This window comes from Homarus americanus, unplaced genomic scaffold (assembly GCF_018991925.1).
Source record: "Homarus americanus isolate GMGI-L3 unplaced genomic scaffold, GMGI_Hamer_2.0 scaffold20465, whole genome shotgun sequence".
Lineage (NCBI taxonomy): Eukaryota > Metazoa > Arthropoda > Malacostraca > Decapoda > Nephropidae > Homarus > Homarus americanus.
In genome coordinates this window covers 8837949-8946215 of record NW_024756914.1, presented here as the reverse complement: position 1 = coordinate 8946215, position 108267 = coordinate 8837949, and the positions used below count along the sequence as shown (strand labels likewise).

At 42.3% G+C, this 108267-nt stretch overlaps 1 protein-coding gene across 10 annotated transcripts; it reads right to left on the bottom strand.

Annotated features, from left to right (window-relative positions):
• Positions 1–7570: 7570 nt before the first annotated feature.
• On the bottom strand, positions 7571–102882 carry LOC121857308 (gastrula zinc finger protein XlCGF8.2DB-like). 10 transcript variants are annotated; one of them, XM_042353299.1, is made up of 8 exons: positions 102632–102865; positions 100001–100009; positions 35761–35883; positions 35245–35396; positions 34743–34858; positions 16646–16738; positions 15791–15903; positions 7571–7751 (listed from the first exon to the last, which is right to left on the bottom strand). In XM_042353299.1, the coding sequence occupies exons 1-8, from the start codon at positions 102782–102784 to the stop codon at positions 7680–7682; spliced, it is 831 nt and encodes a 276-aa protein (XP_042209233.1). In that variant the 5' UTR covers positions 102785–102865; the 3' UTR covers positions 7571–7679. The 10 variants fall into 10 exon arrangements, with proteins under 10 accessions (XP_042209233.1, XP_042209239.1, XP_042209234.1 ...); XM_042353305.1 differs by lacking the exons at positions 100001–100009; positions 102632–102865 and adding exons at positions 94636–94660; positions 99832–99994; XM_042353300.1 differs by lacking the exon at positions 100001–100009.
• Between the last annotated feature and the right edge of the window lie 5385 nt (positions 102883–108267).

Genomic DNA, 108267 nt, shown 5'->3' with positions numbered 1-108267 from the left:
ATACAGTACAGCACTATACACTCGGTAAAAAAAAAACTACCGTTACAATTCCTGTGAGAAACAAACTGACACTACAAACGAAGTTTCAAAATGGCCCCCGAGGCATTCCTCGCATTGGTATCCCTGCACGTGTATGGGTTCAGCCACACGTACTCAAAACAAGTGATCGGCACACTAACACAATTTGAAACTTAATGGGAACTCTATGCCTCCTTTCTCCATGTGGAATACACATTGTGAACGGTGTTGTAGCAGCCTAATATTGTGATTTACGTAATTAGTGCCACCAACATTTCCTGATATCTTGCATACAGAATGTGTATTTTATATGAACTATGGAGCTATTCAGATGTTTCGGAACAGCATGGTATATTTTCCAATATGAATAAAGAATGACATAATGTGGCATTAGCCCAAAGTGAAGTAGCAATACAAATACAGATTCGAAATTTGGTTGTAAAATAATCTTATACCTTAACTATATCCACTAATTCTGCCAAACATATAATGCATTCCTTTATGGCAACTCATCCATTTCCATGGTTACTGTAGTCTACGGTGTGTGGAACATTTACTGTAACATACAGTTTAACTTGTCTAGATATAATGACATTCTCCAGTCATATTGTAACAAAGTACCTAATTCAATATTGTCAATGAAATAGCTAATTTCGGCCGACCAAATTAAGTACAAAATGTCTCGTATGCAGGCTTACCAACCCTTGCGAGACAACGGGAATGTTCGGTTGGAAAATCATCGAATCCCACCTGTACGGTAGTTTTTTTTAACTAGTGTACATGTATTTTATACAAGAGTATGCTACTATGTATCGGTGTGCTGTGTCTTCATATCCAAGTTTGCTCAATAAAACCAATCTGACTGTTGATGTACCAGGCATGTACTGCACATCTATTTTTATGGGTGCACACCAAAAAAGTATAGTGCAGATTCTGTACACTTGTTGATGTAGGGACAGCAGAAAATATGTAATGCAATACAGGTTGTACCCCTCTAGTCCGGCATTCTGTGGTCCGGAACGATTTTACAGTAGAAGTCCAAAAATCCGGACTGCTTGGGGATTGGGTCGGTCCGGATTTTCAGATTTTCCGGATTCTCAGGCAGCACTTTTAAAATTCAAATTTAAGGAGGAATAAAGGAGAGATGAACAGGTACATTTTGATAGTTTATTCATTCGCAAATTTAGCATGCTTAATTTATCAAAACGAGCAGTTTTAATGAAAAAGCTGTGAATTCAAGAATTTTATTCTTTGCCTTTTTTATATCATAAATTGTAGACTTTCCAATGTCGTATGTTTCCATTAGAACGGTATTGCTCACACCACGTTCTAGTTTCTTAATTATTTCAAGTTTGTCACTCAATTTCAACGTTTTCTTCTTTCTCTTCACACAACGAAGTTTATCTACTTTAGGAGCCATTATTATGGGCTTGTACAGTACAGGCCTCTGTAAATGGAAAGAGTAGGACTCAAAATATTGTTATATTACAATGGTATTCTATTCATACTGTGCTTGATATAATGCATTCACGGAAATGTAATATTTTTGCTGAAATGACGTACGTATTACAGTGGAAAGTGGGATAAAATCGTGACGAAAACAATGACTTCAGCTTTCTTTCGTTCAAAAGATGTTACCGTAATCGCTTTTCGAATGGTTTAGTTAAAAAACTGTTGTATTACAATAATATTCCCTCCTAATTGACTTGAATAAATACTTGAATGGAAATATACAATATTTTTGTTGAAACTACCCGCGTTTCAGTGTAAAGTGTCGTAATAATAAATGGTAAACAATTTGCCTTCGGCACTCGTGTTTCAGGCACGGCGAGCCTCAGTTTATAGGACGTAGAGCGTTTTTACTGAAGGTTTTGTTGTTCCATTACCCTAAAAAACGTGGGTCGAACTATAAACGAGGAATATCATAAATTAACGATTTCTTGGTCAAAAAATCAGGGTCGACCTATAAACGAGGGGGGCTATAGACGAGTATATACGGATATGTTGTCACAGTTTGATTGCTCGTTTTAAAGTGGCGACCACGTGGTCGCTTGTTGTTGCTGTGCAGCTGTGGCACTCACCCATGCGCACATTCACAAATGCCCGCTAAAAAAAAAGAGTAGTTTTAAAAAAGTCCGGATTCTCGGGCGGTCCGGATTTTTGGACTTTAACTGTAGTTTGCCCATGGAGAAAATTAATTTGAGTCTGGTACTTTCGATGTTTGGCTAAATTTTGCCTTATTTATCCTACTTTTTTGGCGAATTACTGCCTGTAATAAAGCAACATCCTAATAAACCAACAAAAATAACACATATAAAATTAAATAAAAACTAAAAACAACACAGAAAAGTTCTTATGTTCTACACCTACAGCTAGAGTTGAGCACACGTCATACGAGTAAAAACTCACACAACAACATTGGCTGTCCTTATGTTTTCAACTTTACCACCACTGGTGGGTAGAATTTTTGTTTTAAATTCAGAAACATTAATTAAAACATATATGAACAGTAAATAAGTGTTGCTTTCATATTCTTAGGTATAGTAATGACGATATGTTTTCACATGTGCGCACTTACATACGTGAGCTCACTGTTTTCTTAACCATTAATGGTTAGCTACTGTACTTATATTGTTCCATTTATTAACATTAAATAACATTACTTAAAACAACCATATTAATTTTTTACATTAATTTTACAACAGCTACAACCAGGGTCTTATTTTCTTCAGTTTTTTATGTAGATCCAGTCAGTCACTGGTTTTGTAATCAATGAAAACAATACCGTCTCGTCTCATGTGTTTTAATATTCTTCATATTATTAATGAACTGTATTGTTCATTTTGCACACACAAAAATTAATTAAATTAAAAAAGACATTCAGTAATAAACAATAATGAATCTTTTGTACATAAGAGAAATGACGTTGTTCACACGATTTGTGCACGTCTGAACGTTGGCGGGCTGCTCAAACCCGTCGAAATCCGAGTTTCCGGAGTCAAAGTTTTAAATTGCCTAGTGTTTTTTTTTGTGTCCAAATAAAAAACTGAATTAAAAACTCCCAAAATTTGAGAACCTACTGTACAACATTTAACCCTTCAATATGTCTTCAAAGAGACCACGATGCAGAGAAAGTGGTGCTAGTGCTTCCAAGCATAAGTACAAGTCACTATCTATCCAGGAAAAGGGTGAATTTCCATGGTCCGGCACCGGTCAGGTCCTGAGGTTGCCGGACTAGAGAGGTACAACCTGTATCACATTTGGGTAAAACCCAAGATGCAAAATTTTGCTTTCTAGTTATTTTAAAAACGTCCACAACATGTTGTGGTCTTTTTTCGGTCTTTGAGCCTAAACTATTGTCTTGTGTATAAGCTGGGTTATGGGCACATATTGATAACATTAGTGTAAACTTTAAACACACACGATGGAATCTCACACAGTATAGTACTGTACAGTACTGTGGTAGGTCCCTCAATATAATCCTCAACTTGGCCTCTCATGGCCAGACAAACTTGTACTCTCCACGACACATTATTCTGTTCACTAATGTACAAAACTGTATTAACCCCTGGGCTTCGGGCTATGGTCGGTAACAACCCCACCCCCACCCCCCCCCCCAATGTGGGTATATTCAAGAACATTTAAAAAACAATTCTAGTCTTAAAAACTGGCCATGTATGATGTAAACAGGAAATAAATATATGTTCTTAACAAAGGTTGGCAACAGGGGCTAGGAAGAGTCAAGAATGTTCATGAAGTGGGTGCTGATGTGTGATGTAGTGGTAACATGGTAAACATAATGGAGGTGGTAAAGGATGATGTCAGGGCAGCAGCAGGGAATCTGCAAGTTTGTGCTGGCCACCAGGCTGGAGGGGAAGCTGCCATTCACGGCATGAGAACGACATTTGAGCAGCGCGATTGTGAGGCCGTTCTCCTGGTGGACGCTTCAAACGCATTCAACATACTTAACCGCAAGGCCGCACTGCACATCATCAAGATCAAGTGTCCAAGCTTTGCAATGTATGTTGAAAACTCTATAGAAATCCATCAGACCTTTATACAGTACAGTAAACAACAAGGCTCTAAGAGGTGATACCATCATACAGTCAACCGAGGGAACAACGCAGGGGGACCCTGTTGCAATGGCAATGTACGCAATAGGCCTATCCGTGCTCCAACACACAATAAAATTTTAAACAACTAAGGTCAAACAAGTGGCGTACACTGATGACCTTACAAGAGCAGGAAAAGTGGAGGACATCAAAAAGTGGTGGGACCTGGTAACATCACGAGGCCCACAAATAGGGTACCACCCAAACGCTAGCAAGTCCTTCCTCATTGTGAAGCCAGAACATTATGAACGGGCAATGGAAGTGTTTGGTGGAAGTGAGGTCAAAATAACAAAGGATGGCCAAAGACACTTAGGCGCAGTCATCGGCAAGACGGACTTCAAGACTGAGTACGTAACGGGAAAGGTGAATGAGTGAGTTAGGGAAATCCAAGCTCTGTCTGAGATTGCTAACACAGAGCCACATGCGGCTTTTGCGGCATTCACCCATGGAGTTAAGCATCGCTGGAACTACCTGATGCGCACTATCCCTGATATTGGACCCCTCCTCCACCCTCTGGAAGAAGCTATCAGCGTCAATTTAATTCCCAAATTAGTGAAACACCGTCACTTAACCCCAGCAGAAAAATCACTCCTTGCACTACCACCGAGACTGGGAGGAATGGGACTGACCAATCCAGAGGAGATTGCTGCCACCGAACATCAAAACTCAGTTAAGCTCACGGCAGCTCTCACGGACCACATAATAGCCCAGAACACAACAGGGGAGGTGGATACCAGTGAAGTAAACAAGATTCGAAGGTCCATTACGACAGAATGGCCAAAGTGATAAGTTGCGGCAACTGTTGCTTCAAGTACCAGAGAATTTAAAAAAAAAAAGTAGCTATAGCGCAGGTGGGTGCCTCGAATTGGTTAACTACGTTACCGATAAGGGCAAATGGTTTCAGTCTCAATAAACAAGAATTTACAGATGCCAATGCTCTAAGGTACAGTAGGCCAGTAGAAGGTTTGCCCTCCCAATAAGTGTGTGGCTCTTCCTATGACGTCGATCACTCCATGGTGTGCAAGAAAGGGGGCTTCATATGCATGAGGCATGACGAAGTAAGGGATCTCTCAGCAAATATGTTGAAGGAAATCTGCCGTGATGTCAGAGTAGAACTGACCCTCCTTGCATTGGACGGTGAGATCTTCCAACATAGGACTTCAAACACATCAGGATTTTTTATTCCATGGCCGCATGTCACCGTAACTGAGCTCTCGATGCTGCACACAGGAGGGACGAGAACGACGAGATAAGGGCATATGGGGAGAGAATTCAGAACGTTGATCACGGCAGCTTCACTCCTCTAGTGTTCACAACCTCTGGTGGGATGGGACCAAGTGCAAGATGCTTCTACGCCAGACTTGCGGAGGTGATATCCGAACAGAAACAGCAGCCCAGAAGTTATGTTACAGCTTGGATGAGATGTCGACTGTCCTTCTCTCTCCTTCGGTCGGCTTTGCTCTGCCTCAGGGGAACGAGAGCTTCGGCCCCAAAGCCGACAACAGTTGCAGATATTGACTATGAGGCTACAGTTACTGAATGCTGCATAGATCTGCGGCTCAACTAGCTCAACACAGCTAGGCTATGTATTAGGATATTTAATATTAAGGTAATTAAATGATGGTGAAGGTATGGCTATTGGAGGAGGCTGGAGGCCATTAAAAACAAAAACAAAAAAACATGGTAAACAACACTAATTGTAGGCAGTAAGGGGTACAGGATAATTGCTTTACTATGTTATTAATATTTACACTATTAATAATCATTATTACTACTCTCGTAATTGATCACAATACAAGACGTGCTTGGGGATTGGGGGTAGAAACACGTGAAGTGAGTTAAGTCCAAGGGCAAGATGCCTACCGGTACATCACAAAAGCTGAAAAGAGACTGGGAGGCTCTCATGTGTGAGTGAGTGAAAGATAAATACATACTTGACAAACATAATAGAGTCTGGCCCGCCCTTTGTATTCAAATAGGCCTGAGAAAGATCAAAACGTCATATGACGTGACTCGAAGCTCTACAGACACACGTCATATAATGTTACCCGAAGCCTAGGGGTTATCTACTGTACACTCCATGGGTGCTGAGGCTCACCATATTAAAATTAATAAAAATTACATTATAAACTACAGCATTTTAAGTATGAGAAAATGGTCTTACAGGAAACAATACGTATTATTTCAAAGTTTTGTGAGAAAATATTTTTATGATATGTCCTGTATTGATGTTTTATGCTGGATCTCTTCTAATGTGAAACAATGTTTTAATCAGCAGGACCACATGTGGTAACTGTGAAGGTCCTGGTGTGTGTGTGTGCCTCCGCGCATGCATGCATAGCACGACAGCATGAAGGTGCATTATCATAATAAATGAGTGATTCTGAAATTTCATTTTACAACTGAGCTCAGGCAGAACATCTTATGAATATTTCTGCTAAATGCTGTGGTCTTAGTAACCCAGGGGAACATCAAACCTATAGTGGTGGGGCTTATCTCCTCTACAAGGCTCCTCATTCTTAAAAAGGGAAATGAAGAAGCCACAGTTACCTATAGGCGGTGAGATAGTGGGCCATGGTCATCACACAGTGCTTACACTACCCAATCTTTTGTTGTTGAGGCTTAATCATTAAAGTGGGATGTAGTACTGCAATACCTCCTGACCTACATGAGACTCCAGGGAGGAGAGTGAGCTGTAGTACTACCTGCTGACCTACACAAGATTCCAGGAAGGAGAGTGGAATGAGTCATTCTACCCAGTATATCAACATCAATTCCTTATTTATAACCTTCTCCTTCAAGAACAATTCATGAACACAAAATTCAGTTCATTTGAAGGGGAAGAGGTACAGATGTACAGTACCAATACACTGTACACCTGCAAGGTGAGAATGTCCAATAACTTACCAGTTGTGTGGAATAATTGTTGAATTACCCCCATATTCTACACAGCTCCGAAGTGTTGCCCAGATCATGTACAGTACAGACTGTAGTGCAGAAGCAACAACTTAACACCTGAAGGCCTCGGATACAATGGGCACAAGACAAATTCTGTACACTCTTACCTTGAGTGCAACACCTGATTCTGCATAGGACAACTTTAGGAAACACCTTTGTGCACAAGACATTTTTTTTTAAACTAGAACTGAGAGACAGACATCTTGCCTGTGGGAGCTGGTCTAGTGTTCCACTTAATACTAAGCCTGAACAAATGAAGGATGGATTGCTCTTGTACTATGGCAATGATCATTTGTTAGTTCCTAGCCAAGAGCAATTTCTTCATACCTTTTTTTCATGGCTGTGGTTGTTGAAGGAAAGTGGCTGATCTTTAGAGAAGCTACAGGTAGAGCACTGTATAGGTTATGGCTCCTAAGCCTCTCACCTTTGGTAATAATATTTAAGAGATGATCTAGACAGGAATAGGTTATGAAATCATCAAAGAACCTGTATTTTTTATGTGCAACACATTTTTGGGAGTCCAGTAAATTTGTTCTGACATGTAGCAGTGAGCCACCTGCTTCCTGCAACAGGGAGAAGGACACATGTTCCTCACACAACACGGTAGGAGAATACAACACCCTCCTTCCCACAGTAGTAGCCTGGCACCACAGTTCTCGCCACCTGTGAAGTAAAATGAAGAACTTTCAGAGTAAAGATAAATATTTACAAGCCCTTGAGATTTTAAGTGGTAGTTCATGGCATATCTTATAATATTCAGTATTCCATTTTACATGTGTTTAAAAAGGTTCATTTCACGTATAATTGTTATATTACAACATTAATCATTCAAGTGTTCATAACTGGAGGTAGAGTATGGCAGCCCCACTAGAGGTCAAAGCCTCAAGATAAAAAAAGCCACAAGTGAAGAAAATTGTCAGATCAAACTTCTTAGGGATAAGAGATGTGAGCTGTTGTAATAACCTGCCATCGAATGTTGTGGCAGCACTGAGTGTGAGCTGCTTTAAGACCAGACTTCACCAACAGTGGTAGATGTTCAGGTACATTCAAGAGTCTACATGACCAGCACAGTACTTGCCAACCTTGTGTAATAGAGATCTGATCAGGTAAAGAGCCAACCAGTGGCAAAAAGGATAAGTAAATAAAGTAACAGAGATTAACCATTGCCTCACTGGTCAGAGCTGAAGAGTGGTGCAGCAGATAAAGTACAGTAAGTGATAGAGTACGGACTATTACTGTACTGTACTGTACTGTACTGTACAGGTATTCCCTAATTTACAAAACAGTTCCTTTCCTGGAAAACCTTTTGTAACTCAGATCACATTTTCTCATAGACTTTAATTAAGAATGCCAAGTGATGCTCCTACCAAAAAAAAAAAATAAATAAATCCACAAAACATAAGACACATAAGAAAATAAGGAGTCTGCAATAGGCCAGTTGGCCTGTGCATGGCAGCTCCTGTCGAGAGTTACAACCACTCTATCGTCCATGAATCTATCTAGGCTCCTTTTAAAACTTTCCAGTATCCCAGCACTTACTACAAAGATGCTAAGCCTGTTCCACTTATCTGTCACCCTATATGTGAACCAGTTCCTTCCTATCTCCTAAACTTATCCAACTTAAATCCATTGCTACGAGTCCTATCCTGCTCGGATATTATAAGAACATTATCTATATTCTCTTTATTGATTCCTTTCACCCACTTGAATACATCTATCATATCTCACCGCACTCTTATTTCTAGGGAAAACAAGTTTAGTTTCTTTAATCTATCTTGATAGAAAAGGTTTCTAAGTCCCGGAATCAGTTTCGTCATTCTTCGCTGCAACGACTCCAGTGATTTGATATCCATTCTATAATAAGGGCACCAGAACTGAACAGTATAATCAAGGTGCGGCCTGACTAGCGCAAGATATACAGCTCCTCCCCGACTTACGACGAGGTTAGGGACCCAAATCCAGGTCGTAAGTCGAAATGGTCTTAAGTCGAAAATGCTTAAATAATACATAGAAAATCTAAAATGGGTGTCTCTTTTTCTTCTCAGCACCACAAAACTCTCACTTTTAAGCTTTCCAGCCATTTTAAAGTGAATTACAAACGAAAATTTTGTCAGTACACCGCTCAATCACTGACATTGGGACTTGAAAATACGTAATTTGAAAAAATTTTGGTATGAATGAGGCGGTCGTAAGTCAAGGAGGAGCTGTAGTTGCAGTATGACCTCCGCACACTTATTACTTACACTTCGAGATATAAAACTAATACTCCCCTGTACTCTGTTTGCCTTATTTTGAACATTAACGCACTGTTTTCTAGGACGAAGGTCCGGGCTTATGAGTACCCCTAAGTCTCTTTCACGAGTCGACTTCTCTAGTTTGATGTTGTTAAGGCTGTAAACATTGACAGTATTTGTTCTTCGGATATTAAGTACAGTAAGATCTTGTATTTCGCGAGTAATATAGACTGGAAAAATTGCCCCAAATTCAAATTCGCCAAATGCAAATACAGTTGGTCCTCATATTACGCGGTCCCGCATTCCGCGTTTCACCGTTAACGCGGTGCCTTGCCAGAACCTAACATTTTCACATTCCGCGGTCGTGAACCCCATTACGCGGAGAGTGGCTGGCAAGCCGCGCCATTTTTGGATCCAAACCTCCCGCCATCCGCCATGTTGTGTAAGAGGCGCGAAAATGGTGCGCACAAGGTCGCCCAGTCATCAAAACATTACCAGTTCTTCACCCGCCACCCACTACAGCCGGCCCAAGTCAGTGATAGTGATAATTATAGTGAGGATATGGACTTATATGAACTTTGGGGGGTTTGACAAAGAGGCCCTGCAAGCCTCTGTGGTGGATAGTGATACAATTGATACAAGTGATACAGGTGAGGGCCAATAATCTGCCCTCTGCCTCGGAACCAACCGCCCATCCCCGTGTGCCCAGCCATCTTTTCTACTAATGTAAGTGTTAAAAAACCTAATATTATTGATATTTCTCTTAATTATTAATTGTGTGTGCATGCCATCATAAAGTTAAGATAATATTTTTACTACAACATAGTTGTGTGTCGTCAAAAAGTGGAGTTTGGGGATCGGCCTGGACTCCATTTCAATTAATCCCATATGTTATGTTATTCACTTTACGCGTTTCTCACTTTCCGCGGTACCCTCCGGGTTACATTAACCGCGTAATATGAGGACCAACTGTACATAAACTAATGGGAAAAATAACAATATAGACTGGCCACTCTACATCAACCTCTGATTTTCCCATTTATAACCTCCAAATGATACAAATTCTGCCTTCATTGACTTGATTGTGCTTTCCGGAAACTAGTTTTTAGGCCTTCCTCAAGTAATTTAATCACACGCTGCTTATCTTGCATCGAGTACTTGGCAAATTTAACTCCCTTATGAAAGTCCCGCTTCTCCTTTTCTTTATTTGGCCGCTTAGGTGGGTCTGTCCCACTGCCACCAGCACCAGTAGGACCCCCAGTAGAGGTAGAGGCCTTTATCTTGACTCAACAGGTGGTGGCACCACCCAAAAGAGCACACAATAACAGCCCGGGCGGTTGCAAGGATGGCGCGGGCTACAACGCGATAGTTGCGTTATTGAAAACCTCTTTTATGTTCATCACTGGCAATTCGATCACCAGAACGCTTCTTGGAAACATTCTTCTCACCTTGTCTTTCCGTATTCATCGCAAACTCAACAAAATTGAGAAAACAGCAAAAATTATGGATTAATTGGCAGAAACCGTGCGATTCAACTGATCACGTGATGTAAACAGAGAGCGCTGGTGTAAACCGTTATTAGTCCTCACTGCGAAACATTCTTTTTACTTATTCTTTTCATACAGTACTTATGGGTAACAGCTAAATTTGCACCACAAAAAAACAAAAACGAAATTTACAGAGTACTGTACCTCTCAAAAAACACTTCACAAACAAAAGACACGAATCAATTGAACATGTGATGTTGAACGTGAGCTGTAAACATTGCATAACCCCGTGCCACGCTTAAAACGAGGATGGAATCAAAACATGAGGATGGAATCACGCTATAGCCAACATTCGAAGGCAAAAGTTCGTGTTTTACAAACAGCATTCCCCTATTCATCATTCGCGTTCACAAAACACGCGTTGTAGCAGAAATGACTGTAACTGGTATGAGGGCTGTAACGTCATTCAAGACAGTGGCCAGCATTCAGCTGGCTGGATCTCACGAAATTCATGATATTTTACACCAAATCTAAGACTTGGTTACATTAGGTGGTGCTTGCGAAATTCAAAAGTGTGAAATGAAATCGCGCGAAATATGAGATTTTACTGTAAACTGCACTTGCTGGTGTTGAATTTCATTTGTCATTTTTCTGACCACTCCTGCAGTTTATTTAAATCCTCCTGTAATGCATTTACATCCTGCCCTGAATTAATCTGCCGCCCTATTTTCGTGTCATCCGCAAACTTGCTTATGTAGATAATGAACAAGAGTGGGTCCAGTACTGACCCCTGGGGAACCTCATTGGTTACACAGCCCCACTCAGATTTAACACCATCTACGCTGACCCTCTGTGTTCTATCGGTGAGCCATGATTTTATCCAATTTAAAGCTTTCCCCTCTATACCATGAGCCTTAACTTTTCTACTACCTCATACTTTCCTAAAAAATGTCGGCAGATTTGTTAGACAAGATTTTCCCTTTGTAAACCCATGTTGAGAGTCGTAGATTAATTTGTTTTTCTTTAAATGCGATCAGATGCTATTTGCTATACAGTACAGTAGGGTCGGAATATAGAGCGACTTTATACAACGATTTTTTTATATCACGGCAACCAAAATTATCAAAATTTTCCAATATATAGCGGTGAATTTATTTACAGTAGACTCACAACTTACGCGGGGTTATGTTCCTGGGACCTCACATAAAGTCAGAAGCACTCCTAAAAATCCCCTAAATTGACCTAAAAATATGAGTTGAATTTTTTTCTCTTGTGCAAAACATATATGATGTACAGTATATATTCAAATAATTCACTGTCTTGCAAGGATTCCAGCAATGCAATTTATATTCTGCTAACTTCAGTCTGTGACATTTTATAAGATAAAAACTTTAAACCTAAAACCACTTTCAATCTTGCCGGAAGTGGAGGGGAAGGTGATGTATTATGACAGCTGGGCCGGGAGCGCAGACAACGGTTACCTAATGGTATTTATTTATCTGTCATATAAAGGGAGTTTAGGTTTTTCTCTTATAAAATGTCAATGAACTGACTTACGAGAATATAATTAACATTGCTGGAATTCTTGTAAGATAGTGATTAATTTGAATATAAACATGCTATAGTTCGCAATACACCTAAAAAATTTTAGTACAAATTACAGTAAACCCCCGCTTTACGCAGTTTCACTTTACGCGTTTCCACGTTTACGCGGTACCCTGCCGAAACCGGAATGCTCACTTTCCGCGGTGTGTGTACCCTTTTACGCGGAGAGCGGCGTGAGCAGGGTGTGCACAAGATCGCCCAGTCATCAAAACATTACCGAGTTCTTCACCCGCCACCCACCACAGCCTGCCCAAGTCAGTGATAGTGATAATTATAGTGAGGATATGGACTTATATGGACTTTGAGGGGTTTGACAAAGAGGCCCTGCAAGCCTCTGTGGTGGATAGTGATACAATTGATACAAGTGAGGGCCAATAATCTGCCCTCTGCCTCGGAACCAACCCTCCATCCCCGTGTGCCCAGCCATCTTTTCTACTAATGTAAGTGTTAAAAAACCTAATATTATTGATATTTCTCTTAATTATTAATTGTGTGTGCATACCATCATAAAATTAAGAAGTTATTTTTACTACAACGTAGGTATTCTGTCTGAAAAAGTGGAGTTTGGGGGTCGGCCCGGTCTCTATTTCAATTAATCCCATATGTTATGTTGTTCGCTTTACGCGTGCCGCCGTGGGTTCAATTGACCGCGTAAAGTGAGGGTTCACTGTAGTACATTTTAGTACAAGGACTAAAATTTTTATCTCCTGTGCAAAAGATATGGTGTTGACATTCAAATTATTCGCTGTCTCGCAAGGATTCCAGCAATGCCATTTATATTCTCCTAACTTTAGACTGTGCCATTTTATGTCAAGTTTAGTCACTTTTGTTGGCCTCCAGAACCTAACCAGTCGTGGAGTGGTAGTCCAGCAGGCGTCACGGGTTTTTTTTTTTTTTGAGTGGGGAGGCCACGGACGTATATGCGATCGGACGTTGTTCGGTTGGACATTAACCGACGCATGACTGAATTATATATTGCGATATAGTATATAGTGAACATTCTTGGGCTCTATCTCGCGATATATCCCGACCCTACTGTAATTGATTCAAGAAATTTCCCCACTACTGACGTCAGACTACAGTAATTGGCCGGTAATTTGACGCTGATGCTCTGTCTCCCTTTTTGAATATGGGGACTACATTTGCCTGTCTCCACAAGTCTGGCACAACCCTCATGTCTAATGATGTTGTAAATGCTTTTAATGAAAAGATTTGGTATACATGATGATTATAAGGCCCAGCCCTGACATATGGATTTAGTAGTGCCGCACCAACAGTAAGGCTACTGCACTGTATGTATAGTCGGCCACAGTAATAAGTATATACTGTACACTGTAGCTGTAAGGTCCGAGAATGGTCTGGTAACGTTGAAACTGTGCATCCAGATGCATGATGAAACTCAGCTCCCCCCCACCAGTTATCTCTAACTATTTTCTGTTTCCCCTTCTTTATTCTTCTATTTACTCCTCTTCCTTCCTTTACTAATCCAAACATCAGTAAAAAAAAGTAGGGTAAGAGAAAAAGTGGGGAGGAGGAGGGAGCTGTATGATAACTGCAATCTCATTTGGCAACAAGTTTGCTACCATTGGATACACTATATTACTTGTAATATAAACACAAGACACTAGTAAAACATTCACAACAAATGTATTTATAACATATATGTAGGAATAAAACATAAATTACAGGTCATTTTGTAATTTTGTCTGTTCTGTTCAGGACAGTGTTACCAGATATTTTGTCTCAAACACGAACCGTAGGTGTATACTTATTCTTGTGGCCAACTATACATTACTGTATACTGTACAGTGGTCCCTCGGTTAACGAGCAGTTCGGTTAACGAATTAGCTCCCATACGGATTTTCAGTTCGATTTACGAACAAAACTTCGATTAACAAAATTCTTACGACAAACACGTTTTGTTGTGCTCATCAGCTGATCGACCAGTCTGCCAATACAGTAATCAGTTCTATGTTTACATTCGTTTCCAGTGGAGTAAATATCAAGAAAGTTGGTCTCTTGAATATTTCTGCATTTTTTAAATTAAAATTATTGGTCATTCTGAAATTTAGTTAACATATTGATAACATATACAGTACAGGGAACAGTTTTTGTGCGCCAATCAGCTGATTGAATCACCCAACAACGCTTCTCAGTTTAACTTTGTTTACAGTGGAGTGAACATCCAGTTTGTTGGTCTCTTGAATACTTTTGCATTTTTACATTAAAATTATTGGTCATTCTGAAATTTAGTTAACATATTGATAATATACAGTGCAGAAATTATTATGAAACATGAAGAAGGCTTTAGAACCAATGCACTCTGTAAAGAATATGGCATGTCATCATCGACTGCCTCTACAATCAGCTGTTTGATATGTAAACAAAGCTGCCGGGAATATGACATACACACATCAAAGTAAGTTAAAATACAGTATTTTCTTGTTTTTTTTTATTTATTATTGTACAGTATACTGTACAGTACAGTACAGTACTGTATTTAGTTTATATTTAATGTTTTGTTAATTCTATTACCGGTATACAGTACTTTGTATGTATACTTTTTCTGTGAGTTGGAACCAATTACCCAATATCCCATTGAAATACAGCTGCTCCCTGACCTACGACGGGGTTAGGGACTGACATCCAGGTCGTAAGTCAGAAATGCTTAAATAACACATAGAAAATCGAAAATTTGGGTCTCTTTTTTTTCTCAGCACCACAAAACACTCACTTTTAAGCTTGCCAGCCATTTAAAGTGAAATACAGATGAAAATTTTTTCTGTGTACTGACTTTGGACTCAAAAATACATAATTTGACCAGATTTTGGTACAACTGAGGCGGTCGTAAGTGCGGGTGGACGTAAGTCGAGTCGGGCGTAAGTCGGGGACTACCTGTAATAGATTCGGTTTACGAAATTTTTGGTTAACGAACGACTCTGTGCAACGAATTGTGTTCGTTAACCGAGGGACCACTGTATATACATTTTAAGATGTTTTGATTTCAATGGATTTGATATTTGACAAGGTTGTGGAGTTTGGTAAATGAGGGACTGCTTGTGTTGTGTTATCTTCAATCACACCCCCAGTTAACTTAAACCACCTCACAATACTAATACAGTACATAATTACAATTATTTTAATATTACCCTATGTTACAATCTTAACCCTTTGGCTTCAGGAGGTTTCCTTGAGCTGAATAGAATTGTCTGGACGTAGCCAGAATTAAATGATAAAGTATGGGAACCGCATCAAAGGGGTTAAGGTACTCCACAATATTGATTACCGTATTTCAAGAACAACTGTACCACAATGCTACTTTTAAAAGTCACTGACTGATATACTGTACTACAATATTTACAACATTATTTATCACCTTATGCCACACTCCTTTCTGCTCCAGTTGGTTCATGTGGGGCTCCAGCCTGTTACGGTACTCCTCCACAGTCTCCAGGAACTCCAGCCGCATTGATATTACCACCAGACCTCCTGTGGCAAAAAGTTACATGTTGAAGACAGTTAAATCACTGTTACCACCAGACCTCTTGTGGCAGAAAGTTACATGTTGAAGACAGTTAAATCACTGTTACCACCAGACCTCCTGTGGCAGAAAGGGTTAATCCCACAGCGAATTAAAACAGCAGTTTGTGTTGCATGAAATCAGCGTCTTTAGAAAGAAGTCTGTTTAGCATCGGTTACATACAACTGGAGTAATTACCCGAAAGGGATTAAACGTTTGACGATAATATTAGTGATAAACAAGCAACCTCATACACAACCTGCACACAGCTGTGCCCGATGCATGATGTTCTTTAACATACTTACCGATTTTTACTTATGTTTAAATGTCTAGACATGAATTCATATAGGTTGGCCCATTGCTCTATCCATTTTAAAATCAAATTAACAGTACAGTATATACCAGCAGAAAGGTATAATATAATACAAAACAACATAGCCCAGCCATTAATTAAGCAACGGGGAACTAAGTAACCAATCACCGATCACTTTTACATTCACTAATAATTTTTACTACTTAATACAGTAGTAAACAAACGGCCTTGAGTAGCAAGCTGTGTCCAGCAGTGTACGAAGAATCTTGAATGAGACTGTATGTAGTACACTGTACAGTATATGCACAAAAACTGATGCTTTATACTAACTCTGCCTTAGCCATGTGGGTGACCTTGGTAATGTCTCCCCAGTCTTGTAGAAAATAAAGTGGCCTCACCTGGTTTGGTAACTCGAACCATGTCGTCAATGCCTCGTACAGGCACGTGTCCCTCACACATGGCACCAGAGACCACCACCACATCATATGTGTCTGTAAACATGATGCAAAATAAACAAATGTGATCAGTGTTAAGATATTGTGTTACTGGTAGAGTAAAGGCAGTGTCACATTACTGTACCTCTTTTTGTGTCAACTCTCCTAATTTCTGTCATGTTTTCCACAAGTTGTCATTTTTCCTAGAGTGTATTGCTCAGACAAAATGTGACCACAATCCTTTGGGGGGGGGGGTTAGCCCACCATTGCACAGGTCATCGACTTACAATGGGGGGGATAGCCCACCATTGCACGGGTCATCGACCTAACAACGAGGCCTAGGGGTCGAAAATATAAGAGTAAAATGAAATTATAAGTAGGAAAGAAAAAGATTATATTAATCTACACCACAAAGAAGCCGGAAAACCAGTTTTTTTAAGTGAGACAGATTGTATGAGTATGGAAACACAGAAGAAGGCAGAGCATTCCACAGTTTGGCTGTGTTATTCTAGTGTGACCAACATCCACATACAAATAGTGGGCACCGCAGGCAAGACGAGTGTTAGGAGCCCACGGCTTTGCCGGCGATACACAGGATGCCAAATCCAGCGAACATTGCCCGTTAAAGTACCTGTAAAAGAGAGAGAGTGAAGCAACATTGCGGCGAAGAGAAAGGGAAGAAAGATTATCAACTAAAGGAGGAGAGTTAATGAGACGAAATGCCTTTGGTTCCACTGTAGTGGATTTCTCCCCTACAAACGCTGTTTGTCGCTGCCTAGCCGACCCCACCAATTCCCCAGTGTATGCCTCGTGGTCTGGGTCAACCAGCGCGGCCATACACCACGGAGCGGGGGTCAACTGACCTCGTTGTGACCTGCTCTTTCTACCTACAGCCGCAGCCAGCAACACCTCCTCCTCCGCCGCTGCCTGGCGGCCCTCGCTCCTCCTCCGCCTGCCTGGCGGTCCTCGCTCCCGCCGGCGAGCATGGCGACCCACAAGCTGTCCTTCTCTGAGCATCCTCACCAACCAGCTCTCCCTACATCACGCTTGTAACCATGCTGCCTTCCCAGCACCAAGCTGCATTGTACATCCAATACAACATGTATATAGAGAGCACATTGTGAGTTTCCTTTCTCCACCTCATCCTGAGTGTGAACACAAACATCTCATGACCCACAAATGGTGACTCCTGGAGATTCGCACTCACACAGGATGGAGGAGAAACTGATCACGCTCCCAGCCTTCAAGCAACATGGAAGACTGGCTTATCCACACAGAAGCAGCTCTCATCGGCTCTACAACTACTGTCTCTACACCGCAGGTTAGACACCCTAGAGCAGCACTGTTTCTCCAAGCAGACCCCAGCAACTTTTCCTGCCCCATAGCACCACGTCCTACCGACCCCAGCACACCCGTCCTGCCTCAGACGCCGACCCCGGCCCAGCAGTAACCCCTGCCGCCCCTGACGCGGCCTCTGTTCCTGAGTGCGGACCCACACACCCCTCTTTTCTCCCTCAGGTACTCCCTGCTAATGTCCTGCACCCTGCTGCTGTCGTGGACCCAGCTGCTGTTACGAGCCCTCATCCGCTTCTGCTGACGCAGCCCCTGCTCCTGACCCAGGCCCACACACCCCAGCAGGCGCATCTGACGACTCTGTACCTGCCATGAGGGAAGCACAACATTCATCGCCTCCACACACCCTTTTTCTCCCTCTCTTCTCCCACAGATAGTGTGTATATAGACAGTTGTATCCAGTGACCGGCTCATCCACGCCATCGCCATTGTCTCACATGAGGCATGTACCGCCCATTCTGCCTCACATGTGCTATGCAACCCTGCAGACAACAAGTCTCCTACACCGCCTGGAGGGAAGGGGGAGTATTGTAGTGGATTTCTCCCCTACAAACGCTGTTTGTCGCTGAGTAGCCGACTCCACCAATTCCCCAGTGTATGCCTCGTGGTCTAGGTCAACCAGCGCCGCCATACATCACGGAGTGGGGGTCAACTACTAAGCCACGCCTACCCCCGCTATTTAAGACCTGACCTCGTGGTGACCTGCCTCTTTTCTACCTACACCACCAGCCAGCAACACCTCCTCCTCTGCCTGCCTGGCGGTCCTCCTCCTCCTCCTCTGCCTGCCTCGCAGTCCTCCTCCTCCTCCTTCGCCTGCCTGGCGGTCCTCGCTCCCGCCGGCGAGCATGGCGACCCACAAGCTGTCCTCCTCTGAGCATCCTCACCAGCCAGCTCTTTCTACATCACGCTTGTAACCATGCTGCCTTCCCAGCACCAAACTGCATTATACATCCAATACAACATGTATATAGAGAGCACATTGTGAGTTTCCTTTCTCCATTCCATCCTGAGTGTGAACCAAACAACCAAAAACCCCACAGTGCCTTGGCTCTGCAAGGGATGACTCAGATGGAGCTGAGGCACTCTATTTTTCCTTACTTAATGATCTGGAACAAATAATTAAACACCCTCCACGCATTCCTGATCGACACAATCAACTTACTAACATTCTTGATCTTCGTTTTACCTTTAACACCTTACACTATTCATACTCAATTTCTGCCCCCTTATGGTCTTCTGATAACAATTTTATTTTTATTAAATCAAACTGGGCACGGCTACCTCCCCCACCCCCTCTAAACTCCAACTATGGCACTATCGGAAGGCAAGCTGGCAATCCTTGCAAGAATTCTTCACCAACTTTCCTTGGGATGAATGTTGCTTTTCCACTCGGGACTCCTCGGTATGTGCTGACAGCATTGCTTGGGTTATACAGGGCGGTATGAGTGCATTTATCCCATCTTCTACCAAAACTTTCACGTTACAATCATGGTTTGATCACTCCTGTTCTCTTGCATGTAGGGAGAGAGATAGGGCATATCAAGCTATGAGAACTATCTCCTTCTCCTATTACCAATTCCTCTTTCATTACTTCTAGGAATCTTTGTAAGGCTATTCTTTGTAGGGCCAAGCGGAATTTTATAAAAAGAAAGACCGCTGACCTGACTAACTCTTCTTCTAGTAAATCATTCTAGTCCTTAACCAAAAACATCTGTAATAACTTCTGCACTCCCTCTTTTCCTCCACTCTTCCAACCTGATAACTCTGTACCCAACTCTCCCCCTGACAAAGCCAATCTCTTTGGCACCTTATTCTCCTTTAACTCCACCTTAGACGATTCCACCTCTACCCCTCCAACTCCTGCTCCTCCTATTGAACCTATGCACTTTCCTATAATCTCCACTCGCAGGGCGGCCGGTGTTTTATCCAGGTTGGATGCGAGTAAGGCGCATGAACTGGACGGAATATCCCCTCATGTTCTGGGGAAGTGTGCTGACGTTCTGGCCCCGGTGCTTGCTCGCCTCATTTGCCTTTGCCTCAAAACCCAAACTTTTCCTTCTTCTTGGAAGCATGCCCCGGTTCAGCCCATCCTGAAGAAGGGTGATCATTCCAATCCCTCTAACTATCCCCCCATTGCCCTAACTTCATCCCTTTCTAAGATTTTCGAAACTATCTTGAACTCTCATTTTTCCGTCACCTTGAACTCCATTCTCTTTTGTTGGATCACCAGTATGGCTTTCGCCAGTTGAGATCTACTGGTGATCTGCTCTCCTACTGCACCCATCTTTGGTCATCCTCTCTTAGGGATTATGGGGAAACTTTCACTGTGGCCCTCGACATCTCCAAAGCATTAGACAGGGTATGGCACAAGTCTTTGCTTTCTAAATTTCCCTCTTATGGTTTCTTTCCCCCACTTTGTTCTCTAATTTCTGGCTTCTTTGAGAACCGATCCATGGCAGTTGTTGTCGTGGGATCGATTTCTCGCTCTTTCTCTACCAATAGTGGTGTCCCACAGGGTTCTATTCTTTCACCTACTTCTTTCCTTCTTTTTATCGATGATTTACTTCACTCTACGACTAATTCTATCCATTCTTGCACTAATGAATCTACCCTTCCTCCTAATCCTCAAATTATATCTATTTCTAGAGCTGATATCTTTACATCTATCAGTGTGGATCTGTGCAGCATTTCCGAATGGGGAGGTACAAATTAGATGATCTCCCATCAATCACACTTCAGGATGCAATCATTCTGCCAAATTCTAAAATAGATATGCTAGGCCTCACCATTTTCTCTAATGTCTAATATGTCGTGGAAGCCACACATCCTCAACATTGCTAAAGCTGCCTCCCAAAAGCTGGGAATGCTGTACAGATGCCGTAGCTACTTCACTCCTGAGCAGTTGCTTCAAGTATACAAGGGATTCATTCGTCCTAACTTGGAGTACTGCTCTCATATCTGGGGTGAGTCTTCTTCTGTCCAACTGTTAGATAGGGTGGTGTGGGATATGAGATGTTTGTGTTCACACTCAGGATGGGGTGGAGAAAGGAAACTCTCAATGTGCTCTCTATATACATGTTGTATTGGATGTACAATGCAGCTTGGTGCTGGGAAGGCAGCATGGTTACAAGCATGATGTAGAGAGAGCTGGTTGGTGAGGATGCTCAGAGAAGGACAGCTTGTGGGTCGCCATGCTCGCCGGCGGGAGCGAGGACCGCCAGGCAGGCGGAGGAGGAGCGAGGGCCGCCAGGCAGCGGCGGAGGAGGAGGTGTTGCTGGCTGCGGCTGTAGGTAGAAAGAGGGCAGGTCACAACGAGGTCAGGTCTTAAATAGCGGGGGTAGGCGTGGCTTAGTAGTTGACCCCCGCTCCGTGGTGTATGGTGGCGCTGGTTGACCTAGACCACGAGGCATACACTGGGGAATTGGTGGGCTCGGCTAGGCAGCGACAAACAGCGTTTGTAGGGGAGAAATCCACTACAATACTCCCTCTTCCATCCAGGCGGTGTAGGAGACTTGTTGTCTGCAGGGTTGCTTAGCACATGTGAGGCAGAACGGGCGGTGCATGCCTCATGTGAGACAACGGCGATGGCGTGGATGAGCCTGTTGCTGGATACAACTGTCTAGATCAGGGGTCACCAAACTACGGCCCACGGGCCGGATCCCAAGTCCTTCCCCGGCTCGGGGTAGCTCCGCCTACGCTCTGACGTTACCAGAGCTTTCGTTCTGGCTTGCAAGTATTGAACAGAATGATTATGCGGCCCGCGCCCATCATTCTTTCAGTTATCCGGCCCACTGTGAAAAAAGTTTGGTGACCCCTGGTCTAGATACACACTATCTGTGGGAGAAGAGAGGGAGAAAAAGGGTGTGTGGAGGCGATGAATATTGTGCTTCCCTCACGGCAGGTACAGAGTCGTCAGATGTGCCTGCTGGGGTGTGTGGGCCTGGGTCAGGAGCAGGGGCTGCGTCAGCAGAAGCGGATGAGGGCTCGTGACAGCAGCTGGGTCCACGACAGCAGCAGGGTGCAGGACATTAGCAGGGAGTACCTGAGGGAGAAAAGAAGGGTGTGTGGGTCCGCACTCAGGAACAGAGGCCGCATTAGGGGCGGCAGGGGTTACTGCTGGGCGTCTGAGGCAGGACGGGTGTGCTGGGGTCGGAAGAGGAGCGACTGTCTGCTTAGAGTAGCAGAGCTGCTCTAGGGTGTCTAACCTGCGGTGTAGAGACAGTAGTTGTAGAGCCGATGAGAGCTGCTTCTGTGTGGATAAGCCAGTCTTCCATGTTGCTTGAAGACTGGGAGCGTGATCAGTTTCTCCTCCATCCTGTGTGAGTGCGAATCTCCGGGAGTCACCATTTGTGGGGTTCAGGTTGTTTGTTTGGTGTTCACTCAGGATGGAATGGAGAAAGGAAACTCACAATGTGCTCTCTATATACATGTTGTATTGGATGTACAATGTAGCTTGGTGCTGGGAAGGCAGCATGGTTACAAGCGTGATGTAGAGAGAGCTTGTTGGTGAGGATGCTAACAGGAGGACAGCTTGTGGGTCGCCATGCTCGCCGGCGGGAGCAAGGACCGCCAGGCAGGAGGAGGAGGAGGAGGAGGAGGAGGACCGCCAGGCAGGCGGAGGAGGAGGTGTTGCTGGCTGGTGGTGTAGGTAGAAAAGAGGCAGGTCACCACGAGGTCAGGTCTTAAATAGCGGGGGGTAGGCGTAGCTTAGTAGTTGACCCCCGCTCCGTGATGTATGGCGGCGCTGGTTGACCCAGACCACGAGGCATACACTGGGGAATTGGTGGGGTCGGCTACTCAGCGACAAACAGCGTTTGTAGGGGAGAAATCCACTACAGCACTCTCTGTGATGTACATTGAAATCCTCAAGATAGTGGATCTCGGTGTTGGGGTGTGTGGATAGCAACGACTCATGGCAAGAAGTGAGAGTCAAAGAGTTCTAAATACAGTCATGCGCCGGTTAACGTCCGACAGAACAACGTCTGATCGCATATACGTCCGTGGCCCCACCCCCCAAAAAAAGTGCCTGCTGGACCACCACTCCACGACCCCCTGACGGAGACACGATGATCCTCCCCATACTGATCAGATATTATGCGTTAAAGGAATATGCTTCCTTACTTAGGCTTTTTTAAGCATTTGCCTACAGGTGAAATGTTAACTTACATCTATTGAGGATAAAATTTTTCACCTACAAATTGACAATAACACATTTGCTGTAATCAGACATCTAATTGCCTCAACAATTGCAACCCCAGTTGCAATTGTGGTTGCAATTTCAAATTCTGTGGCATTACTAAAAATAGTAAAGTTTCTGGTGCACTCTAAGGTTAAGAGAGAAAACAGAAGACTCAGGCGTCCTGACGTGAGAGAAAACGGACTCGTATGACGGGGGACCAAATAAAAAAAGCATAGCTACATGTTTTGTGGACTACAGTATTAAGCGTACCCTTTTCATCACTTTGTAATAAACTTAGCCATGCCTATGTGTGTTTATGATATTTACCATAACATTATATATATATTTAGTGGGTCTAAATGGTCGTAAAATGGGAAACTTGGGGTTGGGTCTTGGGTAAATGAACCAATTAGAATAAATCCCATAGGTTCTGTACTTTCGTTATCGGCGGGGTCCCAATAAGGAGCGATAATCAAGTGATGACTACTGTACTGTATATACTTGTGAGACTGGCCAGTTGCTTCTGGTGTTATGGTACAGGGGTACCAAATCACAGCACAAGGATCCCGCTTCCTCTATCAAGGAATAAACAATTAAAATTTAAATTGAAAAAAAAAACATTCAAATAAATTACTATCTCACAAGAATCCCTCCAATGTAAGTTATATTCACCCAGGTCGTTTGGGTGGAAAATTATGAGAAGAGCTTAGTCACTCTTAAGTAATGATAAATAAACACTCAGGCAGGCCTTCAGCGCCAACTGTCAAATCTTATCTCAAATAAATAAACAAACAAACGCCAGACATTCTGTCACCTCACCTCCCGCCCCCTCCACCCCCGTCCTTCCCACCACCCTCGTGTTCAAGATAAAAGATTGGTGATTTTTTATGTTTATTTTATATAATATCTCAGACTAAAGTTAGGATAATATAATTTGCATTGCTGAAACCCTTGCAAGACAGAGATTAATTTGAATATAAGAGTCATATATTTTGCTCAAGATATAAAAAATGTAGTACATTAGTGTACAATACTGTAGTACATTTTATAAAAAGTTTTTCAACTGTATTTTTGGGTAGATTTACATAAATTTCTTCATTTATTTTCATCCATTTACATGCACACACCATACTAAAAGAAACGTAAAATAAATTAGTGCAAAGCTGGAGTGCACATGTACTAATTTGATTACGGTACTAAAATTGTTATGTCTAGTGCGAATTACAACATGTTTATATTCAAATAAATCAGTATCTTACAAGAATCCCAGCTATGTTAATTATATTTTCCTAGGTCATATCACTGGCATTTTAAAAGGAAAGAAGCTTAGTAGGACTGTTAAATAAACACACAGAGACCTTCACCTCAAACTTATCACCTCAACCCCCCCAACCCCTCGCTGGGTGGCGGAGCCATCAGTCCCTCCCCCCAGCCAGGCTTTTAGGCTTACAGTTTTTATCTTATATAATATCTCAGACTAAAGTTAGGAGATTATAATTTGCATTGCTGGAATCCTTGCAAGACAGCCAATAATTTGAATATAAACGTCATATATTTTGCTCAAGAGATAAAAATTGTTGTACATTAGTGTACTGTACAGTACTGTAGTACATTTTATAAAAAAGTTTTTCAACTGTATTTTTGGGTAGATTTACATAGATTTTTTAGTGCAAAGGTGGAGTGCACATGTACTAATTTGATTACGGTACTAAAATTGTTTTGTCTAGTGCAAATTATAGCATGTTTATATTCAAATTAATCAGTATGTTACAAGAATCCCAGCTATGTTAATTATATTCACCCAGTTAATTTCACTGGCTTTTTATAAGAGTGTAGTGGAGTCCTCCCCTACAAACGCCGTGTCGCTGACTGGCCGACCCCCCGCGAATCTACCGGCGTATCCCTTGTGGTCAAGGTCAGGTAACCAGCGACGCCGAACAAAGCGGGGGCCTATCATCAAGCCACGCCTACCGCGGTTATATAAGACTTCACCTGGCCTTCATCGACCTCTTTCTACTTACCGCCACCAGCAAGCAACATCTCCCAACAGCTCCATACACACGCTCCCTCAGAAAGCTCCTCGCCCTACAGGAACTCTGAGCAAGCTTCACTCGACTTAGTATCTCTTTAACACTGTGCTGTGCAACAATATATATACGGGAAACACATTGTGATTTTCTATTTCTACCTCAATCCTGAGTGTTGGATATATTTCATGTACGTACGTTGTGAGGCCAAATAAGAGACCCTGAAAACCTGCCACGACAGTGCGCTACAAATGGTGACCCCTGGAGCCGTGAACACTACACTCCTTTCTGCTGCCTGACTCCTGGAGCTAAGAAGATCGTCCTGCCTGCTGCCAGCCTAGGCCAACCGCCTTACCTGCACCATGTGCTACCCCACTCCTCCATGACGACACCATCCACACCACGTGCTACCCCACTACGACACGACGACACCACCCGCACCACGTGCCACCCCACTATGACACCATCTCATGACCGTGTGATACACTTCCGCAAGAATGGACGGACAGATCTCTCTACCGACTTTCAACCACAACGTCGAGGACTGGTTAGATCATGTGGAAGCAATCCTCATCGGCTCACAAGCTACTGACGAGCAAAAGTACGGCGCCTTGCTCTCTTCCTTGCCCACAGAAGTTGCCACGCATGTATCACGGACTATTTCCAACCCTCCAGAGAACAACAAATTCGCCACCCTGCGGGACGCCTTAAAAACGCATTACCGACGGACCCGCCCCAGTCTCCTGCAGAACCTATCTTCTATCTCCTTTGGAAACTCAACTCCGGGACTTCTCTTGGAGGAGATGTGTAGGCTGAACTCCCGGCACACAGACAGACTTCCCGACTCTATCCTGCGCCAGCTTCATGCACAAAAGCTCCCCACACAAGTATGTACCATCCTGTCCGCAGTAGATTACTCGACGACACCTGAACTCTACGCAACCGCGGCAGACAGAATATTTAATGAGTGCGCGGCTGCGTGCCTGGCTTTTGCGGACAACCCCACGCCCACACCAGTACTTACCTCTAAACTTGTAAGCCGGGTCAACACCCCTCAGCCGAGCAGTACCTCACAAGACGTCATAGAACCTGCTCCTGTCACAGAACCTGCTCCTGTCCTGGACCCTGCTGCCGTGGTAGAACCCACTCCTGTCATAGACCCTCCTCCTGTCATGAACCCTGCTGCCGTCATAGAACCTGCTCCTGTTATAGAACCTGATCCTGTCATGGACCCTCCTCCTGACGTCACCCCTGACCCAGTCAACCCAGCCAGTGGCCCTGAGGAAGCTGCCCCAGCCGCTATAAAAGCACAACAACAATTGCCTGTACAACCTCCTCTAATCCAAAACTCTATTTCTCCCCGATTCCCCCACAGGTTCTGTGTCACTAGACGGAGTTGTCACCCGCAGCGGCCGAGTGGTACATACACCTGCCCGGTATGTATCACGTGTGGGACGTAACCCGGTTAACATCCCCGTCGCGCCCGGAGGGGAGGGGGAGTATTGTAGTGGAGTCCTCCCCTACAAACGCCGTGTGTCGCTGACTGGCCGACCCCCCGCGAATCTAATTAACCAGTCCGTTCACACATACAGTATTTATATTTGGGTTTTAAGTAACGAAACCCAAACGGTAGTTCCTTTGTTTTATTATAAAAGGTTGTATATATAATTCCTGAGTGTATATCAACCGTAAGTCTCACTGTCTAGGAGTGAATGAGAAAGGGACGGCGTTTATGTATGATAAACGTTAGGTTACGTCCTTACGATATGAGTTGTGGTGAGCTACTGAAGCTTAGGGGCATCGCAGTGCGTGCTTAAAGAAATGCTGAGCTATGGGTCTCGCCCTCTTGGGTAAGTTGCCCGCTCACGTGTCAATCTCATGTCTTACTCATAGACAGTGGAAAGTTACCAATTGAAATACCAATTGAATTCCAGGCTACGAAACTGTTGTTCAACACTGCAACACTGTAATGTCTAGGGAATGCTGAGTGGAGTCTATCTCAACCGGCTCAATCTGGATATGTACCAACAGGCTGTAATATTTGTATATTACGAATTCTGCACGTATTTGTATGTGACAGAGATAAGGAGCGCTCACTATATATCGTCTCAATACGGGATATAGTTTTAAACACTCGGATTATGTAACGCGTCACTGCTGTGTGGTTTCTTGTTTTTCACAAGACACAGACGGATGATACGACTACCAGTTTGAAGAATCCGTATCCCACCGCTGCCACCTATATGAATCGGCTGCTTGTCCAATTAACCAGTCCGTTCACACATATTTATATTTGGGTTTTAAGTAACGAAACCCAAACGTTAGTTCCTTTGTTTTATTATAAAAGGTTGTATATATAATTCCTGAGTGTATACCAACCGTAAGTCTCACTGTCTAGGAGTGAATGAGAAAGGGACGGCGTTTATGTATGATAAACGTTAGGTCACGTCCTTACAATATGAGTTGTGGTGAGCTACTGAAGCTTAGGGGCATCGCAGTGCGTGCTTACAGAAATGCTGAGCTATGGGTCTCGCCCTCTTGGGTAAGTTGCCCGCTCACGTGTCAATCTCATGTCTTACTCATAGACAGTGGAAAGTTACAGGGTGGTGAATCTGAATATAATATCAGATGTATTGACCCATTTATATAATACGTTCTGTTGATGAGACAGGGGCCTATTACACGTATCCCTCGTGGTCAAGGTCAGGTAACCAGCGAAGCCGAACAAAGCGGGGGCCTACCATCAAGCCACGCCTATCGCGGTTATATAAGACCTCACCTGGCCTTCATCGACCTCTTTCTACTTACCGCCACCAGCAAGCAACATCTCCCAACAGCTCCATACACACGCTCCCTCAGAAAGCTCCTCGCCCTACAGGAACTCTGAGCAAGCTTCATTCGACTTAGTATCTCTTTAACACTGTGCTGTGCAACAATATATATACGGGAAACACATTGTGATTTTCTATTTCTACCTCAATCCTGAGTGTTGGATATATTTCATGTACGTACGTTGTGAGGCCAAATAAGAGACCCTGAAAACCTGCCACGATAGTACGCTACAAGAGAGAAGCTTCGTCACCTAAGAACTGATAAATATACACGCGTTAGACCTGGGCCTGTGCCAACTGTCAAACGTACTACCTCCCCTCCCACTACGCCCCCTCGCACCCTCTATCTCCCCCATCTGCCCGGCGTTGCTGGAATCCTTGTAAAAGTGAATAATTTTAATATAAACGTCATGTAATTTGCACAAGAGATAAAAATTAATCACCTGTATCACATTACAGTAGTGATTTAAGAGTAAAAGTGGTTATGTACGTATATAGTATGCCACATACACATAAGTATAAATACAAAGTTTATGTGATGATCGGACAACGTCCATTTCGGTTAACGTCACGTTTCCAAGAACGTATCTAGGACGTTAACCGGCGCATGACTGTATACAGTATGTGTATATATATAATATATATATATATATATATATATATATATATATATATATATATATATATATATATATATATATATATATATATATATATATACCCCGACTTACGACGGGGTTAGGGACCCAAATCCAGGTCGTAAGTCCGACATGGTGTAAGTCCGACATAGATAAAAAATCTACAATGAAATACAGTACAGTAAAAGTAATGAATAATGATGAATGGATACAGTACAGTGAAAGTAATAAATAATAAGGAATGGATACAGTGTGACTGAGCACTTAACCTTTAATGTAGTCAGCTGAATGCACATGGGGCCCCCATAATTTTCTAATTATACATGGAGACTACATTAACTGGAAACGTTTCGGTATAGAAAATGCGTGTCATTTAATTTTTTTTTTTTATCTATATCTGAGGCGGTCGTAAGTCCGACGGTCGTAAGTCCACGTAGTCGTAAGTCGGGGTCCACGTAGTCGTAAGTCGGGGTCTAGGTGTATGTATATATATATATATATATATATATATATATATATATATATATATATATATATATATATATATATATATATATATATATATATATATATATATATATATATACAGTAAAAGTCCAAAAATCCGGACTGCTTGGGGATTGGGTCGGTCCGGATTTTCGGATTTTCCGGATTCTCAGGCAGTACATTTAAAATTCAAATTTAAGGAGGAGTAAAGAAGAGATGAACAGGTACATTTTGAGAGTTCATTCATAAGCAAGTAAAGCATGCTTCAATTATCAAAACGAGCAGTTTTAAAGAAAAATAAAGTCAACACTTGACAAAAATGTAAACAAACATTTTTCACTATGAAAAAAGGGGCATGTAATGTTTGAAATCATGTTTAAAAATGAACATTGTAAAAGAAAAATACAGTAAACAAATGAAAGCAGAATTTATTTTATACAAATTGCTTATTTATTTGTAGTTTATTAACGAAACATTTTCCTATAAATACAAAGTACAAAACAACAAATAAATTTTTATTCGTTGATTTCCACGACTTCTATATCGTCTGCTGCACTGCTTGTGGATGGAACACTTGCAGCTTCTACTGCACTGCTTGACACTGCTTTCTTTAAATACTTTCGTATATCACCTTGTTTACGACTTTGTAATTTCTTGTGATAAGATTATTCTGCACCATGTGTGCATGCAAAACGTCTTGAAGACTGAAGCTATGGTTCTGTTCCACAAATTTAATAACTGTTTCAATGCCCTTTTCTGCAGCAGCCCAAGACATCTTTTCTTCAACTTTGTCGTCTTCTTCACCAGATTCTTCTGAACAATTTTCATCTATCTTATGAGTTGTTGTAATGCTTTCAATGATTTCTTGATCAGTGAAAGTGGCAGCAACTTCAATATCATCGTCAATGTGTATCCACTCTTCTATGTCAGCAGCATTAAGCTTGCGTAGAGGGTTGTCTTCCAGAGATAATTTAACAGTCTCCATCAGTTCGTGCACTTCAGATGCCCTCTGCTTTATGTGGAATCCTTCAAAATCTTTGTCTTGATCACACACTGGAATCCTTCAAAATCTTTGTCTTGATCACACACTAGATCTGCAAACATCACTTTCGGCCACAACTTTCGCCACGCTCTTAAAAGTGTTTCACTCGTGACTGCATTCCAGGCAGTCACGAGTGAAAATAATGCATCCTTGATCGTAAAACTGCGTTGAAATTCTGTAGGGTTGACATTCTTATTCATCATTTTCGTCATAAAATCATTTTTATAGTGACATTTAAAGTTCCTAATGACTCCTTGATCCATGGGTTGAATCAATGATGTTACGTTTGGTGGCAAGTAACATGCATAAATATTCCCGCAATCAGAGACTAATTTTGATTCATGTGGGTGGGCCCTACAGTTGTCAAGAAGTAGCAGGCACTTTGTATTTGCAGGCTTCCCCAATTTCCTTAAGTTCTGACGAACTGATGGAACAAAATCATGAACAAACCAATCGTGAAATATGTCTTTGTCCATCCAAGCACTCTTTTGGGCTTTATAGGTCACAGGCAAGTGCACAATTCCTTTAAAGGCCTGTGGGCGCTTAAATTTGCCAATCACCAAAAGCTTAATTTTATGCTGACCTGAAGCATTAGCACATACAAGAACGGTTAATCTTTCTTTATTAAGCTTAAAACCTGTTGCATTTCGTTCTTGGTTTCCAGCCAAAGTTTTTGTGGGCAAACACTTCCAGTAAACCCCTGCTTCATCAGCATTATAAATTTGATCGGTTGTGAGATCATAGTCATTTACAATTTTTTCAAATGTTGCACTATATTTTGTTGCTGCTTGTGTATCAGCCGACTGTCTTTCTCCAGCAATATCTAACTGTCTAATACCATGACGAGTCTTGAAATTCCTAAGCCATCCATCACTAAATGCGCACTCTGATTCAATGTTCATTTGCTCCTTAAAAGGCTTTGCTTTGGCAATAAGCATCGGCCCAGAAATTGCCATACCTTCTGATCGTTTTAACAAAAACCATTCGTGCAACACTTTATCAAGATTTTCTAATTTGGGCCGATGTAAACTTTTTCTTTCAGCAATTTTATTGTAAGGCTCAGAAGAAGTTGTGAATTCTAGAATTTTATTCTTTGCCTTTTTTATATCATAAATTGTTGACTTTCCAATGTCGTATGTTTCCATTAGAACAGCATTGCTCACACCACGTTCTAGTTTCTTAAGTATTTCAAGTTTGTCACTCAATTTCAATGTGTTCTTCTTTCTCTTCACACAACGAAGCTTATCTACTTTAAGAGCCATTATTATGGGCTTGTAAATGGAAAGAGTAGGACTCAAAATTACATACGTTGTCACAGTTTGACTGCTTGTTCTAAAGTAGCGATCGAGTGGTCGCTTGTTGTCGCTATGTAGCTGTGGCGTTCACGCATGCACACATACACACAAAAGATTTATAGTGCCTCAAATTTTACATTTCAGGACAAGCTAATTAAAAAACTAGCAAAATTAGCTACTTATAATTTACAATTACTTTTATTATTAGAATTATGTAAATTAATTTTTTTTAAAACAACTCCATTCATTCACGTAACCCACAAAAGCCCGCTAAATTTAAAAAGTTTGACAGTTTTTGAAAAGTCCGGATTCTCGGGTGGTCCGGATTTTTGGACTTTTACTGTATATATATATATATATATATATATATATATATATATATATATATATATATGTAACCGGTCGGAATTTACCGGACTTTATTTTCTCACTTGACTTGGGGTTTATTAAAGATTGTTAGATGGTAATGGCAGTGGAAGCGCCCCTTTGAGAAAAATCCCGAACCAGCACAAGAACACTTAAATCTACTAAACAAAATGAATTGTCCGTGACCCGTGGAAGGATAGCGTCTGTGACTGGGATGAATGAGACACACTGTAAAATTTAGGCACTTATATTCCCTCCAACACTACAAACACAATCAAATAATGGTACACCAATATGCGCACCTCTTAACTTGAACTTAAAACACTACTCTGGGGAATAAAAGTTATACATGATATTGAAATTATTAGAAACTCAGGCAACAATAAATTTAAAGTATTAAGAAATGTTGCTTGCACACATGAAACAGGCCTTAAGGGCTTTCAACAAAATTATATCACCCCAACAGATGCACAATTCCTAACCTAACTTAAACACTACTCTGGGGAACAAAGGTTACACCTGAGATCGGAATTATAAAGAAAAATTAAATGCATTAAAAGAATTAAATCACAGTACAGTATCACTCTGGTTCCACTTAGTGACACAAACATTCAAAAAACAATACTATCAAAATTATTTAAGAAATATTAAACCATACACGTCAAGATAACATCAGTAACTGATAAATGGTATTAACTACACACAAATATAGTCACTATTATTGATATGTTACTGGGTCCACCAATACTCGTGAACCATGCTCCACCCAACTCAACATACACCCGTAATAAGGGAGATAAAATGTTCCTCTAGGTATCTCCTAGAGTCCTAGACTCATGGTCTCAGTGTGTGACCATTAATTTACTCAGATAGCCTCAGTGTACTCCCAGTGCGTCCATGGGCAGGAAGAGAGAACGCCAGCAGGTGTCTATGGCCAGTAGGTAACACTTCTAGCTGACCGAGGACACGTGGTGTTGTGCACCCACGTGGTAAGAACTGATCACCCACTGCTGATGCTGGTCCCGTGTCGTTTTAGTTGTCGGGAGCACTCGTTCACTCAAGAGATCCTTTGCTACCCCGCTAACCAGTGACAAGCCTACACTGATCGTTCCGAAGGCGACAATCGCCAAGCCTCAATCATCAACGGCAGTCTCAAACGGCAGTCAGTCTCTCGCAGCCAATTTCTCGCAGTCAAGTGGGTTCTGACGGAAACCCTGAAATGAACTCACTGTTAGCTCTTGTTAACTTTACCACTGCCCTATCTAACCCTGTCTGAGATCGAATGAGACTTACTTGTTATACTGCAACACAGGTGACTAGGCCACGTGACTATTTCTGTGACGGACGCGCAGGGACGTCTTGTTTGTCTGAAATGCTTCCCCGTGACTGAGAGAGACCCGCCAGGGTCCTCTCGCTACGCGCAGCTTAGGCCCACGTGATTATTGGCTTTTCCCATTTCTGACCACAACTCCTGGGACAATTCAGGTCATTGAGTTCAGACTGATAAACGACTATAATAATTTCAAATAATAGTCCCTTAACTTCATGAATCGCATCATTATTAATTCGGCAAATTACATTTAATATCATATAGGCCTAGTTCCACAACCTCTCACTATGTGCGGGGAGCGCTCTCTTCCCTCAGACGACCTTGAAAGTTCAGTATCGCCAATGGCGCGGCGTTTGAAATTACACTGAAATTTCTGAATATCACATATATATATACTGTACTGTATTGTACTGTACTGTATAGATATAATAGTGATATCCCTGTTAGCCGGAATAATTGATGCAGAGCACCTCCGGGATTGAGAGATTTCCGGGTAACAAGACAAGGTAGTAGGTAGTAGGCAGCTATCAAACAGGGAGGTACTACTGCCTGGGAAGATATTGGAAGCATAATGTGTTGTCTAATGGTAGACCCTACTGCCATATGGCATCACAAAAATTGTGACCAAGTCCCAGGTTGCTGATCTGGCTTTATGCCACATTTACACACAATTGCAGGGTCTCAATTGTTTCTCTTACTACTGACAACACAACATACATACCGGTATAGCATTTCTTACTATTGAATTTTTTAAATTTTTTTACTGTATTGATGTATTGATGTACTGTATTTATTAAGTTTTATTATTATTATTATTATTATTATTAATATTATTATTTTATTATATTTTCGCCCACCAGGCCGTGATCTGGGTCATAAAATGGTCATGCCTGGGTGGGCTAATGCACCTTAAAAAAAAAAACACCTCTCTCAAGGCCAGAAAAAATCCCCCATCCCTGGAATTTTCCAAGGCACTTACATACCTAGGTATAAAGCTAGACGTCGCGTTCTGGATTGAACAAAAATTCCCCCATCCCCAGAATTTTTCCGGATAACAGAATTTCCTTGGAATTTCCGGAAAATATGCCTGATTTTCATCTCTCAAATCCCGGAAATAATCCCCCATCCTCGGAATTTTCCAGGTACCGGGAAAATTTTCTTGAAATTTTCCAGAAACTGCACCCCTTGGAAAATCGTTGCCAAACCCGGAATTTTCCAGAAAAAACAGAGAAAATTTAAATTACGGCTATCAGAGAGCTCCGGTTAAGAGGGATTCTGGCTAACAGAGATATTACTTGTATATACACTGTATATACAGTATATGTGTATATTTGGTAATAAATATAAAGTAAACAAGCACTAAGTACAGTACAGTTTCTTTAGATAAAAAGTTCACAGAAACTTGGGTGGAAGATTCTCCTAAAAAATTATCTTATACAGTATTTCCCTGAGAAGCCTTTAAGACCCTGGGCCACCATGTTATTTTGTACATTACCATCACAAAGTGTTCCTACCTGAAGGGATGGTGTTCTGCCCCAGGCCAAGGAACTCCTGGTACTTGAGGGTGTATATACCGGTGCTCTTGAGTTGGTTCATCATACCTTCTGAAGGCTCAAGAGCATCTAGGTTCCTGAGGAAGTGTTGCTTTGTGTTAGCATTGTTAGTTTAATTACTGAATTATACAGTGACATCCTTCATAGTTACAAATAAACATAAGTGACAAGAACCCAGAACATCTTAGTAACCATTAACCTGGATCACTAAAATTGGTAAAAAAAAACTGCGCCTGTGAGAGCTGGCCAGTGTTGTGCCTGCAGACCAATTGAAAAGTGCTCTCAATCCTTTAGTCAGGTACAGTAGTCTGGTTTGTTATTCACAGAGGTGTCTGGCAGCTAAAGATAGGTTCACTTCTTTGATGCATGCCAGTACTTCAACACTCTAAAAAATAGTGGAAGTAACTGAAGTAAAATCAATTGAATCTAAAAATGCTAAGATTACATTAAGTTTCACACTCACTTGAATCCTAATTTGAGTAGCTCGGTGCCCACCCAGCCAGTGCCAGCACCCACGTCCAACACCCTCACCTGCCGGCGCTGCTCCTCTGGCACCAGCCTTACCACTTCATCCACCGCGATGATATGTGCCCTGTACTTTCCTTCTCCCAGGTTCTACAAAGTGTAACAAAATACTCATTAAAGAAGCCATCCCATTGGCAGATTTAAGGGGGAGGCGACCATGAAGGGTTCATGTGTCCTCCTCCTCTCCTAAATTTTTGTCATCTTTAATTTTCTCATATTAAGGAGTTTTGTAATAGAGTATTGGGTTATTTTACCATGGTGGACTTATAACTTGTGAATATAAGGTCCTAAGAGGTCCCCCACACCTGTGCCTACTTCAGAACTTCGAGCCCTCAGCCCTGGCCACTTACAACAACTGCAACCCTTAATGCGAAATCTTGGAGTTACCCCAACTACAGTACAGTGTATAGCCTATTAATACTGCATAGAGTCAGCTGGACAAGGGACTAGTTACCTCTTCATAGGTTTTGGACCAGTTGTCATACATAGCCGTCACCTGAGTGGGTTTCTGGCCAGATGCGAAAACCTGCTTGGTCCACACTTGTAAAGACTCATCCTCCTCGTTCTTCATGTCAAACTGTTGCAGGAGAGAACAACATTATTACTGTACCATCTGTTGCACATGATGCAGTATTGTACTCAGGTATTTTTGTTTAGTAAAAAGTAATTACTATTGACCTCAGAATATTTCTTAATATCAGGTGCACATGGCTTCAAAATGGCCTCAAAATGACCATGATATTGGTCAGATTTAAAAAAAAAATGGGGGGGGGGAGGGGCTTACAGTGCGCCCCCAAAACCGCCCAGTGGGTAGGCTCGCTTTTTTCACTATTTTCCCACACCTAAACTTCTTGGACCCCCACTACTCACTACTAATATTCCTGGATCTGCCCCTGACAATGTCCTGGTACATCCATCTTGTAATAATGTCCTGGTACCTCCACCGAGTAACAATGTCTTGTATGTATCCATAATTGTTCTGTCTCAGGTATCTGATTTCCACCTGGTAAATGAATACCAATGTATCCTGTGATGTAAGTGTCATGATTGTAATGACGGCTAACCTGAAAACCCTAGGGATTCATATTACGCTTAAACGTCCACAAAACCTTCTGAGTTTCCCAGTGGGAACGTCCTCCATTTTCTCTGTTTCCTTGATGACGTCATCGAGATGCCGTCCTTGTCTGAAGGGAACTTTGAATCTACTCCGCGGGTTTTGTATCAAGACGCTGTATGTTGGGACCTGTTGCCATCCAACCCTTTGTAATCAATTTAATTCTTGCTTTTGATAGCTCAGTCAGAGCATTGTTTGTGAAGATAATAGTGGGGAATGAAACTGAGTTCGTAGTCTCAGTTTCAAACGTCAGCTTGTACAGTCGACTCTTCACATACGCGGGTTTAGCATTCACGGATTTGCAAATACGCGGATTGCCCCGCCGGAGGAATATTCTGTACATTGAAGTAATTGAAATACATTAAAATCGCGCGCCATTCAACTCGCTTGCGGCACCGAACACGGGACACCGCCCGCTCCCGCAACCTCACACACACACACACACACGCATAGCTCTCCCTCACTCCGTCAGTCTCACTGTAACCACGCTTGTGTTGACATCAGCATTGTAATTGCAAAAATATTACATATCCGTGAATGTATTATATCAAGCACAGTATGAATAGAATATCACTAATATAAGAGTATTTTAACCGAAAACTACTAAAAAAATGAGTAACATATCTTGAACATCGGAAGGTTAGGTAAAGTCTCTTGTTTTCGTCATGTATTTTATCCTATTTTACATTGAAATACATTACGTTTCAACAAAACTACTATTTATTTCTGAGAATATATTCATTCAGGCACAGTTTAGGTAAAATATACATGTGCTGTAAAATTTTTTTAATTGAAAACGATTCGAAAAACACGTACCCTCTAGCCCTGTTCAAGGAGAAGACTGGGAGGAGCTGTTTGGTGCTTAAGACGATGACAAGGAAAATGATTTTGATGGATTTTAATGAAAATATTCAGAAAGACCCTGGCACTGTCAAGGAAAGTGGCTGCTGAAGGCTTCCGGGAGATGGCAGAGGACGAGATTAGGGAGCTAATTGAAGAGCACGACACTGAGCTGCCCGAGGAGGATCTACAGGAGTTACCGTATATCTCGGCCTATAAGGCGTCGGGGTGCATAAGACGGCCCCCCCAAATTTCCATTTAAAAAGTAGCTTTTGAGCTCTATTCGCTGTATAAGACCAGTACCCCAAATGTGACACTTACCCACTGACTCAGTAGTCCTCTACCAACCATCCTTGGTTTTTTAAAATAAGGCCAATTCACTTCAAGTAATGTCATCAAATGTTACCCGCTGGTGTAGTGTAAACACTAGTGACGTCACTGAAGCGTCTGCTATTTACCGGTAACTGGAACTAATGTCGGTGTCGAGTAAAATTTTTCCATTTACTTGAAATGGATTTACCGACTTATTTGTTTATTTATTTATAATATAACTGTAACATATTTAACACTACAAGTATTTTCTTTAATTTATACGCTTGCTTTGCACGAGACGATCGGTGGTGGGAGTGTTCCCTCGTCTCGGTAGTGGGACTGTGTTCCGACTGTTTATACAACAGCAACCACCGTATTCTAATTGTTGTGTTTCATTAGGATTTGAGTGAAAAAGGTTACCGATAGTATATATATATATATGTATATATATATATATATATATATATATATATATATATATATATATATATATATATATATATATATATATATATATATATATATATATATATATATATATATATATATATATATATCGTGTTATAGAAAATCGCGTAATAGAAATAACAGGGCTTATGGAGAAAATAGGGTTAGGTGCAGATTACTCGAAATCGAAAAAATTTAGTATTTAGCCTAACACAAAGGATAGCACAGTCTAAATAAATGTTACATTCATATCTAATAATGAAATCATACAGTAAATTTAACACTTTACCTTGAAAAAATATGAATGTAACTTGATGGGGGAGAAGGGTGATTTTGAGGTTGATAACATTGAGCTTCTCTTCAAGTGTTATATCCTTTCTTTTACGATAATCACCGGGAATTCTATCATCAGAGTGCTTTTTGGAGATATTCTTCTTTACCATATTCACAGTTAATACCACAAAATTGGAGAAATAGTAAGCAAAAATCGCGTTATAGCAAACAAGCGTTCGCGTTATACAAATATTGTTCCGAATTCATAAATCGCGTTAGAGCAAATTCGCGTTATCAAAACACGCGTTATAGCAGAACTCCCTGTACAGTAATATGTACGTCATTTCAGCCAAAATATTACATTTCCATATTTATTTCTGAGAATATATTCATTCAGTCACAGTTAAGGTAAAATATACTTGTGATGTAATATTTTAATGAAAATACGGTATTGTAGTTTTCTTTTGTATCAAATTTAATTAACAAAGATTGATGTTTCAAATGTAATGAACAAAAATTTATGTCCAGTATCTATAAATTAACTTTAACAAATGAATACTTTGTTTTACATCGTCCTGTGTATACCATACCATGGATTTGGCTACTTTGGGCTAGCTATGATGACGCAAGAGACTGCCCTGGCGACTGTACCGACACTCACAGCTGGTGGTGCGATGGTGCGTCGTTTCCATTGTTTACTGGTAGTTACTGGTAAATATTTTTCAACCTAACGAAACTATTACCCTTTTAGAGGTCGACCCCCAATTTTTTGCAAAATAATTTGGTCTTAAAAACTCGAACTACACACAGGTATATACGGTAAATAAGGACATGGGGGGCCAGGGGTTTTATATGGGGGGGAGGCAGCAAAAGTACACGGATTTTTAACATTCACAGGTTTCTCTGTTACCTAACCCCAGCGTATGTTAAGGGCCGACTGTACAGCAAAGTAATTCAGCAATAGAAGTAGGTGGAATCCCCGACCTAGTTTGAGTGAGGGTGCGACGGGCATTTCAACGGTTAGTAAATGCTCGTCCCCTCACCCACACAGGTCCCTAACACAGCCTAGGCCGTGTCTGTAGCGTTGATGTTGCATCCACTAGTCTGGAGAGATGTCTGAGGTCCAGTAGGATCAGTTATCTTCGTGAGACCCAACCATCAGAAACTTCAGTAGAACCTATGGGCCCCATAGCTGGCCAGTCTGACCCTAACGCTCGGCCCGCGAGGTGACCCCGGAACACCAAGCCACAAACAACTACCAGCCCCCATCATTGGTGGATGAGTGTCTAGCTCAGTAGGGCTATTTGTGTGGTTGTGGTATTCCACTGGGATGTTCGTTGAAAAGTGCCCCATGGTGACGGGACCCCATGGCGGTCGCTTGAGTATCACTCCTGATGATTGAGTGCTGTAGTGGCAGTTGCCCTGGTTTTAATGGTGCTAAGTTACTGTAAGAGTTTGTGTGTTATTGTGTATGTCCACCCGGTCGTGGTGTGAGTAATTTCAGCCTGAGAGCATAGTACCAGGAGTTCGTCTGTTGGTACATATAACTTTCTCCTTCCTCCATATGAGGGCCTGAGCTGCCACCATTTTATGAGGGCCTCTGTGTGTCAGTAACAATTCCTTTTACTCTCATACTTATTACCATTGGTAGCGTGACGAGAGGAGGCTCGTGGGTACATGTAATGATAGTAACAAGTAATAGGGAAGAAATAACGGTAAATACTGCAGGTAAATAATAGACACAATATACAACTACAAAATTTATTTAAACATTGATATGGATGTAGGAGAAAGAATATACAGGTACCTCCACCTAGTAACAATGTCCTGATACCTCCACCTAGAAACAATGTCCTGGTACCTCCACATAGTAAGATTGTCCTGGTACCTCCACCTAGTACCAATGTCCTGGTACCTCCTATTAGTAACAATGTCCTGGTACCCCCACCTAGTAACAATGTCCTGGTACCCCCACCTAGTAACAATGTCCTGGTACCTCCTCTTAGTAACAATGTCCTAGTACCTCCACCTAGTAAGATTGTCCTGGTACCTCCACCTAGTAACAATGTCCTGGTATCCCCACCTAGTAACAATGTCCTGGTACTTCCACCTAGTAAGATTGTCCTGGTACCTCCACCTGCATCATTCTTAAATTGAGGTCTTAATTATTCATTCTTAGTATGGCGTACCTGAAGATTATCCCCCTATCTTCTTTCACTCGACAAATGCCCTAATCCTAACCTAACATCCCAGGCACCACAAAAATTGCTGATCTGATTTTCTGCCTTATTTGCTCGCAATTGCAGGGCCTCAATTGTTTATCTTACTTTGACAACACAGCATACATATATTGTTTCTCACCATTGTTTTTTTTACCTTTTTATTTCTTTATGGTTCTTTATTATTATTTATTATTTTTATTATTATTATTATTATTATTATTATTATTATTATTATTATTATTATTATTATTATTATTATTATTATTATTATTATTATTATTATTATTATTATTATTACAATTTCGCCTCCCAGGCCCGATATGGAGTCAGTGACCTTACCAATGCCAGGAGTGGGCTAATCTCCAGTAAATGGCGTGACCACCCAAGGGGACAGGCGTGCCCACGGTGCTCTGACCGATGTTCGTCCCACCAAGGTCCCTCAGCTGGCAAGTTTGCTGGCATGGGAATAAACATAAACGATCCCAGAAGAGGCTCTCTCATAGACATAGCCTTGAACATCTCTGATACTGATGTGTTGCAACTCGCCTGGTCATGCTGAATCAACACCTTCAGAGAGTCAGACCCCTAGTGAAGTTATGACAGTGACGGTAATGTTTCTATGGAAAGCAGCTAGCCACAGTGGAAACACCAATGCCATGGACCCTATCACCCTGCCCTCTGCCAAACAAACAAATAAGCTGAATCTCCACTTCCCCAAGGACTCTCTGAAAACTGTGAAGGCAGCTGGTGGATGATGAAGACCTGCAGACAGCACGGTTTTCAGCCATTGAATTCGACAAGGTTAGAACCGGAACTTTATCAAGTGTCAGACTCCTGCAGGGGCCCTAAACACTTAGTACTGTTGACTTTGGCAGAGATGCGTCCTGGTGCCCCCTCAGTGGCGCGGATGGATGTTGCCACATCCTGGTGAAACGTTTCCCTTATCATTTGACATCGAAGATCTTGGTAAACACAACTCTAGAATACTGAGTATCGTCATGCATTACCGGGGGAAGTTCCACAACCGCTGTCACTGTCAAGTGGAAGGGAAGGAGTGCCCAACCACTGTGAATGCCACCCTCTTACTCCACTGTATGCAGAAGCCTATCATGCAGGCACCATTTTTTGTGTTATCTCCATTCTCATTGGGGTCACAACTTCACTGCCTGCTGTAAATGCGTGATCGGCGAGATGTCGCTTCTGTTCACGTAACACTCCGCTGCCTGGCCCAGAAAATCGAACCACCTTAATAGTGGTGGGGTGGGCTATAATTAATCCCAGATATTTGTAACTGTGACGGCGGCACAATAATGCTGACTCACAGCAATGCCCCAATCATACGTCTGTCCCAGAAAAGCCTCCCCGAAGGCCGATCTACCCAACACCCCCCGTCTTGGGCCCACCCCCCTGTGTACCCAGCACTTCTTCAACAACACACCTGCCCTTGCCTGGCCTCATCTGGCTACAACACAGCAGTCCTGGCCGTCTCCTAACTCAGCTACTACTGGGCCTCCTCGACTCTACTCCTGGGGGTGTCAGGCCTGTGCTCCCACCGGTGCCCCCCACAACCCCCCCGCCAGTGACATTACACAGATCATATCCCTCTTCCAGAATTCCTGCCCGTGAACAACTCTTACATGCCTCTGTACCACCATCTCCCACCTCTCCTGCCCTCTGTTGCCACCCCGATCACTCCTCTTCTGGTTTTTGACACAAGCTGTTGGTCCCCCCTCGCAGAGACCCCTGTTCCTGACCTGCTCCACACTTGGCCGTGCCACTACTGGTGTGGCGCCTACCGGGCCTGCCGGGTGTGTCCTGCTGCCCCAGGCAGTCCTGCCTCATCCTCCTAACCACTTGGTGCCTCTACCTGTCCACCACCCACCGCAAGCCGCGCCCTCCCGTGTCTGAGCTGTCTCACCAGGGGCTACCTGGACCCCCGACATGTCAGCAGACACACATCACAATAGGGTGTGTCATGCACGGAGCAAGAATTTTTTTTTGAGTTTGAAAAATCGGCCCATGGTATTAATGATGTAGTTCTATGTGCAGAATCATGTGATATCTTCAGATTTGAAAAGTTTTCATTTTTTGCTAGGTAAATTTTAACTTGAAATCTTTTGAAAATTCAGTATTCCCACCCTTTTACCAACACCACTAAATAGCTTATTTAAAGTAAAGTAAATGTATCAGGTTAATTTATTAGGATGAAAATGATCCAGAATAATTGAAACGAATGATCTTGACACCTTTATTAAATTTAATATTCCTTTAAACAAAAATCCAAATACAAAAACCGGTTTACTACTACGACGTGGCTTGCACACCACATAGAAAATGTCTTTCTTTGCTATGTTTCTACTCATCACCTCCCTGCTGACCACCTGAGCCTCGAGGATGCTGGCCTTCCCTCTCTCCTGGCTGTACCACGCGTGAGCTGCTGGCCTCGCTCACTTGCTGTACAGCGCTCTATACTCCTGGGTGTGCGAGGCCAGGCAGGGACATGCATGGGGTTGTCCAGGGAAAGCTCCTGACTTGAACATTGGTGAGGCTGCAGGTAAGAGGGGGCTCACTGCCAGCCTGGATGTTATCCAGATCTATGAGATCAGTGAAGGTCTTGGCACCTAGATTGACTTCAGGAGTCTTCCTGACCCTGAAGGAATCATCACCAACTGATTCGTCATGCCCAGATCCTCTCATAAATCTCATATCCAAGATCTTTTTGACTGCCACTCTTCTCTCCTCCTCATCCTTACTGCAGAGCATTGTCTGCAGAACTGCCTCAGGGTTGAGCATACCAGGAAGATCTCCTCACAGTCTGCTCCACAATCTGAACAACCTTCCTTGGCTGACTCCTCAGGAGCTCAAACTGGAAGAGAACATGCCTCGGACCTTCGGAGAACGATGACTTGACCTTGGTGTTGAACCAATTTGGCAAGTAGACACTCACGATGAATTGGACAATAAGTCCCAGGTTGTGAAGCTGGTTCCCTTTCAGTTTATGATGGGCGACCCCAAGTTCTGCAAGGGGAACCTGAGGCCGTTGTGAATACACCTAGAATGTGAGACTGGACCCTATCTGCAGGTAAGCAGTCTATCAGAGGCATGACCCCAGTTTTGATGGCACTGCAAATCATGTAACCATAGTACTGGTCAGTACTCAGGTCGTCAATGACAGTATGTGCAAGCTCAGCGAGTGGAGGGCCAACTGTGATTTTTCAAGCTCAGTTTATTTCTAACTCAGTGGCAGAGTCAGCATCTTGCCAAGAGGACAGACCATCTGTTGTTTGAAAGAGTCTTGCCATCAGCTCCTGGATCAGATGTCTGAGTAGCAGCTCGTTGGTGTGGAAGTCACGAAACCGTCAGACCAGCTTCCTCCCAATCTTCCGCTCCTGTCCACTGTATGACCCCCTTGCCACCCTGTGTTCCATTATTTGGTGCTGTCCCCTCCAATGGCCTGCAGGGTCTGGTCTACGTTCCTCTCTCTGAGCCAGTTCACAATGTTATCTGCCACTATCTCAGCTGGTTTCCTGATGTCATCTTTCTCTTGAGTGAAATGCCACAAATACTTCCCTCCTGGTTCACTGCAGCAGGAGCAGTGTTCCTCCTTCACCATGGCAGGGAACAACTTGTCAGAATCTCCAACTTTGATGAACACTTTAGTGTCATCCCTTCTCCCATCAAAGAACAAGCAATTGATTCCATTTTCTCTTATCCCCTTATCAAACTCCTCTTCTAGGTTACTGACAAGTTTCTCCTGAGCTCTCCTTACTTTGTTATGATCTATCACCAGGTGAACATCATCGGGTGTTATCAAACCACCGTCAATCCAGGCAGCTGTTGCTATCTCTGCAGTTTCTCAGAGACCAGTGTGGTGTCGCATGCTGGCCAGAGCTATGCTCGGGATATCTTTCCTATTTCGAATCTTATGCCTGGAAGGTTTGGGATCATTATTTTCTGGGTTAGGGACAAAGTCACCATTCTCCTGGTCCGCCTCAGTTCAGCCATGGGGAAGTCATTAAACTCTAGATCAGCTTGGCTCAATCATCGGCCTTTTGCCTCACCTGGGCCTTCTCAAGTCTCTTTTCCTCGGCAACTCTTCTCCTCTTCTGTCTCTCTGTGGCAGCCTCCTGTCTCTTGGACTCCGGAATATCTTAGCTAGAAATCATGAGAGCCCCTATACTGCCAGTCTTCTCTCTCTGTGCTTTGAGAAATGCCAGTTCGATCACAGGAATCTTCAGTTCACGCTTGCAAATACAGGAGATGTGGGCCTCGGATTTACAGTCACGATCACATCCAAACTCAGGACAGAGAACAATTGGGCACTTGCAAGTAATTATGTCAAATAACTGGTCCAGTTGCTTGGCAAAGCTGTCCTTAACTGCAAGTTTTCCTCTCCCAAGAGATATATCTCTTGCCTTTTCCCAACTGGCTAGCAGTCTCTCACTAATCTTCTTCTGACTTGTTATGACTGGAGGCTTGAACTGAGCGTTAGCCAGAGTGTACTATTACTTAGGAGCAGCTTGTGGTCATATCACTGTAGCTGTCTTTGTTTGTGTAAGTTACTAACTTTGGTTCTTTTCACTGATTTGCCTGATTAAAACACCGTATCTCAAAGCATCTCTCAATGTAAGCAACTCCGACTTCAGGAGCTCTCTCCCAGACCCAAGATAGTGACTGAGATGGCTGGATTTTTTGTTCCTCGTTCTGACACAAGCAGCCATCGCAAATATTATCAACTTATAAATGCATCAGAATCTGAAACAGAAAAAAATATTGTTAGTTGGGTTGTTAAAGAATGAAGTCAGAAAGCAATGTTCACTATTTAATTGTAATGCACTAATGCAGCTGTACGTTAGATTTTCGATAAATTTCACGCTAAAATTTACCTAGCAAAAGGTTGCAAAATATTGAAACTGAAATTATTTTCTGTTTATATACACTAAAATCTACCAAAAAAGTGATGGGCCATTAGTTTTAGCTGATCTTCCCTCCTATGACACACCCTACCATCACAATAACACTAAAAGGTGTGTCCCTCAATGTTGTCAATGCCTATGTGCCTCCCTCCACCCCTACTGTACCTGCCCCACCACACCATATCACCTCCACCCCCACTGTGCTTCGCCACGCCTAGTACATTGGCAACCCTGAGCCTGGCCGCACTGTTTGTAAACTTTGTGGTCAACAGACTCTCACACCCTCTTTCACCACATCCTCATTTGCCCTATGACCTCCCCCTACAGGGGTGGCACCTCTTCCCTCCCTGACAAGATATCCCTCCTCCTAGTGACAGGCCTGGCACTTGACATTATTAGGGACCTGCCACACTTTGCCATAAACAGATAAATTGTACCGGGAATTTTCCCCCCACACACTCATCATTGTCACTTTATGTAACTTGCTGACAAAACCCATGACCCTTCAGGCCTTTTACGCCCTTAATGCATGAATCATAAAGGCAAGCATGAACTCCGCATGCTTCCCAGCTGGGCACTGTAAACGCTTCTGCGCTTCACCTTGCACAGGATGCAAGGTGGTGCCCAATAAACTAGCCCCCTCGTGGACAATCTGTAAAATCTGTGGGCTAATCTTGTTAAAAAAAAAGAAAAAAAAAAAAAGTGGCATTTGGGACTTAGGGTGTGTAATCTTCAGGTGAAATAAGCTAAAGGGACTTATCTTCAGGTGGTGCCAAGAATGAAAAATGAATGATGGCGTAACTACAGGAGGTAAGAGAGTAATTATAAATTAGTTATGAACAAGACACTCACTTGTATTGTATGGTGATACTGTAGTAGGTAGGGTAGTGATGGTGGGAGACGGGAACGTGCGGCCTCGTCCATGTAGTGACTGTGTGTGTACAATGACGACTGCTCTTGTTCCTGGACCGGTACACAGTGACGCGTCTACTACTTGGAGAGCATCTCATGACACAAGTGTAGGTTATGTATCTATGCTACTGTGCTGAGTAGCAACCTTGTATATAAGCTACTGTGCCGAGTAGCATCTATGTATATAATTACGTGGCAACACTGCACGTGTTATGTGGCAACATTGCCCCGAGGCTGCCATATGGCAAGGCAGTCTCAGTCTGACTGTGTGAGCCGTGCATGGCACACGCTAGTCACCACTTGTATTTCTCCTATCCCTTAATAAACGGACTTCAGTGTTACCCGGTGTTTCCTACCCATCACTGCATTCTTCAGGGAACACTTGTAACCTTCAACAAGGTCACTTAATTATACAATACCTGGGTGCACCAAAATAAGTGCCTATTTTTGTGACTATTGTGAAGTTGTGGGGTTTTGAGATGTTGGTTCACACTCAGGATGGGTTGGAGAAAGGAAACTCACAATTTGCTCTCTGTGTACATATTGTATTGGATGTACAATGCAGCTTGGTGCTGGGAAGTGGCAGCGTGGATACAAGCGTGGAGTAGAGAGAGCTGGTTGGTGAGGAACTTGCTGAGAGGAGGACATGCAGCTTGTGGGGCGCCAAAGTCGCCAGCGAGAGAGAGAGCCATCAGGCAGGAGAAGAGGATGTGTTGCTTGCTGGTGGCTGTAGGTAGAGAGAAGGGCAGGTCACGGCCAGGTGAGGTCTTATATAGCGAGGGTAGGCGTGGCTCGATAGTTGACCTCCGCTTTGTTAGGCGGTGCCGGTTGGCGACGTTAGACCACGAGGCGTAAACTGGGGAATTCGAAGAGGGTCGGCTAGTCAGTGACAAACGGCAGTTGTAGGGGAGATATCCACCTCAAAGTAATTACTTGACTCAATGTGATAGTAGAGGTAGTAATGACGGTGATGATGGTGGGCAAGGTATTTGTAGTGGTAACAGTGGTGATAGTGATTTAATTTATCATTCAGTGTTAGTATAGGAAGAAACCTACCAATCAGGTTGTGTAATTAGTGGCAGCGGTGGTGTGATGTACAGTATTCATTAATTCTCAGCAGGAAGAATCGGCCAACGTGACGTCTGGCTATCCACGTCGGCCGATTCTTCCTGCTGAGAATTAATGAATACTGTACATCACACCACCAACTTGTGACCAAGTCCCAAGTTGCTAATCTGACTTTCTGCCTTATTTACACACAATTGCAGGGTCTCAATTGTTTCTCTTACTATTGAACACAACATGCATATACAGTCGGCCCTTAACATTCACGGGGGTTAGGTAACAGATATACCCGTGAATGTTAAAAATCCGTGTACTATTGCTGCCCCCCCACCCCCCTAAAAAATCCCTGGCCCCCCATGTCCTTATTTACCGTATATACTGTACCTGTGTGTAGTTCGAGTTTTTAAGACCAAATTATTTGGCAAAAATTGGGGGTTGACCTCTAAACGGGTAATAGTTTCGTTAGGTTGAAAAATATTTACCAGTAACTACCAGTAAACAATGGAAACGATGCACCAACACACCACCAGCTGTGAGTGTCGGTACAGTTGCCAGGGCAGATCTCTTGGGAGCCCAAAGTAGCCAAATCCATGGTATGGTAGCACAGGACGATGTAAAACAAAGTATTCATTTATTTAAGTTAATTTATAGATACTGGACATAAATTTTTGTTCATTACATTTGAAACATCAATCTTTGTTAATTAAATTTGAAACAAGAGAAAACTACGATACTGGATTTTCATTAAAATATTACATCACAAGTATATTTTACCTTGACTGTGACTGAATGAATATATTCTCAGAAATAAATATGGAAATGTAATATTTTTGCTGGAATGACGTACATATTATAGTGGGAAGTGGGATAAAATCATGAGGAAAGACTTTCGCTTTCTTTCGTTGTTCAAAATATTTTATCGTAATGGCTTTTCGAATGGTTTTCAGTTAAAAAATTGTTGTAATCGTACTGTATTACAATAATATTCTATCCTATCATTAGCCTTATAATCCCACAACTGAAAACCATTCGAAAAGCGATTACGGTAACATCTTTTGAACGAAAGAAAGCGAAAGTCATTGCTTTCGTCACTTTCCACTGCAATACGTTGTAGTGGACTTCTCCCCTACAACTGCGTAGCGGCGTCACCAGCTGCTACCATCTTCCCTAGCAACCAAGCGAGCGGCGACACCAGATGTTACCGTATCTTAGCAACGGAACCAAAGACCGGCGACTTTCTCGGGTTTTCCCAACATGACTCATAGATGACTCACGGCTGCTGGGTATATAAGCTCTGTCTCTCCATTGAGATTCATTCTGGCCATTCTTCTTGAACACGCAACACCTACTCCAGCAAGTTCCTCGCTGTCCAGCATTCATTCAACCAGGAGGCCAGCAACAGGCAACATCTTCTCTAACGAAGCTCCAGCACATCTACCTCCTTCAACACACTACTCACCGAACGTCTCTACTGAGCAGCTCCTCACCACACGGCACCTCCAGCACCAGACTGTCTATCATATAACTTATATTATACAAGAAAACCACCTTAGAGTTTCCATCCATCCTGAGTGCTAGACAACATTATACCACGAATACCTACAAATGGTGACTCCCGGAGATTAGCACTCACACAGGATGGAGGAGAAACTGATCACGCTCCCGGTCTTCAAGCAGCATAGAAGAATGGCTTATCCACACAGAAGCAGCTCTGTTACTCTAAGCAGACACCAGCTCCCTTCCTGCCCCAAGCACCACATCCTGACGACCCCAGCACACCCGTCCTGCCTCAGACGCCGACCCCGGCCCAGCAGTAACCCCTGCCGCCCCTGACGCGGCCTCTGTTCCTGAGTGCGGACCCACACACCCCTCTTTTCTCCCTCAGGTACTCCCTGCTAATGTCCTGCACCCTGCTGCTGTCGTGGACCCAGCTGCTGTCACGAGCCCTAATCCGCTTCTGGTGACGCAGCCCCTGCTCCTGACCCAGGCCCACACACCCCAGCAGGCGCATCTGACGACTCAGTACCTGCCGTGAGGGAAGCACACAACATTCATCGCCTCCACACACCCTTTTTCTCCCTTCTCCCACAGATAGTGTGTATCTAGACAGTTGTATTCAGCGATCGGCTCATTCACGCCATCGCCGCTGTCTCACATGAGGCATGCACCACCCGGTCTGCCTCACATGTGCTAAGCAACTCTACAGACAACAAGTCTCCTACACCGCCTGGAGGGAAGGGGGAGTATTGTAGTGGACTTCTCCCCTACAACTGCGTAGCGGCGTCACCAGCTGCTACCACCTTCCCTAGCAACCAAGCGAGCGGCGACACCAGATGTTACCGTATCTTAGCAACGGAACCAAAGACCGGCGACTTTCTCGGGTTTTCCCAACATGACTCATAGATGACTCACGGCTGCTGGGTATATAAGCTCTGTCTCTCCATTGAGATTCATTCTGGCCATTCTTCTTGAACACGCAACACCTACTCCAGCAAGCTCCTCGCTGTCCAGCATTCATTCAACCAGGAGGCCAGCAACAGGCAACATCTTCTCTAACGAAGCTCCTGCACATCTACCTCCTTCAACACGCTACTCACCGAACGTCTCTACCGAGCAGCTCCTCACCACACGGCACCTCCAGCACCAGACTGTCTATCATATAACTTATATTATACAAGAAAACCACCTTAGAGTTTCCATCCATCCTGAGTGCTAGACAACATTATACCACGAATTCCTACAACGTACATCATTTCAGCAAAAATATTACATTTCCATGTTCTCAGAAATAAATGGTAGTTTTGTTGAAACGTAATGTACAGTATTTAACATTAAAATGCAAAAATAGCTATAAAAACAATTAATACACCCGTAATGTACTGGCTGGCATCTCCACTCGTCCCTGCTCCCGCCAGTCACCTCCTCCCCGCTCTATCCCTCCGCCTCGTCCCCGCTCTATCCCTCCGCCTCGTCCCCGCTCTATCCCTCCGCCTCGTCCCCGCTCTATCCCTCCGCCTCGTCCCCGCTCTAACCCTCCGCCTCCTCCACATCGTCACTACTGTTGTATTACAATAATATTCTATCCTAATTGACTTGAATAAATACTACGATACCATATTTCTGAATATTTTCATTAAAATCCATCCAAATCATTTTCCTTGCCATCGTCTGCAGCACCAAACAGCTTCTCCCAGTCCTCTCCTTGAACAGGGCTAGAGGGTACGTGTTTTTCGAATCGTTTTCAATTAAAAAAATGTTACATCACACGTATATTTTACCTAAACTGCGCCTGAATGAATATATTCTTGGAAATAAATAGTAATTTTGCTGAAACGTGATGTATTTCAATGTAAAATAGGATAAAATACATGACGAAAACAAAAGACTTCACCTAACCTTCCAATGTTCAAGATATGTTACTCGTTTTTTTAATAGTTTTCGGTTAAAATACTGTTATATTACAATGATATTATATTCATACTGTGCTTGATATACTACATTCACAGAAATGAAAATTTTTTGCTGAAATGACGTAAGTATTACAGTGGAATGTGGGACAAAATCGTGACGAAAACAATGACTTTCGCTTTCTTTCGTTCAAAAGATGTTTTTTTAGTTTTTGGTTTTTATCCTCTTCGCCACTGATCGGCTTGTTAGCCGCTTGGGCGATCGGTCACGTCTCTGATTACTTTTCCTTTTCATTTATCTTCTTCACCAAAAGATCGGCTCGCTAGCCGCCCGGGCGATCGGTCACGTGTCTGTCACGCACTGTTGGCAAATACTGGGCATGCACCGGCTCCTGAACGTACCTGAACCCGCTCCAGTGTTGGTCAAGTCTTCTCTTGAAAGAGCTCACACTCCGTGCCGTCACAACACTTTCTGGTAGATTGTTCCAAGAGTTTACAACCCTCACTCCGAAAAAGTTTGCCCTCACGGTTTACTGGACTTGCGGCTTCTTCAATCTTGAGCTGTGACCCCTTGTGGGGCGAGCGTCCGCCAGCTCCAAGTAAGGACACTCAACTGAGTAGTGCCCCCTGAGATGCTTATACACCTCATCTAGGTCCCCCCCTTGCCCGTCTGTAGTATAAGCTAGGCAAGTTCAGGCGCTCCAATCTCTCAGGGTAGCTGAGGTGCCGAAGTGCAGGCACCAGTTTGGTGGCCCTCCTTTGAACATTTTCAACCAACTGACAGTCCCTAGCATATCTCGGGGACCAGATGGGGTGACAGTACTCCAGATGGGGAAGCACTTCACTCCTGAAGATCGTCACGAGGGACGGACCGTCTAGATATCTGAACGACCTTATAAGACCCAATAATTTATTTGCCTGATTTACCTTCTTCTCACAATGGCCCGAGAACTTCAGCTCATTGTCAACATACACACCTAGGTCCTTCTCACACACAGTCTCAACTAGTGCATTTTCTTCATCCCGTTGGGACATATGATACGCCTCCTTACCGTTGGTACGCCCCAGGTGCATCCTCTTACACTTCGTGACATTGAATCTCAGCAGCCATTTCTTCGACCATTCCTGGAGCCCACAGAGGTCCTTCTGTAGCTCTTCACAGTCCGCTTGGTTCTTAATTTCCCGAAATAACTTGCCATCATCGGCAAACATTTGTATGGAGGAGTGTACAACGTCAGGCATGTCATTTATGAAACAAACAAACAACAGCGGGCCCAATACACTACCCTGCGGTACCCCACTTGTTACAGGTACAGATGACGATTTCGTGCCATTAATCACCACACACTGCTTGCGGTCATGTAGAAAGTCTTCTATCCACGCTAGGACATTTCCCCGAATTCCGTACCCTTCCAGTTTGATTTTCAGCCTTTCGTGGGGTACACTGTCGAAAGCCTTGGCAAAATCTAGGTAAATATTGTCGATATTACCACCCCGTTCTAGAATATGGGTCCAAACATCTAATACCTTTTCGAATGGTTTTCAGTTAAAAAACTGTTGCATCACAAGTGAATTAGGATAGAATATTATTGTAATACAACAGTTTTTTAACTGAAAACCATTCGAAAAGCGATTACGGTAACATCTTTTGAGCGAAAGAAAGCGAGTCATTGCTTTCGTCACTTTCCACTAATACGTACGTCATTTCAGCAAAATATTACATTTCCATATTCTCAGAAATAAATAGTACTTTTGCTGAAACGTGATGTATTTCAATGTAAATTACGATAAAATACATGACGAAAACAAGAGACTTTACCTAACTTTCCGATGTTCAAGAGATGTTACTCGTTTTTTTTAGTAGTTTTCGGTTAAAATACTCTTATACAGTTGTACCCCACTTAACGCGGTCAATTGAACCCAGAGGGTCCCGCGTTAAGTGAAATCCGCGTTAAGTGAACAACAGAACATATGGGATTAATTCCAATAGAAACCGGCCCGACCCCCAAACTCCACTTTTTGAAGGCACATACCTATGTTGTAGTAAAAATAACATCTTAATTTTATGATGGTACATGCACACAATTAATACTTAAGAGAAATAGAGAAATACAGTCGCCAAGTTAATGTCCATTCAAATAATGGACTCAACTCCCTCCCCCTCTCACACTACACTGCCGGCTCTTCCCTCTCAGAGAAATTTTTGGGGGAAAACCACTAAATTTTAATAAATAATACCTCAAACTAAAGTTAGGATAATACAATTGACATTGCTGGATTCCTTGTAAGACCAGGAATATTTTGAATATAAATGTCATATATTTTGCACAAAAGATAACATAGTTACCTAGAGAAAAAATTTTATCTAAAATTTGTATGTTTAATGCAAAATATATGATGTTTATATTCAAAATGATCACCAAATTATAAGAATTCCAGCAATGTAAATTATATTCTGACCGGGTAATTTGTATGAATTTTATGAGCTAAAACAAATATCTTCAGTTAATAAAAAAAAAATAATCTTCACGACACTATCTGTCAATCAAAGTACCCCACCTTGCCTCCCCCCCTCTTCCAACCGCGCGGTCAGTCCCAACCCTCCCCCCCACCCCCCACCAATCCTCCCTTCCAGGGTTTTTAACATTTAGTATTAAATAATACCTCAGATTAAAGTTAGGATAATATAATTGACATTGCTGGATTCCTTGTAAGACCAGGAATATTTTGAATATAAATGTCATATATTTTGCACAAAAGATAACATAGTTAATTTGAGAAAAATTTTTATCTAAAATTTGTATGTCTAATGCAAAAATATGATGTTTATATTCAAAATGATCATCAAATTATAAGAATTCCAGCAATGTAAATTATATTCAGACCGGGTAATTTGTATGAATTTTATGAGCTAAAACAAATATCTTCAGTTAATAAAAACAAAAATAATTCTTCACGGGGTAACAGATGGTCGGTCGGTCCCTCCCTCCCCCCCACCCCCCACCAACCGTCCCAAGGAGATGTGTGGGATAACCACTAAATTTTAATAAATAATACCTCAAACTAAAGTTAGGATAATATAATTGACATTGCTGGATTCCTTGTAAGACCAGGAATATTTTGAATATAAATGTCATATATTTTGCACAAAAGATAACATAGTTAATTTGAGAAAATTTTTTATCTAAAATTTGTATGTCTAATGCAAAAATATGATGTTTATATTCAAAATGATCACCAAATTATAAGAATTCCAGCAATGTAAATTATATTCTGGCCGGGTAATTTGTATGAATTTTATGAGCTAAAACAGGCAGTCAGGCAGGGTGGGGCAAATCTAAAAATAGCGTCTCGAGCCGGACACTCACCGCGTATATGTGGAAAAAATCCGTGTTAAGTGAAAGTTCAGCTCTGGCGAGGCACCGCGTATATGATAAAACGCGTTAAGTGAAACCGCGTTAGGCGGGGTAATACTGTATTAGTGATATTCTATTCATACTGTGCTTTATATAATACATTCACGGAAATGTAATATTTTTGCAACTACAATGCTGATGTCAACACAAGTGTGGTTACAGCGAGACTGACTGAGTGAGGGAGAGCTATGAGTGTGTGTGTGAGGTTGCGGGAGCGGGCGGTGTCCCGTGTTCGGTGCCGCGCGCGAGTTGAATGGCGCGCGATTTGAATGTACTTCAATTACTTCAATGTACAGAATATTCCTCTGGCGGGGCAATCCGCGTATTTGCGAATCCGTGAATGCTAAACCCGCGTATGTGAAGGGCCGACTGTACTGTATTGTTTCTCACTCTTGATTTTGTTTTAATTTTTGCATTTCTTTATGGTTCTTTATTTTTATTATTATTATTATTACATTTTCGCCCCCTAGGCCCTGATGTGGGTCAGTGACCTGTGCCCAGGTGGGCTAATTCCAGTAAAAAAAAATGGCCAGTGCACACCTGAAGGTTATGTTACTGCCTGGATTTCTGGACTGAGTTAATTGCTTTACAACATATACTTAGAATGCCAAGAGGACAGGGCATCTGATCTGCTTAAAGCCGATCCGGAAGTAATTAGTAGTTCATTAAGTGTGGAAACGTGATGAGTGGTTCAGGTGTATTGTTCTATACCTCTAAAATCCACAGGAATAATTTGTGCTGGTGTGTGGTTGTGTCTTGAACACCTTGAAGATATGTCATCTGGGATTGCGTTTACATAATTAACATCCAACCTCCACACACCTGTCGGTCCATTTCCTGCTCTCATCACATAAACGCAGTCAACTAACTTCCACCCTAATGTAGCACGTCCTGGGGCTTCTTCTGCCAGTAGTCATCACCTCATGTTTGGGGAGGTTACAGGAGAAGTAGTCATGCACCTCTGGAGTCTGCTTACATGCTTCAGGCTATAGCAGATTTTACTAGATGGTAAATGTCAAAACAATGGTGATACCTGTCTTCAAGTACAACAGTGATGACACCTGTCCTCTGGTACAACAGTGGTGACACCTGTCCTCTGGTACAACAGTGGTGACACCTGTCCTCTGGTACAATAGTGGTGACACCTCTCCTCTGGTACAGCAGTGATGACACCTGTTCTCTGGTACAACAGGGGTGACACCTGTCCTCTGGTACAACAGTGATGACACCAGTTCTCTGGTACAACAGTGGTGACACCTGTCCTCTGGTACAACAATGATGACACTTGTCCTCTGGTACAACAGTGGTGACACCTGTTATCTGGTACAAAAGTGGTGACACCTGTCCTCTGGTACAACAGTGGTGACACCTGTCCTCTGGTACAACAGTGATGACACCTGTCTTCTGGTACAACAGTGATGACACCTGTTCTCTGGTACAACAGTGGTGACATCTGTCCTCTGGTACAACAGTGGTGCCACCTGTCTGGTACAACAGTGATGACACCTGTCCTCTGGTACAACAGTGGTGACACCTGTTCTCTGGTACAACAGTGATGACACCTGTTCTCTGGTACAACAATGGTGACACCTGTCCTCTGGTACAACCGTCATAACACCTGTTCTCTGGTATGACTGTATTGACACCTGTTCTCTGGTACACTGGTGACACCTGTCCTCTAGTACAACCGTTATAACACCTGTTCTATGGTATGGCTGGATTGGCACCTGTTCTCTGGTACAACAATGGTGACACCTGTCCTCTGGTACAACCGTTATAACACCTGTTTTCTGGTATGACTGTATTGACACCTGTCCTCTGGTACAACAGTGGTGACACCTGTCCTCTGGTACAGCAGTGATGACACCTGTTCTCTGGTACAACAGGGGTGACACCTGTCCTCTGGTACAACAGTGATGACACCTGTTCTCTGGTACAACAGTGGTGACACCTGTCCTCTGGTACAACAATGATGACACTTGTACCAGTCTGGTACAACAGTGGTGACACCTGTCCTCTGGTACAACAGTGGTGACACCTGTCCTCTGGTACAACAGTGATGACACCTGTCTTCTGGTACAACAGTGATGACACCTGTTCTCTGGTACAACAGTGGTGACATCTGTCCTCTGGTACAACAGTGGTGCCACCTGTCTGGTACAACAGTGATGACACCTGTCCTCTGGTACAACAGTGGTGACACCTGTTCTCTGGTACAACAGTGATGACACCTGTTCTCTGGTACAACAATGGTGACACCTGTCCTCTGGTACAACCGTTATAACACCTGTTCTCTGGTATGACTGTATTGACACCTGTTCTCTGTACAACAATGGTGACACCTGTCCTCTGGTACAACCGTTATAACACCTGTTCTCTGGTATGACTGTATTGACACCTGTCCTCTGGTACAACAGTGGTGACACCTGTCCTCTGGTACAACAGTGGTGACACCTGTTTTCTGGTACAACAGTGGTGACACCTGTCCTCTGATACAACAGTGGTGAAACCTGTCCTCTGGCTTCACTGTAATCATGTAAATCATGTTGACAGTGAACCAGGATCAGTTCTCTCGCGTTCATCTTTCATAACATATTCTGAACAGTGTTCATTAGGTAGCAAGTCACTCTGACTCAACTGAGGGAAAGAGAGCACACACACACACACACACACACACACACACACACACACACACACACACACACACACACACACACACACACACACACACAACGTTGTTAACACTCGGAATCGAGTACAATATGATCATCTAGCCATGATACAATAATATGAGTTGTTAAAGATGTCGCCTTCGTTGGTGAGATCTGAGGTGACTCAAGAGGCTGATGCATTTGACATATGTTGCATGTGTGGAGGGCTACATCTAGTGCGGGAGGGATGGCGGCAGCACCTCTCCGGCACTGGCCCTTGTCTGCCTCAGTATGCACTTCTAAGCATTACTATATGGAGTGATTGTCTCCCAGGTGAAGGGGTCGATTTAGCACTTTTTCAGGTTTGTCTTTAGACTATCCTCAACTGACGCCACCACGGTTGCTGGAGGATCGGCTTTTTTCACACTTCATTTTTCCAACATTCGCGGACTGAGATCCAATTTTTCTTCTGTGGAGCACCATCTATTAACCTCTTCCCCCGATCTCTTACTATTCTCCGAACTTCAACTGACCAAAGCAGCTTCACCCAAACCTTTTCAAGTCTCTAACTACAACCTTTATACCTACTTCCGTTCTAAGGGAGGTGTATGCGCCTACTGCAACACACGTACACCTATAGCCCGACTCACGGATCTTGAATCTCCCCTTTATGATGTCATCTGGCTCAAAATATCTCTACCTACTGTGACTATTTTTCTTTGTTTCCTATACTGTTCTCCCAACTCTACCAACGATTTCGAACTCTTTGACTATCTCACTTCTTGCCATGAGTCGTTGCTTTCCACACACACCTACACCGAGATCCTCTACCTAGGGGATTTCAATGTACATCACAGAGAGTGGCTTGGCTCTGCAAGGGATGACCCAGGTGGAGCTGAGGCACTCTCTTTTTCCTTACTTAATGATTTGGAACAAATAATCAAACACCCTACACGCATTCCTGATCGACACGATCAACTTGCTAACATTCTTGATCTTTGTCTTACCTCTAACCCCTCACACTATTCATACTCAATTTTTGCCCCCTTAGGGTCTTCTGATCACAACCTTATTACTATTAAATCAAACTGGGCACGACCACCTCCCCCACCCCCCTCTAAACGTCAGCTATGGCACTATCGGAGGGCAAGCTGGCAATCCTTGCGAGAATTCTTCACCGACTTTCCTTGGGACGAATGTTGCTTTTCCGCTCGGGATGCCTCAGTATGTACTGACAGCGTTGCTGGGGTTATACAGGGCGGTATGTGTGCATTTATCCCATCTTCTACCAAAACTTTCACATTACAATCATGGTTTGATCGCTCCTGCTCTCTTGCTTGCAGGGTGAGAGATAGGGCATATCGAGCTATGAAACTATCTCCTTCTCCTATTACCCACACCTCTTTCATTACTTCTAGGAATCGTTGTAAGGCTATTCTTCGTAGGGCCAAGCGGAATTTTATTAAAAGAAAGACTGCTGTCCTGACTAATTCTTCCTCTAGTAAATCCTTCTGGTCCTTAGCTAAAAACATCTGTTACAACTTCTGCACGCCTTCTTTTCCTCCCCTCTTCCGTCCCACTCTACCCCTCCTACCCCTGCACCTCCTACTGAACCTATGCACTTTCCTATAATCTCCACTCGCAGGGTTGCCCGTATGTTATCCAGGTTGGATGTGAGTAAGGCGCATGGACCGGACGGAATAACCCCTCGTGTTCTGAGGGAGTGTGCTGAAGCCCTGGCCCCTGTGCTTGCTCGCCTCTTTCGCCTTTGCCTCAAAACCAAAACTTTTCCTTCTTCTTGGAAGCATGCCTTGGTTCAGCCCATCCCGAAGAAGGGTGACCATTCTAATCCCTCTAACTATCGCCCCATTGCCCTAACTTCATCCCTCTCTAAGATTTTCGAAACTATCTTGAACTCCCATTTTCTCTGTCACCTTGAACACCTTTCTCTTTTGTCGGATCACCAGTATGGCTTTCGCCAGGCGAGATCTACTGGTGATCTGCTCTCCTATTGCACCCATCTTTGGTCATCCTCTCTTAGGGATTATGGGGAAACTTTTGTTGTGGCCCTCGACATCTCCAAAGCATTTGACAGGGTATGGCACAAGTCTTTGCTATCTAAACTTCCCTCTTTTGGTTTCTCTCCCCCACTTTGTTCTCTCATGTCTAGCTTCCTTGAGAATCGATCCATGGCAGTTGTTGTCGAGGGATCGATTTCTCGCTCTTTCTCTACCAATAGTGGCGTCCCACAGGGTTCTGTTCTTTCACCAACTCTCTTTCTTCTTTTTATCAATGATTTACTTCACACTACAACTAATTCTATCCATTCTTACGCCGATGATTCTACTCTTCACTCTTCCTCACATTTTCCCCTTCCTCCTAACTCTCAAACTAGATCTGTTTCTAGAACTGATATCATTACTTCTATCAACGCGGATCTGTGCAGCATCTCTGAATGGGGAGATACAAACTTGGTTAAGTTCAATAGTAACAAAACTCAATATTTACCAATTACACTTTGTAAAGTAGACGATCTCCCACCAATTACATTTCAGGACGCTATCATCCTCCCAAATTCTGAAATAAATATGTTAGGCCTCACCATTTCCTCCAATATGTCCTGGAAATCACACATCCTTAGTATAACTAAAGCTGCCTCCCGAAAGTTGGGAATGCTGTACAGATGCCGCAGCTACTTCACTCCTGAGCAGTTGCTCCAAGTATATAAGGGATTCATTCGTCCTAACTTGGAGTACTGCTCTCATATCTGGGGTGGCTCTTCTTCTGTCCAACTATTAGATAGGGTGGAATCAAAGGCATTTCGTCTTATTAACTCTCCTCCTTTAGTTGACAATCTCTCCCCCCTTTCTCTTCTCCGCAATGTTGCTTCACTCTCTCTCTTTTACAGGTACTTTAACGGGCAATGTTCAGTGGATTTGGCATCCTGTGTACCGCCGGCAAGGCCGTGGGTTCTTAACACACGTCTTGCCCGCGGTGCCCACCATTTCTCTGTGGATGTCGGTCACACGAGAATAACCCGTTATAGTACCTCCTTCTTTCCTCACACAGCCAAACTGTGGAATGCTCTGCCTTCTTCTGTGTTTCCATGCTCTTACAATCTGTCTCACTCTAAAAAGCTGGTTTTCCGGCATCTTTCAATTTCTTTCTGTTCTTTTTTTTCGCCCTCGAGGCTCCGTTGTGGGTCGTTTGACCTGTGCCCGGGTAGGCTAATTCCCGTAAAAAAAAAAAAAATCCTTATACCTTTACCAGCCAATGTAACATTTACCATTTGTTTGGTGAGTGTAAAGTTGCTGCTTTGGCAGTCTACTGTCGTCCATGCAGGTAACATGGCCAGTCCACCATAGTTGTTCATGGATAATGGTAGCCTCAATGCTCCTACAGTTGGTGTCAGCGAGAATACTGACATTTGTTCTCTTGTCTTCCCAGCAAACTCGGAGGATGGAACGTAGATTACGTTGGTGAAATTTTTAAAGTGCCTTCAGGTGCCTCCTGTATGTGAACCATGTCTCACTGCCATACAACAGGGTGGGGAGGATCACTGATCAATACACTACACCATAACCATTATATATACAGGTTGATTGATTAATTGTGGTAATTACATCCCTGGGGATGCAACAGCTTAGGTTATTTGTCTTTGAATTAAAATCACGGTTAAAAAGTATAAAATTAAATAATGCCCAGGTAAAAAACATAAGTAACAAATTGCATAGAAATTTTGAATAAAACAACAACATTTCAACATTAATAGATAAAACTCAAAGCTTGTGTAGAAGACCGGCTTCCTCCACGAGAGTCCCCCCCCCCCAGCACCAAAGAAAGATGGCAAGACCCATCTTTCCCCCGGCATTGGGAGAGGTGGTTACTACAAAGCTCTCTGATACTGGGGCACTCCACCGGAGTGCCCCAGTCACACAGTCAATGGGACCAGGCAGTTATCACAATGGAGAGGGGGAGCCCTCTCCATTATAAAACCATGAGTCGGCCGTGTGTGGCCAATATGGAGGCAGGCCAAACCAGTCTCCCAGTGGCGTGACAGTCCCTGATATCTCCAGACACCCAATGCAGGATTCCGCAGAGCTTGTTTGCTCCGACAGCATCCCACCCGCATTGCCAACTCGAGCGGATGGCAGCTCTTATTACTGGCTTCACATCAGAGCCAGGGAATGATGTGCCACAGGGTGAGAAGCAGCTGCTTTCACCACAGCATCAGCATGCTCATTCCCCTTCTTCCCTACATAGGAACCCAGCAAAAACTGCCTTTTTTTTATGGGGATTAGCCCACCCGGGCACAGGTCTTTGACCCACATCGGGGCCTGGGGGGGCAGAAATGTAATAATTATTCACAGTAAATAAAATTTAAAATAAAAAGTAAAATAAAATAATAATGATAACAATAATAATAATAACACTAGTAATAATAATAATAATAATAATAATAATAATTATAATAATAATTATAATAATAATAATAATAAAGAACTACAGTATAAAGAAAAAAAATCAATACACGTAGTGAGAAATGCATTATGTATGTTGTGTTGTTAATGGTAAGAGAAACAATTGAGACGCTGCAATTGTGTAAATGAGGCAGAAAGACAGATCAGCAACCTGGAACTTGGTCACAATTTTTGTGATGCCATATGGCAGCAGGGTCTACCATTAGACAACACATTATGCTTCCAATATCTTCCCAGGCGGTAGTACCTCCCTGTTTGGTAGCTGCCTACTACCTACTGTGGGATACTCAGGTGGTCCTTACACTCAGGGGTAAAGGAAACACACTGATGTCAAGTCCGTAAGTTCTATTTCTGGTACAAACACAAAAAGGAGTTAAGACAGGGGTAAACAGCGTCCTGTCTTGGAATCTCTCTGGGTATCTCTATCTGCGCATGCGTGTACAGCGCGCATGTGCCCAAAGCCTGAACTAACGCTTGGTGACAAAAGGGAGTATGATTATAAAACATATAATACAGAGACCTGAATCAATAATGGTAAATAGTACAGAGTTACATATTACAGCCATATTCGTCTCATATATCTACACCTCCCTCCCCCCTCACGCTCGTAGTGCAATCTCGAGCGGACTCTTTTTCCAGGAGCCTTTGAGAGTGACGTGGGAAAACTGGGGGGTCACTGAATGAGGACTTACTTTTCTCGTCCAAGCAAGGGTTCACAGGGATGTGGGGGAGGGGTTCACCACTAGGGGACGGTACTGAACGAAGGAAGCGGCGATTCCGCCACCATACCCGACCACTAGGGAGACGGACCTCGTAATCCCTGGTCTTGCCGCAGCCCATGACAACCCCGACCTTGTCCCAGCGGTGAGACGTCGGGTCTTGAACCCGAACTGTTTGCCCGATACTCAACCTGGGAAGGGGTCGGGCGTGCTGATCGTACTGTGCCTTTACCTGGTCAGCACGGGCGGTTGCACGACGATCGCAGTCCTCGGTCTTGGCCTGCCACTCCCTCGAGAAGGACTCAGGATGGGCAGGGACACATGACCGTAGTGGGTGGCCGTATAACATCTGTGCTGGGGAGCGACCTGTGAAGTTGGGGGTATTCCGCAATTCCAATAAACCCCGGTCAAACTTCTCACAGTCAATGTTGCCTGAGGGTGCCGTCTTGAGGATGAGATGCTTGACGGACTTTACGGCAGCCTCGGCATGTCCATTGGACTGGGGATAATGTGGCGAGGACACCACATGATGAACTCGCCATCGCTCCATGCAGTCCCGGAAGTCGTTGCTGGTGAAGTGGGGCCCGCCGTCAGTCCTCAGGCGGAGAGGGACACCAACTTCCCGGAAGTAGCGACAGAACATACGTACTGTATGAGAGGCATTAGTGTTGCCTCCGCAGGGAACGACAACAGGCCACCCTGAGAGCCGGTCGCTGATGACGAGAAAGGACTTTCCCGCCACAACGAAGAAATCCGCAGAGACGGACTCAAAGGGTCTCGTAGGGTTGTCGTTGTTCATGAGTGGTTCCTGCTGCTGACTAGGCTGCAGCACCTGGCATGGCTCGCAGACTTGAACGGAACTAGCGATGTCGGAGTCGATGCCTGGCCAAAAAACAGCTTGTCTTGCCCGGCGCTTCGTAGCTTCCACACCCCTGTGGCTGTCGTGCAGGTGGGCTAGGGTGCGGCGGCGGAGGGCGGCAGGAACCACAACTCTTGCTCCATACAAGACGAGATCGCCATCAGCATAGAGGTCGTCCCGCATCTTCCAGTATGGGAGTAAAGAGCTGTGTAAGTCGTACCGGTTGGAGGGAAATCCCGAGGTCACGCAGTTCAGTAGACGGATGTACGAAGGGTCCGCTCTTGCCGCGGCTCGGAGTTCCTGAAGAGTCCTGTCGGCGTCCTGCGGTGGAGACTCTTCTGAGATGACGGCGTTCACGGTCACTACAGTCCTGAGGTGTGCAGTAGCATCAGCACATGCGATCTCGTCCTCTGGTGTGGGGTGGCTGACTGGGGCTCGTGACAAAGCATCAGGGATGCAGAGCAGCTTGCCAGCACGCCACACAGCTGTGAAGAGGTAGGGCGAGATCTTCTCCTTAAGGCGTTGGAGGCGGGGATTCTCGACCGCATCCAAGGAGTAGTGGTTCAGGATCGGGATGAGTGGCCGATGATCCGTCATGAGGTTGAAGTGTTGTAGGCCGATCAGATACAACCTACATTTGGACATGGCCCAGACGGCGGCTAACAGCTCCAGTTCGATGGTGGCGTAGCGAGTCTCGGCGTCAGTGAGAAACCGAGAGCCACACTGAACCAGACGAAGGCGTCCATTGCCGTGGTCCTGTAGCAGAGCGTATCCAATCCCGTAGAGGCGAGAGGCATCAGTCTGGAGGACAACTGGCAGGGCCGGGTCGAAGGAAGCGAGAACAGGTGGGCTAAGGAGAGCTGTCTTGACGCGACGGAATGCCTCATCATGGTCAGCTGTCCAGGTGAATGTTCTCTTGGGGCTCATCAGGGGGCGTAGGGGCTGTGCTGCAGCGGCGATGTCGGGGGTGAACTCAGCCAACTGGTTTACCAGGCCCATGAACGAGCGGAGGTCGGTCAGGTTGGCAGGAGTTGGGAAGTCCCGGATCGCGCTGACCTTTCCAGGATCAGCCGAGATGCCCTTGCCTGAGAGGGTGTACCCACAGAAGTTCACACTAGGTGCGGCGACCACAAACTTATCCTTGTTGAGGGTGATCCCGTACTTGCGGCACCTGGTGAGCATCTGGTGAATACGCTCAAGATGCGTGGAGTAATCCTCGTCATATAGGAGCACGTCGTCGATGACCTTGACACAGTTCGCCACACCCTGAAGGGCCATGTCACCACGGAGGCAGAAAGCATCGCCAGTAGCCGCGAAACCCATAGGTCCTCTGCAGTGCTGAAATCGGCCGTACGGTGTGATGAACGTCGTGAGGTGCTGATCTTCTTCCGCAAGTTCCATCTGCCAGTACCCACATAAGGCATCTGCTGTAGTAAAGTACCTTGCCTTCGGGTCCACACTGCGTATAGCGGTGAAGGGTGTCGGTGAAGGGTGTCGGTGAAGGGTGGGTCGGGCGGGAAACTTGGCTATTCAGCTTGGTGAAGTCGACGGTGATACGAACTCCAGTAATGTTCTTGGCGACTATTACCATGGGGTGACACCAATCCGAGGGGTCGTCACCAGCAGGCTTAATGATCCCCTGGGCTACCATAGAGTTGAGTTCCTTAACTTGGCTCTGAAAAGCGAAGGGTATCTGTCTCGGTGTGTGGATGGCAAAAGGTACTGCGTCATCCTTCAGGTGAATTCTCATGGGGGAGCCAGCCATTGGCTTGAGTGGAGCCGTCTTGAGGTCCTCCTTGGAAACCAGCACGTCCTTGAATTGCAGTAGGAAGAACTCCCTGGCTGCAGAAGGTGACGTATTGGGTGGGAGGGGCAGCTCCTTGCACCTGTTGACATGTTTTATTTCCAGAATTGGCTTAGGGAAGTCTGAAGATATTATGGCCAACTCTTGAAAGTGGCCATAAGACAGTAGTGGCATCTGAACACCTTTGTGGACCTGAATCCTGGCAGAACATGACTGCTTACCTAGGGTGAGGGTAGCCTGAAATGTACCCAGAGCAGGTGCCATTGTAGAACCGTCTGCGGTGAGCGTTGTAGAAGTTGACGGTGGTTGCAAGCTGCTCCTAGGGATCCGCAGAATGTCGAGGTGTCTTGTGCCGATGACTGTGACGTCCGCACCTGTGTCAGGAAGCATCTGGATACGGGATGTAACGTCGCCGTATGACAGGTGAACACAGATGGGCTGAGGTGTCTTGCTGACAGGGGAAGAAGAGGATCCCACGCGACGACAGCGCTTGTTCTTCGCCGCCTGAGACTTGCAAGTAGTATCATTCTTCTTCTTTGACTGACAGCATTTGTCATAGTGTCCAATGCGGCTACAGGAGCGGCACTGAACGTTGTTGGCAGGGCACTTCAGTGTCCTAGCCCAATGACCACGACGGCCACAGTTATTGCAGGTGCTGTCAGCGGCAGGGCATTCAGAACCATGCCGACGAGCACAATACTGGCAGGAATGACCTGGCGTCGAAATCTGAAGTGATGCTGAAGATTGATGCGAAGCTGAAGTCGGATGTGAAGCTGAAGTCGGATGTGAAGCTGAAGTCCAGTCATGTCCTTTGTTCTTCTTATATGCGGAGATGGCACACAGCTGGTTAGATGGAGCACGAATGGCAGAAGTCGCACTTCTGGTGGCTTCGTAAGAGCGGCAGGTGGTGACAACATCCTGTAGAGAAGAGGCAGTGTCGAGGGAGATAAGCTTCTGAATTAGCTCTTCGTCCCGCACGCCCATGAGGATAATCATCTTCAGCTGTGTTTCCTCACAAGTCGACGAGTTCCCAGGACAAACGTCAACCTCCTCAGCGATGCGTCTGAGTCGTACGTAAAAATCGGCAAACGACTCACCCTCCAGCTGCTTACAACTGAGAAGTTCTCTCCTACGGAGAGCTTCGTTGCGGAGACCCTTGATATGCGTCTGTAAAGCATCCAAGACGTCCTTCACAGTCTTGTCTGTGTCGTGGGGAATTTGCAGGGTGTGCTCCAGGATACGTTGCGTCTCTAGGGTGAGACACATCCTCATCTGGATCAGCTGTTTCTCCCTAGGCAACCTTGATAAATCGACCATCATCGAATAATCGTCCCACCTCCGACGCCATTCACGGAATACCTGGAACGAGGCATCAGCTTGGAGTGGCGGTGGACTCTGAGCGAGTGCTTTCTGTGGGGGGGGGCAAAGAAGTTGAAGAGGACCCTGCAGGTGCACCTGTGGACGAAGAGGCAGGTGTAGTAGCTGCTTGAAGGTTAACAGGTGCCAACAACTCGATAATGGCACTGAACCTGGCATTTTCTTGTTGACATCTGTGATTCTCTTCACGCCTTCGTTCATCGTCTTCCTGTCGCCTCCTGATGTCGTCTTGTCGTCGGTTTTCTTCCAAAAACTGAATTAAATGAAGGAAGTCGACACCTTACCCACAAACTTAAAGGTCATGAGGCCTGGATGCTGAGTGTAGTGTGGGAACTTAGTCTCATCAACTCCAAAAGTGTTGGTTACAAACTGCGGAATGGGGTGAAGGCGAAACCAACTTTGGACCTGGGGATACTGACGTCGAAGATCAAGGGGTGGCACATAAGCATCAACTAGTAGATTTGGGACTGGCTAAGACCTGAAGGCATCGGTCGCCAGGCACACCCTAGCATGATGAATAGAGTTCAGTGTATTGAGTCTAACTTCCGTGGCTGAGGAGTACACCTCACACCCATAATCCACTTTGGGTCTAACAAGCATGTGGTAAAGGTGTAGCAGTAGGGTGGCTAGACGTCTGGCTTTTGAGCACTCTGTCCTCCGTCCGGCTATACCTCGAGCCGGACGTTAATTTGTCCTCCTTTTTGTTGTCTGACCGTAAAGAATTATATAAATTACCTAAGGTATACTTAAAACAGCGGGAACTGAAGGCCATAATAACCGTTTACGTATTTTTTTTATATGTAGTTGCCGTTGTCAACACTGCTGATGAGGCGCAATGTACAACAGTACGAGTCAAGTTGTCAACACCGTCAACACGTCTGAGATGGTCAGTCTGCCCAAGGCCGCAGTGGAGAGTGGTTGACTTTTTTGTTCTTGCTTCAATTTGGTTAGCATATGCTGTTTCAGCAGGAGTAAAAATGAATATTAATTTCTTTTAGTTCTTTATTTATACTGTATGAATGCATGTATGTAATATATACAGTGCTTTTCAAAAAATTTAAATTTTAGAAAAATTACCACAAAATAGCATTCATCACATTATAGTGATACAGTATTTGACAAATCAATAATTCTTCTTTGTATATTTTGTACATTTTATATACAGTTAACCCTCACTTTACGCGGTCCCACATTCCACGTTTACGCGGTGCCTTGCCAGAACCTAACGTGCTCACATTACGCGGTACGTGAACCCCATTATGCGGAGAGTGTCCGGCGCGACGCTATTTTTAGATTCGCCCCACCTGCCACCCGCCGCCTGCCTGCCTGTGCTCCTCGCCTCTCCCTCCTCCTCCCTCTGCTTGGGCAAGCCACGCGGTAAGGCTGCGCAGTGTGTGTCTTTGTTGCGTTATCACTGACGTCATATGACGTATCGGACTGTGATTGGCCATGCATCCCTACCCCCTTCTGCTGCTAGCTGTAATTGGCTTAAAGTATTATGACGTGTCCACCCGGGGAAGGGAGGGAGGGAGGGAGGAAAGACGACGCTTGACCTAGCCGTGGCAGTTTCATCCCTCAAGGCCACACCGTGAAATCGTGCATCCATTGTTCAGTAAAATGGCTTCCGCCGGACCACCACCCCCAGAGAGAAACCTTTCCTTACCTGGACCCAGCGGCACTAAGCCAAAGAAGACACATGTTCCTTAAGCTACGAGGTGAAGTATACCATCATCCAAGAGTTGGAGAAAGGAACAAGGCAGGTTGATTTGGCGTGCCAGCATGGTGTGAATGAATCTACGATTCGAACAATAAAGAAGGATGCAGCCAAGATAAAGGAGCACATGAAGATCACAAAGTCTACAGGTGCTTCTATGATCAAGTATTTTCACAACCAGGTGCTTCTCAAGACAGAAAAATTACTTGTGAGGTACTTGGTGCGTCAGGCGCGACGGAACATGGCGGTCGACACGCGCTCTGTTAAGGACTACGCACGTGAACTGTACATCGCAGTGGCACGAAAGATGGGAATTACAGAGCCCAAACCCTTTAATGCTTCCTCTGGGTGGTTACAGAGGTTTAAGATCCGGAACAAGATCACCAATATAAACATTGGTGGTGAAGAAGCGAGTGCTGACCGTGCTGCGGCTAGGGAATTTCCTCCGTTTTTACGTGAGATTATGGAGGAAGGACAGTACAGTGACGACCAGGTGTTTAACATGGACGAATCTGGTCTTTTCTGGAAAAAGCTACCTTCCAAGTCATTCGTTGTAAAGAATGCCAGCAGGATTCGGGGCCGGAAGATGCAGAAGGAACGCATCACCATCCTGTTTACCACCAATGCCTCCGGTACCTGTAAGCTCAAGTTATCGGTGATCCACACAGCATGCAAGCCGCACGCCTACAAAACCATGGACATGGCCAAGCTAAATGTCCACTGGCTGACCGCACATAAGGCGTGGATGTTCTCTACACTGTCCCTCTCCTGGTTTGATGACTGTTTTGTTCCCGACGTAAAGAAATTCTGTGAGCGACAGAATGTGCCATTCAAGATTTTGTTGCTGCTGGACAACGCACCAGGACACTCGCCCCTACTGTTAGATCGTCACCCCCAACGTAAAAGTGGTCTTCCTTCCTCCCAACACTACGTCTATAATACAACCCATGGACCAAGAATTGATCTGTAATGTAAAAGCTGCATTCTCTGCTAAAAAATTCAACCTCCTGAACGACTACACCAACACCAAGGAAGAGTTGCGTAACCTGAGTGACACCAACACCGATAGCAAGAGCGAAGACGACGAGGATGAACAGTTGGTAGAGCAAGAAGTACTTTTGAAACAATTCTGGAGAACATTCAACGTCAAGAAAGCTGTGGACTTCTTGGTGGAGGCATGGGATCAGCTGTCTGTAGCAACTGTTCGTTACGCATGGAGACATGTGTTGCAAGGCATTCCGGGTGTTAGGCAGAGTAAATCTGTGACTGGTGAGGTTCAGACTGTTGCAGTAGCAGTGGACCTTGCCAGAGAAGCTGCGCAGAGTGTTACAGCTGCAGGCTTCTCCGAGACCACCAACGACGACATCCTGGAGGTGATAAGGGATCCTGATGTGACTGCCGACGAGATGCTAGATGATGATGACGTCAGTGAAGAGGCAAGTGGTGCGTCATCCCAAGTAGAACACCGCTTATCCCATAGTAATGTAAGGGGTGCCATCGAGTGTATTGAGAAAGTCAAGCTCCTCCTTTCCGACGACCCTGACGCTAACAGGTATGAAATCTTCACTACCTAGCAGTTGCAGACTATGGAGTCCTACATCAAGGTTTATCACGACAACATAAACACCAGCCGTCAGCAAAGCATAACAGAGTTCTTCGCCCGCAACCCACCACAGCCAGCCCAAACCAGTGATAGTGACAGAGGCAGAGACAGTGATGATGACTTTGAGGGATTTGTCAGGGAGGCACTAGTAAGTGTGGATGACACCGATGAAGACTCACCTGAGGGCCAGTAGTCTGCCCTCTGCCTCAGAACCAGCCTCCATTCCCCTACGCTGACCCATCTCTTCTACTAACGTAAGTGTTAACCCCAACCTTGTTTTTTTCTAACCTAACCTTCAGTTTATTATTCTCTTATTGATTGTTCCCTTCTATATTATGTGTGTGTGAATACCATCATAAAGTTAAGATGTTATTTTTAGTAAAACATACGTATTGTGTCGGGAAAAAGTGGAGTTTGGGGATCGGCCTGGTCTCTATTTCAATTAATCCCATATGTTATGTTGTTCACTTTACGTGGGCCGCCGTGGGTTCAATTAACCGCGTAAAGTGAGGGTTCACTGTATACTGCCATTGATCGTCTTCTGGAATGACCTGGCGAAGCACAGTGGGGTAGACATGGTTTTGAGGAACCCTTTGCATAGATGAGAATAAATGAACTTCTGTAGAAGCATCTTATTTTTGTTAAGAAGGCCAGAATGTGGTTATGTCTTTGGGAAGATGTGTTGACTGTTCAGCTACACTAAGATTGATGGGAGTCATGTCAGCTCTCCTCATTCTCTCACTGTCCTTCACAGATGGGTTGTCACTGTAAATGTTGAAGATTTAATCACATCTTCCATAAATCTGGTACACATTAGTCATCTTTGAGAATTTTGAAAGAATATTAGAGAAATTTGAAAGCCTAGTGAATGTCACTCTACGGACAGTTAACACGACGTCAATGATGATGGCTGATTCTGGAGAGGATAGATCACAATATTGTACTTCAGAAGATCATTTGTGGTGAGGTCTCGGTTGTGGGCAATTTCAATGAACTTCTTTGTCATGTTCATTTCTTTCACCACCTTGTTGGTTGTCTTTTGTGGCTTATTTCTGATTGCCTTCATAGTCTTGAGCTTTGTTCTATGAATGGTGTGACACTTTGTTCTATGAATGGTGTGACACAACTTTGTTCTATGAATGGTGTGACACTTTGTTCTATGAATGGTGTGACACAACTTTGTTCTATGAATGGTGTGACACTTTGTTCTATGAATGGTGTGACACAACTTTGTTCTATGACTGGTGTGACACAACTTTGTTCTATGAATGGTGTGACACTTTGTTCTATGAATGGTGTGACACAACTTTGTTCTATGAATGGTGTGACACAACTGTGTGACACACTTTGTTCTATGAATGGTGTGACACTTTGTTCTATGAATGGTGTGACACAACTTTGTTCTATGACTGGTGTGACATAACTTTGTTCTATGAATGGTGTGACACTTTGTTCTATGAATGGTGTGACACAACTTTGTTCTATGAATGGTGTGACACTTTGTTCTATGAATGGTGTGACACAACTTTGTTCTATGAATGGTGTGACACTTTGTTCTATGAATGGTGTGACACAACTTTGTTCTATGAATGCTGTGACACTTAGTTCTATAAATGGTGTGACACAACTTTGTTCTATGAATGGTGTTGTGACACTTTGTTCTATGAATGGTGTGACACAAATATTGTTCTATGAATGGTGTGACACTTTGTTCTATGAATGGTGTGACACTTTGTTCTATGAATGGTGTGACACTTTGTTCTATGACTGGTGTGACACTTTGTTCTATGACTGATGTGACACTTTGTTCTATGAATGGTGTGACACTTTGTTCTATGAATGGTGTGACACTTTGTTCTATGAATGGTGTGACACTTTGTTCTATGACTGGTGTGACACTTTGTTCTATGACTGGTGTGACACTTTGTTCTGTGACTGGTGTGACACTTTTTGTTCTATGAATGGTGTGACACTTTTGTTCTATAGATAGTGTGACACTTTGTTCTATGAATGAGTGTGACACTTTGTGTGACACTTTGTTCTATGAATAGTGTGACACTTTGTTCTATGAATGGTGTGACACTTTGTTCTATGAATGGTGTGACACTTTGTTCTATGAATGGTGTGACACTTTGTTCTATGACTGGTGTGACACTTTGTTCTATGAATGGTGTGACACTTTGTTCTATGAATGGTGTGACACTTTGTTCTATGAATGGTGTGACACTTTGTTCTATGAATGGTGTGACACTTTGTTCTATGAATGGTGTGACACTTTGTTCTATGACTGGTGTGACACTTTGTTCTATGACTGGTGTGACACTTTATTCTATGAATTCTATGAATGGTGTGACACTTTGTTCTATGACACTGTGACACTTTGTTCTATGAATGGTGTGACACTTTGTTCTATGAATGGTGTGACACTTTGTTCTATGAATGGTGTGACACTTTGTTCTATGAATGGTGTGACACTTTGTTCTATGACTGGTGTGACACTTTGTTCTATGAATGGTGTGACACTTTGTTCTATGAATGGTGTGACACTTTGTTCTATGAATGGTGTGACACTTTGTTCTATGAATGGTGTGACACTTTGTTCTATGAATGGTGTGACACTTTGTTCTATGACTGGTGTGACACTTTGTTCTATGACTGGTGTGACACTTTTTTCTATGAATGGTGTGACACTTTGTTCTATGAATGGTGTGACACTTTGTTCTATGAATGGTGTGACACTTTGTTCTATGAATGGTGTGACACTTTGTTCTATGAATGGTGTGACACTTTGTTCTATGACTGATGTGACACTTTGTTCTATGAATGGTGTGACACTTTGTTCTATGACTGATGTGACACTTTGTTCTATGAATGGTGTGACACTTTGTTCTATGAATGGTGTCACACAAGTTTGATGTTTTCTCCTTGGTGAAAGGCCAGGTATTTTTCCTTGCCCTTTACAGTAGCATTCATGACTTTGTTTCCAATTTCCTCTGTCATGACCTCTCTTGTCACAAAATTCTGGAGTACTGGGGGGCACTTTGCAGAAAATAAAAATGCTGTAGCCAACAAGCAACAAAAAGATATGGATATAAACATTATATCAGGAAAACCTGCAAAATTATTTTACAATTCCTATTTCATGGTGAATTTGGTGGCTATCTTGGATTTATGCCAACAATCGATTTTCCATGGTCAAAAACCCCAATTTTGACACCAAGATCATGTTTCCAGAAGATATAATGGCGTCGTTGACAGTTGTAACTCTCCTCTCTCCCTGCCATATTTCACTGGATTTACTGTTATTATTAGTGTTTACTGATAGAATAATGTTTAATAATGATTAATCATGGCACTGTAGCTAGGTTAGCTCATCATTGTAACCACCAGGCTACTAGGTCAAGCTGTGAGGTGTTATGGTTTTTTCAACTCGTATTTTTGGGTAGATATACGTAACTTTCTTCATTTATTTTTACTCAGTTACATGCACACACCATCCTACATACATATTGTGAAAAAGTACAATATTAAACCACAATTACCAACATCCTTCATGCTGGGTTGGCTAGATGGCTACAAAAGAAATTTTGTATATTTGATCTGTGTATCAACCCAACTGGAGCTCAAATGCCATTCATTCTAGAGACATTAATTTTTACGAGGAAAAAATTGCCGTATGGCAACCCAACCAACCCAACTTTAAAAACAAAGCATGGAGTTGACTTGAGGGTAGACTTGTGCATTTTTTTTCTACATTTAGATACATTTTGTAGTCTTGTTTCTGATTGGTATATATTTGTGAGAGGATTTACCCATTACAGGTTGTACCTCAACTAGTCCGGCAACCTCGGGACCTGACCAGTGCCGGACCATGGAAATTTCCGGACCATGGAAATTCACCCTTTTTCTGGATAGATAGTGACTTGTGCTTACGCTTGGAAGCACTAGCACCACTTTCACTGCTTCGTGGTCTCTTTGAAGACATATTGAAGGGTTAAATGTTGTACAGTAGGTTCTCAAATTTCACGAGTTTTTAATTCATCGTATTTTATTTGGATATAAAAAACACTACACAATTTAAAATTTCGACGGGGGAAACTCGGATTTCAACGGGTTTGAGTGGCCAGCCAACATTCAGATGTGCACAATCGTGTAAACAGCGTCATTTCTCTTATGTACAAAAGATTCATTATTGTTTATTACTGAATGTCTTTTTGATTGAATTAATGTTTATGTGCAAAATGAACGATACAATTCATTAGTAATACGTAGAATATTAAAACACACGAGGAGACAAGACGGCATTGTTTTCGTTGTTTACAAAACCAGTGACTGACCGGTTCTACATATAAAACTGAAGAAAATAAGACCCTGGTTGTAGCTGTAGTAAAATTAATGTAAACAATTAATATGGTTGTTTTAAGTAATGTTATTTAATGTTAATAAATGGAACAATATAAGTAGCTAACCATTAATGGTAAAGAAAAAAGTGAGACTGCGCGCATATAAGTGCGCACATGTGAAAACATATCGTCATTACTCTACATAAGAATATGAAAGCAACACTTATTTACTCTTCATATATATTTTAATTAATGTTTCTGAATTTAAAAAAAAAATTCTACCCACCAGTGGTGGTAAAGTTGAAATTATAAGGACAGCCAATGTTGTTGTGTGTGTTTTTACTCGAATGACAAAGTTGCCAAGTCATCAGGTTCAACTCTAGCTGAAGCTGTAGAACATAAAACCTTTTTCTGTGTTGTTTTTAGTTTTTATTTAACTTTATCTGTGTTATTTTCGTTGGTTTATTAGGATGTTGCTTTATTACAGGTAGTAATTCGCCAAAAAGGTAGGTTAAATAAGGCAAAATTTTGCCAAACATCGAAAGTACCAGACTCAAATTAATTTTCTCCATGGGCAAACTAAAATCGTTCCGGACCACGAGAGTTTCTGGACCATAGAATGCCGGACTAGAGAGGGACAACCTGTATTATTTATTTGTGTGTGTATGTGTGTGTGTGTGGTTACACACGCACACACACACCTGTGGTGTAATGGTCAGCATGCTCGCCTCGCAAGCGAGTGGACCCGGGTTCGATCCCTGGGCAGGATGAAACAATGGGCAAGTTTCTTTACGCCATTTGCCTCTGTCTACCCAGCAGTAATTGGGAACCAGGATGTTAATCAATTTACGGATCGTGCTCCGGGGTAATGGTTAGCCAGTGCAGTTGGCGAGTTGTCCGGTCTACTCGGACTATTCCTTGACACTGGGTCATGCAACTCGTTAACTTAGGGTGTAGTTGTTGTGTTGGTGACAGCTTCTACATTTTAAACAAATTCACGCCTAGGTGGCCCTTGGGCCGGCCATCCTCGTTACACGAGGGGCAACCATTATATTATTATTATACATGCATACGGTACAGGTAAAAGAAATACAGTGACCCCTCATTTAACGAACGCCTCGGTTAACGAAATTTCGGTTAACGAACTGCCTTCCATAAGGATCTTCAATTCGGTTAACGAAAAAAAATTCTGTTTACGAAGTTCTTACGAACCGACCTCAACATGTTTTCGCTTGCACTGGCCGGGCAACCAGCTTTAGTATCAGTCCGCCAATACATTAATCGGTTCTAGGGCTTAAATTCCTTACTATTTTAGTAAATATCAAGAAGTTTATACTCTTCAATAATTTTAAAAGTTTAATATTCAATTTTTTAGCCATTTTAACAGTTATTGAACATAATTGAAGGTAAAGTGACTAGTTTAATGCTCGGCATCCAGCCTCTTAACACAGCAAACAGGAGTTTGTCTCTCTCTGTTTTCACTGGAGGTAACATCTTGCTTGAGACTCTCTTCAACTAAACGCTTTTTTTCTGTGTTTCCAAGCAAATTATTGGTCATTTTGAAATATATTTTACATATTGACAATATATAATGCAGTGCAGTGTTGATTTAAAGAAAATAATCTTGAATTACACCAAGAGAGCTAAAATTTTATGGGTGAAATGGCGCCATGGGGTGACTTCTCTTCCACCCCAATGCCTTCTCTTCTTCCTTCTCCTCCACCCCCATTCTAAATCCCATCATCATCATCATCATCCAGGAGCCTCCTACATACACACCTCAAAGTAAGTGAACTTTTCTACCATTTTTGTTGAATTTAGGAAATTTTCGGTGAGCTGGAACCAATTACCCAAAAACCCATTGAAACAATGGTTTCAGTTAACGAACTTTTCGGTTAACGAACGACCTTCTGGAACGGATTGACTTCGTTAACGGAGGGGTCACTGTACTGTAATTGTCCTAAGGACAAACACATAAAGGGAATATACATTTCTTTGCACATGAGTAAAAATGTACTCGCAGTTTTGGCAATTCGCGGCCATTTTGAGACTCAAACCCCCACGAATTTGAAGGGCATGCTGTAGTACTGTCTTTACACTGATGTGTTAATATAAGGGTAACAGAAAATGTTTGAGAGGAGCTGTGGGGTTACCTGACTGGATCTGGACTTGATACCCAGACTTTTTTCAAATGTCTTGGTATATACAGTAGAACAAGAAAATACTGTAATGTGTAATGCCTTACATAAACAATGGACACGAACTGCCCCCCCTCCCCCCACCCCAGTACCAGTTAATACCCAAACACTAGCAAACACATGTAAACACACACACACATCCTAACACTACATCCTTGACCACCGAAGGGTCAAGAAGTACCTGGCGCTCCTCTCGGAGCAGCCAGGTTAGCTGTTATGTTGGCCCATACCAACTCCCTCCCCTGAACCCTCCTCCCCACCGGAATATCAACATGTTCTCGCCAGAAGTTACTATTTCATTTAGGAAAGGAATGGAACCAGTGTTAAACAGAGGTGAACAGTGGTGAACAGTGCTTAAGTCAGTGAGAACAACTCAACAGTAACAGTAGTACCCAAGTTAACCTTCACACAGTGAGGTCCCAGGTACCCAGTGATAACGGCCCGTGAGACCCAACAACCAGCGATGTGTTAATCCGTCTACGATAGGAAGGCCTGGGACCACACCTCACTCATATAACACCATCTGTGAGGGAATTACTACACCACCCCCTCATAACACCATCTGTGCCACCGTGAGGCCCCTCATAACACCATCTGTGAGGGAATTACTACACCACGTGAGGTGAGGGAATTACTACACCACGTGAGGCCCCTCATAACACCATCTGTGAGGGAATTACTACACCACGTGAGGCCCCTCATAACACCATCTGTGAGGGAACTACTACACCACGTGAGGTCCCTCCTAACACCATCTGGGAGGGAGTTACTATACTACGTTTTTGCTGTTCAACACCTACATTAATCTGTATGTTCACTGTATGTTCCTTTACCTTTCTCTCATGAAGGCTTTTGTTAAACCACCAATGTATGTAATAAGTCATTTATGTCCAATGTATATTTTCAGCCTTCGGGCTGCAGAACTTTTTCAATAAACCGTCAATTATTATTATTATTATTATTATTATTATTATTATTATTATACACTACTACTTTGCTGTCACTTGGAGTCGAGTATGATGATCATCCAGCAATGTTACAATGGTGTGAGTTTTTAGTGACATCACCTTTGTTAGCACTCTGTGAGGTGGTTCAAGAGAATGATACGTGACCGTCAGGGTCATCCACAGATGTTGCACATATGGAGGTTTACATCTAGTGTGGTAGAGGCAGTGCCTGTGTTTCTCAGATGGTGGTGCTTATTTGCCATGGTATGTAGTTGAGCAAACTGGATAGTATCAACACCTTCTCGTGTGGTGCTCCTCCAAACATTACTGTATGGAGTGATTGTCTCCCAGGTGAGGGGGTCAATTTGTCACTTTTTCAGGTTTGTCTTAAGGTTATCCTTATACCTTTTCGTTGCCCACCAGCGTTACATTTACCATTCTTTAAGTGACTGTAGCTGTTTAGGCAATACAGCATAGTCATCCATCCAAGATTGCTGCTAAAACACTTCGTCAAATTTGATATAAGTTCACAATAGCTAGACTCACATTCTTTCAAGTTTGCAAAGTGTTTTAATAATACTTGGCATTGTCTGCAAACATTTGTATGAAGAATGGAGGAGTGTATAGCTTCTGGCATATAATTTATGAAGCAAACAAACAATAACTGGCCCAATACACTGCCCTGTGGTACCCAGCTTGTCACAAGCACACATGACTGTTTGCAGTCATGCAGAAAGTCTCCAATCCATGCAAGGACACTTCCCTGAATCCCATACTCTTTCAATTTAATTTGCAGCCTTTCATGGGGTATGCTGTTGAAAGCCTTGGTAAAATCTAGGTATATTTTGTCGACATTTCTGCCTTATTCTGGAATTTGAGTCCAAACATCCAGTATCTTGAGTAATTGTGTTAAGCAGGATCATCCCGGCATAAAACCATGTTGGCAGTCCTTTACAAGGTTGTTTTGTAGTAGATGTTCCATCATAGCATCTCTTTTGATGCTCTCTAGTACTTTGCACACTATGCTGGTCAGACTCACTGGTCTACAATTATTTGTGGAGTGACGTTCACCTTTCTTGAATATAGGACTCGCATAAGCCACTTTCCAATCAATGGGGACCTTTTGCTCCTCCAGGCATTTGCAAAACAGGATCTTAAGGGGCTCCACAAGCTCGTTACACAGTTCTCTTAACACTCTGGGGTGTACCATATCAGGGCCGGGACTCTTGTGAATCTTTAGCTTTGACATTTTATTTCTTAAAACCTCATCCGAGAACACAATGTGGTTCAGCAGTGTGTCAGACCATCTTTCCTCAAACGCAGGAAGATTGTTTGCATCCTTTCTTGTAAACACCGAAGAAAAGAATTGGTCCAACACCTCCGCCATATCCTGGTCAAAATCTGCTTAACTACCATCTTCAAGTCTCAGGTCAGATATGCCTACTTTCGTTTTTAATTTCGACTTTGCATAGCGGTAAAAAGCCTTTGGGTTTGACTTGACCTCACTTGCACTCTGCCTCTGAAACTCTTTTTCAGCCCTTCTACACTTGGCTTTGCTTGGTTCCTGGATCTGGCATACATCTTCCTGTCCTGCTTATCATTTGTCCTAACCCACATCTCAAAATCCTGAGTTTTCTTTTTAACTTTGTCGACCGCCGCATGGTTCATGTGTAGCAGTCTCCTTGTATTCCTGGAGGCACTGGGTTTGGTATTGGGTATATATTTATCGATCAAATGGTTATCTTTCCTGGCTATGATATTCAACGTAGTATCTGCATTCTCATTCCTCAGTAAGTCAGGACAGTGTATACCCCCTCATCTCCTCCCTCATCCCATCATAATTTCCTTTGTAATATTTGAACCTGGACCTGCTTTTGTCATGAACCAACTAACAGTTAAATCTGAAGGACAACATTACATGGTGACCAGTGACAATAGGGGCTAGGTGTTCCAGATTTGCCACCATAGCTTCCTCTAGTTATGATGAAATCCAACAATTTGGGTGATTGCTCCACCCTTTAGTGAGTCGGATCTTTAACATGTTGGAATAGAAAATTGTCTCTCCTTGGTACAGTACAGACCATCACTGTGTACTGTACAGGCAACCTTACCTAACACTGTACGGTATTAACATCACAATTTCAGTTTGTATTAAAGAAAGAACTAAATTAAAAAATTCTGTGTATAGAAAGATGAAAATATATAAGGCTGATTAATAGACACATTCATATTCTTGTATTTTATTACTGAACATATAACTACAGTCAAGACAGGTGATGCACTCGCTATTTCAAATAAATTTTCATGTTATTTTGGAAAGTAATAATGTATGTACAGAATATTGTATAACTAAATACTGTACACATTACCACTATCTATAATGACGACTTTGTAGTAAAGTATTACTATAAATAAGACAAGAAGTATTGTATGTGTAAGATGAAACACATTCATTCCCCCCAAGTTCACGGCTTTTTATTTCAAGGTCCTCTATTATTCACGGATGACACCCTGGATGTACCCAAGAATGTTTGTGGGTAGTTTTAAGTTGCCGGCATTTTTGGGGCTGGGACGGAGCCAGTTGTTCTAGAGACAGTAATTTCCTTTACCTGTATTGTAAATACTGTATGTGTGTAGACACACACATACAATACAGGTAAAAAAAAAATAATTGTCCTAAGGGCAAATACATAAAGGGAATATACATTTCTTTACACGCAAGTAAAAATGTCCCCCCCCCCCCGGGTCCGCAAATGTTATTCACGGATTTGGCAATTCGCAGCCATTTTGAGAACCTAACCCTCGCGAATTTGGGGGGGCCCTATACTGTACTGTACTTATGCTGGTCTAACCCACTGTCACCATATCTGATTCATCCATAACAAAAACTGAATCTCTTTTTATTTCCCTAATTCTTACTCTACATAACATAAACACAACCCATCACATGAGGGAGGAGGGTGAGGAAATACTGGAAATGTGAAAGGTATAATCATCAAAACTGGACTTGACTGGTTTGGTATTATCCTGTGAGCACTGATCTGTGCTGTCCTATGAGTGATAAAGGTGGTGGTCCTGGTGATCAGTTAGGAGCTGTGTGGATACAACAGTGTGAAAAAGCCTTTTATCAGTATACAGGTAGTTCTGCTATAACGCGATAATTGTGTTCTTGTAAAATATCGTGTTATAGAAAATCGCGTAATAGAAATAACAGGGCTTATGGAGAAAATAGGGTTAGGTGCAGTTTACTCGAAATCGAAAAAATTTAGTAGTTAGCCTAACACAAAGGATAGCACAGTCTAAATAAATGTTACATTCATATCTAATAATGAAATCATACAGTAAATTTAACACTTTACCTTGAAAAAATATGAATGTAACTTGATGGGGGAGAAGGGTGATTTTGAGGTTGATAACATCAAGCTTCTCTTCAAGTGTTATATCCTTTCTTTTACGATAATCACCGGGAATTCTATCATCAGAATGCTTTTTGGAGATATTCTTCTTTACCATATTCACAGTTAATACCACAAAATTGGAGAAATAGTAAGCAAAAATCGCGTTATAGCAAACAAGCGATCGCGTTATACAAATATTGTTCCGAATTCATAAATCGCGTTAGAGCAAATTCGCGTTATCAAAACACGCGTTATAGCAGAACTCACTGTACAAGAAGTCAGTGTGGCCAGCTCTCTGCTTAAGTATATTACCTTAATTTTTCTAACTGTATATTTAGGTACCCATTTACACCTGGGTGGACTGAGGGTGCCTAGGCACAAACCAACAACCATGAGGACAGGAGGTGGGCACTGTATCCGCTTGACCCTTTCCTGTGAATAACATTCTCCACATTTTTTTTTATAGGGAATAGCCCACCCGGGCACAGGTCATCGACCCACAATGAGGCCTAGAGGGCGAAAAAATAAGAGTAAAAAGAAATTAAAAATAGAAAAGAAAAAGATTATATTAATCTACACCACGAAGATGCCGAAAAACCAGCTTATTGAAGTGAGACAGATTGTACGAGTATGGAAACACAGAAGAAGGCAGAGCATTCCACAGTTTGGCTGTGTGAGAAAAGAAGGATGTACTATAACAGGTTATTCTAGTGTGACCGACATCCACAGACAAATGGTGGGCACCGCGGGCAAGATGAGTGTTACGAGCCCACGGCCTTGCCGGCAGTACACAGGATGCCAAATCCACCGAACATTGCCCGTTAAAGTTCCTGTAAAAGAGAGGGAGAGTGAAGCAACATTGCAGCGAAGAGAAAGGGAAGAAAGATTATCAACTAGAGGAGGAGAGTCAATAAAACGAAATACTTTTGATTGCACCCTATCTAATAGTTGGACAGAAGAGGAGCCACCCCAGATATGAGAGCAGTACTCCAAGTTAAGACGAATGAATCCCTTATAAACTTGAAGCAACTGCTCAGGAGTGAAGTAGCTACGGCATCTGTACAGCAATCCCAGCTTTCAGGAGGCAGCTTTAGCAATGTTGTGGATGTGTGGCTTCCACGACATATTAGAGGAAATGGTGAGGCCTAGCATACAGGTATCTATTTTAGAATTTGGCAGAATGATTGCATCCTGAAATGTGATTGGTGGTAGATCATCTAATTTGGAAAGTGTAATTGATAAATACTGAGTTTTATTACTATTGAATTTAACCAAGTTTCTACCTCCCCATTCAGAGATGCTGCACAGATCCACATTGGTAGATGAAATACCAGCTCTAGAAACAGATCTAGTTTGAGAATTAGGGGGGAAGGGGAAAATGTGAAGAAGAGTGAAGAGTAGAATCATCAGCGTAAGAATGGATAGAATTAGTCGTATTGTGAAGTAAATCATTGATAAAAAGAAGGAAGAGAGTAGGTGAAAGAACAGAACCCTGTGGGACACCACTATTGGTAGAGAAAGAGAGCGAGATCAATCCCTCAACAACAACTGCCATGGATTGGTTCTTGAGGAAGCTAGAGATTAGAGAACAAAGCTCAAAGTAAACTCAATGCAGGACACCAAAGTTAGCAAACAACAGTCATTGACATACAGTACCTCAAAATGACTGTAAATATGTGGCCATGTAAAATCAGGTCATCTTGTCTCACCATGACCTTCTGATCCTTCTAGAAAGGTCAATCAGGGTATCTGCATTATGCAATGTCATTCATCCAATCACACAAGGATCAAAGATCTCAAATGATGGGCTTCACAGAAAAAGGATATTTGGTGCAGTATAGAGACAACTGATATACACCATGTACAGTCCTCACTTTTAATATCTCATTCGAAAGTTTGTCATAATGATGAAATTGAGAGTGTAGAGTGATTATAACACAAACAATGCTGTACTGTACACTGTCCACCATCAATGTTACCAGTAAGTTTGGCTGATAAAACAGTCTTAGGAACTGATAATATAACTACATCCCAGAACAACTGCTGAAATTCCACGAATTCATTCTGAATATTTAGAAATTGTTTGCATCAGTGTATGTTAATATGTTCAAATTATTTACTGCATTAAAATAAACTAATTTAATGTGTCTATATCTGACTTTTAGTCAATACTTTTAAGGTGTTTGTATGTTTACTTTTTCTTGTTCTATTCAAGTTGTATACAGTACAGTAATGTCTTTAATCTTGAAGGGTAAAGGAGATCTGGATGGTATAAACACCAACACATAACCCCTTGACTACTGGACATCACTTTTACTATTTTATTTGGCTATAATGAGACAATTTTATTTAGCAGTGTGAAACCCCTTGTAGCCAAGAAGAAAGGAGGTCTGCCAGACAAGTTGGATAACTACAGTATACATAGGAATATTATGGTGATTAGCAAAAGGAATTTAATTTAACAAAATATCTGTGGTGTGTCAAAACAAAATCATCTCAACACACCAAAATATCAGTCTTGTTTACATGTCTCAGAAATTGAACAATTCTTACTAACAATTGTACTTATTGGCAGTTATTAGGGCAGAGGAAAGGAAGGAGAGGGTATCCTGGGACCAACTCTCCAATATGGCAATTGTCCCAGACATACAGTACTATAGAATTATCAAGTTCACCATAAGTTATAGCTATATCACTCTATATAAACTAATTATCTGTATATCAATCTATATTAAGCATTTTCTAAAAAAAATTAATAAATCAGATATTCTAAAAATAACTACGATGGTTTCCCTCTTGTATGAATTTTCATATGTTTAACAAGATTAGACTTTTCAGGAAAGTCTTTGAGACATTCTGAACAATGAAACAGCTTCTCTCCAGTATGAACTCTCTGATGTTTTACTAAATGAGATTTTTGTGAGAAGTATTTGAGACAGTCAGAACACTGGAATGGTTTCTCTCCCGTATGAACGTTCTTGTGTCTCACTAAATGAGATCTACTTGAAAAATTTCTCATACACTCGGAACACTGAAAGGGTTTCTCTCCTGTATGAACTCTCATATGTAATACTAGATTAGATTTATTTGAAAAGTCTTTAAGACATTCTGAACACTGAAATGGTTTCTCACCTGTGTGAACTTTCACATGTGATATAAGATGAGCTTTGAGTGAGAAACCTTTGAGACATTCTGAACACTGGAAAGGCTTCTCTCCCGTATGAACTTTCATGTGTGTTTTTAGATTAGATTTATGTGAGAAGTCTTTGTGACACTCAGAGCACTGGTAGGGCTTCTCTCCTGTGTGAACTCTTGTGTGTGTTACCAGATGATATTTGTGTGTAAAGTTTTTAAGACATTCTGAACACTGAAATGGTTTCTCTCTGTTATGGTTCCTTGTGTGTGTTACTAGAGCAGATTTGTCTGAGAAACCTTTAAAACACTCTGAACATTTGAATGGTTTCTCCCCTGTATGGGCTCTCAAGTGTCCTATTAAACTATCTTTCTCTGAAAAGTCTTGAAGACATTCTGGACACTGGAATGGTTTCTCTCCTGTATGAAATTTCATGTGTGTTACCAAATCAAATTCATGTGAAAATTCTCTTAAGCACTTTGAACACTGCAACTGTTTCTCTACACTGTGATGTATCATGTGTGAAATAAGGTTTTCTTTTTGGGTAAAAGCTTTGTGACACACAGTACATTCTAATGGTATCTCAGCTATCTGTGCTCTAATATTTTTAACTAGGTCAGAATCTATCTGCAGTTCTTTAAAACTTTCAGAGTAATGAAATGATTGCTCTTCTGCACGGTGTTCCATTATAAAATACAATTACTGTTGTAAGCAATGATGACTTGTAAGACAGTGAACAGGGAAACTTCTTCCAGATTCAGCCTCCAAATGGCTCCCAACTTTTATCGATGTCAGATAAAGAATACATCAGAGGCCTATCTTCATAACTAAGTAATTTCCATAAATATATTCAACTTTCTATGGCATCAAAACAAAAGCAGTGATGTGAAGTAATACTGCCTACAATATTGTTACCATAAAGACATGTAGTATTACTAATATTTTTACAATTCTTATTAGACTGGAGACAACTGTGATCAATGTCAAAGACTCTCAACAGAAATATTGTGATGAGACAACAGAAATAATTCATAAAATCATAAAAAATGGGACCAAAATACAATGAATTTATGTATTGTATATGTGTAAAGCATAGAGTACAAGAGAGTAGGAATATAATAGGAGGAGATTGATCAAACAGCCCAATGGACAAGTGCAGGTACAGGTGTGTAAAATAACATTAAGCAAATACTAATCTGTACTCTGAGAGGTTATCAAAACACAAGATGGATGATAATATACTGTACAGTATAAATAGTAGAATTAACCTTCTTAATATCATAAAACAACAAGAAATATACTAACTTTCAAATGTAACTACTGTACTGTATTTAAGATGGAGTCCACAGTGAAGAATTGTTAATTGTGAAAAATGTACCAAAAATAATGGCTAAGTCCGGTACGATAACTCTCATGTAAAGAGTGGCTGTTGTGCACCTTGAGTTGATACTGTACAGTATATGTAGTGCATCTAATGTAAAGTCAGTGAGTGGTGGTGGTGCAGTACCTGACAATAAAGTACAGTGCTGTATTCATGTGAGGTGGTAATCCTATATATATACACTTTCTAATGACATCATCTACTGCCCTAATTTACTTGAACCATCTTATAACACAAACAGACATAGAATAATTTTTAATGACAATCATTTTCATAATAATTTTTCATTAGTCCATGAGCACACTATAGTACTGTACTGTACACCTCACACTAATATATGTATACTGTATCTCTGGTGGCTAATGCTTGTAAACCATCTGCCACTATCATTCACTTAATATCTGTGGAAAGAAAAGTCAGGAAATTAATTCTAAAATCCTGTACCTATAGTCTGTTCACTAGATCCTTGCAAGTGAGGCCGAGGGTCCATTCGTAGCAAGAAAGTTGATCGGCTAGCAGATGGACATGGAATAAGTCACAACAGTAAGCTGATAAGTGGCAAATATGATAAAATATATATATATATATATATATATATATATATATATATATATATATATATATATATATATATATATATATATATATATATATATATATATATATATATATATATATATATATATATACATTCTGATATTTTAAGGGATAATAACTACCAATACTCTGTGTTGATCTCATAATTTCTGCACTTGGAGAAGCAAATATTAGCATGTGAAACACTCCGGTAACCTCGGATGTCCGGCATTTAACCATTCGGAGCTCTCAAGCAGCTGCATTTTTTTGGTGGGGTCAATTTCCAGTAAGTGATGTCTAATCACATAAAAAAAATCATGAAAATCGGTTTGAATTTGGTGCCGCTTTGCCCGTGGTTCCATTTCTGGCCACTAGAGGTGCTGTGTGCGTCCTCCATGTTGGCCAAACACACTGGGCACCACATTACAGTTCCGCTTACTTGAATGTTTGTGCCAGTGTATCCGCTATCATTGCCTCATCCATCCATCCAGCATGCTTAAGACAGGAGCTACAGCCAAGTGCAAATGTGTTGTACTTACTCTAAGGCAGAAGATTAATACTACAGTATATGTAAGAGACTGGAGAAGGGCAAAAGTTATCATGTGTTGATGGAAGAATATATTTAATGTCCTTTTTTTTCTTTTATAATATATTTACTGTGTCCTTTTAAGATGCATATTTATAAGACAGTGGCATACTGTGGTTGCACAGATGAAGCAAGCGTTTATAAACACCTATATACTGCCTATTTCCTACAGTTCATGTTTGGCTAGTTGCCATTTAATTTAGAATCTAAATTATGACTTCACTTAATTAAATTATATCAGTGGCGTTTGACAAAGTATCTATTATAAATCATTAGATAATGGGTGCACAATGCTGTAAAGTTGCCAATGATCTTATTGATGAACATTTAAATAATTAGTAAATATTTTTATTTATATGATCTGATTATTATTTCAAGGGGCGCCGGTGGTATAGCGGTACCGCTCTTGCCTCGCAAGCGAGATGTCACGGGTTCGATTCTCGGGCCGGTGGAAAGTTGTTTGGACACACTTCCGAGCCCTCATTGGTCCCTGTTCACCTAGTAGTAAAGTAGGTACCTGTTGTACAATGAAAGTTGCGAATTCGTATTCAGGGAAAGTTGTTGGAGCTTCCAATAACTTGCTGACAAAAACCTATGACTCTTTAGGCTTTTACGCCCTTTACAAAAAACCTATGAACCTTCAGGCTTCTATCCCCTTAACTCATGAGACATAAAGGCAAGCATGAACTTAGCATGCTTCCAAGATGGGCGCTGGCGCTTCTGCACTTCACCTTGCACAGGATTTAGGGGGGTGTCCAATAAACTAAAAAAATAAAAATAAATAAATCAAAATTATTATTTCAAGTAAAACAAAAATGAATAACTTTCCCAAGTGAAAACTATAATTAAAGTGAACTGTAGAGTTATTTAGAAATATTAAAAATAATAATGTGGACCAGTTTTGTCCAGCTGACTGAGAGCCGTCGCCGGTCTACAAAGCCTCTCGACAAGTGAATGCAGTTTTTGATGTGCATGCATTTGTACCCATTACATTTACAGAAACCTTCTTAAATAGCCACTCTTATGGAACAACAACTCTAAGGTAATATAATATCACCGTATAATATAAGACTTTGTGCTTATTAAGGGAAAAAAGTATTAAATTTGACTAAAATAGCTCATATTCCTTATGCTCCAACACAATAAAGTTAATTTTAGCATGTTATTGTTAGGATGGTTATGTCTATATGTCCAAAGAGGGCATGCAGCTTATCCTTTTGCATACAATGAGGGATGCTGAGTCTCCTCAACTTTCCTGAGTGAAAACTGTATTACTGAAGATACAATTTAAAAATATATTGTGCCTTGCATTCATTAAGAATACGCCACTGTTTTAAGAGTAACTCTCAAGCATCCAGAAAAAAACGATTATCCAGCACACTCAATTCCCCATGCATTCTGGATATTTGAGGTTTTACTGTATCTTGAAAAGAACACAACCATGAACAAATTCTGGGATATAAACTCCTCCTCACCACATGACTTAACTCAGCATGGTGGCGGATGTTCTGAAATTTTGTACAGTAATCTTTTTCTTGTTCTCTTTAAGGTATTTATGTTACTTGAGCACTTCACATGCTAATCTTTACTTCCACAAGTGCAGAAATTATCAGAGATCAACACAGAATACAGCCATTATCCCTTAAAATATCAGAAATAAAATACTACAATACATTACATACCCTGAACTGAAGACCCGTAGTGACTCTTCTGGTGTCCGTCTACCAGCCAATCAGCTGCCATGCTACAAACATCCCATACCTCAGTTGCAAAGTCTGAGTGAACAGACTACATACTGATACCATTACATCTACAGACTACAATAAAGTGTCAACTATAAACAGTACTGTACAATAACATCTACAATACAGTAACCATGCAAGCTTATCGAGTGCCTTAGAACTGCGAGGTCTATTAACTGCTGAATTTTGCAAGAGTACAATAACTCCTACAGCATCACACCTCACTACATAGCTTAAATATAAGTAATATTTATAATAATCTGCACTAAGAATGTAACTATGAATAGTGTACAGGTAGTTCGTGCTTAACGTCATCCCGCTTAACGTTGTTTCGGCACTACGTCACTAAACTTTAGAGACCAAAAATTTGTTTAACGTCCCAGTGATCCGATACTACAAGTACGTCGTTTTGCGTCGTCACAGACTACTTTCTATGGCGCATCACCCTCTCTCGTCTGGCCCGGCTACGCTCTCTCGGCTCAACGCAGAGCCTCAGTGACTCACCACCCTCCTCCTTCGCTGCCGCCATGCACCTACCCTCCCGCTGTCTGCCTCCTCTGCTTCACTACCCACCACACACTCGCTCTACCACCTCCACCCATCGGTGAGTACCAATACAAACTCAGAAGTTGTATATGTATGCACTACAGTATTTTCTATAGAAATGGCAATGATTTTCTGTATATGTAATGTATTTCATGGGGCAAAGGGAGGATCAGGAACGTAACTCCTGTATTTTATCTATTTCTTATGGGGAAAATTGATCGGCTTAACGTTGTTTCGTATAGTGTCGCGTTTTTAGGAACATAATGTCATGATCGTGATGACGGCTAACCTGAAAACCTTAAGGATTCATATTACGCTTAAACGTCCACAAAACCTTCCGAGTCCCCCAGTGGAAACGTCCCCCGTTTTCTCTGTTCCTGGGTGACGTCATCGATAGGCGGTCTTTGTCTTAAGGGAACTTTGAATATAATCCGCAGATTTTGTAGCAAGACGCTGTATGTTGGGACCTGTTGCCATCCAACCCTTTGTAATCAATTTAATTTTGCTTTTGATAGCTCAGTCAGAGCATTGTTAGTGAGGATAATAGTAGGGAATGAAACTGAGTTCATAGTCTCAGTTTCAACGTCAGAGTGTACAGTAAATTAATTCATCGAAATAGAAGTAAGTGGACTCCCTGACCTATTCTGAGTGAGGGTGCCGCGGGCATTTCAACGGTTAGTAAGTGCTCGCCCTTCACCCATACAGGTAGGCCATTCCACTCTGTGTTGTAATTCGCCCTTCTTTAAGTGATTTGACCCAATTAATAGTTGATTGTGCAAGTGTTACAGTAACGTAGTTGATATGCTCTGAGTGAAGTCATATTTACGTCTTTAACGTCCCCTGAAATGTGATGTCGTTGTCACTGTTAGTAAGTGCTCGCCCCTTCACCCATACAGGTCCCTAACGCAGCCTAGGCCGTGTCTGTAGCGTGGATGTTGTATCCACTATGTCTGGGGAGATGTCCGAGGTCCAGTAGGATCAGTTACCTTCGTGAGACCCGGCCGTCAAGACACTTCAGACTACCTATGGCCCCCATAGCTGGCTCGTCTGGCCCTAACGCTAGGCCTGCGAGGTGACCCCGGATCACCAAGCCACACACCACTACCAGCCCCCATCATTGGTGGATGAGTGCCTAACTCAGTAGGGCTATTTGTGTGGTGGGGTTAATCCACTGGGATCTTCAGAGTTCGTCGGAAAGTGCCCCATGGTGGCAGGACCCCATGGCGGTTGCTTGAGTATCACTCCTGACGACGGAGTGTTGTAGTGGCAGTTGCCCCTGGTCTTTATGGTGCTAAGTGACTATAAGAGTTATGTGTTATTGAGTATGTCCCCCCAGTAGGGTTGGAAGTGTTATTGAGTATGTCCACCCAGTAGTGGTGTGAGTATGTTGAGCCTGAGGGCATAGTACCAGATTTCGTCTGTTGGTACAAATATATTCTTTCTCCTACATCCATATTAATGTTTAAATAAATTTTGTAGTTGTATATTGTGTCTATTATTTACCTACAGTATTTACTGTTATTTCTCCCCTATTACTTGTTACTATCATTACATCTACCCACGAGCCTCCTCTCGTCACGCTACCAATGGTAATAAGTATGAGAGTAAAAGGAATTGTAACTGACACACAGGCCCTTATAAAATGGTGGCAGCTCAGGCCCTCATAATAACCCCGACATTAAGCGAGGACTTACTGTAGAGTAAAATTCTCATTTTACAATGAAGGAAAATAATTCTGAACAGTATTAGACTCTGAGCATTAAACAATACTGTATACAGTTAATAAAGGTACAGGTACTGTAGTTACAGTATTGTACAGTATAATGATCAGTACTGTACTCTGGGACGAGGTCATATTAGTACAGTAGTAAGGGGTGTTGGTGGTACAGCGGTAATGCTAAACTCTCACCAATATGTCAAGGGTTCGAGCCTCGGCCCGGACACACATGAGAAGGGTGTTATCCAGTGTGACTCTCACTACCAAACACCACAGGTTTCCCAGTCTCTCGTTTCCTCCAGTACTAACACTGGATAAACCGCCCAAACGGCTAGTAAGCTGATAAGTGGCGAATATGATAATAAAAAAAATGTGTTTTGCTCGTATAAATGGATCATGCTTGGTGTTGGGGAAGGGTCAGCAGTGAGTATTGTATGGGTGGGTGGGTGATGCTGCCATTCCATTTCTCAGTGCTGTGCTACTGAGCAAGTGATTGATCATAACAGCTCAGGTGAGCGGTGCTTGCAAACAGATCTCTAAAATTATTATGATGATTGTTGTTTTTCAAAATGTTTGCTTATTGTACGTGACAAAATAGTTGCCTAATGGTGATTATTATAATAATAATAATGGTTGCCCCTTTTGTTCAAGGCTGGTCTGTCCTTGGGCCACCTAGATGTGAATTTCTTTAAGATGGAGAAGCTGTCACCAACACAACAACCACACCCTGAGTAAATGAACTGCATGACCTAGAGTCAAGGAATATGGTAATCCGAGAAGACCAGACTGCACTGGCTAACCATTACCCTGGAACATGCTCCATAAATTGATTAGCATCCAGGTCCCCAATAACTGCTGGGTAGACAGAGGCAAATGGCATAAGGAAACTTGCCCATAGATTCACCCTACCAGTAATCAAGCCCAGGACCATTTGCTTGCTAGGTGATCATGCTGACTATTACACCACTGGTCGCCATAATGGTGGCAATACTGCTAATGCTAAAGCCTATGACTGTACAGGTAAACCTCAAGATAAAATATCCTGTTCAGTGATATTCTGCTTTAGCGATGGTCATAAATAAAGACCATCTCGCTATATGTGATAAAAAAATAGCTTTAACGATATCCATCAAATGGCCATCGACATTGGTTGGATTTTTTATCTTGTGCAAATTATGGATTGTATGTACATACTCAAATTAACTGCTGTCTTGCAAGGATTCCACCAATGCAAATTATATTTTTCTACATCAAGTCAGTGACATTTTATAAGGAAACAATATTTAACCCCATGTATGATGTATATCTACCTTCACTTGTAAGCCAACCCGCGCTCTACAGCTCTGTGTTTGGTTCTTTGTCGACCGTAAAACACGCCATCGCATGGCTCCACAATTATTGGCCAGCATCATACATTGTGGGTTTTTTCTTATATAGTGAGAGGACAGCACTAACATTTAGATTGACCTGTGTTATGGTGACTGTGAAGTAATATTTTGTGCTTTTGTGGCTTGTTTTGAAAATGTGAGTAGTGTCAGCCACTATCGCTGTTTTTGTTATTATCGTTCCGCTCTTTTTTTGTGACAAGTGCTTTTGCTCTGTGTTTGTGCCAAGTGAAGAGCTGTAGAAGGATCTCTGTGAGCTCCAAGAATGGTCAAAGAAATGGCTGCCGAGATTCAATGTCACAAAGTGTAAGCAGGCGTATCATATGTCCCAACAGGATAAGAAACTGCACTATTTGAGACTGAATGTGAGAAGGACCTAGGTGTGTATGTTGACAATGAGCTGAAGTTCTCGAGCCATTGCGAGAAGAAGGTAAATCAGGCAAATAAATTATTGGGTCTCATAAGAAGGTCGTTCAGATATCTAGACGGCACGTCCCTCGTAACGATCTTCAAGAGCGAAGTGCTTCCCCATCTGGAGTACTGTCACCCCGTCTGGTCCCCGAGATATGCTAGGGAGTGTCAGTTGGTTGAAAATGTTCAAAGGAGGGCCACCAGACTGGTACCTGCACTTCAGCACCTCAACTATCCTGAGAGATTTGAGCGCCTGAACTTGCCTAGCTTATACTGCAGACGGGCAAGGGGCGACCTAATTGAGGTGTATAAGCATCTCAAGGGGCACTACTCAGTTAAGTGTCCTTACTTGGAGCTCAAGATTGAAGAAGCCGCAGGTCCAGAAAACTGTGAGGGCAAACTTTTTCGGAGTGAGGGTTGTGAACTCTTGTAACAATCTACCAGAAAGTGCTGTGACGGCACCGAGTGTGAGCTCTTTCAAGACCAGACTTGACCAACACTGGAGCAGGATCAGGTACATTCAGGAGCCGGTGCATGCCCAATACTTGCCAACAGTGCGTAACAGAGACGTGACCAATCGCCCAAGCGGCTAATGAGCCAAGCAGTGGTGAAGAGGATAAAAGAAAAAAAATGTGCTTTTGTTCTGTGTTTTTGACAAGTGTTTTTGCTGTTTTTGTGACAGGTGCTTTTGCTCTGTTTTTGTGACAGGTGTTTTTGCTTTGTTTTTGTGACTGTGAAGTGTAACTTTGAAAATGTCTGGGAAGACCAAGGCATCCAAGACAATAATGTCTCTGAGGTGAAGCGTGACATTGTTAAGCAGCAGAGTGATGTCTCCATTACACCTACAAGAGTCCCCTTAGCCTCGAAGGTAGTAGGTAGTTGGCAGTACCAAACAGGGAGGTACTACCGCCTGGGAAGATATTGGAAGCATGGTGTGTTGTTTAATGGTAGACCCTGCTGCCATATGGCATCAAAAAAATTGTGACCAAGTCCCAGGTTGATGATCTGACTTTCTGCCTCATTTATATACAATTGCAGGGTCTCAATTGTTTCTCTTACTTTGACAACAAAACATACAGTACCTGTATATATATCATTTCTCACTCTTGATTTTTTTATGGTTCATTATTATTTTTATTATGTATAATTTTTATAAATTTTTATTATTATTATTATTTTGTTTTATTATACTGGTTGAACCTCCCTAATCCGGCACCCTTTGACCTTACAGTTGCCGGACTATAGAATTTTCCGAACCACAGTGGTCTTTGTAAAATACATACCGGTAGTATTAATTATTGATGCGTCAATCTGGCTCATCATATTTAAAATTTTGCGCCTAATGTTCTTCTGGGCACGCTACACTGTCCTAAGGGCAAAGCTGTACTGTATATGTACTCAAAATAATGTACTAAATGATTACAAAAAAAAATTCTGGTGCAAACTATATCATGTTTATATTCAAATTAATTACTATCTTATAAGAATTCCAGCAATATAAATTATATTCTCCCCGGTCACTTCTGTGACATTTTATAAACAAAAAAATAAACTTTATCTAAAGGACATAAATAAATAAATAAATACTTCACTAGACCTTCGGTGCTAACTGTCAAACACATCACCTCACCTCCCTCCCTCCGCTCCATCACCCCAGCCAGTAAACAGACCATTTCCCATCCCATAATTTTAGCTGTGTTGATTTAGGAGTGTTTGTATTAACATAATACTACAAAAAACAATGTTTTGTTTATTCTAGGAGATGGGCTGAGGTGCATCTGGGTAGACTGTCAGTCTTTTTAGTAGTTTGTGTTTCTCTCAAGTACCAAACTAAATTATTCCATTGAAACAACACTTCGATTTAGTGGGAATTTGGTTTAAAGCGACCTCTCTTGGAACATATCTCGTGTTATATCCACATTCTACTGTACAGTGGTCCCTCGGTTAACGAGCGCCTCGGTTAACGAGTTACCTTCCATAAGATTCTTAACTTCGGTTAACGAGCAATCCCTCGATTAACGAGTTTCTTACCAGCCGACCTCCACATGTTTTAGCTTGCATTTGGCGGTCCACCAGCTGTAGTATTAGTCCGCCAATACAGTAATCGGTTCTAGGGCTTAAATTCCTTACCCTTTTAGTAAATATCAAGAAGTTTATACTATTCAATCATTTTAAAAGTTTAATATTAAATTTTTTAGTCATTTTAACAATTATTGAACATAATTGAAGGTAGGGTCACTAGTTTGTGGCATGCCATCCAGCCTCTCAACACACCATACAGGCGTCAGTCTTTGTGTCTTTTCACTGGAGGTAACATCTTGCTTGAAATTCTTCAACTAAATGCTTTTTTTCTGTGTTTGGAAGCAAATTATTGGTCATTTTGAAATTTATTTTACATATTGACAATATATAATGCAGTGCAGTGTTGATTTAAAGAAAATAATCTTGAATTACACCAAGAGAACTAAAATTTTATGGGTGAAATGGTGCCATGGGGTGACTTCTCTTCCACCCCAATGCCTTCTCTTCTCCCTTCTTCTCCACCCCCATTCTAATTCCCATCATCATCATCATCCAGGAGCCTTCTACATACACACCTCAAAGTAAGTGTACTTTTCTACCTTTTTTGTTGAATTTAGGCAATTTTCGGTGAGCTGGAACCAATTACCCAAAAACCCATTGAAACAATGGTTTCGGTTAACGAGCAACCTTCCAGAACGGGTTGTGCTCGTTAACCAAGGGACCACTGTACAGTGTAATTGTAATAAACAAAATAGATAAACAATAATTCTCATTCTGCACTTAAAATGACAAAATAGTTATGGTACCTGTACCTGCACATAAATTGGTGATGTTCACCTGTAAAGAAGAAAAAAATATCTGTACAGTAAATGAAATAATAAAATAAATATGCTTAGGAGGCATGTAAAGGGTAAATAACAAGTGAACTATTACAGAAACACTTGAAATACCGAGGAGCGCACCAAACACCACGAGGACCAGATGTAAACAAAGGGTATGCCGAGCCATGGATACTAGCGGCTGTCCGGCAAACTAAAATTTTGCCGGACAATAGAGTACCGGATTAGAGAGGTTTAACCTGTACTGTAATTGTTACTTATTTTTATATATTTGTATTAATTTTATTACTATTAATATTATTATTATCATCATCATCATAATTATTATTTTATTATATTTTAGTTCTCCGGTGAATCATGACTTTTGCAGGGCCTCCCAGACAAACCCCTCAAAGTCCATATCCTCACTGTCTCTATCACTATCACTGACTTGGGCTGGCTGTGGTTGTGGTTGGTTGCGGGCGAGGAAGTCCTCAATACTACGTTGACGACTAGCATTGATGTTGTCGAGATAGATCTGGATATACGGCTCCATAACTTTCGACAGAAGGTTATTAGACACTTCATACCGATGCTTGACTGGGTCGTTGTCAAGGATGAGCTTAATTTTCTCCCCAACTCGATGATTTCCTTCACATTATCATGGCTTGGTCCAGGTAATTCAAGGTTTTTCTCGGGTGCTGGGGGTCCCGCGGAAGCCATTGTGAGGGGAATAGCGGGCACAAGAGAGAATTGTATACGCGGACCGAGAACAATGAAATAGGCCCGGCTAGGTCAGTGACTTCTACCCTCTGGTGGCAGGGCACGTCATGTTACATTAGACCAATCACAGCTAGCAGCGGATGGAATGCGTGGGTGGTAAGGATGCGTAGCCCAATCACAGTCCGATACGTCATATGACGTCAGCTATAACGTAAGAGCGGCCTAATGCGCACCACTCACCGAGCCGCTTCCCGCATATGGTCAAGAATGGACCGCGTGAGTAAAAAATGGCGCGGCGGTCTGGACCTCTTCAGCCGCTCGCCGCGTAAATGATGAAATTTACCGCGTAATTAAAACATTTCATTCTGGCAAGGCAATACGTAATTGACCAAATGCGTAAACAAAAACCGCGTAAATCCAGACTATACTGTATTTACATTCATTATTTCAAACAGGAGCACCTAGGAAGTTTATCAGAAATCTTATACATGAATTAACTGTTAAACTCTGGTAACAAATTCACGCTTTCGGAAGACGGATTTATTATATACAGGTACTCATCGACTTACTACCTACTTGACTTATGACCGCCGCAGTCGTATAAATTATTTTTCAAATTACGTGTTTTCTAGTACCGAAACGTTTCCGTCCCGTATGACAGCGTGGGCTGGGCCGCCTCGTGGTGTACAGCATCCACGCCGTAGCCCGCTCACTTGGTGTTTGACCGTTGTTGGTGTTATTGATCGCACTGTGTACTGACAAAATTTTTGTTTCTAATTCCCTTTAAAATGACTGGCAAGCGTAAAAGTGGGAGTTCTGGTGGTGCTCAGAAGAAAAAGAGACAGTCAATTACTTTTGAAATGAAAATAATAATGCAATATGAAAATGGAAAAACGGTAGCAACCATTTCACGCGACCTTGGCTTATCACTCGACGATATCAACAATTCTGAAGGACAAGGAACGAATTCGTGAGGTAATGAAAGGATCAGCACCTATAAAGGGAACAATAATAATGAAAAAAAGACAAGGTCCTATTCATGACATAAAAAATTACTTGTGGTGTGGATGGAAGATCAGATACAAAAGCCTGTACCCTTAAGCCTTCTAACCATACAGGCTAACGCAAGAAGCCTTTTCGAAAGCCTGAAAGAGTAGGCAGGAGATGAGTGCGACCAAAACTTCACAGCAAGTCATGGGTGGTTCCAAAGGTTTAAGAACCGTTACAGTTTGCACAGTGTAAAGGTGATTGGAGAGGCAGCAAGTGCTGATGTGGGGATGTAGTTGGTTTCAAGGTAAAACCCTTCATGATATATCATTCAGAGAACCCAAGGGCTTTTAAAAATGTCAGCAAGCACACACTGCCAGTGTTTTATCGAAGTAATAAGAAAGCATGGATGACCCTAGCACTGTTTGAGGATTGGTTCCTGAGTTGTTTCATTCCACGAGCCAAAGAGTATTGTCTGCACCAAGGGGTTGCAGACAATGCTCCGGGACACCCACCACACCTGGACGACCTGCACCCTGATGTTAAAGTAGTCTACATTCCACCTCACACTACCTCTATCATCCCACCCATGGATCAAGGTGCTATTACTGCTTTTAAAGCATATTACAGTACGACCTTCGCTCAGGCTGTTGCTGCTACTGAAGGTGAGAAAACGCTCAGAGAGTTTTGGAAGGACTAAAACATTTTGAAATGTATAAAGAACATAGCTGCAGCATGGGATAAGGTTACAGGTCAGTGCATGAATGGAATTGAATTGAACTGAATTGAAACAGTTTATTTAGCCCAAAAAACACAGATACAGAGTGGTTATTAATAATAACATGGCTGAGCCAGTTGAGAACCTGAGCTCTCTTTTAGGCATCTGATATACACTATGCATTTATCTCAAGAAAGTATTTTGTAACATTTAGGAACATCTAGAAGAAGGTCCTGAAAAGATATGTGAACAATTTCAAAGGATTTAATGAAGATGAAGCAATTTCTGAGATTAGTAACAAGAGAGTGGAGTTGGGTAAACAGCTGGAGTTAGAAATTGATAATGAAGATGTCGAGCAGTTGGTTGAAAGTGTAGCAGAAGAGCTAAGTAACGAGGATCTTATTGAACTAGATGTACAGAAAACTGCAGAGGAAGAAGAGAGACAAAATGTAGAAGAACCTGCACCCCCCAAAAAATTTTCAGTGAAACAAATGGCAGAGGCATTTGCAACTGTATTAATAAGGGGATGCAAATGTTTGAAGAAATGGATCAAAATGTTGAGCGTTTTGCAAAAGTTGACAGAATGATCCAAGATGCACTTGCTTGCTATAGGGAGATTTACAATGAAAAGAAAAGGCAAACTGTGCAGTCTAAATTGGACATATATTTTAAGAAGTCCCCCACTGCTGTCTCCTCACGCCCCACCACTGCTGCCTCTTCACTCCCTGAAGATGATCCAATACCTTCAACAAGCAAGTATGTTAGCCTGCCTGAAGAAAGCGACATTGATGACCCACCCAGTCCAGTTTCCTCCTCTGCTTCATCCAATTAATGTAGTCTCCATGTTTAATTAAAAAATTATTGAGGCCCAGTGTGCATTCAGCTGACTACATAAAAGGTATGTGCACAGTAACACAATATCCATTTTTCATTATTGATTACTTTTACTGTACCGCATTTCATTTTAGATTTTCTATATATTATTTTCGCCTTTTCGACTTACGACCTGGTCGTCGGTCCGGAACCCCGTCGTAAGTTGAGGAGAGACTGTACGAATTTTCACATACAATAAGGTATACTAAAACAAATTACGTATCAGTAAAACTAGATTATGCAAAAACTAACAATTTTAAAAGATCAGAATCACACTGAAATATTACACGGCCCCTGAAAATTGGTGGATGAGTGTGACAGACTTGGCCGCCCAAGCGAACAGCCGTCAGCAGAGGCAGGAAATATAACTGTGAACAACTTCATCTTTCAGTGATTCTGAACTTTTAAAATGTTAGTTTTTGCATAATGTAGTTTTACTGATACGTAATTTGTCTTAGTATGCCTTATTGTAAGTAAAAATTTGTATATAATAAATGCGTCCTCCAAAAGCGTGAATGTTACCAGAGTTTAACAGTTATTTCATGTACAGTATAATACTTCTGATAAACTTCCTACGTGCTTATGTTTGAAATAATGAATGTACGGTATGTATCTTTATATACGGTAATTTAGCTAAATATCTTTCTTGTCAGAAATGGTCATCCCAACAATTATGAATGAACTCATTTAGAAATACATCATTACTTCAGCACGAAATCGGACAGATTTGCAACAGCCTATCAGCTGTAACTCTTGAGGAGGGGGCAGGGCATCTTTTCTCACCTGGGAAAAAATGCACTATAGTATATCTCATTAAACCCCATGTTATAATGCTCCATATCTACAATAATTCGCCTAGCGATGGGTTTCTCAGGAACGTAACCCCATCGTATCTTACAGTACCTGTATAGGTAACCCCGATATACATAAGCTCAATATACAAAAAATTGTTTTAACGAGTCATATTTTGACACCTCTAAACCAAAGCAAGCAATCACTTTAACAAACAGTAATCCACTTTGACCCTTTTCCTCTAAATAACACAAATTTCTTTAAAGGAAAAAATCAAATTGCAGAAACAGAACTACTTTTGGCTGTCACACAGACATGGTCACAACCCAGGTTGTACAGAGATGCATACTGTATATATATTGTATGCTCTACCTCCATCCATGCATGTCACCCCTCTTGGCAATGTCACATAGTTTTCTTTCACTGTATTCACGTGTCTCCTGTACTTTCACACCGGGCCTACATAAATCAGTCAAGTCCTTGATTTATCAGCCTCTACTGTTGACCCTTCCCTTCAACTTTGTCTTTAGTAATTATGGTAAAAAAGAGAGAAAGAAAAAGAGAGACTTATTTTCAATGTATTTGTTCTGTACTATTATTTTTACAGAATGTATAGTGGTAAATATTGTTGACCAGAATTTTCCCCACTCTGGAACATAACCCCAGATAATACGTGGGTTCTACCTTTCAATACTATATATGGTATGTTTTTTTTTCACTTAACATACAGATTTCCAAGAACACAACCCCCCTTTTCTATGTCAAAGAATGCCTGTACAAGTATATTATACTGCACCAAAATATGAATTAATTAAGAAACATCAGATATATATCACAATATAATTAAAGAATGATTCAGAAGCCATTTTATAGTCAAGTCAAGCCAAAGAGACTCAATCAGGGTATTGATCGATGATTTAAACAATTACTGTACACTGTATTACGTACAAGTCTCCCATCCCAACCCTCACCTGGGGTCTAGGGGGCAGAGGTTCACCTCTTAAGACTTGAGAACTGATTAAACACTTAATCTAGCAAAATTACTGTCACTTACATCTTAATTTACGAAAATCATTATGCATAGTAAATTGTCTTACCTTAATAACTTGTTAAGACTTGAGATCCAATTATGATATCAATATATATGTGAAGCTAAACCACTGTACTGTACACTGAACTTGTATTAAAGCCACTGATAAATGTACATTATCAATGTTGTTTATCTTGTTAAACTCTTTCCCTCACAGCCCACTTATCAGAACTCACCAGCAGGATCTGATAAAAAAAGAGAGATTGATAAGGAGTCATTCTAAGAGCAGAGAACCAACACCCATACAATATGTACTGTACATCAAAATTGACTTCCTTTTCTAAGACACAAAACTCTCCATTATTTATATTTTTTATTAAAGTGTTAATTATTATGGAAATAAAATCATACATAAAGAGAACACTAATTTATGTTGGCTGCTACTTCTACAGCTCATTCATTACTCACAAACAATTAGCAACTTTAGTGTATAAGATGATAACTTTCTTATTCAATTTTATAATGCCCTGTACTCCGTATTACTGTATTTTGGTGATTTTCTCATGAGGAGCATTTCATACACATGGACTCTTCCACACAGGAACAACTAACCGGCTGCCAGTACAGTTACATTATATAATTTAGCTGGATAAGATGAACCCACCTGGTAACATTCAACAGCTGGGTCAAGGTTAATGAGCTACCTAACAAAAAATCTATAGAAGAATATTTATTTCTTACTTCAAGAATAAACAGAATCTGGTTTGAACCCTTAACAAATGTTTCCCAGCGACCTGTTAACACAATCTAACTTTTATCTACCTAACATAACCTACCCACCTGAACTAACTATCTAATCTAACCTAACCTAACCTAACCTAACCAAACCCAGCATAACCGGGTACAGTATTATAGTATTTGTGTGCATGGACAGGACAACACTGAAAAGCAGTTGTGTGTGTGTGTTGCCAAACTAATACAGTACAGTACACAATTATGAAAATGGCAAATCCTTTTCTTTTGGGGGAGATTCTTGATGTAAGAAAGAATTTATCATGTATACAAAAATATACTAAAGTTGTTATTTCTTAGTGAGTATAAACCAAAAGTGCTATGTCTTTGAAATGTTCCTGCTCACAAAAACAGTTATATTGCAAACAAGGAGTCAGGTGCCACAAAGCATCTTTATTTACAAGAAAAACTAAGGAAAAATAAAATCCTGTATGAGGTGCGATTCCTCCATCCAATTTGGATTATTCTTGAGGTAAGAAATGTTTTCTTCTATCGAGGTCTTTTGTTAGGTAGTTGGTTAACCAGTACTGTACCTGCCCTCAAATATTACCACTAACCTATCTTTTCTTACCTAATCCAAGCTAAATTAGGTAAGTTAGGTTACTTCATCTTATCATTAATAAATAATATAGTGTAGCAGTATAGCTGGTAAGTTTTGGGAAGATGTTCCTGTGTATGAAATGATCCTGTCAACAATGAAGATATGGTCATCATGTGGACGTAGATAGATTAGTGTTTAGGACGAGATAAACCAAGACAAAAATATGAAAACTGCAAATCCTTGTCATTTTGTGGGATTTTCTGGAGGCAAGAAAACATTTAAACTCTATAGAAAAAGTTCCCAAAGTTCCTGATTAATTTGCGACATTGTTCCAGAGTATTACCCATCAAGGACACCTTTAATTAATTAACAAACCCATTACCGAACTGTTTATGTGTGCAAGGTATTGAGGGGTCCGACTAATTACCCAAATGCAGCCAAATATAGCCGGAATGAAGTCAAATAATGGTCCTAGATGAATAAATCGGACTGCCAATCACTTCTCGACTAGTATTTGGTGTCACAAAGTCACAAAAAATTGGTAAACTTAATTTAATCTGAGTTAATAGATCGAGTGCATGTACCTAACCTAACCTAATCTAATCTAATCTAACCTAACACAACACAAATCAGATTAAATTAAGTTTACCAATTTTTTTTTACTTTATGACACCAAATAATAATCGAGAAGTGATTCACAGCCCGAATTACGCTTGTACGACCATCATTTGACTTCATTGCGGCTACATTTGGGTACATTTGGGTAATTCCTCGCTCAGTAGGTACATGCACGCGATCTATTAACTCAGATTAAAGTAAGTTTTCCAATTTTTTGTGACTTTGTGACACTAAATACTAGTCGAGAAGTGATTGGCAGTCCGATTTATTCATCTAGGACCATTATTTGACTTCATTCCGGCTACATTTGGGTACTTAGTCGGACAGGGTATAGAGGCCTACAGGCTGTTGCATAGACAAAGCTACAAGTCATTTTATCCTTATACCCTCAACATATTTGCAATCTGTGCTTTAGAAGTATAGATACCAAAATTCGTTTTATTTTACTTTCGGACAGAGAGCGCCCCAAAGCTATAAACTACTGAAACATTTAGATCTCCCTATTCTGACCATTTTAACCCCATTTTTACCATTCGGAAATGGAAAATAGCGACAATTGAATTTAAGTACTTTTCAGTCTTCTTCTGTGAAGAGTTATCTGTGTGAAACCGATTTAATTATTGTTAGGGGATCAGGGTGGGGCAAATAAGAGCAATTTCTGAGAAAAATGAAGGTCAGATTTCTTTAAAACACACCAAAATACCCTGCAAAAACATATTGGTCAACAACTAGGGACTCATGTCCGAAAGTAAAAAATTACCTCAAAATAATACCAATCTTTATTATGTAAGCAATCCTAAAAGACACCTTGATTAACATTACCTGTTTGTGTTCGCTAAGCATACAGTATAATACTATGATAACATTAGCATCATGCATAAAGTAATTTATTTTGTCTTAGCTGTGGTTACCTTACTTGAGCAAAATTTATGAGAGCCAGATCTAGGTGTACAGTACAGCCACTTCCTAAAATATAAAATGCGTACCAAGTCTTAAGACCATGAACCACATAACACTCAAGGACGCAGCGCAAGAAACACTTCTCCAAAAATTTCTTCCTTGTCAACATAATTATTTGTCCACCGATTATTACACCAGTTCTCGGTATTCTATATAATTATATACTTCTTAATTCAATAGTGAAATATAAAAATACATAATAATGTTCCCATCAAATGATATAATGCAGTGTCATAACAACACCTTCACTCCTCCCTTAACACACGAGGCTGCTGGTGCTGTGTTCGGGACTCGGGTAAGAGGGGCGGCCCAAAGGTTATACCATTTAAGAATAAAACAACACGGGCTACGTTCTAATTTCTTTAGTAAAATTAGATTGAATTTTGGATATATGTTAGGTTAATTTGTCACAATCTAATGTTTCGCGGTAATAACTTTAAAGTATGATGCAATAGTGATCAAGCAAATTGTGTAATTGTCAGAGCTAACTACAATACTTTGAAGTAAGCATTGTGAACTGTCAAAAATCAAGGTTCATACTGAGTCCTGGCTCTGATAGTGTGAATAAGTATTAGTTGTGAAGCGAGCTTGTAGAGTCCTTTAAAATTTGCAGATGCAAGGATGAGCAAAAGGTCCACCGCCCAAAGTAAAATAACATACACGAGTCCTATATTAAAATAGGGCGATCCCCCCTTCACAAACAACTATATGCTAAACTATATACCTGAATTGAGTCTTAACTAAATATATGCTTAGCCAACAATTGTAAACTTGTATGACGATTTTGCTAAATAGTGTAGCGTAGTGTATGTGGCCAGTTGTCTAATTTCTCTTTGTTAGGCTCACTTTTACTATTAATTTTACACTCTTTACCACTGATCGGCTCGTTAGCCGCTTGGGCGATCGGTCACGCCTCTGTTACACACTGTTGGCAAGTACTGGGCATGCACTGACTTATGAATATACCTGAACCTGCTCCAGTGTTGGTCAAGTCTGGTCTTGAAAGAGCTCACACTATGTGCCGTAACAACACTTTCTGGTAGATTGTTCCAAGCGTTCACAAATCTCACTCCGAAAAAGTTTGCCCTCACAGGTTTCTGGACCTGCGGCTTCTTCAATCTTGAGCTGTGACCCCTTGTGGGACGAGCGTCCGCCAGCTCCAAGTAAGGACACTCGACTGAGTAGTGCCGCTTGAGATGCTTATACACCTCAATCAGGTCGCCCCTTGCCCGTCTGTAGTATAAGCTAGGCAAGTTCAGGCGCTCCAATCTCTCAGGGTAGTTGAAGTGCCGAAGTGCAGGCACCAGTCTGGTGGCCCCCCTTTTAACATTTTCAACCACCTGACACTCCCTAGCATATCTCGGGGACCAGACTGAGTGACAGTGTGGGGTACGAGTTGTTTTGGTTCACACTCAGGATGGGATGGTGAAAGGAAACTCACAATGTGCTCTCTGTATACATGTTGTATTGGATGTACAATGCAGCTTGGTGCTGGGAAGGCAGCATGGTAACAAGCGTTGAGTAGAGAGAGCTGGTTGGTGAGGGTGCTCAGAGGACTAGCTTGTGGGTCGCCATGGTCGCTGGCGGGAGCGAGGGCCGCCTGGCAGGAGGAGGAGGAGGAGGTGTTGCTTGCTGGTTGGTGTAGGTAGTAAGAGACAGGTCACCACGAGGTCACGTCTTATATAGCGGAGGTAGGCGTGGCTTAATAGTTGACCTCTGTCATGTAAGGCGGCGATGGTTGACCTAGATCACGAGGCATACACTGGGGAATTCGCGGGGTCGACTACTCAGCGACAAACAGCGTTTGTAGGGGAGGAATCCACTACAACAGTACTCCAGATGGGGAACCACTTCACTCTTGAAGATCGTTACTAGGGACGGACCGTCTAGATATCTGAACGACCTTATAAGACCCAATAATTTATTTGCTTGAATTCCATTTTTCTCGCAATGGCCCGAGAACTTCAGCTCATTATCAACATACACACCTAGGTTTCTTCATCCCGTTGGGACATATGATACGCCTCCTTACCGTTGGTAAGCCCCAGGTGCATCCACTTACACTTCGTGACATTGAATCTCAGCAGCCATTTCTTCAACCATTCTCAGAGCTCACAGAGTTCCTTCTGCAGCTCTTTACAGTCCTCATGGTTCTTGATTTCCCGATATAACTTAGCGTCATCGGCAAACATTTGTATGGAGGAGTGTACAACGTCAGGCATGTCATTTATGAAACAAACAAACAACAGTTGGCCCAATACACTGTCCTGTGGTACCCCGCTTGCAACAAGTACAGATGATGATTTCGTGCCATTACTGTTCTCCCAACTCTACCAACTATTTCGAACTCTTTGACTATCTCACTTCTTGCCATGAGTCGTTGCTATCCACACACCCCAACAACGAGATCCTTTACCGAGGGGATTTCAATGTACATCACAGAGAGTGGCTTGCCTCTGCAAGGGATGACCCAGGTGGAGCTGAGGCACTCTATTTTTCCTTACTTAATGATTTGGAACAAATAATCAAACACCCTACATGCGTTCCTGATCGACAAGATCAACTTATTAACATTCTTGATCTTTGTTTTACCTCTAACCCCTCACACTATTCATACTCAATTTTTGCCCCCTTAGGGTCTTCTGATCACAACCTTATTTCTATTAAATCAAACTGGGCACGACCACCTCCCCCACCCCCCTCTAAACGTCAACTATGGCACTATCGGAGAGCAAGCTGGCAATCCTTGCGAGAATTCTTCACCGACTTTCCTTGGGATGAATGTTGCTTTTCCGCTCGGGATGCCTCAGTACTTGTATGTGCTGACAGCATTGCTGGGGTTATACAGGGCGGTATGTGTGCATTTATCCCATCTTCTACCAAAACTTTCACATTACAATCATGGTTTGATCGCTCCTGCTCACTTGCTTGCAAGGTGAGAGATAGGGCATATCGAGCTATGAAACTATCTCCTACTATTACCCACTCCTCTTTCATTACTTCTAGGAATCGTTGTAAGGCTATTCTTCGTAGGGCCAAGCGGAATTTTATTAAAAGAAAGACCGCTGTCCTGACTAATTCTTCCTCTAGTAAATCCTTCTGGTCCTTAACTAAAAACATCTGTAACAACTTCTGCACGCCTTCTTTTCCTCCCCTCTTCCGTCCTAATAACTCTATAGCCAACTCTCCCCCTGACAAAGCCAACCTCTTTGGCACCTTATTCTCCTCTAATTTCGCCTTAGACGATTCCCACTCTATCCCTCCTACCCCTACACCTCCTACTGAACCCATGCACTTTCCTATAATCTCCACTCGCAGGGTTGCCCGTGTGTTATCCAGGTTGGATGTGAGTAAGGCGCATGGACCGGACGGAATACCCCCTCGTGTTCTGAGGGAGTGTGCTGAAGCCCTGGCCCCTGTGCTTGCTCGCCTTTTTCGCCTTTGCCTCAAAACCCAAACTTTTCCTTCTTCTTGGAAGCATGCCTTGGTTCAGCCCATCCCGAAGAAGGGTAACCATTCTAATCCCTCTAACTATCGCCCCATTGCCCTAACTTCATCCCTCTCTAAGATTTTCGAAACTATCTTGAACTCCCATTTTCTCCGTCACCTTGAACGCGCTTTCTCTTTTGTCGGATCACCAGTTTGGCTTTCGCCAGGTGAGATCTACTGGTGATCTGCTCTCCTATTGCACCCATCTTTGGTCATTCTCTCTTAGGGACTATGGGGAAACTTTTGTCGTGGCCCTCGACATCTCCAAAGCATTTGACAGGGTATGGCACAAGTCTTTGCTATCTAAACTTCCCTCTTTTGGTTTCTCTCCCCCACTTTGTTCTCTCATCTCTAGCTTCCTTGAGAACCGATCCATGGCAGTTGTTGTCGAGGGATCGATTTCTCGCTCTTTCTCTACCAATAGTGGCGTCCCACAGGGTTCTGTTCTTTCACCTACTCTCTTCCTTCTTTTTATCAATGATTTACTTCACGCTACAACTAATTCTATCCATTCTTACGCTGATGATTCTACTCTTCACTCTTCCTCACATTTTCCCCTTCCTCCTAACTCTCAAACAAGATCTGTTTCTAGAACTGATATCATTACTTCTATCAACGCGGATCTGTGCAGCATCTCTGAATGGGGAGATACAAACTTGGTTAAGTCCAATAGTAATAAAACTCAATATTTACCAATTACACTTTGTAAATTTGACGATCTCCCACCAATTACATTTCAGGACGCTATCATCCTCCCAAATTCTGAAATAAATATGTTAGGCCTCACCATTTCCTCCAATATGTCCTGGAAATCACACATCCTTAGTACAGTATAACTAAAGCTGCCTCCCGAAAGTTGGAATGCTGTACAGATGCCGCAGCTACTTCACTCCTGAGCAGTTGCTCCAAGTATATAAGGGATTCATTCGTCCTAACTTGGAGTACTGCTCTCATATCTGGGGTGGCTCCTCTTCTGTCCAACTATTAGATAGGGTGGAGTCAAAGGCATTTCGTCTTATTAACTCTCCTTCTTTAGTCGACAATCTCTCTTCCCTTTCTCTTCGCCACAATGTTGCTTCACTCTCTCTCTTTTACAGGTACTTTAACGGGCAATGTTCAGTGGATTTGGCATCCTGTGTACCGCCGGCAAGGCCGTGGGTTCGAAACACACGTCTTGCCCGCGGTGCCCACCGTTTCTCCGTGGATGTCGGTCACACTAGAATAACCCGTTATAGTACCTCCTTCTTTCTTCACACAGCCAAGCTGTGGAATGCTCTGCCTTCTTCTGTGTTTCCATGCTCTTACAATCTGTCTCACTTTAAAAAGCTGGTTTTCCGGCATCTTCTTGGTGTAGATTAATACAGTATAACCTATTTTTCTATATTTACAATTTCTTTCCGTTCTTTTTTTTTCGCCCCTCAGGCTCCGTTGTGGGTCGTTGGACCTGTGCCCGGGTGGGCTAATTCCCGTAAAAAAAAAACACTGCTTGCGGTCATGTAGAAAGTCTTCTATCCACGCTAGGACATTTCCCCGAATTCCGTACCCTTTCAGCTTTTCGTGGGGTACACTGTCGAAAGCCTTGGCAAAATCTAGGTATATATTGTTGATATTACCATCCCGTTCCAGAATATGGGTCTAAATATCCAATACCTTGAGCAATTGTGTTAAGCAGGAGCGCCCTGGCATAAAACCGCGTTGGCAATCCTTTACAAGGTTGTTTCGTAATAGATGTTCCATTGTAGTGGATTCCTCCCCTACAAACGCCGTGTGTCGCTGACTGGCCGACCCCCCGCGAATCTACCAGCGTATCCCTCGTGGTCAAGGTCAGGTAACCAGCGACGCCGAACAAAGCGGGGGTCTACCTTCAAGCCACGCCTACCCCCGCTATATAAGACCACACCTGACCGTGACCTGCCCCTTCTTCTAGCTAGAGCCGCAGCAAGCAACACCTCCTCTGAGCACCCTCACCAACCAGCTCTCCCTACTCACGCTTGTAACCACGCTGCCTCCTCCCAGCACCAGCCACCAAGCTGCATTGTACATCCAATATAATATGTATACAGAGAGCACATTGTGAGTTTCCTTTCTCCATCCCATCCTGAG

Coding starts and splice junctions, on each gene's coding strand:
- LOC121857308 (XM_042353298.1), bottom strand. CDS start 84,144: ATGGAACACCGTGCAGAAGAGCAATCATTTCATTACTCTGAAAGTTTT.